This window comes from Euleptes europaea, chromosome 1, assembly GCF_029931775.1.
Source record: "Euleptes europaea isolate rEulEur1 chromosome 1, rEulEur1.hap1, whole genome shotgun sequence".
Classification (NCBI taxonomy): domain Eukaryota; kingdom Metazoa; phylum Chordata; class Lepidosauria; order Squamata; family Sphaerodactylidae; genus Euleptes; species Euleptes europaea.
Genome location: NC_079312.1, coordinates 31,705,120 through 31,848,460, shown reverse-complemented (window position 1 = coordinate 31,848,460; position 143,341 = coordinate 31,705,120). Strand labels below are relative to the sequence as shown.

Genomic DNA, 143,341 nt, shown 5'->3' with positions numbered 1-143,341 from the left:
TTACTTTGCTTCCATTTTGACAATCAAGCACGACTCATAACTGTGGTTGTTAACAGAGGGGGTTATTCTGCACAGGAACCTACGTGCATCTGCTTGTTACTTTTTCAGGCTCACAGCCACTACATTGTAGTGCAACACTTTGTCAAAACACTGGAGAAATTTGAAAAAGAATTTCACATCCAAAGGGTCCTGAAGCATCTCTGTGACCTCTTTGCCTTACATGGGATCTTCTCCAATATGGGGGACTTCCTGCAGGCCGGTCACCTCTCTGGGAAGCAAAGCGACATGGTGACCGAATCTTACCTGGATCTCCTGGCTGTCATTCGGTAAGCTAATTCTCTTCTCATGCCCTCCTGCTGAAAAACGTTTCTCCATGTCCATGTCAGGTAGACATAGATGTATCTATGAATCACTAGCAAAATACTTTTCCTTAGGTTAGTTGAGGAGGGAGGCCCATATGCTGAAGGGGTCAAATGGGACCCCCTCCTCCTTTTTCACCAGTAGAAAAACTGGTTACTTCCAACCTGTTGTTTGCAACATGTTCATGGCTGAACATATTCTGCAGTTTATGACCACAACATACAAACCTGGAATTGAAGAGTAGGCACCAAACTCTGCATCCTGAGAATGTTTTTTCTTTCTTCCTTTAAACCATGTTCTTAGTCCTTAAAGGTGGCTGGTAAAATCTCACAAGGAGATAACAGAGCAGGATTTTACATAATCCAAGCAGGGTGAATCTCATGTCCTACGGATTAACATGTTTCCTTTGCTCCCGCAGGCAGGATGCTGTTCCACTAGTGGATGCTTTCGACTTCTCTGATGCAAATTTAAATTCGGCCATTGGATGTTACGATGGTCATGCCTATGAGAGGCTTTTTGAGTGGGCTAAGAAGTCACCAACCAACAACCAGGTGAGAACAGCATTTCTGACATCTACGGATTGCCAGATGCTCTTAAGGAAGGGCCCACGCAGCAGTGTTTCCAATTACTGGGAATTAATTGTCAGCCCTGAACTAAAGTAGCAGAAGCAGAATAGATTATGCAAAATATAAGTACAGTTGCTCAACAAGTCATTTCCTTTACCTGAGACAGAATTCTGAGTTGTTGTTTTAGTCCAGGTTGCACTAAGATATCATCATAAACTGCAGTTTAGGGGTCCCCAAAGTGGTGCCTGCCAACACCTTTCTTGGCAGGTGTTTTTAGAAATTGGGTGGGGCTAAATGGAGCTCTTGCCAATCAGGGATTCTGATTGGCTACTGCAGATCCAATTGGATGTACAGATTGTTGTTTGAACGGCAGCTACCACCACATTGTTGGTTTTATTCTCTCTCACTCTTCTTTCCTAGTGTCTTTTCCAAAATTCCCCTCTTCTCTTGGGCGTCCGCTGTGTGGCCTCTTTAGCAGCCATTTTGTGGTAGCATCTACCTCATTATGCCCCCCTTTGTTGCGCAGACCCGTTTAAACAAAGCATGGTCTATGGTGATATCTCAATGTAAACCCAAAGCATAAACAAATCCTGCCCATAATAAAGGGTTAATATGACGGCTTCTGTTTGACACGAGGAAATAGAAGCTCTTAAGGCTGGGATGCCCTGACCTGGATGGCCCAGGCTAGCCTGATCTCGTCAGATCTCAGAAGCTAAGCAGGGTCAGCCCTGGTTAGTATTTGGATGGGAGACCACCAAGGAAGACCAGGGCTGCTGTGCGCAGGAAGGCACTGGCAAACCACCTCTGTTAGTCTCTTGCCATGAAAACCCCAAAAAGGGGTTGCCATAAGTCGGCTGCGACTTGACGGCACTTTACACACACACACAAGGCTGGGATAGAAGAGCAAACCAGCTGCTCCGCTGGGAATTCAGAGGCCTCTTCGCCATCTCCGGGCCTGATGTCATCTTGCTTGGGCCTGATGTCATCTTGTCTCCCAACAGGACAACCAGACCTTCGAGAAGTACTTGAAGCCTCTTTTCCAGAATGCCCTGTCGAAGTTATAGAAGATGGGGATGAAGCCGAGGGAGCTCCATTTGCTGGCGCCCTCGAAATAACACCAGCACTTACCCGTACTACAACAGACATAATAGCTATAGTCCTCTGCTTGCCAAAAAAGCCCATCAAAATGACTGGACAAGCAATAGCTGAAAGGCAATCAATCAGCTTACACAAAAGATAGAAGGGGCTGTCTTCTTTATGTTCATCAGAGTCATGTAGTGGTTAAGAGGGTCGGACTAGTATCTGGCAGACCCAAGTTCAAATCCCCACTCATGCCATAGAAGCTCGCTGGGTGACCTTTGGCCAGTCACACTCTCTCAGCCTAACCTATGTCACAGGGTGGTTGTGAGGATAAATTGGAGAAGAGGAAAATGATGTGAGCTGCCTTGGCTTCCCATTGGAGGAAAGGCAGGGTACAAATGAAGTGAATAAATAAATAAGTAAAGGGACTCCCCAGATATGTAGAAAAATATGACACTGCAAATTAACCAAATTGGGGGGAAAAAACACAACCTCATCCTGATGAGGACAAAATGTGCTTTAGGAGCAGTGACTCATGAAGAGAAGCAGCAGTCAGCCTCCTCTGTCTGTATCAAGAGAAATGGGATGAGCCAATGGCAATCAATGCAAATAGACTTGCTTACTAGGAGCAGGGTATACAGTACACTGCCTCCTTTATGAGCTGGTACTTTAGTTATTCAGTCCCCCCCCCCCCACACACACAACAGGCACATGAGTGTATCTAGGGACATATCTGGGAATTTGTAATTTATTTAGGGCTCTTCCCTAATCAGAGGGCCCCATTACTGTTTCTTCTTTGTGTCTTGCCAAGAAATCAAGAAGAGGGATGGGTTTATGTTAATAATTATCCTTAGCATTTATGTACCACTGGCCATGTTAAAAGCTCTTCACACACATTACCTTGTTGCAGTCCTCATAACAGCCCTGTAAGGTAGGCTGGTATGAGTATATGTTTACTTGCTTTTTTAAGCTTACTTTTTATTTATGCTTTTCTCCCTGATTGGGGACCCAAAGCGGCTGTTCACACCACCACCATCACCCCACTTAATCCTTACAATAACAATCTTGTGAGGGTAGGTTGGGGTGAGAGTTTATGATGGGCCCAAGCTTGCCTAGCGGGCTTCCATGGCTGAGGAGGGATTCGAACCCAGTCATCCCAGGTCCTAGTCTCTAACCGCTACACCACATCAACCACCTAATGACTCCATGACAGAGGCAAGATTTAAAGCAGAGACGCTGTGGTCGCCAACGCCACAGCAGATCTTGTACGTCTTAATTCTCTCCTCCGCCTCTTTTGATGCTGGACCCAACGTGTAAACAGAAGTGTTTATCATGAGCCACAGAGTGCAGCTTGAAATGAGTCATTTTGCCACATGGAGGTGCTTTTAAACCCTAGCAGAAGCATGGAGTGTTCCTCCAATATTGCTGGAGAGTTCTGTACGAACGAATGTGAAAACTTTGATTTCCCTCTTTGAATTAAATAGAAACGACACAAGGAGTCTGTTTTACCTCCAGAATGAACCCTTAGCTCAACCCTTAACTTAGCTCAACTGCCAGTTGCCCGGAGACCAACAATGAGATTGGATAAATACTCTAGTCTCTACTACCAGTCAGGCCCAAAGGAGGCAGAGAGGGGGGTGTAGGCTGTGTTGTACCTGTCGTTGATCCCTCTTGAGGGTCACAGGATTGAAAAGTAGGGCATAAGCTTTGAAAATACATAAAAGAAAGAAAGAATGGCCCGTTGCCCTGCGATTTCACCTGCAGGTAACTTTCACACAGTGCAAGCTGAAATTCAGAATGCATGGACAAAGGTAACCCAATACTAAGGAGAACAGGTTGGATCCAGCTTTTCAGCTGGAGAAAAAAGGAAGGAGTGGTCCCTTCTAGGGTTGCCAACCTCCAGGTACTAGCTGGAGATCTGCTATTACAACTGATCTCCAGCCGATAGAGATCAGTTCCCCTGGAGAAAATGGCTGCTTTGCCAATTGGACTCTATGGCATTGAAGTCCCTCCCCTCCTCAGGATCCACCCCAAAAACCTCCTGCCAGTGGCTAAGAGGGACCTGGCAACTCTAGTCCCTTCTGACCACCAAAAATACTATGCTGGGGATCTTGGGACACAAGTCACATGGGATGGGGGCTGTGGTATGGTAGGAGTGAGGGGGAAAGCTGGCTGGATCCTACCCACAACTTTGAATTAATCTCTCATGGTTCTGCATATGCCCTCAAACTAAGATACTCGTTAATTTCAAAACACTGACCCAATTGCGACAGCCTCAATATTCTGACCTTCAGACTGTTTGCAGATAGCGCTCCTTTTTAGTGCTGAATTGTTCCATATAGTTGGTCTGGTGTAGCCTCCTCTAGGCAGAGACAAATAATTAACGTGATTGTGTCAAGGGTCATTTTAGTTGTTCAATCAACTGCCAAATCATCAAAAAATCATGTGCCAGTTAGCTACCATCTGATTTGTTTAGTTTAATTAGGCTCCAGATTGAACAGAACAAAGTGGACTAGGAAGAACCTATCTCCATACAAGCTCTAAAGCAGATCTGTACACTTAAGAGCGTAAACCTAAACAAAATTACACTCCTCTAAGTCCACTGAACTTAAAAGTATATTACTGTGGTTAGGATTGCACTGCAAAATGCCTAGGTATATGTTGTATAGGTTTGGGCTCCACTCAAGACACCAGGACAAACCATGTTTTGTATAAAGCGGCCATTTTCTCCAGGTGAACTGATCTCTATTGGCTGGAGATCAGTTGTAACAGTAGATCTGCTATTACGTGGAGGTTAAGCAATTTTAAAAATTTAACCTGTGCCAGTATTAAGAATGCTTTATGGAAGAGGCAGCACGCTCATAAATCAACAGTCCATAATAGGAAATTAGACACGTTGACTCTATTACTAGGCAATTCCAGCATTACTTCATGCTGTAGCCTGAACACAATTACAAAATTCCCTAACTACCTAAGTAGTTTTGCAAGAATTGCAATTCTTTTCCCTTGTATGTTTTGTGTTGTTAGTCTTAGGTAGTTAGGGAATTTTGTTATTGTGATTACCTGGAGGTTGGCAACCCTACTAACAACGGTTCTTGTAGGCTATCCAGGCTGTGTGACTGTGGTCTTGGTATTGTCTTTCCTGACATTTCACCAGCAGCTGTGGCAGGCATCTTCAGAGGAGTAACACTGAAGGACAGAGTCTCCCAGTGTCAAGTGTGTAGAAAGAGTAATATATAGTCAGAAGGGAGTTGGGTTTGAGCTGAGTCATTGTCCTGCAAAGTATTGAAGGCAATGTGCTAATCATTGTCCTGCAAGTATCAGGATAATGCGCTGAAGGTGTGGTATGTTAATGTGGAACCATTGTATCCTGAAGTGATCTGTTAGCATGTGGAATCCAAAGCTAATCTGCATGGCTATTGTGGACTGTAGTCTTTGTTGGTCTGGAGGTTTTCAGGACAGGAAGCCTACTAACAACATTTAGTAGGAAACATTTAGTAGGAAAGAGATTGGAAAGAGAAACTGCTGAATTACAGTTGATATTCAAACTAAAGTCAATGCATTTACCTGGGCTGAATAAAGACCTTGCATTCATGGCTCATTACCAACCCTGATTTCTCCACACCCATCTCTCCCCTGGACATCACAGACTCTTCTGCATACCACACCTAATCCCATCACGCCTGCTATTCACATTTACATACTGTTAACATTTACATACGAATGCTTGTCTGAGTTCACTCTCCTCTACTTAAAGACAGATGGATTCACATTCTAAGCTGTATCTGAAGAAGTGAGCTGTGGCTCACGAAAGCTCATACCCTGCCAGAAAATATTTTTGTTAGTCTTTAAGGTGCTACTGGACTCTTGCCCTTTTCTATAACAACATTTGTGAGTCTAGGCCAATACACGGGAATCCCCCGTCCCGTTAAACCTGGCCAGAAAACAGAAGATAGAAAATGTACTTCAACTTGGGAGCCAAGATAATTCACAGTGGGTCGCCGCGTTAGTCTGTCTGCAGTAGTAGAAAAGGGCAAGAGCCCAGTAGCACCATAAAGACCAACAAGAATATTTTCTAGGAGTAGAAAAGAGCAAGAGCCCAGTAGCACCATAAAGACCAACAAGAATATTTTCTAGGAGTAGAAAAGAGCAAGAGCCCAGTAGCACCTTAAAGACCAACAAGAATATTTTCTCAGTGGGTAGCCGCGTTAGTCTGTCTGCAGTAGTGGAAAAGAGCAAGAGTCCAGGAGCCCCTTAAAAACGAACAAGAATATTTTCTGGCAGGGTAGGAGCTTTCGTGAGCCACAGCTCACTTCTTGGGAGCCAAGGTGAAAACTGGTCGAATCACCTTCCCAAAGCACCAAACCACGTGCATCCCCCTCCCACTCTGTGCACTTGCAAACCGACGCCTGGTTCCTTTTCCCACGCCCACTCTCCTGTAAAAAAAAAAAAAAAAACGCACCGACCAATCGAAACAAGGGAGCGGGGATGGGGGCGTGGCCGCCCCGCCTCTCTACAGCCGCCTCGCAAAGGCTGCCGGGCAACGTAGTTCTCCCACGCCCACCCTCCTGTAAAAAAAAAAAACGCACCGACCAATCGAAACAAGGGAGCGGGGATGGGGGCGTGGCCGCCCCGCCTCTCTACAGCCGCCTCGCAAAGGCTGCCGGGCAACGTAGTTCTCCGGCGCTGCGCGTGGGCGGCCCCTGGCGGAGTCACTTGGCGACGGGAGGGAGGTGGCTTTGCGCCTTCGCCTTTGGCAGTGGGCGATTCGCGCCCAGGGGGCAAAGGTGGCGGTCCTGAGAGCGCTTTTTTCCCCGGAAGGGGTTCCCATTGCACGTGGCGGGACTTACTTCTGCAGGGGCTTGCCTGGGATTGCGCCCCAACTGCGAGACCGGAGTTGTCAGGTCGCAGAGTTCAGGGCCGCGCCGCCTTCTGCACAATAGCGCCGAGGAGCAACCGCAGCACGCTTCCTCGGGTGTAAGGCCCCCCCTGAACTTCGGTAAGTCTCGCTTCCTATCCAGGAGGGCCAAGGGCTGCAAAGGTGGCTCTTCTCTATAGCTGGGGAAGCGAGCTCTGAGTCTCTTTGTGCTGGAATAAAATATGTGTCCGCGTTTCAGTTGTCACAAGAGTCTTCTTGGCTTAGGCTGTAAAGGCTGGGCTTGAAATGGGGAAGACGTTTGTTCGTTTGTTCGTTAGCCAAACTATATGAGGATGGCCAAACTAACGGAATTCCTACATGGAAAGGATTTAAAAAAAAACTTGGGGTAAGGCCGCCACATATTGGGATTAAACTGGCAAAAATGGGTTTTACTTTTTTACTTAGTTATCGAAACTAGATTTAATAATTTTATATTTTATAGTTAATGTTTTTAAAACTGTTTAGACACTTCTGCGGAAGTCGGGTGATGGGTCACTTTTTTAAGGTGGGTGGAGGGTCAAAGGGGTATCTTGGTTTTTCCCATTTTATATACTCTGTAATCATAAATGTATTGGTAAGTTTATATAGAGACTCTTTTGTGTGTGTTTTTAATGTTTTGTATTATTATTATTGTGTTCGTTTGTTTTTACGTTACGTTATAAAAATAAAAAAATATTATAAAAAAAGAAATAGGGAAGACGTCGCCAGGTTATGGCCTTATTTAATTCAGCATTTGGTCCCATTATGAGAAGACAAGACTCACAGGAAGACAATAACGCCAGGAAAAGTGGAAGGCAGCAGGAAAAGAGGAAGACCCAACAAGAGATGGATTGACTCTAGAAAGGAAGCCACGGCCCTCAGTTTGCAAGACCTGAGCAGGCCTGTTAACAATAGGATATCTTGGAGGTCAATAAATCATAGGGTCGCCACAAGTCAGAAGCAACTTGACAGCACACACACACAATACAGCATGCTACATGTGATTTAGAGTTCAAGGCATGAAGGCCCACAGATTGAATTCAGTTCCATGAACAGTCGAAACCTGTTTTCTGTGAGTTTCTTCTCATTTCTTCCTCTCCTTCAGGGACTGCCATTTCTGACCAGGGAAACAGTGCAGGCGGGCAGGTTTACCTCCTCTCCCCAATCTGTATCAGGCTGCTTGTTTCCACTCAGACACCGGAAGATCTAAAGATGGCATTGTTAGTGGTTTGTCCATTACAGGTTGTAAAGAAAGACCTTCACTGAAAAAGTAAACATGAAAATTTACATTCGGTGTGGTTCAACGGAAGAGCAGGTCCTGCTTTTGGTATATGAAAGGTGACATTGGCTTCTCTAACCATTTGGACCTCTGCCCTTTCTTTCAACATGTTGTGTAACATGTTGTGCAAGAGGGTGAGGCGTGAACATTATAATACTGAAGTACAAAGCTCTGAGTTGTGCAATAGGATGCCTGTCGTAAATAAGTGTGGCACGAAATAGTGCATATGTGCTTGATTGAGATTTAATCATTACTGGACGGACATCAGACATGAGGAAGTATCAAGTCGAGCTCTGGTGGAACAACTCTGGCTTTGGCGGAAGAGGTGATGGCCACTTCCACCAATTCCCCCTCTCTCTGCTCACCCCTGCTTTGCCTCCTTGCTCTGTCTTTTGACCCATGAGATGTTACTTGCTATTTGCTTCAACTATAGTTTTTATACCCCTCCTTTCTCCCCATTTGGGACCCATTGTTCTCCTCTATCAACTTTTTCCCGACTCCATTTTATCCTCACAACCACCCTGTGAGGTATTATTGTTATTATTATTTTTTAAAAAAATTATGCTTCCTTTCTACTCAATCTGGGTCCACAAGGCAGTGAACATAAGAAAAATGTTTCTGCAATTAAAAATACAGTTAAAATGATAAAATAAGCAAACATTACTAGAAGGAGGTCCAGTAACTGTTATCGGGTATGCCAGATGGGGTTGCCAACCTCCAGGTGGTGGGTAGGGGAGCCCCTGCTATTACAACTGATCTCTACGCAACAGAGATCAGTTCACCTGGAGACAATGGGCACTTTGGAAGGTGGACTCTATGGCATTATATCCTATTGAAGTTCCTCTCCTCCACAAACCTGACCTTTCCCACACTCAACCCCCCAAATCTCCAGGTATATCCCAAACTGGAGCTGGCAACCCTAATGCCAGACCAGACAAAAAAGTCTTCACCTGCTGGTGAAAGAGACCGGTAGAGGAAGATAGATAAACTTATGGTGAGAGCGAGTGACTGGCCCAAAGTCACCCAGGAAGTATCCATGGCAGAGTGGGGATTCAAAACTTGGTCTCCCAGATAATGCACCTACACGCTTACCGCTCCACCACACTGACTTTAAACAAAAAATTAAGCCTCTTGCTTCCTGCTTCAGGCTTCAAAAATGAAGGAGTTGGCAAGCACCTGCTAGACTACAGTATGTGGCTGCAATTGGCTAGTGGGTTTCCAGTCCAGAGGCTTAACAAGTCTTTTATCAGCTTTTCCCAGTTGGCTAATGACCCTGCGTTTTATCTACCTCTAGTTGCTATGCAATTACATCTAGACCTTCCTCCTTTTTTTTCTCTGGACAGTTTTCATTCGCTTGTATCTCAGGAAACTCCATCACTTCTTCAAAAATATAATCATGTTGTCTTCACAATTTGCATGGGTTCTTGTCCTTCTCCAGTCCCTTGATATATTTTAGAGTGATTTTTCCCCCCTTTCTTGTAAGGCATCAGAAGACCCTCAGATAAAACAACGAGATAGCCTAATTGACACTGTCGCTTTTCTCAGTGTTCCTTGAACATCCAGAATGGCCTTCCAGAATGTCAATAAAGGTTTCCAGAGTTCTGCTGGACAAGACGTGAACCCAGATCTTGACATTGAAAGGAAAATTGCCTCCTTCAGCGTAGAGAGGCTTACCAATATACTGGATGGAGGTGCTGAAAACACCCAGATCCGGCGGAAAGTCGGTAAGTGCGCATATTGGAAGGAGCTCAGTGTCTGCTTGATGATGCGGTTGGATCTTCCCCAGTCTCTCTTTCATGTCTCATTTATTTATTTTATTTATTTTTCAAATTTATATCCTGCCCCCATCCCTAGCAAGCAAGGCTCAGGGTGGGTAACAACAATCAAAACACAGAATGTTTAAAATACATAAAACCATCAACATCAATTAAAACCATACACTCCATAATCATTTATACGCAGATGGCCATAAATGTACCTAGGTGCAATAGAATATCACAGTGCAGTATCAGCAGTTCAGCCTCCCCCCCCCCCAGATTTCAAGAGTGATGGGGCGGGATGAGGAGGCCAGTAAAGCTGGTTAACTTCTCCTCCTTTGCACTGATGTACCGTAAAATATTTTTCATGCTGAGTAATTCTGATTTCTGGCAGCAGCAAGCAAAGAAAGGCAATACCCAAAGGCTAGAAGTTAAAATGGGGGTAATTGTATTCCACGCAATGTGCTGAGGAGCTGCGGCTCTATGGTTTAGCGTCCAACTTGGATGCAGAAAGTTCAATCCCCAAGGACTCCCATTAACAGGAAGCAGGTGATGTGGAAGAACCCTTACATGAAACACTGGAAAGCTGTTGCCAGTCAGAGCAGAGGATACTGACCTTGATGGACCAAGGGCCTGACTCAGTAGAAGACAGCTTTGTGTATTCATGCAACTTATGAGAATTTCAGTTGACAGCCATAACATGTTGAAGAGTCTACTGTGTTGCACTAGGGTCCGGGAGATCCAGGTTCGACTCCCCACTCTGCCATGGAAGCTTGGCTGGGTGACCTTGGGCCAATCATACTCTTTCAGCCTGACCTACCTCACAGGGCGGGGGTTAGGATGAAGTGGAGGGAGGGAAAATGATGGTTGTAAGCTGCTTTGGGTTCCCACTGGGGAGAAAAGCAGGGTACAAATATCTGAATCTATTAGAGAGAGAACACTAATAGATGCACTGAAGAGATGAACAATGGGTTGTGTATGTGCTCACTCGCTAAGCGGGCTTAGAATGTAATTCAGCAAAACACCTTCACATATGCCATGTGCAAGAGTTAGAATGTTCAGGGGAACACTAGAAATGTTCAGAGGAGCCTTTTACATCAAATTCCCCGTGAACCAACATGAAGCAGAGACGCTCCCTGCTGTGGAGCACCCAGTGAATTTCTCTGCAAATATTAGTCTGCTTGCCGGCGGGAGATCCTTGTGCTGCGGCCTCATTTAAAAACAAGCATCTTGTGGCATATTCTGCAGATGCAGTTCTCCAGAGCGACCCAGAATTTAGCAGAGAAAACCAGTACTTCCAGAGCCAAAACGAGAGATACGAAGCTGCTGTCAGAAGGTCTCTTTACCTCTCCAGGAAGATGGATGAAATGGGATGGACCGCCGATGGACCCGAACAGAAATATTGCTATAGGTAATGTGAAAGAAACTCCCCACCCAAACCCACTTCATGCTGTTAAATTATATTGTTTCAGATGAGATAAAGGATGAGTTCCAAAATAGGAAGAGCTAACCGCCCCCTGCCAAGGGTGTGGGACATGGTATAGGGAAGATTGCCAGATCCATACCCTCTTCTTCTTTTTTTTAGAACGTAGAAGAAACCATTTTTACCAGTACTTTTAGTAAACTGGCAGAACAAGAAATGAGAAGGCTGCCTATTTTGGATGAGGATCATTACAGCTTGGAGTGTCTTGTTAGAAGATGGACATCAGATGGAAATCTAGATTTCCTCCCTGGTACAAAGGCCTTTAACTAGGGTTGCCAACCTCCAGGTGGAAGCGGGAAATCTCCTGCTATTACAAATGATCTCTAGGTGACAGAGGTCAGTTCACTTGGAGAAAATGGCCACTTTGGAAGGTGAACGCTATGGCGTTAGACCCTATTGAAGTCCCTCCCCAAACCCCACCCTCTTCAGGCTCCACCCCCCAAAATCTCCAGTTATTTCCCAACCCAGAGCTGGCAACCCTGCCTTTTACCAACGTTGACTAATTTGCCAGTGATGCCCATTCCTTGAAAACCTTAAGTTGGCCACTGCTATCTATGTTCTGGTCACATCCAGGTTGGACTACCATAATGACCTCTGTGTGGAGCTACCTCTTGAAGACTGTTCAAAAGTGTCAGTTAGTTCCAGTTGTGGCAACTGTGAATCTTGTGTCCATCACTGTCTCTCAGCCTCAACTTCCTCACAGGGTTGTTGTAAAGATAAAGCGGACGAGGGGAGAACACTAACTTAAACTCCTCGAAGGAAATGTGGGATTGAAATCTAATAGATAGAAGGAAGGTGGGAATCCTGCTTTGAATACTCCTTGTACTTAGCTGCAGGATGAGATTAGAATGGAAATTTGAAGTGAAGTGCCATTGGTAGGTTAATGATACACAACTCCTACTTTTCATCTAAATCGCAAGAGTCAGTAGATGTTCTGAATATGTACTTGAAGTCAGTAATGGGCTGGATGAAGGCCAATAACCTGAAGCCCCCTAGAGCTGATTTGGAATGGGAAAACAGCATAGGGACACTGCAGTTTTGATCAGAATCAGGCCCCTGCATGCTGGATAATTTAATTTTTAAAAAACTCTGGGACTCCCAGGGTCTGGCCTTAGGGTAGCAGGAGAGTGAAAGTGGTTTCTCTGGAAATGCAGCTAGTCCGTGTTCTGTGTTTTGGCAGCCTTGGTAAACGTTACAGAAGGAGAAAAGCCGCTGCTGCTGTTGGAATGAAATGAGTTGATTGAGTTTTGTAATAAGGAAATGAGCTGGTTTGACTTCCCAGTCAGAGGCTGACACAACAGGCATGCTCAGTCAGGTTCTGATTGTAGGTCCTCTTATAGTTCTGTCTTCACATGTTACATTTTAAGGTGTGCACCTCATGAAGCTGCCTGATACTGAATCAGACCCTTGGTCCATCAAAGTCAGTATTGTCTACTCAGACTGGCAGCGGCTCTCCGGGGTCTTAGACAGAGGCCTTTCACATCACCTACTTGCCTAGTCCTTTTAACTGGAGATGTCGGGGACTGAACCTGGGACCTTCTGCATGCCAAGCAGAGGCTCTACCACTGAGCCACAGCCCCTCAACAGAGCTGTTTTCTGCAGATCAAAGCATAAGAGCAATCCAGCATTGGTCTTTTTCCTGATCAGGGATACACCTAAACACAGAAAGTGTTAGGATTTCACGGGCTGTTGCTATCCCCCTCCTATAATATCTGGGTGAACCCCACACATGATGCAATGTTGCGCTTTGCATTGTCCCGTCCTTGCCTCTCGTCATTGGCTCTTATCAACTAAGCAACATACAAGGTATGTTGGGCCATGCATTGGGTATATCTACATATGGCTTCCCTGTAGCATCTCACCAGCCACTGCAGGAAATGGGATGCTGGTCTGGAGAGACCATTGGTATGATCGAGCATGGCTACTCTTCTGTTCTTGTAACAATTAGCATGCCAAATGTGTTTGCAAACCCAGGTGGCATATAGGGATGCTTGTTGGATAGGCAAGATTGGAAAACTGTTCGTGGTGCTAAATTGAAATGCACTTTTGAGATGCCATTGAAAATATAACCAGTCCCATCCAGGCCACTTTAGGATCACCTCATAGACTGTGCATTTGGGACCAGTGTCTGTAACTTAACCTGCATGTCCTTTTTGCAGGGCGCTTGGAGATGACTTGGCATTCAGCGTGCACAATGTCTTTATGAAGAGCATTCTGGGGTTGGGCACAGACGAGCAGATCGCCAGGTGGATCCCTTTGGCAGAAAAGCATTACATAGCAGGGACGTATGCCCAGACTGAACTGGGACATGGTAAGTTCTGCGAACCGCTCGTAGCTTCCCAGAGCTGTTGCCCAAAGTTCTGTCCAAATGCCTCCACCTCATGTTCATTCAAGAAGTACGCATGTAGCTCTCCCTTGATGCTCAAGAGGAAGAAGAAGATGATGCAGGCCAGACTGAAAGGAGCAGGATTGTCTCATAGCTGACCCAGAACTGCCCAGACATCATTCCAGTTAGCAAATGCCTCCCAATTCTATGGCCTGCTTGTGTGTGTGTTAAGTGCTGTCAAGTCGCTTCCGACTCATGGCGACCCTATGAATGAAAGTCCTCCAAAATGTCCTATCTTTGACAGCCTTGCTTAGATCTTGCAAATTGAAGGCTGTGGCTTCCTTTATTGAGTCAATCCATCTCTTGTTGGGTCTTCCTCTTTTCCTGCTGCCCTTAACGTTTCCTAGCATGACTGTCTTTTCCAGTGACTCTTGTCGTCTCATGACGTGACCAAAATACGATAGCCTCAAAATATTGTTGAAGGCTTTCACGGTCAGAGTTCATTGGTTCTTGTAGGTTATCCGGGCTGTGTGACCGTGGTCTTGGTATTTTCTTTCCTGACGTTTCGCCAGCAGCTGTGGCAGGCATCTTCAGAGGAGTAACACTGAAGGACAGTGTCTCTCAGTGTCAAGTGTGTAGGAAGAGTAATATATAGTCAGAAAGGGGTTGGGTTTGAGCTGAGTCATTGTCCTGCAAAAAGTATCAAAGGTAATGTGCTAATCATTGTCCTGTAAGTATCAAGATAATGTGCTAATGAGGGTGTGGTATGTTAATATGCCTCAGGATACAATGGTTCCATATTAACATACCACACCCTCATTAGCACATTATCTTGAATCTTACAGGACAATGATTAGCACATTACCTTTGATACTTTTTGCAGGACAATGACTCAGCTCAAACCCAACCCCTTTCTGACTATATATTACTCTTCCTACACACTTGACACTGAGAGACACTGTCCTTCAGTGTTACTCCTCTGAAGATGCCTGCCACAGCTGCTGGTGAAACGTCAGGAAAGAAAATACCAAGACCACGGTCACGCAGCCCGGATAACCTACAAGAACCAATGATAGCCTCAGTTTAGTCATTTTAGCTTCTAGGGCCAGTTCAGGCTTGATTTGATCTATAACCCACTGATTTGTTTTTTTGGCAGTCCACAGAATCCATAACGCTCTCCTCCAACACCACATTTCAAAGGAATCTATTTTCTTCCTATCAGCTTTCTTCACTGTCCAGCTTTCACACCCATACACAAAAGGATACAAAAGGACATGCAGGTTAAGTTACAGACACTGGTCCCAAATGCACAGTCTATGAGATGATCCTAAGGTGGCCTGGATGGGACTGGTTATATTTTCAATGGCATCTCAAAAGCGCATTTCACACCCATGGCCTGCTTAGCATAGCAATTTTGCCAGCCCTGATCTAAATGCAATGGATCTGCTGAGAAGATAAAACGAGTGAGAGTAAATACTCTGAAATCCAGTTTTACTGAATGACTTTTGAGGTTAAGATCATTTGCACACCTTAAGCAACAGCTTTAGGAGGTAGATGATGGTTCTCTCTGTGCATTTTCTTTTTACCATGACCTTCATCCAAGGAGATGGACACAGCTCTCTCCTCCCTCTTTGAATCCTCACTGTAAAACCCAGACTGTGTCCATGCAGTATTAGATATTGTGCAGTCATTGCACTCTGTCACCCATTCACAGCTGGATTTCCCTGTAAGGACTGCTATAACGCAGTGGTAGTGCAGCATCATATGGTGGTCACGTCATGATATGACAAGAGTCACTGGAAAAGGCAGTGGGAAAAGTGGGAGGCAGCAGGAAAAAAACCAACTTGAGATGGATTGGCTTGATCAAGGAAGCTAGGGCCCTCAGTTTGCAAGATCTGAGCAAGGCTTTTCTCCCTCTCACATAATATTAGAACGTGGGGTCATCTGCTGAAGCTGGAGGGTGGAGGGATTCAGAACTGATAAAAGGAAGTATTTCTTCACACAACGTATAGTTCAGTTGTGGAACTCCCTGTCCCAGGATGTGGTGATGGCTGCCAACTTGGAAGGCTTTAAGAGGGGTGTGGACATGTTCATGGAGGATAGGGCTATCCATTGCTACTGGTAAAAAAAAAATTGATACTAGTCATGCTGCATACCTATTCTCTCCAGGATCAGAGGAGCATGCCGAATATATTAGGTGCCATGGAACACAGGCAGGATGGTGCTGCTGCAGTCGCCTTGTTTGTGGGCTTCCTAGAGGCACCTGGTTGGCCACTGTGTGAACAGACTGCTGGACTTTATGGACCTTGGCTGGTAAAGATAGGATGTTTTGGAGGACATTGATTCATAGGGTCGCCATGAGTTGGAAGTGACGTGACAGCACTTAACGCACACACACAGTGCAGCAGCCAACATGTGGAAGCAACAGAGGAATGTTACATTGAGATTCCTTTCATGAACTCAACCCCAACCCTGAGCCAGCAACAGGGAACCTAGAATTAAAGATACTTTGAACTGAGATGTCTCTTAGGGTGTAGCTGACAAGAAAATGGGCCCTGTCATGGCGGGCGCCCAGGCAGGAGGGTTTGTGGATCTTGCTAGTGGCTGTTGGCCTTGGAATGTTCTGAAAAGTTATGTCCATCTGACTTCTGTTATTGTTAAGGAACTTACCTTCGGGGTTTGGAGACCATGGCCACTTTTGATGTTACCACGCAGGAGTTCATCCTCAACACACCAAAGATCTCTGCCATGAAGTGGTGGCCGGGAGATCGTAAGTATCCAAATGTATTAAATATCCCCAGTATTAGTTTTCTTTTCTTGCTTTGGATGTTTTCCTGGCACTTGGGAAGTATTATATCTAACAGTCAAGTGTGGCCTAATCTGTGGATACTTAAATCTATAGATCGGGGCAACAATGACACAACACAGATACTTCAGGAAACTTAGGGGAGACCCCCCCTCCCCAATTTGCAGAAAAAACTGAAAACCTTAAAAAATTATATTGGAAAGTTTAAATTCCCCTAAAATAAAGAGTGTTGTCGGCACACATACAGGCAACACATCTGCCTTCTGTCCTGTGGTAGTAGCTTCTGGCTTGGTGGTGGTGGCAGTTCCAGGTGGACTCCAGGAACCGCCCCGAAAAAAATGCAAATTAGAAACTTTGATGGCGATTGGTCTAACTCATAAACATCCCTCTTGCTTTATGTGGGGTTTCTAGTTTTGGAATTTCCTCAGGTCATGTAGTTGATTTGTGGCCGAGGTCGAGAAACTAGTAGATTTCAGTAGCCATTTTGTATAGTTCATGTGAGTCAAGTGAGCTGTCCATGCCCATTCTGAATCCCTCGACTTTCCTCTTTCTGATTACCAGCTGGAATGAAGCTCTTCACTGGAGTGCTAAGGTGTGAAAAGACTGGTTATTCCCTCCCCCTTTTTCTTCTACCTACAGTGGGAAGAACAGCGACACATGCTGTGGTTTTCGCTCAGCTTTATCTAAAAGGAAAGTGTTATGGGATACATCCATTCATAGTCCAGATCCGCAGCCTCCAAGATCACTCACCAGCTCCAGGTGACTTACTCCACAGTGTGCGTTTCACTCTCCAAAATGCTGGACTTCAGCCTCCAGGGATCAGAATGCTGTGTTGTGCTCCCAACACTAGTATCTGTGAGCACTATTGCCAAATAGTAATGGCATAACATTTGGTTACAGACTACCCTTGGAAAATGCATCTGAGCCTTGTCATTCTCTTCTAGCACCAGGAATCTGGCCAGAAGTATCTGTTTTACCAAAAACGACCCCCTGTCTCCAAACTGTCCCCTTTCAACTAAACCTACCTACCAGCTGTTGCATCCTGCCAGCTCCACAGCATTTGCAGTGGCTCAGTGGTAGAGCATTTGCTTGGCATGCAAAAGGCCCCATGTTCAATCCCCAGCTGCTCCAGTTAAAGGGACTAGGCAAGTAGGTGATGTGAAAGACCTCAGCCTGAGACCCTGGAGAGCCGCTGCCGGTCTGAGTAGACAATACTGACTTTGATGGACCGAGGGTCTGATTCAGTATAAGGCAGCTTCATGTGCTTCAACACACTTAGAGCTAATTCACAAACTGATCCAAAGTCTTTGCGGAGATCCCCAGACCAAGGGAGGCGGACATGTTGGCTCATCCTTCCCCAAAACTGGATCCAGCCCAATGCCCAAACCTCCAACAAAAGCTGTGAGAAAACATACACTTGACCCCACATACCAACATCCCTGTTAAAACACTAAACCAAGGGAGGGTGGGCACGGGGAAGCCAGGAGCCAACTGACCCTGACACCCCAGCCGTGGCTCCCTAAATAAAGGAGGGGCAGACCAGAGTGTCTTCTGGGCACTCCTGGAAGCCCTGCCCCTCCCTCGTAGGCCTAGGCGCCCAGTGGGCCTGCAGCTGGGGCCACTTCCCTTAGTCCCCTGAGAAGTCCCCTGAGGGGAAATCCTGCCCTCTCTTCCACTCCCCAGACCTGCAACTAGGGTTGCTGGGTCCCCCTCTCCTCCAGTAGGAGATTTTTGGGGTGGGGACTGCATGCGCATGGCTGCAAGCAACGTGACCCATTGCTCCCAGTTTACTTCTGGAAGCGCCGCAACACAACGGGATGATTTATCCCTCAAACCCCCATTTGAGTGGTAAATCGTCCCTTCGCTTCCGGAAGTAAACCGGAAGTGACAGGATTGTGTTACTTGCGGCCACATATGCACACGATCCTTGCTTTCACCCGGCCGATGGATTGCCGGGCAATAGCCCGCCATTCCAAGCCACCTGGCAACCCTACCTGCAACCAACACCCCCCATCCCCAGTTAAGGCTGGGGCCATTGCTTCTCAGAGGGGTACTCCTAGAACATGTTCGATCGCAGTGTGTCTCTGGCAGCTACAAGGACTTAATATCCTGTGAATTAGCCCTGAGTGTGATGAATCACTTGGATGTGTATAATCTGTTTGTTTCTTTTTGGTTTGTTTTCCCTCAGGAGTAACCGTGGGGGACATTGGTCCCAAAATGAACTTTGCGCAGACTGACAATGGCTATCTCATGTTGAAGAATGTTCGCGTCCCGAAGAAAAACATGCTGGACCGGTTCTCTCAGGTGCCCTTGGGCAGGGGAAGCAAAGGCCCCTGGCAAGCAAGGTTGACATTCAGGGCAGAATTTCTCTTAGAATCTGTCACCTGGGCAAGAATTTTGATAGCTTGAGAAGATTCCTGAGATCTTCCTTAAAACAGCAAAGCCATTAACGCACGGCCACTTTCTCCCGGGAATGCAGCGAATTGGTGAGGTCCCCACGCACGTGCCTCACCCACATGCACGTTGAACCCTCTCCCTTTTGCTATATCCCCGGGAGAAGCCATTCCTCTGTTGTCGCGACTTAAAATGGAAGGCGCGCAACAGAGGAAGGAGCTCGCCCGTGCAGGCTGGGAGCCTGGATCGACTCTCCACCAGGAGACTTCCGGGTCCCGGCAGCAGCAGCTCCTTTCCCCACTGGGTAGAAGGCACTGCCCGGCCCCAGCGGGGAAAGGAGCAGCCGCACTTTTTCCTCCCCGGCACCCAGCCGGCGTTTCAAACTCACCTCAGAGCAGCCTGCTGCCTGGATCCCCGCCATCAGAGGCGAAGCGACAGCGGCAGCCCCTTCTGGCGCCATGGCTGTGCGCTTCCAGCCGCTGCAAAAGGTTGCCGGGTAGAGGTTTGCAGCAGCTGGGGCCGGGTAGTGCCTTCTACCCGGTGGGGAAAGGAGCCAAATTTGTTTGTCCCTGTTTTATGTCCCCGTGCTTTCAGTTTTTTGAATGCGGGGACATAAAACGTGAGATAGGATAGGGACAAACAAATACGATTATAGCCATGCGTTTATGGCCCAAGGGTCTCGCCCTCGTGGCTGTGAAGGGATATTTGAAATCCTGCAAGCAGCATCTTGCAAAAGCTTCAAATGCTTAAGGACTAGAGCCTTGACACACTGGCTGCCTTGCCCTACAGGCCCCAGTCATCTGCCTTACACACTGCTCCTGCCTTTTTCCTCCACCGTTCCTTGCTAAGCCCTACAAATCTATTACCTGAAATATCCCAGTATGTCAGCTTCACCATATATAAAAGGCATTACTATATGCAAATAATAAATGTGTATGTGTCTGTTAATTCTTTTGATGCAATATCTTATCAACTCTCCCACCACTAGGGCTGATTCACCTTCTGTTTTTCGCTCGTAGTATCACCCCCACGAATGTTTCCTAAGAATGTTCCAAGATAATGTGTGTACTGTATAGAGTCAAGAATAAACTGTACTGCTTGCATTAATCATTAAATGTTGAAGACATAGGCTGAAGACATTCCCTAAGTGCTTACCTATGGAGGATGTAGAAAGACACCGGCTTACTTTTCAGATGTTGCCGTTACCCCCTTTTCTTCCCTAGAGGCATTCATTGCAATCACCCAAGTTATCATTAGATTTCATAGGTTCATCAGAGAACCTTGCTGTCTTTGAATGCCCATCAGTTTTATTTATTTACCATATTTCTTTGCAGCTTCTCAGAGTCCTGCTGGAGGTGGATAACAATTATAAAATCACAATATTAAAAACTCAAAACATTTAAAAAGCCCAAGTCATTAGACATAAGCAGCATTAAAACTGTCCATAAAACAAAGCAGACCACTAACAGGCTGGAAAGATAAAACCCCTACTTAAAACAGGTGCCTGGCAAGCCTCTAGGGAGAAGGCATTCCAAAGGCGGGATGCCACCACAGAAAATGCCCCGTCAGTGCAGTTTCCTACCCCACTTTGCTGTCTTTCATAATTTTCCTCTTCTTTCCCCCCTCCTTAATTTCCCCACATATTCCAGGTTCTGTCAGATGGCCAATACATCAAACGAGGAAGTGAGAAGATTAACTACCTGACTATGGTTGTGGTCCGTGTGAGCATTATTCGGACCGAAGTCTTAACCATTCTGATGAAAGCATGCACTATCGCTATCCGATATTCTGTGGTGCGGAGACAGTCTGAGTTAAAACCCGGGTACAGTACGTGATGAGGGTCTGGCCTCAAGTAGAGGCATGTGTAACTTTCTAGCTGTTCTGTTGTTGTTTCTATTCTCTCTCTCCTCCTTTTGCAAAAAGCCATCATTGCAAGTTTGCTTTCCTTCCCCAATTTTTTTGGTGCATCTGGGGAAGGAAACCATTTATTAAGATGGGGAAGCTGCAACTACCTGATGTTAAGAAGGCTGCTGCGACACGGCATGGGACACTGACTTTTCCCCTTTCTATCTTACAGTGATTCAGAGCAGCATACATGACTCTCCTCTTCCAGACCCCATTTTGTTCTCACAACAGTCCTAAAATAGACCTTTGTCCAGAAGGGAGGGAGAGATCTGAGTTCTGCTATTCTATTCTGGTGATTTTAATTGGATTTTTTTTTTTAAGTATGATTGTAAACCACCTTTAACCACCAGTAAAGGCACAGTATAAAGGTTTTAATAAATAAGTTGAAGGGGCTATGGCTCGGTGGTAGAGCATCCATTTGGCTTGCAGAAGGTCCCAGCACCTCCAGTTGAAAAGACCAGGTGGTTGGTGATGTGAAAAAACCTCTACCTGAGCACCTGGAGAGCCGTTGCCAGTCTGAGTGGACAATACTCAATTTGAAGGACCAGTGGCCGGATTCAGTAAAAAGGCAGGTTCTTGTGTTCAAGTTGTTACATTATAGGAAACCCAAATTCTTTAACAGGCCACTGTTTTCCCATCATGACCACTTAGCAACTTTGCTGCCCGCCCTACAAACACACCCTCTTCTCAGAGATGACTACATGTATGTTTGTTTTTAAGGTGGCATAACTTATTTCTGGTGCCTTTCGCCGTTTTGATGCAGGGAGGCATTTGCCTGAATTAGCCTGCAAGTGAATAGTGATGGTGGAAAGTACCATCAAGTGGCAGCTGACTTGGCAACCCCATAGGATTTTCAAGGCAAGAGATGTTCACAGGTGGTTTGCCATTGCCTGCCTCTGTGTAGCAACCCCGGACTCCCTTGGTGGTCTCCCTATGTGGTAAGAGCCACCCTCTTGAAAACTAGCCAATGTGGTGATTGGAGAACTTCCTTCTGCAGCATATCCTATTGGTTGACTTCCCTTTTTGTTAGGAACCTGTAATTGGTCAGTCTCCGACGCTTGAAAGCATTGCAGCTTAAGATCCTTCTGCCAGCAAAGCCATTTGCAGCTGCTTCAGCCAGTGAGTGCCATCCATCATTCCATCTCTTCCCACAGGGACCAAGAGACAAAGATTCTGGACTATCAGACTCAGCAACAGAAGCTGCTCCCTCAGCTGGCCACAGCCTATGCCTTCCACTTTGTCTGTGACTACTTGCAGGAAGTCTTTGACAGAGGCTATGCAGAAACCAAAGAAGGGAAATTTGACTTGCTTCCAGAGGTAATGTGAAGGGGAAACAACCTTCCAAAGCAGCCATTCTCTCCGGGTGAACTGATCTCTGTCGCCTGGAGATCAGTTGTAATCCCAGAAGATCTCCAGTGACCACCTGTGCATAATCCTGGCTAGTTGTTAGGCTTGCATGTGTGCCTTCTTCCTCCCATCTCTTACTCATATAAAGGAATCCCAATTAGAAACAAACTCCAGCCATCCGTGATGTATGATTGCAGGTGGATGGGTTAACTGGAATTCAGGTACCCCTCACCAATCATAGCAGCCCTAATAGCCCAGCTTTCCCTGGGCTCATCAGGGCTTGGGAGCCATGTAGGGTTGGCCACATGGTTAGTTCTTGGATGGGAGACCACCAAGGTTGCTATGCGGAGGAAGGCAGTGACAAGCCACCTCTGAATGTCTCCTGGATCCGTTCACCATCAGTCATTTGCGACTCAGCGGCATGTTCTTCTTCACCAATTGTGTTTCCAGACCAGAAATTAATCCACACTTAGAAAACCAGCTTTTGGGGGGAGGGGATAGAACTAACTTCAGTTAAAGGTTGGGTTTGGGAGACTAATTCCTCTGTGTCTGTGTGCCTGGATTTATATGTTGTAGGTAACAAGAGTTAGTTGTTAACTGGGATTCGTTCATCACGCTCCACACAGGGAGGGAGGAGCAAGGTTGCGTTCCTGTTGACTTAATATTGGTTAGGTGTCATGTCTAAACACATGAAAGATCTAGCTGTGGTATCGGCTTTTGCAAACCTGCAAATCCTCAGTTGATTTCCAATCCATAACTAATACACATGCATACACGAACTTGCAAATAGATCTGATTCTGATGTGCAGAAAACTCACGTGGTCTATTCCCCTTGGGGTATACCACGTCAGGTTGTGTGTGGGGGGAAATGCATGACTGAATGCTATCCCACACTTAAGACAAAGAAAGAAGCAAAATACACTCACTTTCTGCATTATGGTACTTTGTGGCTTAGACAATTCTTTGTTTGCATTGTTCTCTAATTCTGTAATCCTAGTCCTACTGCAATGTTTATTGGAGATAGTTGCTGTCCACCCGAATAGTTCTTATAACTTGTAATCCACCTTGAATCCCTGTGAGAATGGTGGGCTATTAATACATTAAATTAAAATAGGATTTCAGCCTCAAAATTTGTGACAATCATGGGACTAAACAAAAACACTTTCCCCTGATGTTCTGTTTTCTCACATGCAGGAGGTTTTAATGTGGAGAAATCATTCAACTTTGCTCAGTTGCCGACTGAAGGGGTACAGTTTCAGGAGGACTGTTCTAGGCACTTCTCTATTAATAAGCAGACTTTCTCCCAAGGGAATAAAATAGGAGACCTACTACTATTTCTTCCAGTGTAAGGTTATATGAGCCAGAGCGCACTTCATCAGATTTACTGGAGCGTTAATCCACCAAGATAATTTATATACACTACAAAAAAGTGGGAGAAATATGATACAAAGAGGCTTGTTCAAAACAAGGTCCAGTCCCAAGTGTAACCGCTGCACTAAGAATGGGTGTGGGACACTCATCATTAGCGAGTCAAAATGTAAGACCTAGAGCAAGATGAAAGAAGCAGATAAAACAGGAAATTACTGAGATATAGCTCTTCTTCCAGTACAATCTGTTGCCATTCAGAGTTTTCCTGTAGTTTCATGTTATAATTATTTGCAAGCTTATTGCATAGTCACAAACCACAGATTCCAAGACTGGGCACGGTCCAGCCAAAGCCATTCTTAAGTTGTATTGATTTTTGGTATGGAAAGTAGCAATAATAACAACAATATAACAGCATTTTTAAAAGGTTGTCACTGAGACTCTGGAACTTAAAAGTACTTGACTTTTTGGCTACATCCTGTCCATTTTTTGGATTCGAAAGAAGTGTTATTTAATTTATTTCAATCTCTACCCTGTCCCAAGGTTTTGATGCAAGTAAGAATATCACAGATAGATAATGGGACATGTGACAATAGATTGTATAAGAGGATGGTAGGAATGTATATATATTTTAAAGAAGCCGAGCAACTGAATCAATGGGAGACTGTTGTTGTGGGGCCATTTATAACACCTCACCTTGTTCAGAGAAACGTCCTGATCCTTTTGTCCTTGTCACAGCTTCATGCGCTCGCTTCGGGCATTAAAGTGATCGCCACAGGCTACAGCTCAGCAGGTGTGGAGGCGTGTCGGAGGGCCTGCGGGGGACACGGGTACTCTCTCCTCAGCGGCCTGCCTTCCTTGTACACAAAAGTGGTTGCATCCTGCACTTACGAAGGGGAAAACACTGTTCTCCTCCTGCAGACAGCCAGGTATCCTCGCTGAACTTTCTGGTTCCCATTGGCTGAGCTGATCTTAAGGCACAGAATGCTCACGAACGTTTCTACTGCCCAGGGACCAAAGCTGACAGAACATTTGCTGTCTGGTTTCTGCGAGGGAGAGAATGTTGTTCTTTGTCTGGGACTAAAACATCGCACAAGCTCCAAGGGCAGGATTCGTAATATTTGCAAAGCAAAATGGCATAATCTGTTTTTGGTTTTTTTATGACTGAGTTGGTATGGAGATAAGGATTAATGAAAAAATATTGTGAGGCAATAAGTGTGTGGGGGCAGTGTACGATTCTGTAGTATCACTGCAATCGTTCTCTCTTTAGCAGAATACAGTGCGTTATCTCCTTAATAAGGAGGGTTAGAAATTTCCCATTCCTTAAAAAAACGTTCCCAGGGATTCTGCTGTAGAGTTTGTATAATATAATCATAGCTTGCAGGTTCTTAAATGTCTGTGTGTTTCTTTAAGACATATGGTTTAGATGAACATACCTTTAGTCTGGATATATTAAGAAGAGTGAAAAATGATGTGACTCATTTATCTGCCATCAGGTTTCTAGTAAAATGCCTTGGGATGGTGAAGGCTGGACAACCCCTTCCTTCGTCAGTTGCCTACTTGTCTTCCACAAGCTCTGGGAAATGCCGAGCCCAGGAGAAAAGAGATTTTCTAAATCCCAATGTTTACATTGAAGCTTATAAGCAGAGAGCCTTCAGGTTGGTTTAAAACAACCCAATTTGTGAATGGATTTAAATCCCATCCTGTTCAAAAGTCACAGGTGTGGGTGGCACCCCAGCAGAGCAAGAGTTGAGTAATGAGAAGGAGGGGTGGCTTTGAACTACGTTGCTATCTCTCTGCCTGACCAACCTCACAGAGTTGTTGTCAAGCTGAGTTTCTGCCCCAAACTCCTTGAAGGGACAGGCAAGTTACTCCTGGAGTTAATAACAACATTAAAGGCACAACTGCTGTGTTTTATTATTTTAAGAGCTAGTTTAAATGAAAACCAACAAAACCTGAAACTTATTAAAAATCCCCAGCATATCACTTACTGATCCTGATAAAAGTGGGCTTCTCAAACATGCTCAGCTTTACTCTTTAAGCATGGAAGAAGGAGGCACTCGTCTTGTTAGTGGCTTCCTAGAGGCACCTGGTTGGCCACTGTGTGAACAGACTGCTGGACTTGATGGGCCTTGATCTGATCCAGCAGGGCCTTTCTTATGTATTTATGTTCTTATGAGGCCTTGCACAACTGAGACCACCTACTTAAAACGCTTCTATGTGCTGTGCCTTCTTTTAAGTTTGTACACAGGAGATAGTCAGCCAGGGTGCTCTGAATCTGCCTTTGAGAAATCAATCTCATTTTTATTCCCTCTAAGGCTCCCTTTCTTTTGCTTTATCCCCATAACCTTGTCAGGTAGGTTAGCTGACTGGGAAACAAATCTGCCTCTCCCCAGTCCAACTTGAACAAATGCCTCAAAGCGAGCCTGGAAGTCAATAGGGCGCCTGTAAAATGGCATACTGCTGGTGTAAGTTGCCTGTGACGACCTGGCCCTGTCTGAAGGCGATCTGCTGATTTCTGAGAGTCAGGGTGAGGCTGGGACATTATGTTTGGATGTGTGACACCCATGTTTGGCAATTCATCTCAGCAGCTGGTCATGTTTTTTTTCCAGCTTGACCTGCCTCACATAGCTGTGTTGAGCTTAAAATGCTCTCCTGAACGGCTTGGAGGAAAATAAGATCCAAATTGAGTCAGTGTGATATAGCAGATACAGTGTCAGATTAGGACAAGGGAGACTCAAATGCACACTCAGCCATAAAGCTCACTGGGTACCTTGGGGTTATGGGGGATGGGGAGATCTCTTTGATGATTAGTGTACTCATGGCCTAGTGTTCATATGTGCCAGAAGGAAGTGGCAGAAGTTGGAGATGTTAGGTGGAACTGAACTACTTCAAGACTCTAGGCAAGGGTGTGTCAGATTCTTTAATTGTCAGTTTTAATTTTTTTAAAATCCCTACAAATAGATAGCGAGCCAGCGTGGCGTAGTGGTTAAGGAGTTAGACTAGGATCTGGGAAACTAAGGTTTGAATCCCCACTCTGCCATGGAAACTTATACACTCTCAGCCTTGACCCTGGCAAGTATTTGGATCGGAGACCTCCAAGGAAAACCAGGGCCATGATGCGGAGGCGGGCAATGGCAAAGCACCATTGGAATATCTCTTGCCTTGAAAACTCTATGGGGTCGCCATAAGTCAGCTGTGACTTGATGGCAAAATAATAATAATAATAATAATAATAATAATTAATAATAGATAAGTAGCACTGTAGGGAGAATGATTTAGCCTAGCCCTCTCTCTGACATGATGGGTTCTTTTGTAACTTGAGGTGAGTCTTGAAGACCATTCACCAGTGGTATCAGTTAGAGGTGATACCATCTAGAATTCTCCCACCTTATCCTGCTGCTGCATGTATAGACTGGGCCTCTCCTCTTGCTGTAAAGGGCCTAAAAAGAAGAAAGGAATTGGAAATATTTGCAAATATGTTTGAGAGTTGTTATGGACCATTTTATATGCATCACACAATTTTTCACTTCTGCTCCCAGGATGGTAGAAAATGCAGCCATCAAACTTCAGTCTCTGATTCAGTCGGGAACAGCACAGTATGAAGCGTGGAACTCGTGCTCTGTACAACTGGCATGGGCTGCTATGGTAATATTCTTGTTGCACCACCCTATTAGATCAAATGGTAATAAGCTTGCGTTTAACAGTTACAACCAGTATTGTCCTGATGCATCTCAAGGGTTGCCTGGTAACCCCTCCTGCGTCTCCCTCCTGTCCTCCATTGTCCTGGTCGGAGTTGGGAAGACTCCCCTCAGGCCTCAGAATGGGAAGGAGAGTGGGTTCCATCATCCAGCTCTTCTTCCTTCTCAGAGCTGGTTCTCTCTTGCTCCGAGGGCTCAGACCTGTCTTTCGTCCAGTTATTTTGCCTCCATTTTGGTAAACAAGCATGACTTACAACTGTGTCTGCTTGTTACTTTTTCAGGCTCACAGCCACTACATTGTAGTACAAACCTTTGTCAAAGCCCTAGAGAAATTTGAAAAAGAATTTCACATCCAGAGGGTCCTGAAGAATCTCTGTGACCTCTTTGCCTTACATGGGATCTTCTCCAATATGGGGGACTTCCTGCAGGCTGGTCACCTCTCTGGGAAGCAAAGCGACATGGTGACCGAATCTTACCTGGATCTCCTGGCTGTCATTCGGTAAGCTAATCCTCTTCTCATGCCCTCCTGCTGAAAAATGTTTCTCCGTGTTCATGTCAGGTGGACACAGATGTATCTATGAATCACTAGCAAAATACTTTTCCTTAGGTTAGTTGAGGAGGGAGGCCCATATGCTGAAGGAATACCTGTAGGAAGCACAAGGTAGCACTCAAAAGAGCCATTTTGTGCCATTACCAGGGTCTCTTTCTGTGAAGTAGTGCCTGGGTCAAATTTTGTCCCACCACAACAATGCTGGGTCAAATTTTGTCCCACCTCAACAATGCCGTCTCCAATTTAAGCAGTTTCTCACCCTGGTCTTTCTCACCCATGCTGCCTGAGAAGCTCTTAATTAGGCATACCAGAGAAAGAATCTGGAACCTTCTGCATACAAATTCTACCACTGTGTTATGACTCTTCCCTTTCGAATTAGGAGCGCTCCACAGTCAAAGTGCTGTTGGTGCATCCCAGCAGACTTGTAGCTTTCAAGCATGGTCCTTCCTCAAGCAAGATACAGATGGTGTTCATAAGATTGCTGCAGGAACTGGGGAGGGTCCTTAGCCCAGGAGCAGAGCATATGCTTGTTATGCAGATGGTCCCAGGTTCAATCCCTAGCATTTCCATTTGAAGGATCTCAGGTAGCATACTGGCAAAGGCCTCACTGAGAGCCTCTACCAATGGGAATAGATGGTACTAGGTGGGGTGAGAGTGTTACCCGACTTAGAGCGTCTCCGCTTTAATTGCTGGAATTAGCGTGTGACAGAGCTTTGCAAGAGGTTGGGTAACCAGGATTTTTGCAGCCAGTGTATACAAATGAAATGGAGTTTTATTATAAAATGATTTCAAGCACACAAACTAAGCAGAAACACACACAATTCATACAAGAGCTCAGAATTAAAAGGGTGGAGGGGTGGGAATCCAGAGTTAGGGTTCGGGTGATAAATACCGATCTTGAAGAGTAACGTCCGAGTGAAAGCAGCGCTGTAGGGGGGAGGAAACGAACCAGCCTTTCCAGAAAGTAAAGCGAGAGACTTTACACACAAGTAAGGGGTGAGTGTTCAGATCCAAAGAAGCACACACAATGAATGAAGAAAAAGGGCCAATATTTATACTTTAAATGGGCCCGGAGGTGGTATGGGGTAATTGGCAATGAAAGATTCCCTTGTGTCAGAAAGTCGGCCAAGGTCTCATAATCTCTAGCTTAATGAAAATCATAAAGTACTTTGGTCCTACCTATTGTAACAACAGTTTCCTTCTTCCTTCCATCTTATCACACAAGCCACCCCCCACAAGCCTTCCATTCACAAACCAGCAATGCTTCTTTCGCTCACCTGTCCCCTGTGCTTCGTCCTTGGGTTGGATCCAGCTAGTTTTTTTCTGTCAATTTCTCCTTACTACAACCCTCATTCAACATGACTTTTGTGCAGGCAGGTCCACTCACCCCCAACACAGTTTTTGGGAGGAGGGGTCAAATGGGATCCCATTCCTCCTTTTCCACCAGCAGATAAGTTGGTTACTTCCAACACCTTGTTCGTAACGTGTTCACAGCTGGATATATTCTACAGTTTATGACCACATCATACAGACCTGGAAGTGAAGAGTAGGCACCAAACTGCATCCTGAGAATCTTTCTTTCTTTCTCTTTTTCTTTCTTTCTTTTCTTTTCTTTTCTTTTCTTTCCTTTCTTTCTTTCCCTCCCTACGGAGTAACATGTTTCCTTTGCTCCCACAGGCCAGATGCTGTTCCACTAGTGGACGCTTTCGACTTCTCTGATGCAAATTTAAATTCGGCCATTGGATGTTATGACGGTCGTGCCTACGAGCGGCTTTTTGAGTGGGCTAAGAAGTCACCAACCAACAACCAGGTGAGAACAGCATTTCTGACATCTACGGATTGCCAGATGCTCTTAAGGAAGGTCCTGCCTGGCAGTGTTTCCAATCACTGGGAATTAATTGCCGGCCCTGCACTAAAGCAGATCTGGGTATTCTTTGAGCGAGCAGCAGAAGCAGAACAGATTATGCAAAACATAGGTACATTTGCTCAACAAGTCATTTCCTTTCCTAGAGACAGAATTTTGAGTTGTTTTAGTCCAGGCTGCACTAAGATACCATGATAAACTGTAGTTCAGGGGTCCCCAATATAGTGCTTGTGGACACCGTGCTGCCTGCCAATGCCTTTTTTGGCAGGTGTTCTTAGAAATTGGGTGGGGCTAAATGGAGCTCTTGCCAATCAGGGCTTCTGATTGGCCCCTGCAGATCCAATTGGATGCTCAGCGGCAGCTGTCACCACACTGTTGATTATATTTTCTCACTCTTTCCTAATAGCAAACCAACCCATAAACAAAGTATGCCTAGTAAATGTCATGATGTGATATCACCCCATGGGTCAGCAACCCCATACCTTTACCTTTTTTTAAATCTCAGAGTACACCTTTGTCAGTGCAGCAAGCAACTCTTGCAATGCAGAAGTTTCAGAAAAAAGATGCCATGTGTCCAAGGATAGGCGAGCAGGATTGTTTTGGGCTGTCACTGAGTAGACTGAAGGAGGAAGGAGAGCAAGAAAGACACAGCCGTAGTCACATGAACACATGAAGCTGCCTTACACTGAATCAGACCCTTGGTCCATCAAAGTCAGTATTGTCTACTCAGACCGGCAGCGGCTCTCCAGGGTCTCAGGCTGAGGTCTTTCACATCACCTACTTGCCTAGTCCTTTTTACTGGAGATGCTGGGGGTTAAACCTGGGACCTTCTGCACGCCAAGCAGATGCTCTACCACTGAGCCACAGCCCCTCCTAACAGTCCTAACAAGGGAGCCTCATTTAGGCGAGGGCAATTCAGGTTGCAGAAGCAGCGTCAAGACTTCATGCGGATGTGAATCGAGGGGAGGGAACCATCAAGGGTTGCTGTCTGTTTAACGCCAGAGGAGGGAAGTGATCGCTTTTAGGGGAGGGGCTGCTTCCTTCACAGTTCCTCCCATATTGGATCCAGCAAGTTGGGCCTGCAGCTGCATCTTTATATTTCCCTCTCCCTCTAAAAGATGATGAGTTCCAGTTGCAGTGTGAATGACTTTCTCTGGAATAACAAAATCCTCTTTTCTCATCTGAAAGTGCTGATAATGCACATCGTGAGTTAGGTGATGCTCACGGAGGACAGAAACACAGTGTCCATGGCCCCAGCTACTGAATGCAATATTATTTTTCCCCTCCCAAAGCCCTTTGCTGACTTGACGGCACACGCAGACACACACACAACAGAGAAAGACAGAGAGAGAGAAGAGGAATGCACTTGCAGAAGCAGGATTCCATTAGAACATCTCTCTCCAACTGGATCATGGCAAATGAGGGCTGTCTTCAAAATGTGCCGTTCGACATGAGGAAATATAGGCTTGGAAGCTCTTAAGGCTGAGAACAGAAGAGCAAACTAGCTGCACTGCTCTGTTGTGAGTTCAGAGACCTCTTGGCCATCTCTGGGCCTGATGTCATCTTGCCTCTTGTCTCCCAACAGGACAACCAGGCCTTCGAGAAGTACTTGAAGCCACTTTTCCAGAATGCCCTGTCAAAGCTGTAGAAGATGGGAATGGAGCCGAGGGAACTCAATTTGCTGCCGCCCTCAAAATAATGCCAGCACTTACCAGTCCTACAACAAAGATGACGTAATAACTGCAGTCCTCTGCCTGCCAGAAAAGCCCATCAAAATGACTGGACGGGCAAGAGCTGAAAGGCAGACAGTCAGCTTACACAAAAGATAGAAGGGACTGTCTTCTTTATGTTCATCAAGTAGACCATATTTTATCTTAATCTTCACATAAGAAATTGGTAGTCGTAGATTGGCAGCACTTGGAGCGGTGGAACCTAATCTGGTGAAGCGGATTCGTTTCCCCACTCCTCCACATTAAGCCAGCTGGGTGACCTTGGGCTAGACACCGGTCTCTTAGAGCTCTCTCAGCCCCACCTACCTCTCAGGGTGTCTGTTGTGGGGAGGGGAAGGGAAGGTGATTGTAAACCAGTTTGATTCTTCCTTAAGTGGTAGAGAAAGTCAGCATATAAAAACCAACTCTTCTTCTTCTTGCAGTTGTTGCTGAAGAATCCCTTAGACTGGTCTTTTTAGGACCAAGGAAGTGGTTGTAAATAAACACACATGGAGTTGCCTTATACTGAGTCAGACCACTGATCTGTTAAGGTCAGTATTGCCTTCTCTGGCTGGCAGATGCTCTCCAGTGTCTCTCACAGAGATCTTTCACAGCATCTGCTACCTGATATTTTTAACTGAAGATGCTGTGGATCGGATGCTCTGACACTGATTTCCTACATACACATGAAGCTGCCTTATGGGGAGTCAGACCACCAGTCAATCTACTCAGATTGGCAGCGGCTCTCCAGCATCTCAGGTGAAGGACTTTCATATCACCTCCTACCTGTTCCTTCTAGCTGGAGATTGAACTTGGGACCTTCTGCATCCCAAGCAGATGCTCTCCCCTCTCTCAGGTTGTTCTAATATAATTGCTGCTGACTGTTAAATTCACACACACAAACCAACAGACATAGAGATTGCCCCAGTTTAAGGATTTCTTGCACTTACATAAAACACATTTTGTGTTGGGCCATGTAAATAAATCATCTACCAAAATGCCTAAAAAGATTCTTAAACACTACAAGGTGACCTTTTCAAAACCATCAAACCTTTGTAAATTATTGGCTGCAGCCTTAAACTGGGTTATCTGGAATTAACCGGTTAGTGCTGCTACATTCTGAAAAATCTCTCAGGTTGTTCTTATATAATCGCTGCTGATTGTTTAATTTCACACAAACCAACAGACACGCGAAAGGACTGAAAGTAACCTAATGATCATCCAAGCCGACCTCTACCACTCTGCATATTAACAGCCATATAAGTTAATCTGGCTTTGTAATGGTTTAGCAAATAAATTGTTATCCAGCTGGCTCAAGAAAGGGGAGGGAGAGAGAAATATTGTTCGGTAATAAAGAGCATTGTGAAAAAGTCTCACGTCTAATTTCTGGCATCCCTTTTTCAGGTTAACAACATGTTATCTTGAGCTCATTAGAGGAAGAGTGAGCTAAAATAAAACTCACAGGTGAACAATCTTGAACATTAAAGGTCCCCTGTGCAATCACCAGGTCATTCTTGACCCACGGGGTGACATCGCATCCCGACGTTTACTAGGCAGACTTTGTTTGCAGGGTGGTTTGCCATTGCCTTCCCTAGTCATCTTCCCTTTACCCCCAGCAAGCTGGGTCCTCATTTTACCGACTTCGGAAGGATGGAAGGCTGAATCAACCTTGAGCCGGCTACCTGAAACCAACTTCCGTTGAGATCGAACTCAAGTCGTGAGCAGAGCTTGGACTGCAGTACTGCAGCTTACCACTCTGCGCCACGGGGCTCTTATCTTGAACAGTCCTCGCCTTAAATCTCAAAAGGCCGCCTCTAGTAAAGGTAGAGAGTAATAGGCTGGAATTGGGACGTGTGTCTGGTTGAACCAGACACCGCTGTAGCTTGGCCAAGGCAACCGAGTGACTTTCATAGCCAAGGTGAGTCGAATCTTCACTGTCCCACACTCTTGGCAAGTGCCCCAGTTCCCAGCCACAAAGGCTGCAGCTTTAAGAAATAAAATACAGCCATGTAGAATTAAAGGCGCTGATATTGTGTGGTTTCTTTTTGACTAGACTTCAAGGTGCCAGGTTTAAATACTCAAGGCACAAGGTATTAGGAAAATATTTTTAAGCACTTATTCTTAAGGAGAGACTGCTATTCATGTATAAAATCTGCGGCAACAGTGGCTAATAAATATATCCTGCGCAACATTTGTGTTGCATTACTGAAGCACAATTTTACATGGGGGGTTCCTGTAAGCACAGAAGATGTCTGAATTTTGGGGTAGAGAGAGAGAACAGCGGGAAGGGAGGTTTTATTTATTTATTTGATTTTTAACCAGCCCTTTCCCGACCATGGTCAGGCTCAGGGCAGCTTAAATCTGAGGGAACGATTCCCAATAACATTCCAGTTAAAATGCAAAAATACGTTGAGGTTGAACCCATTTATTAATTTATAGCATCTTGTTTTCATGTTTAAATCATAAAATATAATTATTATTTACATTACATCATTATATCTTAGTCAGCATAATATATCCTTGTAATGGATAACATTTTTGCACTTAAAGTCATTGGAAAAGCGGGAATCAAGCACTCGGTTCTGTAATTCAAAAATTATCAGCTAACCGTTTCTCGTTAGCCATTATAAATATTATTAGCCATTAATAAATATTAATAAAACCTATAACACATCTTACCTATATTAATAAATATTAATAAAACCTATAACACAGACAAACCCAGTAATCCAGTGATGCCTTTAATATTGGTATTTGTGGCATCATTGCCAGGGAAGGAGGCAGAATTAACTGATGTAGAAAGTGCAAGAAAAGGGCAGGTGGCAAAAAGCGCTGGGAGGCCAGCCATGACAGAACCATCGCTGCCCTCAACCAGTCTCAAAGGAACATCGTACGGCTCCATTGTAGGGTGGAGGTCCCCAAAACCTCCTGGCTATTGAGCACAGCTTATAAAGATTCAAGGGGTTTAAGCGGAAACAAAAAGCATCCTGTTCTAAAACACTGTCTTGAGTTAAATGTTGAAGGATTCTGGTTTCTGTAGCATTCCATGGTCAAGCGTTCTGTTTTTTGGGCTCACTCTCATGGTGGAGTGAAGCAAGAGAGAGAACACTTGGGCTTTGGTAAACAGCTACCCATAAAAAAGCAAAGGTACCTCTGGCTTATGACACCTAATCCAATCACACCTGCTAATGTCATTTACTTGCTTTTGACATTTACATTGCCATTGTGTGTGTAATTCACTCTACTTAAGGATAGATAGATTCACATTCTAGCTGAATCTGATGAAGTGAGCTGTGGCTCACGAAAGCTCATACCCTGCTAGAAATTTGGTTCATCTTGAAGGTGCTACTGGACTTTTGCTCTTTCCCTCTGGCTTATCCAAATAGTGTGATAACACCATCCATTGATTATCTGCATGAGGCAGGTGTTAGATGGCAGCAGAAGACATCACAACTGTCTTATCATCTTGAGACCTGACCATGACCATAGTGAGGACCAGAACCTTTCTTACATAAGAACATAAGAAAACCATGCTGGATCAGACCAAGGCCCATAAAGTCCAGCAGTCTGTTCACACAGCGGCCAACCAGGTGCCTGTAGGAAGCCCACAAACAAGATGACTGCAGCAGCACCATCCTGCCTGTGTTTCACAGCACCTAATATAATAGGCGTGCTCCTCTGATCCTGGAGAGAACAGGTATGCATCATGACTAGTATCCATTTTAACTAGTAGCCATGGATAGCCCTCTCCTCCATGAACATGTCCACTCCCCTCTTAAATCCTTCTAAGGTGGCAGCCATCACCACATCCTGGGGCAGGGAGTTCCACAATTTAACTATGCATTAAAACTGAAGAGATGGACTTTGAAAATCCATTCTAACAAGATCCTGCTGGGCACCATACAAAAGGAGAATGTTGGGCTTTATAATACTGAGGGGTTTTTTAAGGCTAATTTAAGCAACATGCAAGAGAGCAGCACGTAGCTAGACAGTGCAGAGAATTTCACGGAACACCTTAATTCAAAGGATAACCGAAACCACACGCAGCTATTCAAACCAAAGCACAGGTGCTGCTAAAGTTCACGGATTTGTCTCTAAAAATCCCCACTCTTATTTCTTTTAGCAATGGTGCTATGAAAATGGAGCAGGAGAAATGCTCAATGGCACAACCCTTCTTGGCTCCCATAGGCAGGCACATCACGTCCTCAGTCGATAAGAGCAGAATCAAGACTATGGGACTTCTAATGCTTTAGTAAGCCCTGAAATTACCATTTCAGCACTCAAGTTTCATACGAAAACAAAAGCAGCATCCCGTAGTCTAAAAGCGCTTCCTGTGCAAATTCTAAAACGTCACAGAGTACCTTGTGAGTTGTTTAACGTATGATTGTTTCTCCCAGTTTTGTTTCCTCATACGTTGGAAGAACCTCACGCAGGGCAATTGAACTCGATTATATCTTGGTTGATGAAGTCAATACAACTATCTTTGGGCTGATGAAGCTAAAATATTAGTGAAAACGCACAAGATTTATTCCAGAAAAAGCGTTTCTGCAGCAGTTGCAGTCCGGGTTTTCCCGGCTCCCGCCAGGGCTCTGCACTTCAGCGCTACACGCACCGTCTCCAAGCCTTTCGACGGAGTCCTGGGCTCTCCCAGTCTCCCATCTCCCTACCGGGATCCCGTCTTTCTGTTTATATAGTTGATAGTGATACCCATTGGGTTTGGTTATTCACTTACCTTGCATTGTACAATTATTGTTGAAGTATACTGCTTATTTGAATGGTAACCTTAATATAGCGATTCAACATAGCGATTGGATGTGATTTGAATTTCTTGAGCTCCGTACTGTTCCTTCTTTCCTACTACTTCTAAATAAGGCAGATGACCAAGTTGCTGGGCCATGTTAACTCACCATGGAATGGATCCAACCAGCTTTTCTGCTGGGAAAAAGGGGAGGGAGGGGTCTACTTTGACACACCTCCCCCAGAAATGATGCTGGGGATCTCGGGACCTGCATGGACAAAAGCCACTGGGACCAAGACTGCAGTATGAAAGGGGCAAAGCTGGCTGGGTCCAACTCTGTATTTAGATTGGAAAAGCATGTCAGTGGAAAGTTACCCCAAAAGTCCAAAACTATAACATTTGGTTTCAAAAGAGGGAACTATACAAAAGTGAGGGGAATTGTTAAAAGGAAGCTGAAAGGGAAACACAAGTAGTCCCAAAGCGGCTTACAATTGCCTTCCCTTCCTCTCCCCACAACAAGCCCCTTGTGAGGCAGGTGGGGCTGAGAGAGCTCTTAAGAGAGCTGTGACTAGCTCAAGGTCACCCAGCTGGCTTCATGTGGAGGTGTGGGGAAACTAACCCGGTTCACCAGATTAGTGTCCGCTGCTCTAAACCACTGCGCTTAATCACTACACCATGCTGGAGTTCTTTGAAAAAGTGAATAAGCATTTCGATAACAGTGACCTGGTAGACATTAAGTACTTGGACTTTCAAAAGACTTTTGACAAGGTACTTCACCAAAGACTCCTGCGTAAACTTAGCAGTCATGGGGTAAGAGGCCGGGTTCTCTTATGGATTAATTGGTTACATGACAGGAAGCATAGAGTAGGTATAAATGGACAGGTCTCACAATGGAGGGAAGTAAGCAGTGTGGTCCCACAAGGATTGGTATTGGGACCGGTATTATTTGATTTGTTCATAAATTATCTGGAACTAGGGGTGAGTAGTGTAGTGGCCACATTTGCAGATGACACCAAATTATTCAGGATGGTGAAAACCAAGGATGACTGTGAAGAGCTCCAGGAGGATCTCCACAGATTGGGTGAGTGGGCAAAAATGTGGCAGATGAAGTTTGATGTTGGTAAGAAGAGCTGGTTTTTATATGCCAACTTTCTCTACCACTTAAGGGAGAATCAAACTGGCTTACAATCACCTTCTCTTTCCCTCCCCACAACAGACACCCTGTGAGGTAGGTGGGGCTGAGTGTGACTGGCCCAAGGTCACCCAACTGGCTTTGTGTGTAGGAGTGGGAAAACAAATCCAGTTCACCAGATTAGCCTCCGCTGCTCATGTGGAGGAGTAGGGAATCAAACTCAGTTCTCTAGATCAGACTCCACTGCTCCAAGTGAATGGAGGACTTCGCTCCCCACTTCTGACCAGTCGGGTTCACGCCCGATTTTTTGCCTCCATTGTGTTTGTTACACCAGCTGTGCGCCGCGTCGCTGCCGCCCCGAGCTTCGTGACGGTTAAGAACTCCGTTTGGTCTCATCTGCCTTACAACAAGTACACAGCTACACAAATGTAGATTTGACTTTGTTATGGACTTTAGATGATTTGTTCTAAGTTTCAATTTCAAGATTTGTATATTTGAATTGTGAACAACTATTATGAATTTGTATATTTGAATTGCTTTATTACAGTGTATTATAATTTATTCACTGTGAGCCTCGTGCTGTTCTTCTTCTTTACCAATCATACTGCTTCAAGTATAAGCTAATGGGGTTTGAACTTGCTGAGACTTGAGAGGGGGAAAGTTCTTGGGGTTGTAGTAGATAGCTCAATGAAAGTGTCAACCCAGTGTGCTGCAGCAGTGAAAAAGGAAAACTCTAGGTTAGGATTAGGAAAGGGACTCAAAATAAAATGGCTGATATTATAATGCTCCTGTATAGATCTGTGGTGTGGCCTCATTTGGAATATCGTATGCAGTTCTGGTCACCGTATCTCAAAAAGGACATCACAGAGCTGAAAAGGGCAACCAAGATGATTAGGGAGTTGGAGGACTTTCCCTATGAGGAATGGCTGAAGGGTCTGGGATCTTTCAGTTTAGAAAAGAGACCACTAAGGGGGAGACATAACAGAGTTTTATAAAATCATGCATGAGTTGGAGAGAGTTGACAAAGAGAACTTTTTCTCTCTCCCAAAATACTAGAACTCGAGGGCATCCAATGAAGCTGACAGGCAATAGATTCAGGACAAACAAAAGGAAATACATCTTTACACAGCAAGTGATTAAAATGTGGAATTCACTGCCAAAGGAGGTAGTGAGTGATAGCCACAGGCATACACAGCTTTAAAAGGGCATTAGACAGATTCATGGAGGAGAGGTCTATTGGTGATGAAAGGGAATCGCCACGTTCAGGGCTAATAAACGTCTGAATACCAGTGCCAGGAAGCAGCATCAGGGGAAGGCCTTGGCCTCTGTGCCCTGTTGTTGGACTTCCAGAGGAACTGGTTGGCCACTGTGTGAGACTGGATGCTGGACTAGATGGACCACTGGTTGGATCCAGCAGGGCTCGGCTGACTCAGTAAAAGGCATCTGTGTGACATCTCCATGATTCTATTCATGCTGTCCCCAAATACAGATGAATTTTATTGTGACCTTCTTGTTGCTTAGGCCAGTTTCAAAATGCAAGCCATTAAAAGTTAAACACGTCTCAATTGTTTATTTTTTTCTGTTCAGAGAAGCCACTTCATTTCCATCCATTTATTTCCCTTACTCCTACTGTTCCCAGAATAATAAATAGATCAAAATGAGGGGGACACACACACAACTCCAAAAAATACAAATCTTATTTCCATATTTCATATTTTTTATTAGTTTCTTGATGGCAAGCATTACACTTGGGAATAATATTGCACCAGGCAGTAAAAAATAAAAGAGTTCTACGAGAGGGATATTTGCATTCAGAATCCAATATAAATACTTCTAATTGTTTTTTGTAGCTGCATATTATATTTGGTTGCTTGATTTATAATGCATAGGGGAAAAATGGTTGTCGTAACTGTAATACACCGCACTTGGGGGGAAAAACGGGTAGAGGTTTGTTGTTCCCTAAATCATAATACTGCTTGCTTACTTGTTTAGGAAAACTAGATTAGTTTACATGATGGTAACTCCTTCCTCTCCACCGCACGTTTAATATTCTGGGGATGGTCCAGAAGGAACTTTCCCTTCGCAAGTGGCTCCTCCACCATTCCTATTCATTTCAACACAGCTTGCACAGGGGACTTTCCCAAAAAGACTGGGGCCCTCCGGTTTGTTCCCAGTGGTTCTTAATAGCACGAGATGAATTAAAACACAGTTTAAAACAGGAGGTGATTTTCTTTCAGTGCTTTACACCGTTGGGCGGACAACATAAAAGAAATGGTGTCCGACTGTCGTTATTCCTCCTTTGTAACGAAGTGTCTTGACCAGTTCGAGCAGGCACATGCATACATTGACAAAAGACAAAGACAGGCCAGAGCGGGTCAGTTATCCAGTCCATAAGAATCAGTAATAAATACTCATAACAAAAAAGGGAGACTCCAAGGTTGCTTAAGACAAAGCCAGGACCCTATCACTGGCACACTGGGTTGGATCCACGTGGTTGGATCCTGTGATGGGTCAGCGGAAGGTGCTGATGCTTGCCCATCCTCCAGGCTTTCCTGTCTCCCCTGCTGTCCTTTCTATCTCTGGGAGAGTTTATTCACGGGGTTGCACAATCCATACGAAATTACAGCCTCTTTGTTCAGGAGGGCAAAACAGGCCAATCCACTCCATCCCATCCCTTCGATGAGCAGAACGGGACCAACGGAAGAGGAAGAAGGGAGTGGTTTCACCCCTTCCCCCTCCCAACTGCAGCCTCTCAAACCACATGGCTATTTCTCCACAAGTCCTGTGACCCCAGGGAAATCTTTCCCAAGGTGGAAAGGACTGCTAGGGGGTGAGGAAACCCAGAAAGATCCACAAAACCTTGTGCTGGATACAGTGCAATGGTTTCCTTCAACTTCCAGTCGGAGGAGGAGTCCTTCCTCTATCTTAAAATTTTTTACCAAGCAGAAGGGAACTACTGAACTGAACCCACAGTTCTGAAAAGCTGCTCATTTCTGGAGAATGGGGAAAGGGTGAGGTAGGGTGGGGGAAGGAAATCAGTCGTCCGTTTTCCGTGCCAGTCTGCAGAAAGTCCAGTTGTGTTCGACTGTATTTTCATTGGCTCGTTCACTCATGTGGTGAACCCTCGTATTTCGAATAGTGAAGCCTTGCTTTGTGATGTACTCCATCAGATGAACTCTGAGAGAGACTTCTTGGTGGTAATCACATGGCCCAAAAGTAAAAGAAACCTGACAGTCTCTAGTGTCCATCATATGCTTATTCCACTTAGTAAAATGGTTGGAAATGCCTTCCAGCAATGAATGGACCTTGGTTGTGATGGTCAGCTGAGTTATGATCACTGCCACTGGGTTGGAGTATTTCGAGAGCTTGCGCGTGCTGGACAGCTCCACCACCTCCTCGAACGTATCCACAGGATACAAAGGTTTGGGGTCATTAAGCCATTGGATTAAGGGTTCGATCTGATAAAAGTCCGCTTCTTTCCGAAGCAGGTCAAACTCTTTGAAGTCCAGAGGCAGAGTCATCTCTGATGTCCGTAAGAAGTTAAGAACGTACCGGAAAAGCGGCCCATCCCGGTCGATGAAGTAATTCCCCTGAGAGTCTCTGGCTGTAGGGAAGCCACCCCTGAACATGGCCCCCAGCATCGAATCAGGATACCTTGTGAGAGTGGTGAGTGATGTTGTATACAAGTGTCCACCCACATTTAGAGTGACTGGATCAGTCATCTTGAGGAGAAGAGGAGGGGGGGAAACAGAAACAGAAACAAAGAGAAAGTTTCAGAGCTCCTTCAAATTGATATAAGTACAGGCTACCAAGCTTAAAACAACTCTGTAATTGCTGACAAAACTTTAAAAACCCTTTCAACTGCACTCCCCCTCCACATGACTTAATAGGACATTATCTTTAAAAACACACAGGATATATAAGCACAGCTCACTGTGAGGCAAGTAAGGGAGAATCCAGTCTCAACAGAATATAAATTCTATCATTATTCTGATACTGCTAAACCAACATTTCTCTACCTTTTTCCTCCATTTTCCTCCCTTTGTGAGTTTTATCTTTTTTTAGTTCCTAGTTAATGACAACCCTGACCTGAATGGCCCAGGCTAGCCTGATCTCGTCAGATCTCAGAAGCTAAGCAGGGTCAGCCCTGGTTAGTATTTGGATGGGAGAATGCCAGGGTTGCTGTGCAGAGGAAGGCACTGGCAAACCAGTCTCTTGCCATGAAAACCCAAAAAAAGGGGTCGCCATAAGTCGGTTGAGACTTGAAGGCACTTTACATACACACACACACAGTTAATGACAGCAGGGCCTGTCTTGCCTTTATTGACACGTGATGCTTTTTGGACACAACTATGAAAAATGGGACAACATTAATATGTTCCGTTTATTTACGTAACACATTTGTTAGCCTGCCTTTCTCCAGAGCTGGATATAATAAATGAATGAAGCATAGTATTTAATCCACTTTATAAAAAATACTGCCTCTGGCCCAATTTGATGGGGACACCGGTGAAACGTAAGAACTTACCTGGGGGATTTGCGCACACTCAGTCTCTCGATTAAAACTGGGCCAACATTGCTACGCATGCAACATCAGCAGACTGTAGATCTTTAGCCCAGGCAGGTGTCGTTCCGGCATGCTAACACTGCATTTGTAGCTGCTCTGCTGATAAAGAGGCCCTGTTTGAAAGACACTCTCGGTGTGAGAGCAAAGCTCTTTGGTACTGACACGTTCTAAATCAGGCCTCCCTCTCTAACCAAACTGGAAAATATTAATGCAGACTTCTAATTAGGTGTACCTTAGTCGGAGCTGCAATTTATTGCAGATGACCAAGTGATATCCCTTGCCCCAGCTCTGGGTCTAGCTGACTCCGGAATAGCAGTGCAATTCTGCTTATGTACAATTTTAACTCTGGGTTCAGATCACATGCTGCAACCTGGAGGCAATACAAAAAATGTGAGACTACCTTTCCCCCCAAGCCACCATCTCATACAAGTGAAGGGAGGAGCAGTGGCTCAATGGTAGAGCATCTGCTTGGCACGCAGAAGGCCCCAGGTTCAATCCCCAGCATCTCCAGTTAAAGGAACTAGGCAAGTAGGTGATGTGAAAGACCTCAGCCTGAGACCCTGGAGAGCTGCTGCCAGTCTGAGTAGACAATACTGACTTTGATGGACCAAGGGTCTAATTCAGTAGAAGGAAGCTTCATGTGTTCACCTCTACTTTAGGGGGAAAAGGAATGAAGGCAAAATATTCTACTAACTCTTGAATTATCTTGGGCAATTATGTATGTATAGTACAATTCACTGGGAAGATCTCCTGTCAAGTCTTTCTGAATATGTCTCCATTAAACCTGCGCTTGTGAATTTCCTGGGGGACCATATCCAATTTTTTTTTTTAAAAAGCACATATGCAAATCAAGAAGAAGAGACAGAAAATCTTTTAAAAACTTTAAAATAGCTACCCAATGTTACAGAGTTTCCGTGACCTACTACTAACCAAAGCAGACTGGAATAAAGGCAAAACCAGCAGAAGGTCTAGTGGAACCTTGGTAGTGGAAAGCGCCATAAAGTTGCTGTCAACTTATGGTATCCCCATAGGGTTTTCAAGGCAAATAGTCAAACACAGGTGGTTTGCCATTGCCTGCTTCTGTGTAGCAACCCTAGACTTCCTTGGCGGTCTCCCATTCCAAGTGCTAACCAGGGCTGACCCTGCTTAGCTTCTGAGATCCTACAAAATCGAGCTAGCCTGGGTCACCCGGGTCAGGGCAATGGAACCTTAACAACTGGTTAAATTTCTTGTGGCATAAGCTTTCGTGAGCCCAGCACCCATACAGTCAGGATCACTGGGCCCCCAAATTCCCTATCCCCTAACTGATATATGAAGTTAAGTAGCCTGATTTTTTTTTTGTCTGCACCTCTCTAGGTAATGAAATTTACCGAGTTTTCTTGAAATAAAAAAACCAGCATTCACGTTAGGCAAGATATCACCGGGTGCGTGCGTGTGCAAAAAAGATTTGGGTATATAGGCGTTTTAGCTATACGTTTTATAAGATAATGTATAATTCTGTGAATCTACAATCTTAAATGTTTTTTTTCCCATGAGTTACTGGATATTCTGGAAGTCTGAATTATTGTATTGATTCTATTTTTATTGGTCTTGGACTGTATTAAATAAATTTGAGTTGGTAGATTTATATTCACACACAAAGCAAAACCCTTGGGGAAATTTACCAGGCAACCAGAATCCAAACTGGAATACTTACTATATATCCCCAGTCTCCATTATCCATCTGTTCTGATGTTCAATCAACGCCAAGGCTGAATTTACTTGGAAGTCTTTTGAAAGGCTGCACAATTCACCACTTATTCCTCCCTACAACAGGAGGGGGGGGGAAAGAGTAGAGTAGGCTGTGCACTTACAAGAAGAAAAAGAAGAAACAAACAACAAGGAAAGCAATGTTTCTACCCATCAAAAGGCAGGCTTTCTGCCAAACGTCTGAGTCTTGAATTCAGCTACCAAGCAACTCGAGCCCAATCATTGACCAAAGAATACTTTCCCTCCGATGACCTTCCCGCATCCTTTGCTGCTACACGGAGGAGCTGTGCCTTGCAGGCAAAACAGTAATCACTTTGCATGCCTTTCTATGTGTGGCTGCCTGCGTTAAATAACAAGCAGTTGGTTCTCTGAAGACGATTTGTACTCAGAAGACGCTGCACAATTCTACGTGGCCAAAAGTAGGCAGTTTGGAAGGTCCATACTGTCAAACCATGAATCAATGGTATAGCTGTGTGTGTGTGTAAAGTGCCATCAAGTCATGGCGACCCCTTTTGGGGTTTTCATGGCAAGAGACTAACAGAGGTGGTTTGCCAGTGCCTTCTTCTGAACAGCAACCCTGGTATTCCTTGGTGGTCTCCCATCCAAATACTAACCAGGGCTGACCTTGCTTAGCTTCTGAGATCTGATGAGATCAGGCTAGCTATGGCCTCTGAATTAAGAAGAAGAGTTGGTTTTTATATGCCAACTTTCTCCACCAGTTAAGGAAGAATCAAACCAGCTTACAATCGCCTTCCCCTCCCCTCTCCACAAGAGACACCCTGAGAGGTAGGTGGGGCTCAGAGACCTCTAAGAGAGCTGTGACTAGCCTAAGGTCACCCAGCTGGCTTCATGTGTAAGTGTAGGGAAACCAACCCAGTTCACCAGATTAATTAATTGGGATGGGACCCAGTTGTATACCAACAAAACCCATGCGATCTCCCATGAGGAGATGTGTTTATATGTTTTATTTAATCATTCTAAATATCTTTTTGAATAGAATAAAATAAATAACTATTACATGAAGAATTCTGACTTAAATCAATCCATCCTGATTTGGACCACGGCTATGTATATAAATTTCAGAGCTATTTGATGGATGGCCTTGGGACTCATCACTGCTTCGATTTCTCCCTCAGTAAATTACTGTTGGTTTTATTTCACCCTGGTTGGGTGCAACCCTCTTTCTGGAATACAAGTTCATAAGAATTTACTGGACTGTGAGAAGCAGAACTACACAAAGATTGAAGTGCCAGGAGACCAAGCCCTATGAGGAAAGGCTGAGGGACTTGGGAATGTTTAGTCTGGAGAAGAGGAGGTTGAGGGGGGACATGATTGCTCTCTTTAAATATCTGAAGGGCTGTCACTTAGAGGAGGGCAGGGAGCTCTTAGAAACACTATTCAACGAAGAAGGACACAGATCTCTAACACAGAATTCTCAGCATTCTCACCAAACAACACTTCCCAGGGTTCTTTGGGACTAATAACTACAACAATTAAACTGGTATAAAACTGTTGAGGGATGGAGAGAAAGCTGAAGACGGAGGGGGGCAGATAAATGTAGGTTGGCTCTTGAGTAAGAAGGAGAGAAGGTAACAAGAAAAGAGGAGATGTACGGAGCTTTTAGGGAAGTAAGAGTGGGAAAGGGGGAAATGAGATGCCCCCTCCAAATCTGTGCAGTCCCTCCCCTTTTAAATATATATTCTCCTTTATTTTGGCTTTCTCGAGCTTAAAGGTTTAAGCTTTATCCAAAGCAAACGTTTCGGAGGACATGACTTGTGTCAAGATTACCAACCATGGGAAACAAATGCAAAAATTGGCTGTGGGAACTCACATGGGGGTGGGGTGGGGTGCATAGATAAGACTAAAGGAATTATCCCAGGATTACATAAAAATCTGTTACTGGCATTTTTCTCACACTGTGAGTCTCAGATGCACAAGTGAACACTGACTTTCTTTTTGACAGGAAGAGAAATTAGTAATCTCCACCACTCCGTTAGGTTTCTCTGTCCAACTTCCATTACAGTTAATAATCCCTAAACACCAGAAGGGTGGCTAAATCTCTACTGTTGGGGGAGATCAAAAAGGTGGGTGAGGAGAGAGATTTTACATCTCTCCATCTTCTCCACAGCAAAAAGAGACAGCATTCAATCACAAAGCTGCTGTGTAGCACCAGAATGAATAATTTATTAAAGCAATTAGCTCAGGAAAGCCTCTTCATAACCCCTCTTTACACACATACGCACCCTGAAAGGCACATACAATATATGCCTCATTGATTTAGCATAGGTTTCCAAGATTGCTAGCAATGCAGAAATCCGGATAAGAAATGCTAGCCAGAAGCATGGTAATGCACAGCGGCAGACTACTGCACACCCTGTGCAATAGGATGCAGCCCAGTTTTTAAACAATTAAGCAGCCAACTCAGTTCCACAACATTAGCTTTGAAATGCTACAGCTGATTTGCAAGAGGGAGGCACGTGGACCCTGGAAGAGTCCTCAGCCATCACGGGACATGTTGCCCTAGTTAGTACTTGGATGGGAGATCACCAGGGAAGTCCAGGGTTGCTATGCAGGGGCAGGCAATGGCAAACCATCTGTGTCCATCTTGCCTTAAAAACCCCATGGGTTGCCATAATTTGGCTGTGACTTGACAGGACTTTCCAACAAAACTCATGCCCTTTCAAGGCATCTCAAGTGCACAGGATACATTCCTCCTGAACAAAAACAGAGAAGTAAAACCTGCAACATAAATCACAGCAAGAGGTCACTTCCCAGGGCTGAAAGTCAGGAACAGAGAAAGTAGGGCAAAAAGGACAAGAATGTATCTGTCACAAAACACAAAAGCTACATTACGTACCATATACATAACTGGAAAGATCGCAGGGGTCTCAAAGTACACCACTGGCACTTAAGACAGGAAATCTTTCCTCATTCCTGCTCAAGCCTGGCAGCTATAAAAGCCCATGCTAGATTCTGAAAATTTGATTCTGGCATCTAAGAATATGATTATTCTTTTCCTAGCCCTCCTCATAATAGGGCTCTCCCTCCCTTCCTCTCCACTGTTTATCACACTTTCACTTTCTCAAACACTGTTGACTGAAAGCTCCCACGGAGATATAAAAGATCTTTTATTATTTTCAGAACATTACCCTGACTTTGACTTCTAGTCAAGAGAGCCTTGGAACGGGAAAAGTATCTACCACTCTCTACTATCTGTAACAGTATATAAACATCACAGAAAGTGCTAGACTTGCATTTAAATTGGAACCATTGTTTTAAGCTTTACTGTAAACTGCTCTGGATAGGTTCTTGTAGGTTATCCGGGCTGTGTAACCGTGGTCTTGATATTTTCTTTCCTGACGTTTCGCCAGCAGCTGTGGCAGGCATCTTCAGAGGAGTAACGCTGAAGGACAGTGTCTCTCAGTGTCAAGTGTGTAGGAAGAGTAATATATAGTCAGAAAGGGGTTGGGTTTGAGCTGAATCATTGTCCTGCAAAAAGTATCAAAGGTAATGTGCTAATTATTGTCCTGTAAGTATCAAGTATCCTACAAGAACCAATGAACTCTGACTGTGAAAGCCTTCGACAATATTTTGCTCTGGATAGGCTTGTAGAAAGGCAGTTTGTGAACTGAGGGAACAAAACAAGCCTTATTACCTAGCCTGCCCACACATCTCTCTCTCTCTTTCTGTTAGACGAGTTTGTGCCACACCAAAGGACAACAGAAGAGAAAGTAAACTCATCCTCAGATTTTAAAAGAAAACAAACATTCTTGACCTGTGACAGCCTGCAGAAAATTTCTTAATTCATCACAAGAACTAGGTACCAGCGTGGTATTGCAGACAGAGGGTTGGACTAGGATCTGGAAAAATTGGGTTTGAAATGGTCTTCTGACAAGAACTTGTTGGACCGTACACACTCTTAGCCTCCTACCTCACAGGGCTGTTGTGAAGGTAAAATGGGAAAGGGAGAATCTTGCACCCTGAGCTTTTGGGAGTGGTGGGGGATTTAAAATGCACCAGACAGATAGATAGATATTTTCAATTCTAATCATCATCAGTGCTGCAAAATTCAAGGAACCCCAAACTGTTACGTTGATGCCTAAGAACACTGGCCCCAATCCAGCTAACATTAATCATGGCATGAAAGCAATGAGATTTCAATTAGACACAGCTACTTTGTTCCATTGGCTTCAATGGGACTTGGTCTAGTTGGATCAGGGCCAGTGACATTCCTGTACATAAGTAACACCTACACATCTGAAGCTGGCTTTTGAAAATGCAACTTTGACGCCTAGGAATTTAAAACATTTTTGTTGCCTTTATAATGAACTCATAGTGTAGTTCTATGCAGAGTTACTTCAGTCAAAGCCTATGTGAGTAACTTTACCCAGCACTGCTCTGTATAAATATTAAAATAAAGAATCAGGAATCTAACACCTATAATTACAAGGGGAAGGGACAAATACATAGGTCATTCAAGCTCATAAAATGGGATTCTTCTACCGTCACAGTAAAATCCAAGGCAACTTTACTGAACGGGGCTTACTCTCAGGAAAGTGTTCTTAGATTGTGCTGTAAGTATATTGAACAATGCAATGTTTAACTATTTAGGCCAACTGAAGTCAGTGGGCTTAGAAAGGTGCAACTCCCTTTAGGATTGCACTGTAAGTATATTCTCAAATATCCACAGTGTTTTCTAAGTATTTTGGCTGATGCCAGCTCCTAGAAATCCAAACATTTTATGCCAGACTGAATAGTTTGGAGGACTTAATTGTTAAGATTGTGAATGAATGTATACTCCAGATCACCTTTGTGAATTTACACTCCAAATTTCCCAAGGTGAACACTCTAGATCAGTGGTTCCCAACCTTTTTTTGACCAGGGACCACTAGGACTTTTCTGTTCGGTGCAGGGACCCCAAGGTTCAAAATAAAAATTCCGATAATTTGAAAATAAACTTTAATCGTAACTGTTAGTTAAACATTAAACTTAGAATAATATTTGAATATATTTTTTATAATAGAAAACTTTTAATTGAAAATATTAATTTATTATGGGTTTATAACTTTGTTTCGCGGACCTTAATTTAGTTCTCGCGGACCCCCCCGGTTGGGAACCAGTGCTCTAGATCCATGTAGTTTTATTAGTGAAGGACCAGCCTGTGTAAATGTTGTTAGATTATTAATATACCACTGCATCATCTTTCAAGAGAACGAATTATCCAAGCCTGAAAATATGGATGGACAGGCAACTTACTACGTGAATCAGAATCATAGAATTGGAAGGGACCACCAGGGTCATCAAGTCCAACCCCCTGCACAATGCAGGAAATTCACAACTACCTCCCTCCCCACACCCCGTGACCCCTACTCCATGCCCAGAAGATGGCCAAGATGCCCTCCCTCTCATCATCTGCCTAAGGTCATAGAATCAGCATTGCTGACAGATGGCCATCTAGCCTCTGCTTAAAAACCTCCAGGGAAGGAGAGCTTACCACCTCCCGATGAAGCCTTTTCCACTGAGGAACCACTCTGTTAGAAAATTCTTCCTAATGTTTGATTTAATTTCAACCCATTGGTTCTGATCCAACCTTCTGGGGCAACAGAAAACAACTCGGCACCATCCTCTATATGACAGCCCTTCAAGTACTTGAAGATGGTTATATCACCTCTCAGTCTTCTCCTCTTCAGGCTAAACATACCCAGCTCCTTCAACCTTTCCTCATACGACTTGGTCTCCAGACTCCTCACCATCTTTGTTGCCCTTCTCTGGACACGTTCCAGCGTGTCTACATCCTTCTTAAATTGTGGTGCCCACAACTGAACACAATACTCTAGATGAGGTCTAACCAGAGCAGAGTAAAGTGATACCATCACTTTGAGTGATCTGGACACTATGCTTCTGTTGATACAGCCTTTTTAGCTACCACATCACACTGCTGACTCATGTTCAGTGTTTGGTCTACTAAGACCCCAAGATCCTTTTTGCACACACTACTGCTCAGACAAGTCTTCCCCCATCCTGTAACTATGCATTTGATTTTTCCTACCTAAATGCAGAACATTTATCTCTGTTGAATCAGGGCAATAAAGGTACCAGGAGGTTGCTTTGCATCAAGTCAGGCCACTGGCTCCAAAACTCAGGGGTCAGGTTTCCAAGAAAATTTTGACAAGGGATGCCAGGAACTGAACCTGGAATCTTCTGTGTACTAAGTATACCATCTACCTCTGAGCTACAGCCGATCCCAAATTGTCATTATTGCCAAGAGTAGGTCTCTGTTCATAAAATAACAGATGAAGCATATGTCCTAGCTTCAAGGAGAACTGCAACCCCATTTGTGCTAACTATCTCCTCTTCTGAACATGTACAGATTGTGACCCAGCACTTCTAAAAAGCAAAAAGAAGAATTTTCAGCAGGGCTTGAGTTTGAAGAAGCCAAGAGGGCATAAGAAGCCGGGGGAAATTCCAGGCACAATTATAGCGGGATGGCATTCTTCCTTAACAATGAGCAGCCATGTCTGTAAAAGCAACTTTTTAAGTGGTTCTCCACATCAGTCATTTTTCACCAAGGGTTCTCTTCTGCTTAACCTGACGAACCGACAGTGCATTACGAAACAGATAAAAGCACAACCCCAGGCTTCATTTTCTTGTTCAGAAATAGATATATGGAAATAAATAAATAAGTCTACAATTTTGCTGCGTGACATCTTGCTGTCTATTACTTTCCTGCAGAAAACTTCCTTCAAAGGACCTCATGGCGGGACACACAGGGCTAGATTATCGAAAAGGTCTATGTGCACAAGGATGGGGGAGATGATCACCTATTTCCCCCTCCTGGGGCTCCTGTCCAATTCTCTCTTCATGTTCTTTTTGCTGCCCAGATGTGGGGGGGCGGCGACATTTTGGTCTGCAGTGGGGAAGTCATGGTTACACAATGGTTACACAGCCCACTGTTCTCCTCTCTATTTTATTCTCACAACAACCATCCTGTTAGTAGGCTGGCTAAGAGAGACTGGCCAAGGGTCACATAGTAAGCTCCATGGCTGAATGGGGACTTGAACCCAAGTCTCCTCAATCCTAGACTGATTCGCCATTTCTTATGTTCTTAAAGCAAAAGTACATTTTCAGGATTGATTACAACACATATTAGTTAGGCCTTTACTGTTTACTGAACCTAAGTAATGCATTCTCATTTTGAAATTTAAAAATACATTAGTGAACTACAAGAATTCTAACTAAAAACAAAACTGAAGTCAGCAACTTCTCTGCCAGGTAATATCACTGAACTTGGTGGGGCTTCAAGACCACCCGAAGCTCCAGGCCATGGTGTGAAAACCACTGCTATAAAGGTTGGAGCTTTTTTTACGACTAAGAAATCAACAGATTACAGAACAGAAAGTGAAACATATGTAAGACCAAGAAACAGTCCTATTAAAAATGTGCCATTCTTAACCCAAAACAAGGCTCCTCTCCTCCTCACAACATCATTATTACCAAGAAAAAACTAAACAGGCTTGGATCCTAAGGTACCAAGTGCCGTCAAGTCATTTCCAACTCATGGCAACCCTACGTATCAATATCCTCCAAAACGTCCTATCGTTAACAGCCTTGCTCAGGTCTTGCAAATGGAGGGTCGTGGCTTCCTTTATAGAATAAATCCATCTCATGTCTGGTCTTCCTCTTTTCCTACTGCCTTCAACTTTTCCTAGTGTTATTGTCTTTTCCAGTGACTCTTGTCTTCTCATAATGTAACCGAAGTATGATAGCCTCAGTTTAGTCATTTTAACTTCTAGGGACAGTTTAGGCTTGATTTGATCAAGAAAACCCTATGATTAGACAATTCAAAATGGAGAAAAAAGATGTCACATAAACCACAATAAATGATAGGCGCCACTAGACATCTTTTCTTGCCCTGTCCCTACAGCAGAGAGAAAGAGCTCAAGTATAGCCCATCTTTCAGAAACAAAACATACATACAGAGGTCTTTTAAGACCTTATAACCCCTCATCCTAAGCATATTTGTTCAAAATCTACTGCCAGGTTAAGTGTGCTCAGAATCACAATACCAAGTTATTTAATACTACTGATTAAGAATGGCTTCATTCAGACATTACATGACGCCATTGTTTAATTAAGCTAACAATGGCTACTGTAACTGTCTGGGCCACTCTACAAACTATGGTTAGTTATGGTACATTAAACCAAGACTGGTTTGAAGATGGTTTATTAATTACAGTTAGTCTTTACCATGGTTTTACATGACATAAGAATGCTGACATCCTGGTTTGTTCCCCAGCTCTGCCCTCACCACACTGCAAGCTGCATCACCAGCTGTGTCTGTGTGGGATGGGAGGCGGTGAAAGCAAAAGTGGTGAAACCAGCATTTGGTGACGCAAACCAGTATTTGGATGACCATCTGTGAGCTGAATCCTGATTTCATAAGCTATCTATGGTTAAAATAAACCAGGGTTTCAGGTTATGCCTGAACAGAGCAATATTTATATGCTGCCCTCCCATCCTGAAATAATTGTCTATTGAGGTTTTCAACAAATTAAAAACCTATGAAAAAACACAAAATCAATAAAATATGAAATGAAAGAGAGCCAAAACAAAGTCTGTACCCCCAAAAAAGGAGAGAAACAATAATCAGAATCCCAACATCCTCCTCCTCCTCCAAAAAAATTAGGAATCAGTTCAGAGTTAGCAGCTAGTATAAATATGCACCAAAGACCCTCTTCAAAAGAACCATTTTGACCAGTTAGTGGAACAGCAGTGGGGCTGGACCAGGCCAACTTCCCTTGAAGAGTATTCCAGTCATTGCTATAAAAAACAAAAATTAAGTAGCACCTTGGTGGTGGTGGGAATTTCAGTCAAGTCACAGCCGACTTATAGACAATGGACATTCATAGGTGACTTGCCATTGCCTGCCTCTGCATAGCAACCCTGGTCTTCCTTGGTGGTCTCCCATCCAAGTACTAACCAGGGCTGACCCTGCTTAGCGTCTGAGATCTGATGAGACCAGCCCAGCCTGTGCCATCTAGGGCAGGGCCAGCAACACCTTAGAGATCAACGTTTTTCAGGGTATAAATTTTTTTGAGGCAAAGCCCATTTTTTCAGACCAGACAAAATGAGATTGCCTCATAAAAGCTTACACCCTAGAAAAACTGTTGTTGATCTCTCAGGACTCAAATTTTTTTCTGCTACTGCGGACTAGCGTGGCTGCCTATTTGAAAAACTGCTTTAAAGAAAACCCGATAACTCATGATCATCCACCATAATTCATATAACACATGAAGCTGCCTTATACTGAATCAGACCCTTGGTCCATCAAACTCAGTATTGCCTACTCAGACTGGCAGCAGCTCTCCAAGGTCTCAGGCAGGGGTCTTTCACATCACCTCCTCGCCTGGTCCCTTTAACTGGAGATGCTGGGGATTGAACCTGGGACCTTTTGCATGCCAAGCAGATGCTCTACCACTCAGCCAAAGCCCCTCCCCTAATATTATATAAGATAGCGAGGGCCCAAGGAGCAGGCCCCTCTGACAATGACCTCAGCATCTGGGCCAGTCTTGGGAAGGTGAGTTAAGCTGTTCCAGTCCTAGACCAAAGGGATTCAAAGGGCACAACCTGCCCTTTGAACTGGACCCGGAAACTAACTGGCAACTAGTGCAGAATAAACAGAACGGGAGTAGTGTGTTTCTTACAGCACACCCATGCCAGCGGTATGGCAGCTACGTTCTAGACCAGTTGCACTTTCCCAGACATTCTCCAAAGACCACCCCAAGCGTGGCATGTTATGAGAGGCTAATGCAGAGGTCACCAAGGTCTCTGTGACTGTGGCCAGACCCCTTCTCTCTAGAGACGGGCACAGTGGATGACCTAAAGTTGGTTAAATGACACCCCCTGCCCGCAGTGACTGCTTGGTCCTCTGCTACTGACATGCACCACTCCAACCCCCCAATATCTGTTTTCACAGCAAAAAAAAAAAAAAAGAACCTAAGCACAACAGCTTTCAAGTTGCATTTTTGTGCTTTTCCTTAATCTGGGACAGCTCTCAGTACCCCATTCCATACCTGTACTACCAGCAATGCAAATTAAAATATCCCAACCATCACCCATGAGCATGTACTGAAACAGGGCAAACTCGCTCTTTAACGACCCCTTCCTGTGAGAACGGTCATTTATGCATTGGGAGGGTTTTGCCTCGGGTTTGCCCCTCTCTAGATGCACGTTTTCCCCCATCTGAATTCTCAAAGCAATAAGCCCCCCATGCAGAGCTTTGAGAATTCAGACGGGGGGGGGGGGGGAAACGTGCATCTAGAGAGGGGCAAACCCGAGGCAAAACCCTCCCAATGCCTAAGTGGCCATCGCTGAAATACCTGAAGGTTATGTTAATTCAGTGGGTAGCCGTGTTAGTCTGTCTGCAGTAGTAGAAAAGGGCCAGAGCCCAGTAGCACCTTAAAGACTCACAAAAATATTTTCTGGCAGGGTGGGAGCTTTCGTGAGCCACAGCGTCCTACCCTGCCAGAAAATATTTTTGTGAGTCTTTAAGGTGCGACTGGACTCTGGCCCTTTTCTACTACTGAAGGTTATGTGCGTGTGTTACGTGCCATCAAGACCCTAAGAATGACAGGCCTCCAAAATGTCCTACCCTTGACAGCCTGGCTCAGATCTTGCAAATTGAAGTCTATAGACTAGTGGCCATAATCTACTCTCATCAGACATACACACACACCCAATTCCTCAATCCCTCCCCCCCTTATCCCATCCCTCCCTTAAAAAAACCCCTATCACACCTAATCCCATACCACACCTAATCCCATCAAGCCTGCTATTCACATTTACATACTGTTCCTCTACTTAAAGACCGATGGATTCACATTCTAGCTGTATCTGAAGAAGTGAGCTGTGGCTCACGAAAGCTCCCACCCTGCCAGAAAATATTTTTGTGAGTCTTTAAGGTGCGACTGGACTCTGGCCCTTTTCTACTACTGAAGGTTATGTGCGTGTGTTACGTGCCGTCAAGACCCTAAGAATGACAGGCCTCCAAAATGTCCTACCCTTGACAGCCTGGCTCAGATCTTGCAAATTGAAGGCTATAGACTAGTTGCAAATTGAAGGCTATAATCTACTCTCATCAGACACACACACCCAATTCCTCAATCCCTCCCCCCCCCTATCCCATCCCTCCCTTAAAAAGACCCCAGCCGCGCATCCTAGCCGCGCATCGCATTGCTTCCTCAAGAAAAGAAGCCCTGACTGCAGAACCTGCCCCGTCCCTTAGTCTCTCAGAGGAACCCAGGCGCCCTGCTCCTCTCCTCCCCCTCCTCCTCCCGCGCTCGAGGGGGGCCCCAGGCGCCCTCCCTGCCCCACCGAAGCCGACCCAACCGAGGTGCCCTGGCTGCAGCCGCCCCCCGCCCCGCTTTTCCCGCCATTTTAAGCCCCGACCTCCGCCACTCACTCAGCACCGCGGCTTGGGAAGCTCTCCCCTTGGTGGTCCCCCCCCCCTCCACCGAGCGCGCCTCCGTCACTGCGGGGCTGAGGAGAGAGGCCGGAGGCGGGGACGAGCGAGCGGGATTCCGGCCGCTCCTCTCGAGCTCCTCCCACTCCCCCCCCCGGCGCCTCCTCCTCCAGGTCCTCCCAGCTCAGACGGGCCTAGCAGGGAAGAGGCCGGAGGAAGAGCCCCGCCCCCTCCACCCCCCGGGCGTCTCCACGGCGCCGGCGCGCGAGCGTGGCGCGCTCTTGCAACGCGGCCGGGCCGGCGCCCAGCCAGCACGGGAGCGCCCTCCAGTGCCAAAAAGGGTGTCCGGCATCCCGACCCCAAAGCGTGTTTTTCTCGGAAGTCAGGCGGTCGCCGCGCTTGTATTCCCAGCGATGTATTACGAGTTTGAAAACGTTATAAAAAATACTGTTCGCACGTTGGCGGTCACCGCACTAGGTATTCCCAGCGATGTATGACGAGTTTGAAAACGATATAAAAAATACTGTTTGCACGTTGGCGGTCACCGCACTTGCATTCCCAGCGATGTATTACGAGTTTGAAAATGTTACAAATAATACTGTTCGCACTTTCTGTGTATTCCCAGCGATGTGTTACGAGTTTGAAAACGATATAAAAATACTGTTCGCACTTTCTATATCTTCCCACTGATGTGTTAAGAGTTTGAAAACGTTATAAAAAATACTGTTCGCACTTTCTATGTCTTCCCACCGATGTGTTACGAGTTTGAAAACGTTATAAAAAATACTGTTCGCACTTTCTATGTCTTCCCACCGATGTGTTACGAGTTTGAAAACGTTATAAAAAATACTGTTCGCACTTTCTATGTCTTCCCACCGATGTGTTAAGAGTTTGAAAACGTTATAAAAAATACTGTTCGCACTTTCTATGTCTTCCCACCGATGTGTTACGAGTTTGAAAACGATATAAAAAATACTGTTCGCACGTTGGCCGTCACCGCGCTTGTATTCCCAGCAATGTATTACGAGTTTGAAAACGTTATAAAAAAATACTGTTCGCACTTTCTATGTATTTCCAGCGATGTATTACGAGTTTGAAAATGTTATAAAAAATACTGTTCGCACTTTCTATGTATTCCCACCGATGTATTAACGAGTTTGAAAACGATATAAAAAATACTGTTCGAACTTTGTTTGGCCCCTTTAGCTGTGAAGACATCTTCCAACCATTTATAAGCTGTGGTATCCAAAAACCCTTTTAAAGTGATGTTTTTTATAACATTTTCAAACTCTTAATACATCGCTGGGAATACAAAGTGCGGTAACCCCCCTCAGTCCCATTGAGTTCAGCGGGATTTACTTTTGGGGGAACGTGCATCACGGAGCAGCCTTGCAAGACAAAAGGCGAATTGCGGGAGTCTAGCATTGGCAAACGTCTTAAATTCTAATCTCTCTCTCTCTCTCTCTCTCTCTCTCTCTCTCAGCAGATCATATAGGTTGTGTGAAACCTCGATCAATAGCTGTTATTGATCGCCGAAATCCATTAATCACCGATTAAAATGCGGCATTTGTGGCTTCAGTGTTGCACTTCACAAACCATGATCTGGCCGATGCCTCAGTACATCCTGTGTAAAAGGAGCTGTCTGAGGGGATTTGAGTTTTTACGGTATTTTCATGCGTTTTCACATTCTGTTTGTATTATTTTGGATCTGATGTTCTTGTGTTTAAAAAAAAAATTACACACTAAACCTTTAGAACAAACAAATGTAAGCAAACTAATTTAGCAACCGGAAAGATTCTGTTCATTCAAAACCTCTGAGCGATACCTGCACAAATTTGTCTGTTTTATTATATCCCATTTAACATCAACAGAGTCTAGGCATGATGTGCTCGCAGCCATGCATTTAATATGCATATTTACTTGTGAGCAAAGTCTATGTGAACTTGCGTGTCAACGTGCATCATAAGTAAGGGCTTAACTATAGGTTAGATCCCTGGGTTCTTCTCAGGTCCACACAATCCACCTACAATTTTAAAAGCTCCCCACTGAGGATTCAGCTCCCAGCCTTATGGGGCCTGGTTCAGGCCAGGATCACACAAGGAGAAGGGATTTTAGCTTTCACTCCATACTGTTTGTCTAACCTGAAACACTTCTATTTGCACTTTTGGGTACTCTACATGTATCAATGGAGTTCGTGAAGGTTTTGCCAACAAGGCAAATAATATTTTACTCGAGCTGTTTCAGGTTGGGGAAAGTCATAAATACCCCCCGACTGTGGTCTTGAACTGACCCCGTACACTGAAAACTGAGTTCCCGGTGGAAAATTCACAATTTATTTATAGGCCATAGTTAAAACATTTCAGTTTAAAGCCAACAGAATAAAACCTCAGATATGTCTCCCTGAAAGATGCCTACAGTTTATACCCTTAAAAGCTAACTCCATCCAAGACAAGTGGATCCAATACCTCTAAAACATCACCCTTCCTGACTAGCATCAGCTCTGTCTTCTCTGGATTCCGCTTATTCTGCCTTTGTGACTTCACCACAGCTCCAAAGCAGTGGTTCATAGCCAAGATGGACACATCTGGAGGCTTGGATAATGAAATGCAGAGCTAGGTGTCATCTGCATATTGATGACGCCCAACCCCAAACCTCTAGACCAGGGGTTCTCAATGTGGTGCTCTTGGGGACCATGGTATCTGCTGACATCTCTCCTGAAGCCTGCCGAGTGTTTTTTGAAAGTGGGTGGGGCTTTTGCCCAGCGGGAATTCTGATTGGCCATAGCTGATCTGATTGGCTGTGAGGTTTTTTAAAATGTTGTTTCAGGAGCAGCTGCTACGACAGCACAAGGATTTTCTATGATGTTTTGGGTCAAGTCCAGAAACTGTTCCCCTATATGTCTGGCCATATCTGTGACAATATGTTAATTTTAAAAGGTATCCAGCAGCAGAAAGGAAGGAGGGGGCCTTCTCTATGAAAAATTAAAGTAAATATGGGAACAGACAAGGGAAGAGGGGGGGGGGAACTGTAAAAATAGTGAATTTGGCAAGATTTTCACTTACTGTCTTGAATGTTGTCGAAGGCTTTCACGGTCAGAGTTCATTGGTTCTCGTAGGTTATCCGGGCTGTGTGACCGTGGTCTTGGTATTTTCTTTCCTGACGTTTCGCCAGCAGCTGTGGCCGGCATCTTCAGAGGAGTAACACTGAAGGACAGTGTCTCTCAGTGTCAAGTGTGTAGGAAGAGTAATATATAGTCAGAAAGGGGTTGGGTTGAGCTGAATCATTGTCCTGCAAAAAAGTATCAACGGTAATGTGCTAATCATTGTCCTGTAAGTATCAAGATAATGTGCTAATGAGGATGTGGTATGTTAATATGGAACCATTGTATCCTGAAGTGATCTGTTAATGTGTGAAATCCAAAGCTAATCCTCATGGCTATTGTTGACTGTAGTCTTTGTTAGTCTGGAGGTTTTCAAGACAGGAAGATGCCGGCCACAGCTGCTGGCGAAACGTCAGGAAAGAAAATACCAAGACTACGGTTACACAGCCCGGATAACCTACGAGAACCAATGCATTGAATGTTGTTCAAGATTTGGGGGGAGGGGAAATATCAGAGCCTAATTTCAGTTTGAACATACATGAAATCCCAAACTTGAAGTTTTGCTAAACTTCAAATTGGTGTGATCTTTCTTTTCAAGCTTATACATCTCTCTTCTGCTTTGAATAGTACAGCTGTGTACTTAGCTTTGTTGTAACATTTTCATAATCCTGGGCAGCAACCCCATCTCAAGGCAGGCTCCATTGTCCAGTTTTTGATCCCTGGGTCCCCTGGGAATGGCCTTTTCCCCTACACGGGCAGGGCATTTTGTGAGTCTGAGCACCATTTCACTATTTCCAGTCTCCACTGTCCTGACGTTCAGGGTTCAATCCCCGGCATCTCCAGTTAAAGGGACTAGGCAAGTAGGTGATGTGAAGCAGAGGCTAGATGGCCATCTGTCAGCAATGCTGATTCTATGAACTTAGGCAGTTCATGAGAGGGAGGGCATCTTGGCCATCTTCTGGGCATGGAGTAGGGGTCACTGAGGGTGTGGGGGGAGATAGTTGTGCATTTCCTGCATTGTGGAGGGGGTTGGACTAGATGACCCTGGTGGTCCCTTCCAGCTCTATGATTCTATGAAAGACCTCTGCCTGAGACCCTGGAGAGCCGCTGCGGGTCTGAGTAGACAATACTGACTTTGGTGAGCCAAAGGTCTGATTCAGTATAAGGCAGCTTCATGTGTTCATGTGTAACCCGTGTGTGTGAAATTGTAAACTAAGAGGGTGCCTTAGAGAAAATACGACCTAGTTTTCCATGGAAAACTTCCAGTCTACCAAAACATTCATAAATATTTGCCACAGGAGGGCAATAGCCTGCAGATGTAAACAACATGCTTCAGGCATTATTGATCACTGTGGAGTTTCATTGCCTTCAACGAGCAAATGACTTGAAGACCAAATAGTTGCAAACATACCCACTCTCACATTAATTCCCACATTATGGGCCCCCTTTTTCCTTTGATATGGTTGTTCCCGCCTTGGCTAGAGATTCCAGCCTGTGCACATACTGCACAGAGGCAGCTACTTGATGAGGTGAGACAGTTTGCTCAGACAGCAGGTTTTAGGACATTAAGGGCAGCAGAGTAGCAGATAGAGCTGATCTACAAAATACAATCCATCTGTTCTTTGCACCAACGAAGCTGGAATGAGCATGAGCTAAACAAAAGCAGTGTTTCGTGAGGAGCAAGCCACTCAGATGTTTTTGAGCTAGGTCTGAAACTACCTTTGTTAAACCTTAGAAAGGCAATCTGTTGAGTTTGTTTTCCAAGGCTCACTAAGGCAGAGTTTGAGAACTGCCAACCACTGACAGAAAAGTAACCATGTTGATCCAAAGTAAAATCTAAAAACAGAAGCTGTGTGATACCCTTTTTATCAGGACCATCCAAAATAACACACAATAGTGTAAGCTTTCATGTTATCCAGAACTCATAATTGAAATGGATGTTAAGAACTTTTTTTTTACATCTAGCCTGACAAAGAGATGTGTATAACATGAAAACTTGCACACTTTTGTGTTATTTTGGCTGGCCCTACAGCTATTACATGGCTTTTGTTTTCAAACCAGTGTCAGTGCCAACAGCTGGATAAGCCTTTACACAAGTGAAAAGGATCATAAGCACTCTTGGGCCTTTTGTTTTGGGTTGCTATGAATATTATAATTTGCAAATAGAGAATGACAACTGTGATTCTGCCAACATGAAGGTTTATATTTAGTTAATGCCCATAATCTCTCCAGTACCGTCATTGAAATATGTTCTCTGAGCTTGCGTCAGTATGCAAATGACAACTGACTAATAGCTGTGCTAATGAGCCCAGTTAGAATAATCTAATCATTGGCTATTTCTGCACTTTCTTTTAAATTACAATCCCCAAGTGTTATTATAGAAATCAAAATCAAAGAACTTGTCCTTTCAGTTGGATAGTGTACAAATATACACATTTACAAGATTTACAAGACGGTGAGGGGTCTGGAGACCAAGTCCTGTGAGGAAAGGTTGAAGGAGCTGGGTATATTTAGGCTGGAGAGGAGAAGACTGAGAGGGGATATGATAACCATCTTCAAGTACTTGAAGGGCTGTCATATAGAGGATGGTGCCGAGTTGTTTTTTGTTGCCCCAGAAGGTCGGACCAGAACCAATGGGCTGAAATTAAATCAAAAGAGTTTCTGTCTAACCATTAGGAAGAACTTTCTAACAGTTAGAGCGCTTCCTCAGTAGAACAGGCTTCCTCGGGAGGTGGTAAGCTCTCCTTCCCTGGAGGTTTTTAAGCAGAGGCTAGATGGCCATCTGTCAGCAATGCTGACTCTGTGACCTTAGGCAGTTCATGAGAGGGAGGGCACCTTGGCCATCTTCTGGGCATGAAGTATGTGTCACTGGGGTGTGTGTGGGGGAGGTAGTTGTGAATTTCCTGCATTGTGCACGGGGTTGAACTAGATGACCCTGGTGGTCCCTTCCAACTCTGTGATCCTATTTGTGAAAACTCAGATTGATCAAATCAGTAATTTTAGTACGTAAGAACTAAGTTAACTGCAGGATAGACATATTTCCTATTTTTTATGATAAAAAGGTCTGGGGATTTGGCCCAAATACATATTTACCGGCATCTAAACTCCAGAACACAATGCACATAACATTGCAACACCATACCTTTTATTGGTGCGTTAAGTGCCGTCAAGTCGCTTCCGACTCGTGGCGACCCTATGAATGAAAGTCCTCCAAAATGTCCTATCTTTGACAGCCTTGCTCAGATCTTGCAAATTGAGGGCTGTGGCTTCCTTTAGAGAGTCAATCCATCTCTTGTTGGGTCTTCCTCTTTTCCTGCTGCCCTCCACTTTTCCTAGCATGACTGTCTTTTCCAGTGACTCTTGTCATCTCATGATTTGACCAAAATACGATAGCCTCAGTTTAGTCATTTTAGCTTCTAGGGTCAGTTCAGGGCTGATTTGAGTTATAACCCTCTGATTTGTTTTTTGTTTTGTTTTGGGCAGTCCACGGTATCCGTAACACTCTCCTCCAACACACCACATATGCGAGCTCTCATTTGTGCCTAACAAAAGCTTGTCTGGGTTTTAGTTCAGGATCCACGCACCAACCAACCACTTCTATCGTAGACCCCCCCCCCCCCAGCCACTTTCGGGCATGCGCACTACACTCCCCACGCCGTCCAGTCCGACAGGAAACGAGGGTGGAGCCTACAGGTCGTTTCCCTGTCGCCGCAACCAATGCGTGGAAAGAAGGGCGGAAGTGAGCCCGGGACCGCGTCAAGTGGAACTCCCGCCGCGTAGTCCCGCCTACTCCTTTCCTTTCCCTCCCTCCCGTTGCTAGGCAACAAGAGAGCACGAGCCGGGGCGGGGCGTTACTCCGGGAATCCTCTCGGGCTGAGGGCAGAGCCAAGATGGCGGCGGCAGCGGTGTCGGGGACGCTGAGGTGCCTGGTCCGATGCAGCCAGCGGGTGGGAGGCGGGCGCTTGGCCGGACCCCCGCGGCGGGGCCTCCACGCCTCTGCGCCTGCCGCTGCTCAGGTAAAGGAGCCTGAACCCGGGATACCCTTCAGGGAGAAGTTGGATAGGAGTGACACCGCCGGTGGAGGTCGGGGTCCCCTTGGAGCTCCCGTCGGGGGGGAGAGGAGAGGAGGCCGCTGAATAGGGTGGGAACTCCTCCCTCTGCTTCCGGGTTTGCATTTCCGACCCTGAAGGTGCTGGGGCTGTAGGGTGGTTTGGGGGCCCCATGCTTGGAAGATACGAAGCCCCAAAATATTGTCGAAGGCTTCCACGGTCAGTATTGCCTTGGTTCTTGTAGGTTATCCGGGCTGTGTGACCGTGGACTTGGTATTTTCTTTCCTGACGTTTCGCCCGCAGCTGTGGCAGGCATCTTCAGAGGAGTAACACTGAAGGACAGTGTTAAAGTGTGTAGGAAGAGTAATATATAGTCAGAAAGGGGTTGGGTTTGAGCTGAGTCATTGTCCTGCAAAAAGTACCAAAGGTAATGTGCGAATCGTTGTCCTGTAAGTATAAAGATAATGTGCTAATGAGGGTGTGGTATGTTAATATGCAAAAAGTATCAAAGGACAATGATTCAGCTCAAACCCAACATCTTTCTGACTATATATATTACTCTTCCTACACACTTGACACTGAGAGACACTGTCCTTCAGTGTTAGTCCTCTGAAGATGCCGGCCACAGTTGCTGGCGAAACGTCAGGAAAGAAAATACCAAGACCACGGTCACACAGCCCGGATAACCTACAAGAGCCAATACTAAGCCCCCCTCTCCTTTGGCTGGGGCGAGGGCCCTCTTCCCCCTGGTGCTGATGATTTGTGAGAAGCGTTGCTCGGGCTGATTTCCCCTAGTGGGAGATTGGTTTTTAGGGCATCGTGCTGGCTGGTGCAAGGATCCTGCACGGTTCAGCTCCTGGAGAGATCTGTAGTGACCTTTGCGACCAGCTTCTAGAGCCAGGTGCTGGAAATAGAGAATAGACCGGATTTGAACTAAGGAAAGAGCAAGAGTCCAGTAGCACCTTAAAGACTAACAAAAATATTTTCTGGCAGGGTATGAGCTTTCGTGAGCTCATACCCTGCCAGAAAATATTTTTGTTTGTCTTAAGGTGCTACTGGACTCTTGCTCTTTTCTGCTACTGCAGACAGACTAACACGGCTGCCCACTGTGAATTGAACTAAGGAAAGTAGAAAAGAGCAAGAGTCCAGTCGCACCGTGTGTGTGTGTTAAGTGCCCTCATTCAGACTTTGCATTATAGCTCTTGAGTGCTACATCTTGCCTCACTATTAAGCAAATTAAGTTTCTTCTGTTTTTGTAATTCTGTTTTTGTAACACTTTGTGATTTTCTGATTGAAAATGTCCCAATCCAGCCCACTTTAGTTCACTTACTCCCATGATTGAAATGTTTAAATGTTCCATTAAAGACTAACAAAAGTTCTGGCAAGGTATGAGCTTTCGTGCGCCACAGCTCACTTCTTCAAATAACTAAGGAAAGTAAGTGACCTGGGGGGGGGGGGATCACTTTTTATTTTTAAAGGATGGTGGGAGGAAAGTGCCAGTAGGGTGCAGTGGTTAGAGTGTTGAACTAGGGCTTGGGAGAACCAGGTTCAGGTCTTCCTTCTGGCTTTGAAGCTTGGACCACTCTGTCTCATCTTGACCTACCTCACAGGATTGTTGTGAGGATAAAATAAGGAAGAGTCATATAAGCCACTTTGAGCTCCTTGGAGGAAAGGGGAAGATAAAAAAAAACGAGCTGGGTAAAAATAAAGTGTGTGATCTTTTTCTAGAAACTATTTATATTATTGTTCCCTCAGTTGAATCTATAGATTCCAGTTGCCTCTTTCCCTACTTTTAAAGGAAGTGGGGTATTTTGCAGCCCCTTAATCACGTCAGTGTTGTATACCAAAATATGAATATGCATTTAAGGGTTAAATAACCCGTTATGTTGGCACGTGCATTCATTGCTAGTGCCTTGCTGTGCTGTGGCTGTCATGCAGCTGCCATGCACTGAGCACTCATATCGGGTACAGTCACTCAGGGCTCTTGGAGATTGCTTAAGACCAGAGCGGTTAAGTTCGGGCAGCAAAAATGTGCCAACGTTCAAAATTAGATAGTTGCTTTCTTTGGTAATTGGGGGGGGGGAAATCTTGGCTAAAATAGTTTAACGAATACAGTGTTTTTAATATGCTGTAGCAGTGTGAAGATTTGCTTTCCTAAAGGTGGTAGGAGGGATTTCATGTATGCATACCTGGTACCTTGGTGTGTCCTTTTGCCCAACAAGGCAAAGAAGAAGAGTTGGTTTTTATATGCTGACTTTCTCTACCACTTAAGGGAGACTCAAACCGGCTTACAATCACCTTCCCCTCCCCATAACAGACACCCTGTGAGGTAGGTAGGGCTGAGACAGCTCTAAGAGAGCTGTAACTTGCCCAAGGTCATTCAGCTGGCTTCGTGTGTAGGAGTGGGGAAACCAATCCAGTTCACCAGATTAGTTTCCACCACTCATGTGGAGGAGTGGGGAATTGAACCCGGTTCTCCAGATCAGACTCCGCCACTCCAAACCACCACTCTTAATCACTACACCACGAAGGCTCTGGGATTCTGTTTGTAGAAAGCATCTATTAAATCACTGATTTTCTGGTGGGTGGTATGAGAGCCTTCTGGTGGGATTGCCAGACTGTTGGCAGAAGACTTAAGAGACCAGTCCTTTAGTCCCTTGTGCAATACATTTGCAGGACGACAATGTAGCTGAAAGGTGTTAAGTATGCTTTCTGATTTTGAACACATGCTGTGGGAGGATATAGCCAAGATGTTACATGTGGTCTGTGGTAAATGTTGAGTCTTAATGTCAGATCTCCCAGAGTCTGTGGCTGTTACTGGTTTGAAAAGAGATCTTGATACTGTTGATCGCCTGATGGAAATAATTTTTTTTGTTCAACACAAAACCAAACGTTTGGAACCAGGAAGAAGGGCACACAAAACTAAGTGGAAGCATTCGTGCTTGTCATTCCTCAAAGATATCTCACTGCATGTGAACTTGGTCAGAAAAAATATCCAAAAGAGCTCTCTTAGAGACTGCCCCTAATCCTTGCTGACAAACGTAGCAAAGGAAAAGATCATGTCTTGCCCAGATTGGACTGGCCTGATGCCTAGCTTGCTTCTGCTTCAGAGATTTGCGTTGCTGCAAATAGTGGGTGAGTTGCCCACTGTTGAAACGGATCAGCGCAATTCTAATAACACTTGCTTGAGAGTAAGCCCCATTGAATAGACCTGAGAAGGACTCTGTGTAGACCTGGCTTCTCTAAGTGTCTTGGAAACACCTTTGCTGTTCCTTCTAACCCTTTTTTGTGCTCATCTAAGGAAGTTGGGTTTGTTCAGTTTGGAGAAGAGAAGGTTGAGGGGAGACATGATAGCATGTCATGTTGATGAGGGAACTAGCTTGTTCTCTGTTGCTCCAGAGACTAGGACACGGAGTAATGGATTTAAACTAATAGAAAAGCGATTCCACCTAAACATTAGGAAGAACTTTCTGATGGTGAGGGCTGTTCGACGGTGGAATGTGCTGCCTCGGAGGGTGTTGGAGTCCCCACCTTTGGAGATCTTTAGGCAAAGGCTAGAAGGCCATCTGTTGGGAGTGCTTTTATTGTGGGATCCAGCATGGCGGGGGGAGGGTTGGGGTCACTGGGGATGTGGGGGGAGGTAGTTGTTAATTTCCTGCATTGTGCAGGGGGTTGGACTATATGACCCGGGTGGTCCCTTCCAATTCTATGATTCTAAGACAGAGATCCCATCAAACACTCTTAAGCCAGAAGAGTTCCCTACCACACTTGCATCCAAGATATCATTCATCCCAGGTGATGTTAAGGTTTCAGCATGAGTACTTTAAACAGTTTTGAATTGTGACCTCAGTATGTCTCTTCATCAACAGGTGACTGTCCGTGATGCTTTAAATCAGGCCTTGGATGAGGAAATAGAGAGGGACGAGAAAGTTTTCTTGCTTGGGGAGGAAGTTGCGCAGTATGATGGTGCATACAAGGTAAGAGTGCATAGAAAGGGCATAATCAATGTAAGAAGGGGCAACATGAGTAACAACTTAAAACTTTTTTTTTTTACTTCTATAGATTAGCAGAGGACTCTGGAAGAAATACGGTGATAAGAGGATAATTGACACTCCTATATCAGAGGTATGAATTCATAGCACGTATAATGTGTGTTAAATGCCCTCAAGTGGCTTCTGACCAATGGCGACCCTATGAATTAAGGCCCCCCAAATTGTCCTATCGTTAACAGCCTTGCTCAGGTATTCCAAACTGAGGGCCATGGCTTCCTTTATAGAGTCAATCTATCTCAGGTTGGCTCTTCCTCTTTTCCTGCTGCCTTCAGATTTTCCTAGCACTATTGTCTTCCAGTGGCTGTTGTCTTCTCATAATGTGACCAAAGTACAATAGCCTCAGTTTAGTCCTTTTAGCTTCTAGGGAGAGTTCAGGTTTGATTTGATCTGGAACCCACCAATTTGTCTTTTTGGCAGTCCACATTTCAAATTGATCAACCTTCTTTCCATCAACTTTCTTCATTGTCCAACTTTCATACCTATGCATACACTGCCTAGTAACATCAGACCTGAAAGAGTTCCGCAGGGCCTGTAAGACAGAGCTATTCCACCAGGCTTATAACAGAGGACAGGTGCAGGTGATATCAATGCTGGTCTTCTTACTCCCCCCCCCCCGCTTTTATTTTTACAACTGATGTTATAGGGGGGTGGATAGCCAACCTGGTTCACCTTGGTTTAGGCATCTCTTGCTGCAGCTGGCACTATATTGTATGGCAACCATCTGTTCAAATTTTTTTTTCCAGGAATGGTATTTAAGGTTTTAAACGTTTTATCGTCATATTTGTGGTTTTAATGTTGTTACCCACCCTGAGCCCGGCCTTGGCCGGGGATTGGAGGGGGGTTAGAAATTTTAATAAATAAATAAATACTACGGCATGAATTAACTTGATCTTGGTAGCCAGCAACACATCCTTACAGTTAAGAATCTTATAGCTCCTTCATGTCTCACCGTCTCAGTCTCCTGATTTCTGGGTTGCAGTCCCCTTTTTGGTTGATGATGGAGCCAAGGAACATAAAAATCTAGAACAATTTAAATTTCTTCATTGTCAACCTTAAAGTTGTGTAATTCCCCAGTAGTCATCACTTTTGACTTCTTGGTGTTCAGTTCTATTCCTGCTTTGGTACTGTCTGCTTTAACTTTTTTCTGCCAATAGTTTGGTGTAATCTGCATATCTCAAATACATTCAGGCCATCTCATTTCTTCAGTCATCATGATGCTAAGCTCTTATCACATTTTTTTCTTTACTATTTTTTCAGATGGGATTTACTGGAATTGCTGTAGGTGCTGCTATGGTATGTAGCTTCCAATGGGGTTTCTAAAATAAAGAAAAGCATTTTTCTATATCCAAAACAACCAATTCATTCTTGGTTTGCTTGTTTTTAAACGCTAGAGTTATTAACGCAGATGCTTTATTTTAATAGGCTGGCTTGAGGCCCATTTGTGAATTCATGACCTTCAACTTCTCAATGCAAGCCATTGACCAGATCATAAACTCAGCTGCCAAAACCTACTACATGTCTGCTGGGTTGGTGCCTGTGCCCATCGTCTTCAGAGGTCCAAACGGAGCCTCGGCAGGAGTGGCAGCCCAGCATTCCCAGTGTTTTGCAGCCTGGTACGGGCACTGTCCCGGACTGAAAGTAGTGAGCCCTTGGAGTTCGGAGGATGCAAAAGGTCTCCTTAAATCGGCAATCCGGGATGATAATCCAGGTGAAGGAATCCACAAGATCTGTGTGTGTGTGTAATTTTTAAGTGCTAGCTTCTTGGGTTGCTTCTGCAGCTCAGCATTTCAGAGGAAAACCCTGTCTGGTGGAATTTGCAGCGTGCCGAAACTGTTCCAGGCCTGGGTAAGAAATTAGCACAGTTATCATCTCGCGAATACGCTGCTGCTGTCTTGACATAAACCATTGTTCCACTGTTATTTCTTGTGCTCGAATCAGAGCGAGACTAAGTTGTTACTGTTGGCCAGATAATGCAGTAGAACATCGTCCAACGGTGTACAAAAGGCCTGGTTTCTAGTTCTGTGAACCCGAGGGGACTTTAAAAATAGTTTTCACAGCCTCTGGGGGCAACTTGGCCAACAGTTTTGGAAAGCGAGGAAAATTTTAACAGCTCTTCCTAATACAGTAAGGAGGTGAGTGAGTTGGGACAACTATTAAAAAAAAAAGGCAAACATTCTATTGGGCTAGCATGGGCCTAATCAGATCTTTGGAGCCCCACCTAATGCAGTTTGGCATGTCAGCATTTAATATGCTTACACAAAGGAAATTTTTGTAGAGTTGGATCTTTACCAACCCACATACGGATCAACTTGTGAAGGGATTTTTTTTTTTTTTTTGCTGCTTCCTGCTTCTTGCATGAATTGTTTCACAGCTGACACACAAGGATGGGGCCACAGACTGCTGATTTCTCCCTGCTGTTGCTTCTTACCTATGCTGCATTGCTCATCATTTCTGAGGATCCCTTCCCTTAGGAATAGCTTTTTGGGGCATGGAAAGGGCTGCAGTGGGAAAGGGGAGGAGAACAAAAATACCTTCTGCAAGCTTGCACTGTTTTGTAGTTCTATAGGGTACAGCCCGTAATTTCTTCTGACTGTAATGTTTTTGGCTTGGGCAACTATAAAGTTTGGAGTTTTCTTGTGTTGGTGGAATACAATTGATAGGACTCTGGGAGGAAAATTTGCAGATGGTTTCTTAGGAATTTGGACCTCTGGAAAAGAGAGGAGATATGAACTTCAGAGCATTTGGCATATAGTGGGCCAGAATAGGGAGCGGAGAGACAGCGTACAATTGCTGATCACTGGAAATCCCACTGAGAATTCCTCTGACTTAGGAATCCTGAGCAGATATTGCTTAGAGGTTTTTGAAGTATTCCGCTGCTACCCGAAGGTTTAGAACTGCCATAAAAGTTGCTGAGACGCAGCAAACAGTTTATGTGGTTTGCAGAATTTTAGACACTTATTTGAACAGTTTTAATTAAGAGGTAGGTTTTTAAGAAGTTAATTAAAATTAATTAGACTAACTAGGTGCTCCTCTGAAGGAACAGCGAAAAATGAGCTATGACCATATTTCCCTCCCTGAACCAGTGTTTTGTATTTGCAACTGTTCGTGTTATCAATGCATGACTTTATCTGCTCACCTTTGATACAAGTCAAATGACTGCATGAAGTTGATACTACATTGAATCTGAGCTGTAGTAAGTAGATCCACACACACACCTTCCTACCTTCAAATAATGCAAATCTATGTGTAATGAGACTGATCCATCTAGGATTTTCATGGCTTTTGGGGACATGTACCCTGGAATCTAAATTTCTGGGACCGCCACAGGCTGTGCATTTGACAAAGAGCCAATACATGCTTCCTTGCCATCTTTTTAACCGGTTTTTTTTTTAACAACATCCTTTTACGCTTCCGATTTTGCTCCATCGCACCAAACAAAGGTCCTCTATGCCAAACTGAGCCAACGTGAAGCAGGAGGCTATGGTTAAATCTAGTAACATAATTTTAAACCATGAAAAAGCAGCTGCTGCAGGATCCATTTAGGGTTGGCGGGAGCGGCCTGAGGATGTTAAGCTCTCTCCCTTCCCAAAGCTGTGGGACGAGAAGAAATCATCATCTTCTGAGCTACTTTTAAAACCCAGTAAGAAAAAAAATCATGCACTTTTATTATACATGTCTGTTTTTCCTATTGAGGATGATAGCTGTGTAGGATAGTGTTAATTTTATTGACTAACAGCCCATTCCTGACTTTTCGGTGGCTGAGATGCTGTCGAGGTGCCTCCAAACCATTTCCCTGATGTTGAAAGCCTTTTGGCTTTTTATATTTTAAATGGGGCATTTTGCTCCATTGAGAACAGCAAGGCTGTGCCAGCAAAAAAGCTGTTGCAGCATCGCTGTTCTCCCTGTCGGCGTGCCGGGCTGAAAGGGGACAGGAAGTTGCCTACTGGCAGCTCCACCCCCAGCACGCTCCGGGAACACCCCTTGGACGCCGGCGCAGGGCCCAGCCAGTATCCCATGGCAGTTCTGCCATGGCAGCGCCGGGAGACCAGCATCCGGATACCCCCCCCGCGCCGGCGTCCAAGCCCACCTGGACGGCGTAAGTGGGATGGCCGCTGTCCCATTTACACCAGTGCAGCCCCCTTCCGGCCTCCAAAGGACTTTTGTCCGTTGAGGTCAGGAATGGGCTGTTAATGTTGCAGGAAGGGAACAGTTATATTCAGCCCATGCCATGGTACTGATCCAAAGTGCCCCCTCTGCCAATTTGCACACTTATCATACAGGTGAACAATGTCATCAGAACGTTCCAATGCGTATTTTCTTATTTTCTTCATAGTTGTAATGCTGGAAAATGAACTGATGTATGGTGTTCCCTTTGAGATGTCTGAGGAAGCTCTGTCAAAGGACTTCCTTGTTCCTCTTGGAAAGGCTAAGATAGAAAAACCAGGTAAGCAACGCCAGCTATTTGCACTGTGATGGGGGTCTCTGCTCCACGGCCACTCTGGGAAATGCTTCCTCCTTACATTTTAAAAGGCCTGTGCTGTCTGAATACATACGGTCTAGCCAGTCAGTGTCCAACAGCACTTTACCTGAAATGGCCCATCCTCTGAGAAAGCTTGCGCTTTGGCATATGCTGGAGTTTAATGAAGATGTTTGTTTCCCTCAGTACCAAAGTGGATTTTTTCCAGTCCATTAATTTTGCTTTCCAGCAACTGGATTGAAATTAAATCAAAAGAGTTTCTGTCTAGACATTAGGAATAATTTTCTAACGTTTAGAGCGGTTTCTCAGTGGAGCAGGCTTTCTCAGGAGGTGGTAAGCTCTCCTTCCCTGGAGGTTTTTAAGTAGAGGCTAGATGGCCATCTGTCAGCAGTGCTCATTCTATGAGCTTAGGCAGATGATGAGAGGGAGGGCATCTTGGCCATCTGCTGGGCATGGAGTAGGGGTCAGGTGTTGGGGGAGAGGTAGTTGTGAATTTCCTGCATTTTGCAGGGGGTTGGACTAGATGACCCTGGTGGTCCCTTCCAACTCTATGATTGGGTTTTGGGGTGGCAGATGGGACATCAGGCCAGTTTATTCACTGTGTGTATACCCTTTATCTGGAGTCAGCAGAGACCAGTTTAAAAAGCAACAAATGTTATGGTAAATATAAATTAATTAAAAAAAAACACTTGGGCATATTGGCGGCCAGCACGTGGATGATCTTTAACTTTTAGGAACATGGGCCAAAATATCTGCTTTTTAGTGATAGCTTCGTTGGGACTTTCTGTTTCAGGAACTCACCTTACTTTAGTGTCTCATTCACGGTTCGTTGGGCACTGTATGGAAGCAGCTATTGTTCTTGCCAAAGACGGGGTGGAATGTGAGGTATGTTATCATTTTGTGGCATAATCCACAGTGGAGAATCCTTTTTTAGAGCTATTTTTGTATTGCGATATGTTAAGGACAGCTTCATGTAGTCAACTTGAGTCCCACCGGGATTCCATCCTTCTGTGGACTTGCAGTGCTGGAACAACTTAGTCATAGGTGTCAGAAAATGATTGGGGAGGAGGCTGAGCAACTTGCATGAGACGAGAGAAAAGGTAATGACTTTTTCTCTGAAGGCAAGAGGATATATGCCCTGCACTCAAAGTCTTTGCTGAGTAACGCCAAATTATGGACCATTTTCCCCCCATTGATCTGAACTGGATAAACTGCTCTGATTAAGCAAATGTTTATTAAGGGCTGGATTCAGACTAAGTTTCCTGTTAACGTAAGGGGCAATTTCCCCCTTCCTGCTGCAGATCCCAGATTTGCCTTTCATGCTGTTTCTAAGGATCTCTTGTCTCCCAGGAGTGGCATTTCAGGGCAAGAAATGGGTGGGGAACATTTTGTCCCACTGACAGCAGGCTTTGTGTGAGCAGAAAACTTAGGCCAAACCAACCCTAAGCTTTCAGAGCCTATTTGATGAGTCATTTAGATGAAACATGATGCCGCCTTATATTGCATCAGCCTTATTCTCCCATCAGCTACATCTCTAGCCCAATTTTACCTTTAGCCTGATCTCGTCAGATCTCAGAAGCTAAGCAGGGTCAGCCCTGGTTAGTATTTGGATGGGAGACCACCAAGGAAGTCTAGGGTTGTTATACAGAGGAAGGCACTGGCAAACCATCTCTGTTAGTCTCTTGCCTTGAAAACCCCATAAGGGGTCTCCATAAGTCGGCTGCGACTTGACGGCACTTTATACACACACAACAGCCCTCCAGAGTTTCAAGCTGCAGTCTGTCCCAGACCCGCTGAGATCTTTTAATTGGAAATGCCAGGGATTAAATTTGAGCCATTTATATATGCAGTACATGTTCTCTGCCACTGAGCTAAGCATCGTTTGACTAACTTAAAAATTTATCTAAAAAGAATATTCATCTCTGGGGAAGGAATGCTGCTTTTGTGTATATACGTTGTGGTAGAAAGGCACCATCTTAATTAAAGCTAACTCTGAGTCTGTTTATAGAAAGCAATCAGTTTTAAACTTGTGAAATTACTTAAGAGCAGTTGCCTGCTTAAAGAAAGTCCATTTTATGTACTTATCTCTCATAATTTTTGTGTAGGGTACCAGTGCCTCCCCCCTGCCAACCATTACAAACCCTGCTGAATCTCCCCTCCCTCATGCACATACAACCATCTGCTTTTGAGACCTCACAAAGCATTGCTGCAGGTTTTGAATAACTTCACAGCCATAAATCTTACCGTGGCAGATGAGAAGGAATTCAGCCCCCTTCTGCCAGACTGCATAGTTATTTTTTTAAAGGTTTTGATTCTCAGCATGTTTGTTCCGCTTCAGTCAAGCTCTGCACTTGCTGTTCAAGTAGTTCAGATTGATCCTTACGCAAGAACACAAAAAGCTTTGCACATACCGTGTGGCTGGAGAAGTGCTTTTTTGCACTACAAGGGGAAAGAAGCACGCTGCTCGATTACACAGGGGTTGTGTGCGGCAGGTGGCTTGGTGTCTCTTTACTCCTACACCACCACTTACTCATTGAACAAGGCGAGGCGATTCCTTTGTAGCAAAACAAGCAGGCCTTCTGCTTGGCCGCTCTTGAGTGCGAGTCTTCAGCTCTCTTTCCCTCCCCAGGTCATCAACCTTCGTAGTATTAGGCCAATAGATATTGATACCGTCGAGGCCAGTGTGGTGAAGACAAACCATCTTGTAACAGTGGAAGGCGGCTGGCCACAGTTTGGAGTGGGAGCTGAAATATGTGCCAGGATTATGGAAGGTATTTTTGATGTTCTTAAAGTTGGCGCTTAGCTGTCTGTCCCTCTGTGCTCCTCCTTTTGGATGGGGGGAGGAGGAGGAGGAAGAGTTACACATAAAGGAAAATTGTATCCCAGCTGTGGGATCTGTTTAGATTCTTGACAGAAAAGCAAAATCCCTGTAGTCTTCCTTCCCTGTAAAATATACCTGCATAGCATAGGCCTATTGGCTGTACACATGAATACATGAAGCTGCCTTATACTGAAGTAGACCCTGGGTCCATCAAAGTCAGTATTGTCTACTCAGACTGGCAGCAGCTCTCCAGGGTCTCAAGCAGAGGTCTTTCACATCACCTACTTGCCTAGTCCCTTTAACTGGAGATGCTGGGGATTGAACCTGGGATCTTCTGCATGCCAAGCTGATTCTCTACCACTGAGACATGGCCCCTCCCCTGTAGTCGGAGCCATCTCATACCTTCAAGTAAGGAAATCTTTCATTATATAAGTTGATCTCTGGCTTACAAACAGCACCTATCCCTTAATGCCAGTGAGGGTTCTGACTGAAATCCTAAATTGCGGGCAGTATTTCTAATACTACTTAGCTTGTGACAGATTAACTTGTGGGGAAGGGCAGTGAAAGGAAGGCACTGCAGTCCTTGAATTTTGTTCTGTTTTATGTACGATTAAGAGGAAGGCACGGATTTCAGCCCCCCTTCCTGGATTGCCTAATGCAGGAGCACAGCCTTCCCTGGATGAGAGTTTGTGCTGGTGTGTCAATTCTCAGCTCTTTCTGTGTTCCTTTTTAGGCAGCTTTATCAAACCAAGCTGCACTATAGGTAGAAGATCCAGGGCTTCTTTTCCCCCACCCTTGGACCTATTCAAAACCCTTTTACCTTGTGAAGGGAATCTTTACACTTTGTTTTGATTCCAGGACCTGCTTTCAACTACTTGGATGCTCCAGTCGTTCGCGTCACTGGTGCAGACGTCCCTATGCCTTATGCAAAGACTCTGGAGGAGAACTGCCTACCTCAAGTAAAGGATATTATAGTTGCAGTGAAGAAAACACTAAATATCTAGGGGGTTTGTGTGTATATTTAAGCGCTTCCTTCCAGACTTAAGTCTTTAAAAATATTTATGGAATGCTTTTGTCATTATATTGCAGGTTGTACTTGTACATGGGCCAGAAAAGGGGGATGGGAAGCAAAAGGATATTGGATGCCTAATCTGTTACAGTGACTATATAGTGCCTCCCATTCTGCTTCTAAGAAGAAAATACAAAGGGAGAATTGACAGGTTTAACATTTTGTAGTTTGTATTTTATGTAAACAACTCTCATTGTAGGACAATGTTCTTGTTTATCATTGTACAATTGAAATCAATCCCATTCTTGCGATGGTCATTTTGTAATCTATAAAGCTTGAAATAAAGGACATGAACAGAAAAAAGTTGTCCAAGGCTGGAGTACCCTTCACTGGCATGGGGGGGAAGACAGCTTGTACTGTAGCTGCAGAATTCTAATGACCCATTTTCAAAATTATCATGAACAAGTTAGATGAAATATGTTTTAAAGTAAAGCAAACTTTGGTACTGTGTTTGTCATTTTTAGACAAGTAGGATTTCAGAACAAGGCATTATTACTGTTTCATTGCTGCTTATCTGCTGTGTCAAGTCGCAGCCAACTTATGGCGACCCCTTTTTTGGGGTTTTCATGGCAAGAGACGAACAGAGGTGGTTTGCCAGTGCCTTCCTCTGCACAGTCAACCCTGGTATTCCTTGGTGGTCTCCCATCCAAATACAAAGCATAAAACTGCGGCATCAGTCCTCTTAAGACAAATGAAATTCCATTGACATTTATTTTAATAAAAATATGACTGAGTATATCACAAGTTACATGAGCTCCTATACACAATGACATTCTCTGCATAGTAACACACACTGATGTATACTGTACTTTAAAAATGGATTCCCAACAATCCTTTAAAGTGCAATTTAAGGGTTTGAATAAAACTAAAAAGGGCATTTTAATTAAATTATATAGCTCCCTCAATTCCCAGCACATTTTTCTTGCAAAATTTTGGTTTGATGGAAAACCCTGTCCCCCACATTTCGAATAAATGCAGAACAGCTCGATATTAAACTAATTCCAGAACTGTACTTTCTTCCAAGTATGGTCATTTTAATAGGGGGTTCAATAGTACTGGGAGTGATGCAGTCTCAACTTTATCGTGTTATAACTCTCCGGTTACGTGAATTTTAGAACAGTTAAACCAACATGCTTCAAACATCTGTATCCCAGGCTTAGACTTTTAAAAGCCCTGAAAAACCAGGGCCAAGTAAGTGTCTTTGTTGAACTACTGATTTCGATTCAATTAGAAGGAAGTTTACTGGCTACCCAAAACAGTATTCCCTAAAAAAAAACAAAAAAGTTCCTTTAAACTGGAATTGACACTTTTCATACCTTCCCCATGCAATCTGCAATAGTGTTGCTACTCACTGAAAAAATTGTCTAGAAAAAGCTTGAAATGGCTCGTGAAAAGAAACCACAAAGCCATGGTTAAAATCAAATTTTCAGAGAGAAATCTGTTCTTAGAACACACAAAAGTAAAATCCAAGCTGGGTCGGTGTGAACAGTTTCAGCTGATCTTAGGAGCGCTATAGTCGCACGTTTCAGTTTTCTTCAAGGTTCCTTTCTGAAAACTCTGAATCGAGCTGAGTAAGGCTCTCTGGCTTGTGCTGTTAACAGGCCGGGAGTCTGGCTGCGTCGGCACATCCAAATTGGGAGGCGGGGGAGGAGCCGCTGGTGGCGGAGGCGGTGAAGGAATTGTGGAGGCCCCTGCTAAGGAGAAAGACGACACCGGTCAAGACGAAACTCCCAAAAAGTTGCAGTTGGGCAGTGTGAGCTGGGCCAAATGTATAGAAAAGAAAAACGGTAGGAGAGGGAGTCATGCAGCATGAAGAAGCCAACGTGATTCGTTTCGTTAATGAAAGCGCAGGCATATGGGAGGAGGAGGCGGACTTAACACAGGCAGGAGCATGACAGTGTTCTGTACAGTCATGAGGGTTAGCAACTAGAGAGTAAACGCTGGGATTCTCACTCCAGGACAGTCTGAGCCACAGGCTGACCACAGGAAACCAATGGAACCAACGAAAAGGAACGAAAAAGGGGGAAAAGAACCCTCAACCTGAACTAAGCAACCTAAAAGTTGAGCTGAGAATTGTAACAAAATAAAAAATATTTATTATACGGTGCACACAGTAATAAAAACACTGAGCCTTGTATACAGGCTAATCAATCAAAATAATATATCTTTATATATATATATATTAAAAAAAATAATTATTAACTTTCCAATACTGTTGGTGATAAAAACCAATATAAATGACCAATGAATAACCAGACGCGTTTTGGCCTGTATGGCCTTCTTCAGTGGTCATATATACAATTACAATTGTTACAGAGATACATCCAGAAATACATGTAAAAGATGTGCAAAAAAGCAATGACCTTATATATTCTGTGGCCCACTGTCACTTACTGTTGTATATTATGGATATTTCACCATTTGAATTGGCTCACTCAGAAGTCTTGTAATGTAGTTCTAATGTTGTACGGATGTGTATACCATCAACCAGTGGTAAAGTGTATTAGCGTATAAGTGACAATGGACCACACAATATAGAAGATTATTCCTTCATAGCACACGTTTTACATGTATTTCTGGATGTGTCTATATCAGTTGTGATTGTATATATGACCACTGAAGAAGGCCACACAGGCCAGAACGCAACTGGTTATTGGTCATTTATATTGGTTTTTATCATCAACAATGTTGGAAAGTTAGCAATTATTTATATATATTCTTTTAATTGATTAGCCTATATATAAGGTCCAGTGTTTTTATTTCTGTGTACACCGTATAATAAATATTATTTTGTTACGACTTTCAGCTCAACTTTTAGGTTCTTTGACCACAGGAAACCCGCATGCATGTGGAAGCCCAAGCGCTCAAGAATTTAAACACGCAAGACAAAAGGATACAGAGATGAACACAAGTTTGTTTTAAACCAGATGTTAGCCTTTCGAACTCTGACCAAGAGAAGCAGCGTAGCAAAAGGTGCCTAGTTATTGTCCAGTGCTCAAAGCCAGTGCATTCCACTGGAAAATCAGTCAAAACCCATAATATTGTAGCAGTTGTGTAAGTGAAAGCTGATAGCAATTTCCCATTCATGCCTATGATGACAAAAAACCACTAAGTTTTCTTTAGTGCAGTATGAGAAAAAGCATGCACCCCGCCCCCATGCATAAAATTTACACATGCTAGCAGCTGGCTCAAAGTGTGAGCTGGATGTGCAACAATCACACAGGATGGTATATACATGTTCCTACATTCATGCACGAAAGTGATATGAGAATTCTAAATTCACTGGACGATTCCCCTCACCCACTCCCACTACTAAATTGCTTTATACATACACACAGAGACTGTCTTCAGACAGAAGAAATCGTGCCTTGTCGTGGGAAAGAGCCTTCAGTCTCTCTCTCTTCTCCCTTTGCACAGCGCTCTAAGATGGACAACATGCTGCTTTGCAACAAGCAATGCTTGTATGCCGTGACATCCAGAACAACCTGGGTCATTCCCTTGCCTACAAACTAGGGTTCTAGAGAGAACAAACCACAAGTTGTCATTTCTTCTCATTCAGACATCATGACAAACTATGGTTCACTGCAAATGAGGAAGGCTTTGGTCTGAGCTGTACATTAGTGCAGGAAGATCACGTGAGCTCAAGGATTTCTAAGGCCTGTAATGACAAACCATGGGTTGTCACTGTTTGACTAGAAGCACCAAGTTACTGCCTGTGGTGTAGTGGCTAAGAGCGGTGGACTCTAATCTGGAGAACTGGGTTTAATTCCCCACTCCTCCACATGAAGCCTGCTGGGTGACCTTGGGCCAGTCACAGCTCTCTTAGAGCTCTCTCAGCCCCACCTACCTCACAGGGTGTCTGTTGTGGAGAGGGGAAGGGAAGGTGATTGTAAACCGGCTTGATTCTTCCTTAAGTGGTAGAGAAAGTCAGCATATAAAAACCAACTCTTCTTTTTCTATCCACCCTTGTACAATTTATCACACCAGCAAAGGGTTGCTTGCATGCTTCCCCTTATGTATACATTTGCACCACAGACTCCAATCCTGGGTTGCATAGCTGAAGCCTTGAATGCATGGGTAGAGAAGCAACATTAAAGAGGGACTTCCCACAGTCTTTGGGGAGACAAGCCCAGTTTGGAGGTTCTATATTTATATATTCTATTATATTTTTGTATGCTTGGTTATTTATGTATTATGGAATGTATTGAATTTGTTTTGCTTATGACCTGTTGGTCCACAAGCATAAAGAATGGAATTAAAAAAATTAATACTTTCTGCTAAAGATCAGCATAACTGGATAAATTAAGTCTGATCTCTGCCTTAATGAAGGCAGCATTCACACATTGCTGCATGTTGCACTATCATTGTGCTATAGAAGTCATTCACACCTGGTTGTTCCTGCCTGGACAACACAATTCGGGGGGGGGGGATGAGTGCAATGAGGTGCAGCTGTAGACAGGGAGTGAAAATGCTGATGGCCCCAAGGGAATAAAGATCCCACGGGAACAAAGATTTAAGCAATTTTTCCAGCCATGCACCAACAAAACTTTTATTCCCAGCAGAGAATCTCTCCCAATTGTGTTAATAACAGGTACAACACGTAAAACCAAGTACAGTTGCAGAGAAATAAAATAAAACACAGCGCTTGGCAAAAAGCCCACAAAGGAACGCAGAACGTGCAGGGAAACGGCAGCATTACAGGTCAGCCGCCTGTGGATCAGCTGGCATATAAAGATCAAGCAAAGTGAACAAAAGCGACATCCCAAGCGAGTGTACCTACATTTGTATTTGAGCCCTTCTGAGATGAAGCATGGCAGTTCAATAAGCAAACACCCAGCCCAACACGTGCAACAGGGCAGAAGCAGAGAAGCCAAATGCAAAAGGTAAGAAAGCAGCAGAGGACACGTAAGGATGGCAGATCAACAGTAAAGTTTTGGGGGACAAAAGATCAAAGAAAAAAAGGAGCACTCAGTTGCTAGGGCACATGGAGGACACGAGGCGATCAAGATCAAAATACAAGCAATCCAATGACAGGTGTATTTAAGGCACTTACAACCACATTATTACCACCCTCAGTCACTCAACATAGTCCTTGGAAGTTCCATTTTTAGGGATCAATTACTAAGTACAAGTTAATTTTTCCTAGCTGGCATATAGCTAGCCTTGAATGTCCCTTTCCAGAGGATTGTTTTATTGCACAAATAAAAAGCAGATGTTACTTAGATGTTTTCTCCAGCTAATGGGAGGGGGGGAAACGGACTACAATATTTGTATTGTTACAAAATGCAATAAATTTGACTGATGAGTTGTGCGTGAAGTGTGGTTTCAACAGCCTCAGAAGCACCCATAGAACAAGTAGCACGCAGTGAAACAGCCCCTCTTATATACATAAGCAACATGTGTGCCATTTTATTACTCTTCACTTGTTCAAACGTCCTCAGAGGACGATTTGAACATTCCTCCACCATAGTATTCAGGCAAAAACTCAATCATGAAGCAAATTCAAAGCCAAAGCAAAAAAGCAAGAAACCGCCAACACCTACAAAGCCACCCTCCTTCTTGTAACAAGGCAGGATCACTTTGTGAACCTTGTTTCTTATACATCGAGTTCTTTGGAAGTAGCATGCTCTACCTCTCTACCATTGCAAAAAGGCTCTGCCCCTCCCCCTGTAACTGGACTAGCTCTAGGGGCTCCCTGTTTAAATGAAATCAATGCATGCGGTGCAGCGAGAGAAAACTGGAAAGTGGTTCACACATTTTCACATCTTAGGAGCCTCTCAAGTAACCCACGAATTACAATGCTCGTAACAAAGAGATGAGAAGGGAATCTGGGCAAATCCCAACTGGGCAAATCAGCCTTCCATGAGCAGGGATTTGAACGCATTCCCCTGCTCTCGAGAGCTGAATCACAGTCCTGCACCTTCGCATGGTCACATGAAACTGCCTTATGCTGAATCAGACCCTTGGTCCATCAAAGTCAGTACTGTCTACTCAGACTGGCAGCAGCTCTCCAGGGTCTCAGGTGGAGGTCTTTCGCATCACCTACTTGCCTAGTCCCTTTCACCGGAGATGCCGGGGATTGAACCAGGGACCTTCTGCATGCCAAGCAGATGCTCTACCACTGAGCCACGGCCCCCCATTCAGATCCCTCCTGGCCTATTACGTTCACAAAGCACAGTTATTTGGCGGATTATTTCACAATCTTAACTAACTGATAAAAGTTTGCCAGTTTCCATCATTCTGTAGCCTAATCAACTAAACCTAAAGTAGGGTTAATAGTCAAACAGTGGCCATGCCCATTCTGTCCTCCTAGGGAGAAATCAGATGAGGATGAAGCACGTTCCTGGTTTCCCCTACTCCTTCTTTTGGATCCAGTACATATTTTTCCAGGGTGAAATAACTTTCCTTCTCATCTGGCGTTATGAACCACCAGTAACTGCAGCTAGTTGCCCAGTTGAAAGAGATGCCAACATGCCCTCTTCATCAGTATCTTCTATAAAAACAGATGGGATTCAACTATTCAGGTCATTTTGGCTCTAAAGAGTTACTGCAGTAAAGCATAGGTGCTTCTGTCTGATCTTTTCCTTGTGAATACGTGAAAGGCGGTAAACTGGGAAGTGGCCAAGGGAGGAAAGGGTCTCTCCTGTCATCAATATTCCCTACTCTCTGTAGCTCCCAAGACTGGCAGCAGGAAGTCAAATAGTGCATGAACATTTTCCCCATGCTACTGGGGAACATCTGCGATGGAAAGAAACATGAAGGCTCAAATCCTCAGCCTGCCAGGACAAGTTTTGCTGGTTGTGGGGAGATTCCTCAGGGATAAGGCTGCCAAACTCCAGGTAGTGGCTGAGGATCTCCTTGGATTACAACTGATCAGTTCACCTGGTGAAAATGGCTGCTTTGAAAGGTAGACTCCATGACATTATACCCACTGAAGGCCCTTCCCTCCCCAAACTCCACCCCGAAAATCTCCAGGTATTTCCCAACCCAAAGCTCGCAAGTCTGGGGGGTCATGGAAGGACTGCAAACCATCAGTTTTTATTCTTCCTTTCCTCCAGTGAGCTTAGGGAGGAGTATACTCCCTCTCTCCACACACAAACTTCCATTTTATTCTTATAACAAGTTGGTGAAAAAGGTTAGGCAGACAGATTGGCCCAAGGTTACTTGTGGGCTCCAAGAGTAAGGGGAGATTCAAGCTGGGTTCAAGTCTAACACTATACTTGCCTCTCAAATGTAGATTTATGTACACATTTAGCTGCACGGACACATTGGTTAGACGAATTGATAGGCTAGAATGCTTTTCCGTGGCTCAGAATTATCTGAAGACAAATTTTCAGACTGCTGAACATATAGTACGAGAGACCGCCTTTGTATTCAGTTTCTGACTGTACCATAGCGGTACTACTTGGATTGTGTGCCTCAAGAATCAAAATATCTTGGAACATTCCTACAACCTGTCCTCTACCTTCTCCCCAACTGCTGCTATTTCATGACTTCAAAAATATTTTGAAATGGATTGTTTTCCCTCTGTCCCTGCAGCACTCAGAATTCCCTGCGTCAACCTGTACTCTATATTCGACACCCCCATCACCAAAAAGAAAACATAGAAGATGGTCCGAGCTGTTAGTTTTTTTTAATTAAGATGAACGTTGCTCTCTCAGCTATTCCCAAAGAGGCATCTACACTGCAGTTTGCAGGCACATGCATATTTAATCAATTAATCAAGAAAATTAAAAGCTGCATGATTTATCAAGCAATAATCTATGATGGGTTGAGAGCCCTACTAAATTTATCAAGGAGTTATGCAAAGCCCAAAACAGGAGATGATTACAATGCTGTCACAAAATAAACCTAAGTACGAATTACTATCTTTAATAATGGCAAGTGTGATTTTGGTTTATAAGTGGGGGTAAAAAGTGTGGGTTTTTGTTTGTTTTTTATTGCACTTTTTCCTACCAAAATAATTTGAGTGAATGCTTTGTGATTATTTCCCCCTTTTTCCGTTTTTAGGTCATCGTTCCCATACCCTGACAATCTAATTATGGGGAAATCAACATCAGGTTACTTTACCGAGAATTCACGTTCAAAATGGCGCATGCTCTATTGAAGACAGCAGAGGAGAGAGAGAGAGGAGAAAGACAGGAGAAAAAAAGAGCACAACAATCATTATTCTGGTGTTAAAAAGACCGTTCAATGACAGTAAAGAGGAGAGAAATGCAGACAACAGTAATTCGATACATTTAGCTGCACGGACACATTGGTTAGACGAATTGATAGGCTAGAATGCTTTTCCGTGGCTCAGAATTATCTGAAGACAAATTTTCAGACTGCTGAACATATAGTACGAGAGACCGCCTTTGTTTCATCCATCTCTTTTAAAGGATTTAATATTAACATATGAAGCTGCCTTAAATGGTTAACCCACCTAGTCCAATATTGTCTATTCCAAAACCTTAGTCTAAGTCCTTTCTCAACCCTACTGTCAGAGAGCCCTTTAACTGGAGATGGCTGGGATTGAACCTGGGGCTTTCCGTAAACAAAAACGTTTGCTTTACCATTGTGTTGTGGGACTCCATTTTGGGCCACGTGGGCAGCAGGAGCTTTCAGCAATACATGTTTCCGTTCAGTCAAAGTCTAAAGAGAGGCAATTGCTCTAGCACACTTTCAAAATTCCACTTTCTGTACAGATGACATCTCCCGAAACTCGGTACCTCACTAGCTCTCGGCTAATTGACTTTGTGCTTCTACACCAACACACATTAATCTACCCTCTCTTTTTTCATAACTGATTTTACATGAAGTAAGCATACATATTCAGTGACTGCTGGGGTACAGGAATCAGCTTGCCGGTGAGCACTGAAAAAAGGAATTTACATATTATTTTACTACCTGTGGCAGTTTACTCCAAATTACCACTATTCCCATCGGGGGTTCTGTTTAAAAAGCAAACAGCCAGGACTACCTGTGAGGACGCAGTATTTCTTGGAAAGAACTGTTACATGCAAGAAGCTTCAAGAAAACATTGCAAGATACAGTAAATCAGGGGAAAGCCAAAAAGGAAGATCCGTTCATTCATTAGGATTATACTACAGTATTTGTCAGAACTGTAGCAATTCATAATATAGGAAGGCAAATGGCATGTTTAAATGACTTTCCAGCCCACATTCTGAACAGGCACAGTCCTCTGCGGAGCTTGAGGATCATATGCAGAAGCTGCAATCTTAAAACCTGCTTGTTTTCTACGAAACAGATGAACAGACGCAAAAGCTAAGGGGACTGTGCTCCCTTCCAAGTCCGGGTTAACCATTTCATTTGCATCTAGGCTGTAGTCTAAGACAATTTATGGGGGACTAAAACTGTGTTTGCCTTTAAGGTGCCATAAGATTCCTTTTTTAAAAAAATCTCTGAAGGAGCACAACACAGGAGAAAAGGAAAACAAGGAATTTCTGTAACCCTATAGAGAAAAAAACACCTGAAAAATTGTGTTTCCAGCTAAAACATTTAGGAGGGTATGGCACTATTTCAGTTTGTAGTGGACAGGACTCAAGTTAATGGGTTTAAATTACAAGTGGGGAGATATTTAGAGGAAAAAACTTTTAAACAATAAGGGCAGTTCAGTGGTGGAATCAGTTGACCAGGGATGCTGTGGGTTGATGATTATTTGTCAGGGGAAGCTTTAGGTCATCCTGTATGGTGTCGCGGGTTGGACTGGATGGTCTTTAAGCCCCTTCCAATTTTTGATTCCATAATTTATAGCCTTCAACAGGAGAAAACCACAATCTCCAGCACTCCAGGGGGGGAAATAGGTTTCAGCTCTATGTTTTGGCTTAGATCCCACCTAAAACTTCCATGGCCATGGGGTGTGTGTGTGATCTTCATTGATTCCTGCAGTAGGCAGGATACAAATCTTCATTCTTACAAAAGCAATCTGATGACCCAGAAGGCTATCCCTAAGCCAGGAAGACACAGGCCAGCTAAAGATTTAATGGTTGGAGCTACTGGAAGCATCCAATTGGGACTACTTATGTGTAAGTTTGGAGCTACCAAGTTGCCATCTCAACATTATAAAAAGCCCAACCAGCCATGGAGCAGGGGTCCAAATCTCAAACACCATTAAGAGTATTTGACTATCAGATCAAACTGGGGAACCCTTTCATGCACATACATCTCCATCCAACCCATGAGTGCAAGCAAGCTTTTACAGGCATATCATGTATGCCTTCGCTAGATCAGGCAGGTCCTACCCATGCACATTTATTATACTTTCAGCGCTCCCATTCCCAAGTGGGGAAGAACCCCCGAAAAAAATAAAATGGGTGCAACTGGCAGCTCTGTTGGTTTGGGTCATACCGTACTTCTCTGAATTCCAACTCTGAGCAATCCATGCACATGTGGGACAAAAATCCTGCATCAACCACAACAGAATCATTATGGCTGCAGTACCGTTAACCAAGCAAGTCCTTCCTCTTTGTGTCTTCTCTACATCACTTTGGTGCCGTTGCTCAATCCCTCTTGAACAAATTCTCTGCTCAGTTGGGGAGGAGATTAAGATATCTGGAGCAGCTCCAGTCTCCTGCAGTGGTGGTGGTGGTGTTTGTGTGTGTGTGTGAGTGATTTGAATCTTGCCTTGTAAATTATTAAAATACCCATCTCCACCAAATCAAGAATACAGACTCAGGGCCTCTCAGCAGTTAAAGGGCAACCGGTCTGTGTTAAAGAAACCATACGGAATACTGGCTGGGTGAGCATCCAGCAGGTGGTCCCCCTGAAATAGGCTAGGCATCCACCAGAGAACCAAGGTTTACTTTTGCCCACCTCTGATGCAAAGTACTCTATGTTTACAGAAATGTTTGTCAGCTGAGCTTCTGGCTGGGAAGGGAACAGCAGACATCCATGGAAGGAGGTTGGGCTTGGTTTTAAGCACTCTTGCTTATTCCAGAATACTCTTCCACACTAGTTTCAAAATGATAGTCTCAAGCCACAACAATGAACAGACTTTTAAAGGAAATGAACTCACATAGTAGTACCTATTGCCCTTCCCCAAGCACTTTTTTTTTTGCTGTCAAGTCACAGCTGACTTATGCCGACCCCCGTAGGGTTTTCAAGGCAAGAGACATTCAGAAGTGGTTGGCCATTGCCTGTCTCCGTGTTATGACACTGGTATTCCTTGGAGCCCTCCCATCTGAATACTAGCCAGGGCCCGACCCTGCTTAGCTTCTGAGATCTGAGGAGACAAGGCTAGCCTGGGGCTATCCCGGTCAGGGCCCCCAAGCACACACAGGGATGCAAAGCTAAATTTACTAAAGACTGAGAGCCACACAAAACTGTTTAATGTCTGCCACCAGCAATTAATCTTTTTTTTAACCTAACTACCGGGGGCAAGAAGATACTAGCCATGCCAGTTTGCATGCTGATTACGCAGTTCCCTGATTGGCAGGTCAAACTGTGCCTAGTGGAATCCACTCAGTGCCCCTTGTGAGGTTCCACAAGATTCCATCTTGATATTTAACAGCTATATAAAGCCACTGAGGTCATTAGAAGGTAAAGGCTGCGGTATCACCAATCTGTGGGTGATACCCACCTCCACCTTTTCTACCTAAATGCCAAGGATGCTGTTGATGTTCTGAACCAGTGCGTACACCTAGACTGGACTACTGCAATGCGCTCTATTTACGGCCACCCGTGAAGAGAGTTCAGAAATGTCCTATGTCAATGGTCATTATTCAATCAGAAATATCTGAGCGGATAGCTTTGACCTTAAGAGGTTAGAGCACTCCTTTTCTTGCCTACAGATACAGTGCCTTCCTTTACCAGGATGGGTGATACAGAACACACACAAAAGAGGGATTTCAAAAACGTCCAAACAGGACTCCACGCAGAAAATAGAGGCCTCCTCATCTCTTCTAGCATTCCACTAAAACAGGGGTCTCAAAACTGCGGCTCCAGAGTTGCATGCGGCTCTTTGGCCCGTTGAGTGCGGCTCTCCGAACTTGGTTTGGAGCCCCTGATCTTGCGCCCGCTCGCGCCGGCAGCCGGGCTGCAGAGCCGGCGCGCCTGAGAGAGAGAGAGAGCGGGCGCGCTGTCTCTCCCCACCCCCTGCCGAGAATGGCCGGGTCCCCCTTTTCCTTGCCCTTAATGGTTGGGACGCTAAAGCCTCCCCTCCCCTCTAGCCGTGCGATTGCTGGGCGGGCAGCTCGGCCGTTCCTGGCTCCCCACCCCCCGCCTATCAGCTGTTGGGCGGGGAGGGCTTCCTTTGGTAGACCTCCGGCTGAGTCCCATTGGGAGGCCATGTCTACTCACTGGCTTTCTTGGCGGTAGACCTGGACTCCGAGAAGGGGAAAAAGTCCCCCTTCAGAGGCCAGGTCTACCCATTGGCTTCTATGGGCCTCCGGAGGCCAGGTCCACTGCCAAGAAAGCCAATGGGTAGACCTGGCCTCCCAATGGGACTCAGCCAGAGGCCAGGTCGGCTTTTATGGCGGTAGACCAGGCCTCCAGACGAGGACTCCGGACGGGGAGGGGGAAATGGCAGGGACTTACAATTTAATTTTTATCAATAAATAAGATCACTATTAAGTATGATATCAAGTTTTATTCTGTATACCTGTAGTTTAATTAAGACTTAAAACTTTAATTAAAGTTTATTAAGTTAATAAACTATATAGGTAGGTACACTGTTTAAGTTTAAGAATTTTGGCTCTCAAAAGAAATCTCAATCGTTGTATTGTTGATATTTGGCTCTTTTGACTAATGAGTTTGCTGACCCCTGCACTAAAACATGGCTTTGCTGGGAAATGTTTCCTCATGGCAGATGGAGATGGTGCTTTTCGTCTGGAAATCCACCTGGCTTGGCGTTAAGGTTAGATCTTGACTAAGGTTGCCTAATGAGCTTTAAGGCTCTACAGTTTTGAACCTGGGTTTCAAAGCCTATTCTAATCACTATACTACACTGGCCACTATTTTTAAATAGTGGCAACTGTGCAAAAAACCCCACCCAAATGAAACATGGCAGAATTACCATCAGTATACCAACGTTTCCTGTTTGTAAGTCCATGATATTATCCTAACTTCCAAACAGTATGTAAAAGGTTTTCTCGGAAGCCGAGCATTAGCGGGAGGATGAGTTATTTCAAAGAAGACACGTTGTGTTCAAAGGTTTGGCATTAAGAAAAATTATTTTCATTTTAAGTAGGCTCTGAAAAGAATTTCAAACGGGGTAGGGGGAAGGTAGGAGAGACAAGTCGCTTCCTTCCACAAAATGTAGTCATATTGTCTAAATATTTCCCCCTGCCATCAAAAGAGTAAACACAGATAATCCGTAGCATGTCTGCATGACAGAAAGCAAATAACAAGAGGGTTTTAAAAAAAAGTTACAGACAAAATACACAATTTAATTCAATTTACGGCTACTGGCGCTAGCTGCAGACCCTCCAACAAGCCCAAACGCGATCTGATCTTGTGTGTTCCAGTTGTGGCTCCGGCCTTCAAGGTGAGGATGAGGGCCGAGGGCCAGTCAGCACCTCAGTCACAATTTACCACACTGGGATGAAGAACCCCTCTGACTGACCAGCTTGGGAAAATTAAAATAAGGAGGGTGGGGGAGTTGCAAACCTCATGTTTAAAAGAAAAATCTGAACAATTACACCAAGCAATTCCATAAGGAGGGCAAAGGCAGGCAGGTCACAGTTGGGTTTTTTTCTTTTTCTGAGAAGCCATGAGTGAAAGGATTGGGATGCCCCTGAAAAGGCTGGTCGCTCTCCCTCCCCATTGGCTACGGTCTAGTTATACCCTGAAGTTGGATCTGTTTCAGGTGTAGCAGTGTGTGCATATAATGTGCCATCAAGCCACAGCTGACTTACAGCAACCCCTTAGGGTTTTCACGGCAGGAGGCTTCAGAGGTCGTTTGCCGTTACCTGCCTCTGCACAGCGATCCTGGGACTTCGTCGGCGGTCTCCCATCTACCCTGCTTAGCTTCCGAGATCTGACAAGATCAGGCTAGTCTGGGCCATCCAGGTCAGGGCAAAGAAGTATCCTGACCCTTCTTCAGAAGTACCCAGAAAAATAAGCTTTATCTCTTCACTTCCAGCTTCTGCATGCTAAGTGAAGACAGAGAACCAGGCTCTGATGAGCACCCATCGCCACCCTAAAGGGGGAAGTCAATTCATTGATCTGGGACTGGATGAATAAACTACTTCTGAAAGGTAAATTCAAAACTGGCAAAATCCTTCTAAAGGACCTTGTTGTGGTAAAGATCCTTTCCCATCCTTCCACCAGAGATCCCGCTGATCCATACAATGGAGCAGCCCATGCTCGCCAAACTATGAAGCCAGTGGCCACCCTCACAAGATCAGCATAGGATGCATTGCCACAGTTACTTTTCCAGAAATGCCTGGAGATTTTGGGGGGTGAAGCCTACAAAGGGTAGGGTTTGGAGAGGGGAGGGACTTCCATGCCATAGGGCCCAATCGCCAAAGCACCCATTTTCTCCAGGGGAACTGATCTCTGTTGCCTGGAAATCAGCTGTAATAGCAGGAGATCTCCAGCCACCACCTGGAGGTTGGCAACCCTAGTGCTAGGACAGAAGAGCGAGTTCTACGAAGAGATGTATCTGGACATGCCAAGGGGCTGCGTTTTTATTTGGTTTCTGTTCCAGCCTTTGGAACCTGCATTTCCAGAAAGCTGGGAACGATTAACAACAAACTGAGGGGTTGATGCCCAGGACATATATGAAGTTGATTTATGTGGTGCTTTAGAACATTTCACACAGATCATCTTGTAATCCTGTACAACAACCCTTTAAAGGTAAGGGCAGTGAGACTGAGACAGTGGCTTGCCTATGGCTACCTCGGGAATTTATAGTAGAGGCACAGCAGATTTTCCAATTCACAGTGTGGCTTCTTAGTTACTACACAACACTATTAACTCCTTCAGTTACCAGTGTGCAGTTGCTCCAACTCCCGGAGTCACTGGCATAAGTTCCCACAAATGTTCCCTTCTCTGACATCTCCAACAACAGCCGTTTGTGCTGTTGACACAGAGCTGAAGCCTTAATCTAGGTGTACACAAAGGAGTCGTTGAATGACAAAAGCAGAGGGGGGAGAGAAGAGTCAGCAACAAGTAAGTCCCGCAAACATGGTTTGCAACACAGCACAAGGCTTTATGGATAATTGAGGAAGGCAGTGAGGCAGGCAGGATTAAGTTAGCACAGACTATGAAGCCAAGACTCATCCAGTATGAACACAGAAGCTGCGAGACAAGGAAGCTGGAGCCATTTCCTGCGAAACTGAGAAACCCGGAATCGAAACTTTTTATTTGGTACACTGTAGAAGCAAAAAAAAAAAAAAAAAAGGATTTCTTAAGGCCAGCAGAGTTTCCTCTCTTGGAAGGGTTAAGAGTGGTCCGTCTCACGCTTAGCAACAAAACCAAGGCAGAGATGGAGAGGCAGAGGGTCGGCGCCGTAACTCACCTGTCGTGGAAGGCGGAACAGGAGAGGATGGCGAAGTCATAGGCGAACTGGCCCCGGAGCCTGCTGAAGGACAAACAGGAACCAGTTGCTGCAGATTTTTTATTGGAACAGACAGCAAAAGCCACTAAACAAACAGGCAGGGAGGGGATTGTATCCAAGCTGGAAAATGTAGGTGGCATGACGGCGGGTGAGGGGAGGGGCACTACGGAGCCCTGCTGGGCCAAGTAGTGCAACTGGACAGCAGGGCAGCACCTTCACCCATTTCACCCACTTTGTCGGTGCTGACTAGACAAAGGCACTATTGGTTCAATTAGTATTAGAAGAAGAGTTGGTTTTAATATGCCGACTTTCTCTACCACTTAAGGAAGAACCAAAGCAGCTTACAATCACTTTCCCTTCCCCGCCCCATAACAGACACCCTGTGAGGTAGGTGAGGCTGAGAGAGCTGTGACTAGCCCAAGGTCAACCAGCCAGCTTCGTGTGGAGGAGTGGGGAAACGAATCCAGTTCACCGGATTATCATCCGCTGCTCATGTGGAGGAGTGGGGAATCAAACCGGGTTCTCCAGATCAGAGTCCACCACTCTTAGCCAATACACCACACTGGCTCTCCATGCTTTGCTCCCAAGGAAGCAAACTGCCCAATTGCTATAAACATAGAAAGGGGAAAATTGCATTCCAGTGCTCAACTCTACACTGAAGTGGAGCACTTAATGCGTACGGTCTACATATGAACTCTACTCACAGACTGGGGGTGACCCACAGGCTTTACTTTATTTTAGACTTATACCCCTCCCCTCCCCTGGGTCACAGGGCCGGTGCGGCTTATAACAGCCCATTGAACCATCAATCAACAACCTCTTTTCATGAGGAAAGGAAAGAGGAAGAATTTTTGGAATGCTATAAATCACTATCCCAGAAAAAAGCCCCTCCAACTCTGTTTGACCATCTTTAAACAAGGGTAACAGCAGTAAAAGATTTCAGCATTTCGCGACCAATTCACAAAGTCCCAGACCAAAAAAAAAAAGCACCCCTCGTTCTCCCTGGGTGTAGCTGGTTACCTGAATTGTTTGAGTTGCTGTATTTCATGGTTTGTTCTTCCCCACTCTCGAAGGTAGAGAGCTTGGACTTCTTTAGAGACAGAAACAACAGGATAAGAAGGGACTGAAGGATTTCCACACAGCTGGTTAACAACCAACTGACTTTTTCCCCACATCTAGTTTCAAACTGGTCCTACTGTGGCATGACCCCTATATACCCAGCATTCCTGGCACCCATGAATCAGTGCTCAGGACTGGAGCAGTACCATCCAGCAGGCACGTTGCACTGGAAAAGGACCCAGAGTTTCTGGCATACATGGACTGATGTACAGGACTGGACAGAAGTGTGCAGGACTGAAGTGGAACCCTCCCCTAGGCATGCAGTGCTGGATGTCGAGGACAGGAAATGCCCTGGACTCCATCTTATAAGATTGACTCCACTGGATAAAAGAACCTCTTCTCTTCACCTTGCCACCCCAAGAGCTGTGGAAGGACAACAACAATAGAAGGACTTTGCTACGTTTTGTATAGCCATCAAATCGGCTCCTCTGTCAAGGTCTGCTTGACAACTGGAGAGAGAACAATGATCGCTCCCTCTCACACCTTGCATTCCTTTCCTGGGATAGCCTGTCAGCTGGCTCCACCCCATGCTTACATGCAGTTCTGGTCGCCACACCTAAAAAAGGATATTACAGAGCTTGAGAAGGTGCAGAGGAGGGCGACTAGAATGATTAGGGGACTGGAGCAACTGCCCTATGAGGAGCGGTTGGAACGCTTAGGGCTGTTTAGCTTGGAAAGAAGATGGCTGAGGGGAGACATGATAGGGTCTATAAAATTATGCATGGTGTGGAGAGAGTGGACAGGGAGAAGTTTTTCTCCCTCTCCCATAATACTAGAATGCAGGGTCATCTGCTGAAGCTGGAAGGTGAGAGATTCAAAACAGATAAAAGGAAGTTTTTTAACACACACACACACTCTTCATAGACAGACCCTGAGTCGTCCCTATGTATTTTTCCTCACAGCCTCCACATATTGATGGAAGACAAAAATGCACACCCACACTCTTCATTGACAGAATCTTTCCCTCACTTGTTTTCACTTCCCCTGAGAAACTACCTCTAGAAGCAGGTTTTTAAGCAGAGGCTAGATGGCCATCTGTCAGCAATGCTGATTCTATGACCTTAGGCAGATGATGAGAGGGAGGCCATCTTGGCCATCTTCTGGGCATGGCGTAGGAGTCACTGGGGTGTGTGTGTGGGGGGAGGCAGTTGTGCATTTCCTGTATTGTGCAGGGGGTTGGACTAGATTACCCTGGTGGTCCCTTCCAACTCTATGATTCTATGACAAATCAGTTTTAGAATAGAATTTCATGCCACCATTGCCTCTCAATGGCATGAAGAAATGCACCAACCTTTTTGATTCTGTGTAGAGGGCAGATGGCCAGGGGACCAATGCCGGCTGGAGACAGTCACATTACAGACTGGGAGGATAAGGTGTGCATCAAATGCATTCTTTCCCTCCCCCCCCCCCAAAAAAAACACCCACACTTCACAGACGATATAAATACAAGTAGCCACAGTCAGAGCCCTCCACACATCTTAGATCAGCAGGCAGGGCGTTCAGATATCCTTTCTCTCTTCATTAATTGAATACAGATATTATTGGGGGGGGGGAGGCTCAACTGAGTTCAAATCCCAACCAGTCACAAAGTTTCAACAGAGTGACCGTTGGCCAGTCATCTTCTCTCACCCTGGCCTGCAGCACAGATGAAACAGGATGCCCATTCTGAGTTCTGTGATGAAAGGGTGGGACAAAAGCATGGTTTATTATCTTTGTCATAAAATGACCTGATAAAACCTGCTCCACCCTGTTCATTAAGAGCACCCGAATAACTAAGCAGAGTACAAAAGTCCAAAGGCCTAACAGCCTCCTCAGGGAGAAAGTATTGAGCCCCAGAGCAAAAATATGAACGGCTCTCTGTTGTTGTTGTTGTTTTTGGGGGGGAGAAAGCCTTCCGAAGGGAAAGGTCTATTTGAAAGAGTTCCAAAAAGCAACTGGGTATCCTAGCTTAAATTCTAAATAAATATACAGTGGGGGAGGAGGGAAATCACAAGAGTGTTGGAGAGATGTTTATTCATGTCGTATATCGTGGTCCATCTCACCTTTCGTGCCAAGATCTTTCTCTTTTTTTTTTCTTCCTCTGAACCGTGATGAGACTGAGCTCTCGTCAGTCTTCTGTGCTGATGAATCTTTTATTAAAAGGGAAAAAAAGAGGTTTAGAGTATGTCAGATCACAGGCCTTTGCAGTCAGAAAACATTTCCCAATATCCAGCTATTTTTGTTATTGTTCTTCCCACAATGGCCTCAACAACCAGCCGCTCTCCCTCTCTGATGGCTTCTTAAATGTCTGAGCATGCTCCATCGTGTGATCTCCTCCATTATGGGTTCAGTAGGCTGACTGAGGGATAGCCAGCGTGGTGTAGTGGCTAAGAGCTGTGGACTCTAATCTGGAGAACCAAGTTTGATTCCCGGCTCCTCCACATGAGCGGCGGATTCTAATCTGGAGAACCGAGTTTGATTCCCCGCTCCCCCACGTGATTGGCAGACTCTAATCTGGAGAACCGGGTTCAATTCCCCACTCCTCCACATGAAGCCTGCTGGGTGACCTTGGGCCAGTCACAGTTCTCTCAGAACTCCCTCAGCCCACACGGAGGCAGGCCATGGCAAACCACCTCTGAACGTCTCTTGCCTCGAAAACCCTATGGGGTCGCCTTAAGTCAGCTGCGACTTGACGGCAAAATAACACATACAGGCTGACTGAGGTGGAGCTGTGTGCAGAAGCCACATCAGGCTTGAGGGCGCCCTGCGCAAAACAACATCCTCCCCACACACATGTTCCCAGAGTTTGAAGGGTAGCAAGGGAGCAGAGATCAGCTCTTTCTCTGGGCCTCGTTCCAAGCTGGACATTATCAGACGGGCGCCCTGAGAATAAGAGCAAAGTGACAGCTCGGCATTCCCTAAAACGTAAACACATCTAACGTGGAGGAGGAATGCTTTCTTTGCCTCAAGCCCATCCCCGTAAGCAGAAAAACCAAGGCAGAGAGGTTAAGTGTACAAAAAAAGGAAAATATAAAGTCTCTGACTGTGTTTACATCTTTGATTTTTGTCTAATCAAAAAATCTCTGTTAGACAGAGTCGTGGTCTGCCATTGAGCCTCAGAAAAATAACCCTTTGGGCATGTCTGAGTGGCCTGAGAGAGAGCTGGGCTCTGCTCCCTTCCTCCACAGCAGCAAGCAGGGCAGGGACAGGCAGGGAAGATAAAACGGGAAAGGGGCAAGTCGGGCTGAGTCTCCCTCTGTAGTGCTACAAGGCCAGCACTGCAGTGGCCCCCCGTTTCAGACTTAGCCATCGGTACCCACAACAGCTGTCAGCTTCCCTGTTGCCCCTACACCCCCAGTAGGTGGCGCCACTAGCCAGCTCGGAACAGAGCGGCCTCAGCAGAGCTTACAGGGGTTTTGCTCTACCTGCTCCTATCTGCCAGTGGTCCTCTAGAGCAGTGGCCAATCGGGAACTTCCCCTGTAGGTAAAATGGCCAGACTGCCCCTGGCAGAGAGTCCTGCTCTTGAGAACGCCACTTTCTGGCTTGGACACGCAACCAAAGGGAAAACAGAACAACATGTGCTCTTTAATCAGAACTTCTCTATTAGGGACTTGCCTTTAAGAGGGGAGTGGACATATTCATGGAGGGGAGGGCTATCCATGGCTACTAGTCAAAATGGATACTAGTCACGATGCACACCTATTCTCTCCAGGATCAGAGGAGCATGCCCATTATATTAGGTGCTGTGGAACACAGGCAGGATGGTGCTGCTGCAGTCATCTTGTTTGTGGCCTTCCTAGAGGCTCCTGGTTGGCCACTGTGTGAGCAGACTGCTGGACTTGATGGACCTTGGTCTGATCCAGCATGGCCTTTCGTATGTTCTTATGACTGGCAATGGGACCTAGAATCAGGGTTCCAAGAAAGGTAAAAGCTGGACCCTAGCTCCCACGGCCAATTCGTAAGGGGAGGAAAAGATTGAAGAGCGTGTGTTCTGCCCCAAATACAAGCCATGGCTTTCCAATATTATTGGCTGTGTTTCTTATTACTTAATGTAGCACTTTCTATTTGACTGAAGGATAATCCGCAAAAATGGGGGAAAAGTTCATGAGTTACCAGTTTCTGTTCTTCTGCTAGCCTCTTTTCTATGCATTCTTTGGCAGTCTTCAATGCTTCTTTTAATTTGGAGGGAATCTGATAAATGAGAGAAAAGGTTTCCTCGTTCGGGTGACAGAAGCTAAAGACTGGCAGCAGACATTCATTCATTTTCCCTCGTTCCCCTTGCTAGTGGCAGCCCTCCTGCTTTTTTCTAATTAAGGTAAGTAGTACCGTTCAACTACTCCTGCTGCCTAGGCAGGTGTACAAGAAATAGAGACTAAAAATTCAAAGCAGGAGGAGAAAAGTCAAGAAACCAAGGCATCATAGAATCGTAGAGTTGGAAGGGACCATCAGGGTCATCTAGTCCAACCCCCTGCACAATGCAGGAATTTTACAACTACCTTCCCCACCCCACCATCCCAGTGACCCCTACTCCATCCCCAGAAGATGGCCAAAAATAAATCCTCCAGGATCCCTGGCCAAACTGGCCTGGAGGAAAATTGCTTCCTGACCCCAAAGTGGCGATTGGCATTTCCCAGGGCATGTAAGAAAGGGCCACGAGAGCCAAACACTGACTCAACCCTTCCTGCCCTCCCTCTCACGATCTGCATCAGTTCACAGAATCAGTATTGCTGACAGATGGCCATCTAGGCTCTGCTTAAAAACCTCCACTGTTCGAGGAACCACTCTGTCAGGAAGTGCTTCCTAATGTTTAGCCAAAAACTCTTTTGCTATCCAAGCATACAACCGTGTTGTGTCTTCCATGCTTCTTGTCCCTTCTCCTTTTTGTCCCCCCTCAGCTGGTCACTGCTGCATCTTCTTCCTTTTTTTTTTTTGATTACATCTCCCAGAAGTATCGTTCTGATTTGTTCCTTCCCTTGCCTAAATGACTGCAACCTCTCTTTCGTTGGCCTTACTTTCTGACGTTCGAGGTTCTCTTGTGTTTTCGCCTCTTGCTCCTGTGAGCTCTGTGCTCTCTTTATTTCTGCTTATTCCCGGTGCCTTCCTTTGCCTGAAACAGTTTCTCCCAGCTGACTTCTGTCCTTCACCAAAATCTACAATTTTTGACATTCTTGTCATGAACCTCCATAGATTTCATCTGTTCTCCAGTTTGCAATGAATTAAATCTTTCCCTGTTTGGCTCAGTTTTTGGCTCTTTTTCTTCCATGCCCAGGGAAATGCCAATAGCCACGTTGGGGTCAGGAAGCAATTTTCCTCCAGGACAGATGGGCCAGTGATCCTGGAGGGGTTGTTTTTCCCCCCATCCTGGGCACGGAGTAGGTGTCACTGGGGGTGTTGCGGGGGAGGGGTAGTTGTGAATTTCCTACATTGTGCAGGGGTTGGTCTAGATGACCCTGTTGGTCCCTTCCAACTCTATGATTCTATGAACAGAAAATAGGAGAAGAAAAGTTAGGTGGAAGAATGAGGAACACTCTCTGCTCTATATCCAGCCTTGAGATGGTAGCAAAATGTTCAACAGGCTAGCATTAGACAGACAGACCTACTGATAGATGCTCAGCGATAGAGCACGGGCTTGGCAGTCAGAAGGTTCCCAGCTTCAGTCCCCAGCATCCCCAATTAAAAGGCATCAGAAGTTGGGAGAGGCTCTGACAGAGACAGTGGAGAGTTGCTAATCAGAGTGGACACAACTGAGCTAGACGGACCAAGGGTCTGACTCAGTATAAGGCAAGTTTGTTGTGATATGCTCAACTGTAATGGGGAAAGCCCTGAACAAACATACAGTTCGCAGCAGACGGCCACCAGAATTATTCCACTGTACCTTGAACTGTGTTTTTTCTGAATTTGTTAGAAGGACATCACTGAACAACCTGAAGGAAGGAAGAGGAGGGAGGGGAAGATTTACCAAAAGCTAGACAGCAAGCATTACCGTTCCTTATCCCGTTTTCTACAATCCACATGGCAAGTGATTCCCTAAACAACTGCTGTGAATTTAACTTCAGTTTGTGGCAGATGGTCTCATCACAGGGTTTTTGAGGTGATCACTGTTGATCTCGCAAGGTCCCCTGGTTTCATAGCCTCACAGAAGTTCAGACACCTGATGACGGCAGCCCCATATCTGATGACACCGGAGGTGAACAAATTTAGAAGGGCTTTCACATTAGCCAGATGTGGAGCTTTGCCATCAGCCGTCCTAGAAGACAGATATAAAAAAATTCCTCTTTCCAAGAGAGTCTGCCCATGCAATGGTGAAGAAATTGAGACCCGTGAACACGTCTTCTTATACTGCCCTCTCCATTATGAGTCTAGATCTAAGACTATTCAAGAAACTCTAAGAAATAATACAGGGCTACCTGATAAAATCTGTATCCAACGACTACTGGAAGATAGTAACACACAAACTTCGAGATGTGTGGCCGAATTCTGTGCTGCTATCTATAAGGCCCAAAAGGATGTAATGTACAAATAGGTACAATTTGATAGATAAATGTTTTAGAAACTAGTTTGCTTACCTTTTTAGATATGGGATTTTATTGATATATTTTATTCTGTGGACTTTGATTGTCTGATATTGTTTTATTACAAATTTATGTTGCTGTTGATTAGATGTTCTACTTTTGGTCAAATGACCATAAAATAAAGATTGAATTGAGGTGATCACTGCAGTCAAGTGGGGAGCTGCTTCTCTCTTCACACTTGCCTTGGGATGCAGCACCAGCAAGACTGGGATTCAAGCAACCTGGATGGTCCAGGCTGGCCCAAACTTCTCAGATCTTGGAAGCTAAGCAGAGTTGGGCTTGGTGAGTACTTGGATGGGAGACTACCTAGGAAGTCCAGGGTTGCTATGCAGAGGCAGGCAATGGCAAACCACCTCTGTTAGTATCTTGCCTTTAAAACCCTACCCTTGAAAACAGCACTTTATGCACACGCACGTGTGCGCACACAGGATTATACCAGAGAATTTCAGAAGAAAATCAGTTTGCGTTTGGGGAGGGGCCATGGCATCTGCTTGGCATGCAGAAGGTCCCAGGTTCAATCCCCGGCACCTCCAGTTAAAGGGACTCAGACCTCTGCCTGAGAGCCTGGAGATCCACTGCCGGTCTGAGTAGACAATGCTGACTGATGGACCCAGGGACCAAGGCAGCTTCATGTGCATTCATGTGTTCAAACGTTTAAGGCCTGAGTTGCACTAGAGGAGACTCAAACACCGGATTCTGTCTCATTCACAGTCCATTTTCACTTTGGTCTGGACCACGAATAAAGGGAAAACTTAGTTCTACCAGGGAGGACTTACGGCATTTGTAAGAGCCGAGAGACGGTTGGCATGCCATTCTTCATGGCTTCAGGAGAAAGGATGGATTCCAGTACAGCCACTACAAAAAAAAAAAGGGGGAGGGGAGAGAAAATAAGCAACATTAAGCAAAAGGACACCAGCTACAGGTGGCCCAGGGCGTTCAGCTTCTTTTCATAACTTCATTAAAAGTTTGGAAGCATTTCAAGGAGAATGCCTTTCCGACGACAGCAAGAGAAGCCTTAAATTGACTGGTAAAACGCGAAGTTGGCCTGCAGCAGATCTTTCAGCACAGGTTTGTACTGCTGTGGCCCAAAGTCTGCATCAATAAAGAAAGAGGACAGCGGGGCAAGGCTGTGCACTTCAAGTGGCAGCGAGCAGTGTTATCAGTGGGGTGCGCAAAGGCCATTCCCAATTGAACGTAAGAACATATAAGAACATAAGGAAGGCCCTGCTGGACCAGACCAAGGTCCATCAAGTCCAGCAGTCTATTCACACAGTGGCCACCCAGGTGCCTCTAGGAAGCCCCCAAATGAGACAACTGCAGCAGCACCATCCTGCCTGTGTTCCACAGATAATAGGCATGCTCCTCTGATCCTGGAGAGAATAGGCATGGATCATGACTAGCATCCATTTTTACTAATGGCCATGAATAGCCCTCTCCTCCATGAACATGTCCACTCCCCTCTTAAAGCCTTCCAGGTTGGCAGCCATCACCACATTTTGGGACAGGGAGTTCCACAATTTAACTATACGTTGTGTGAAAAAATACTTCCTTTTATCTGTTTTGAATCTCTCACCCTCCAGCTTCAGCAGATGACCCCGCGTTCTAGTATTATGGGAGAGGGAGAAAAACTTCTCCCTGTCCACTCTCTCCAAACCATACATAATTTTATAGACCTCTATCATGTCTTCCCTTAGCCGCCTTCTTTCCAAGCTAAACAGTCCTGTGAGGCTTAATGTTGCTACCACGGCAGGGGCATCCTCCCACCCTGATTGTCCTTCTAGAACTTGCTTCTAAACCCAAAGATAGGAGTTTAAAAAATGGCTGGGGAAGACTTTAGGATATTCAGATTAAGGAGAGCCAGTGTAGTGGTTAAGAGTGGAGGAGTCTAATCTGGAGAATGAGTTTGATTCCCCACTCCTCCACATGCAGTTTGCTGGGTGCCCTTGGGCCGCTCAGTTCTCTCCAAACTCTCTCAGCCCCACCAACCTCACAAGATGCCTGTTGTGGGGTGGAGCAAGGGAAGGTGATTGTAAGCTGGTTTGAGACTCCTTAAAGGTAGAGAAAAGGTATAAAAACTCTTAAGGTGAAATATTACTGACCTACAGATGTGGATGGTGCAGGAGGAAAGCCGTCCACCGGAACAGAGTCTGGGGGTCTCCCATATGTCATTTCATAGAGTAAGTGACCAAAGCAGTGCACGTCAACAGCTTCTAAAGTCTGCAAAGAAGAGGGGGGTGGAGCAATCAGAACCACTGGCCAGAACGTCTGTATGATAACCCGTGACCTCCTCCCTCCATTTGCATCACCGGTGCTGTGTTTGCATGACTTCTATCCACTAGAGCAGGGGTGTCAAACATAAGGCCCGGGGGCCGGATCCGGCCCCTTAAGAGCTCTTACCCGGCCCGCGAGCCACCTAGGGCAGCCACCCTCCCCACTCTCGATATGGGCTGGCGAGGCCTGGCCCGACTAACTGACATTTATGTCATATCCAGCCCTCGTAACAATTGAGTTTGCACCCCTGCACTAGAGTGTCCAAGCCAAGAGACACAGCATGAATAATTCCTAGCATACTGGTGTAACTGAGAAGATTCAGTAGTCTGAAGTATCGGGTTCAGGAGCAGATGCAAAACAGTACCGGTACTGACTGCCTATGTTGTAAAATTCCTAGGGATAGCTGATGAGACAATGTGACAAAAATGTAAACAGCCTGGTACAGCTTGTGCTCAAAGCCTGCAACTGCACTGTGTAAGCAGCCGTATTAAGGCCAGTGCGAGATGCTCAGAGAGAACCTTGAGCACTATCAAGGGGGCAGAACTCTGACCAGAGAGGAGATCTAGATTTTAATAGAAACAGAAGAGGAATTTATTTTATTTACAACATTTTTATGACAACTTCTCCAGGAACCAGCTCTTGGAGGCTTACAGAAATAATAAAAACCAAACATTAGGCAATATTGGATACTAGACATGATACTAAATGGATACTAGTCATGATGCATCCCTATTCTCTCCAGGATCAGAGGGGCATGCCTATTATATTAGGTGCTTTGGAACACAGGCAGGACAATGCTGCTGCTGTCATCTTGATTGTGTCCTTCCTGGAGGCACCTGGTTGGCCACTGTGTGAACAGACTGCTGGACCTTGGTCTGATCCAGCATGGCCTTTCTTATGTTCTTATTAAAGTCCAGCATTTAAAAAGCCCCAGCCCAGCCCAGTATTAAAAAAAGATCATCAAAATACACCACAAACAGCTTAAAGCAACAGTTTCCAGACTAAAATAGCGATAAACAATTAATCCCTTCATTAAAAGCCTGAATAAACAAATCTTTTGACCTGGCGCCTAAAACAAACCAACGTAGGATCCTAGGAAGCCTCAAGGGGAAGGGCATTCCATAAGCAAGGGCCACCACTGAAAAAGCCCTGTTGCTGGTTGCCACCTACCTAACCTCTGAAGGTGGAGGCACCAAGAGCAGGGCTTGTGAGATAGATCTTGACAGGTGGGCTGGACAATATAAGAGGAGGTGGCAGGTGACAAATCCTGTGATTTTTCTGCTAGTGCATCAGCATCAGTAAGGCCCCGGGATGTGGTGATGGATGCCAACTTGGCATTGCCTTAAGAGGGGAGTGGACATGTTCATGGAGGAGAGGGGTATTCATGGCTACTAGTCAAAATGGCTACTAGTCATGATGCATCCCTATTCTCTCCAGGATCAGAGGAGCATGCCTATTATCTTGGGTGCTGTGGAACACAGACAGGATGGTGCTGCTGGAGTAGTCTTGTTTGTGGCCTTCCTAGAGGCACCTAGGTGGACACTGTGTGAACAGACTGCTGGACTTGATGGACCTTGGTCTGATCCAGCATGGCCTGTTCTTAAGTTCTTCAGGCAATACACAGCCCTAATAAAGGGTTGGATCCAGTGATCCACAGATGCAAGGACTGTGGATCTTTCACATGTTTCCATTCCCCTAGCGGCCATTTCTGACTGGAATAATATAAAATTAACAGCCACACCAAGCCAAAGAGGTTGCAGTAAGGAGCTGAGAGGGGAGTGGGGAAAAACTATGACTATCAGTACTTTCCACCAATGGATTGCTGGATCCTACCCACCAGCAGAAGCACTTCTTTTGGGGAAAGACACCCACCAGCAGAAGCACTTCTTTTGGGGAAAGACACCTGTATCTCCGCTCGGCAAATGAGGGACAACTGCACATTTTATAATTCAATATAGTGTTCATCTGCACAGATCAACTGTGAACTGCAAGCTGTAAAGCTGCATTTCAGAATTAACTTATTGCTCTGCAGCCTCTTTCTCCCCGGGGAAAATCCCTTTCCATTGTTTTTGTTGCTTTGCTACCCTTCATTTCTTCTTCTCTGTCTTCTGAAATGCAGGCACTTGTCACAAATAAAGCCAGAAACAATTACAATGCTGCGTACCTTTGCCTTGTTATCCAATCCTCTTCCTGCTCCATCATAGTACAATCAGAAGTGTTAAGGGGAAAAATTGCCTTCTGCAATGTAGCACTCTGGAATAATGTAAAATAACAGCCACGCCGTGCCAAAGAGGTTGCAGTGAAGAAGCTGCCAAAGGGAAGCATTAACCAAAACTAGAAAAAAATATCGTCCCTGACTTACGTTAATTTTACGGAACTGTGTAAAATAGGACCGATAGAAGGATGGGAGCCCCAGCAACGAATTCTCCAAGTCCAACAACCTGCATGTATCCCCCTCCAAGATTACATTGGAAGCATGTAAGTGACCATATGGAAATCCTTTCTCGTGCAAGAACTTTAAGACCTAAGAGACCAAACAGAGGGAATTTCAGGTTAACTGAGAAAACATACATGGATGAATGTCCCTTGTAATGCATGCAGGTCCTTTCAAAAAAAGGTTCCCAGCCCTCCCACAACCAGGGCTTTCACGCAAATGATAGGCACAAGGCTTGTTTGGGTGTGATCACACTCCATGGCATGATTTCCCCTCCTCACATGCAAGTTCTTAGTATCTGGTGTACATTTCCTTTCCACTCAGATGGTACCTTTCCATTTTGCCTAATGTTATAATCAACCTAATAGCCCCGTGGCACAGAGTGGTAAGCTGCAGTACTGCAGTCAAAAGCTCTGCTCGCAACCTGAGTTCAATCCCAACGGAAGTTGGTTTCAGGTAGCTGGCTCAAGGTTGACTCGGCCTTCCATCCTTCCGAGGTCGGTGAAATGAGTACCCGGCTAGATGACTGGGGAAGGCAATGGCAAACCACCCCATAAACATAGTCTGCCTAGTAAATGCCAGGATGTGACATCACCCCATGGGTCAGTAATGACCCAGTGCTTGGACAAGGGACTACCTTTACCTTTTTTATAATCAGCCTAGTTAGGCTCCTTAAAGTCTGGTCTTAAAAGTTACTTTGTTTCATAAAATGTACTCCTGTATTCTGGACTATTTGGGCTATGTAAAATGCTCAGACAAGAGTCACTGGAAAAGACAGTCATGCTAGGAAAAGTTGAGGGCAGCAGGAAAAGAGGAAGACCCAACAAGAGATGGACTGACTCAATAAAGGAAGCCGCAGCCCTCAATTTGCAAGATCTGAGCAAGGCTGTCAAAGATAGGATATTTTGGAGGACTTTCATTCATAGGGTCGCCATGAGTCGGAAGCGACTTGACGGCACTTCACACACACACACACACAAAATGCTCAGGATACTTCAAACATCTGTAAGAATCCACATTACATTGAGGGGCTGGTTTATATTTTCTTTCATTCAACTGAGATACTTTCCCAGACAGACATCCAAGAGGGTGCTAGTAATGGTTACATGAGAGGAAGTTCAGTTTTCCATCTAGGATATAGTTTGCTGAAAATGCATTGAAGTATGATTCTACGTTCTCTATTCATGGATCTTTTCTGCAAAATTCATTTGGTGGGCTTTTATTGTTTAACATTATAACTTCACTTTTTACGGGCATGGAAAAATTCCAATTCAGTTGTTCTTTGGTCATAGTGTATTGTTGATGCTGCTGAAATAAGTAAGTCTTCAAGAGGACTGGCTGTTACATATGTTGAACAGTTTAAAAGCCTTACCTCTAGTATTTGTCTGCCAAATGTTTTAATTTGCTGCAGTTCAAGACCTTGAATTTTCTTCGGATTGCAGTATTTCTTCAAAAATTGATCTTTTGGTTTTGCCTTTAAAAATAAATTTCCGCTATGTTTACTTCCAATCCAGCCACAGACAACATAAAAATAAATTAATGCAAATTAAAAACACACTCTGCGATCTTAAAATACTTTGTCAAGGCCAACGTTAATACATATACTAATGATGATATGGTATGCCCCAAGAGCATACCTTACATTACCTTATAAATCAGGTCCTTCAATGTTCCTTTTTCATTGAATGGTCTAATTATCAGCGCAGAAGATTCACTAGCTGTCGCCAAAGTGACTTTGTAAATATAGGGATGCTGTACAAAAAAAGAAAAAAAGATAGACACACACTGAATTTTACTATTATCCAAAAGCATCATCCTATGTATGTTCACTCCCAAGAATGTGCAGGTACAATCAGAGATAAACATTTTAGAAAGTGTCACTAAACTGAAGATTTGCTCAATTTCCTTAGCAACACACAGAGATTGCCACTTGCCGAGTTAAACATTAATCCCAAACTGTTAGCCAAATCATGTTTATTATCTGGATTTAAAAAACTCTGTGTCTGTCCAAGACTAAGGCTGACACACCAGAACTCTGGCTAATCTGCCTCTCTGATTTGGCCTGCCTTGAAACATATCAAGCAGATACATTTATGAGTTGTGTTATACCGACATAAACGAGGAAGGTCCAGCTGGCAAGTCTCTTAGGAAAGTCAGGAGGTTAGAATGCCAAGCATCATGTGAATTTTTCATTCTGCAGATGTTTACATAAATCAAGATTAGGTCAAGACTCATTAACCTCTTCGTGATAAGAGGTTATCACAAATACTGAAATGAGAGTCACTCTATTCTAAATTGACCATTTAAAGTTTTTTTCTCTCTTTAGTGCTCCTTAATATGAAAGAACTGCCTAAAGTTCAAGGGTTCCTGCTGTGGCTTTTGGGTGTCAACTAAACACTGAAGTTCGAAGTACAAACTTTCCATTCCAGGAAGGCTGCATGTTGAAACCAGTAGCAGTTTACGCTTTAATTCCCACTTAAAATCACATTGCACTTTTCCCATCATGGCCATTAACAAGAACCACAGTTAGTCACTGCCCATTCCCCGCACCCTTGCTAAATAGTCCAAATTTAACCAATTATTTTGCTACTATACCAAATGCTTCAAGTGATTTTCCTAAACCCACGCAGGCTTGGAACGCCACTGGTATCAAAGGCTCTCCCTGCACCGGCCAGTGAAGAAGGGGCTAGCATTTTGGACTTGAACCAAGGGCCCAGATTCGTATTCCTGCCAAAACTGGGACTTGACAATGCAGAAGTCACACGATCGCGACACAAACAGCAGCTCAGTATCTCGCGCCTCTCTCACCCACCCCAGGTGTGTGGTGATATTGCTGCCCTCAGCGTTTTCCTACTCCTGCATGGGGAAAGCCAATGAAGTAGAAAAATCAAGGGACACATTCTGGATTACCAGGCATTTCGGGAAGAAAAGTGGAGAGGATGCAGGGATTTTGCTTTGGATGGGGACAACATGGCTCTCAAAACATCTTATTTCAGCCTCAGACATAAAAATTAAATGGCAGCTTGGAGTAGGTCAAACCAACCTCACAGGACTGTTGGGGAGGCTTTCTAGAAAGCCACACAGGATTGCTAAGGGAGGGGTTGTAGCTCAGTGGTAGAGCATCTGCTTGGCATGCAGAAGGGCCCAGGTTCAATCCCCGGCATCTCCAGTTAAAGGGACTAGGCAAGTAGATGATGTGAAAGACCTCTGCCTGAGACCCTGGAGAGCTGCTGCCGGTCTGAGTAGACAATACTGACTTTGATGGCCCAAGGGTCTGATTCAGTATAAGGCAGCTTCATGTATTCATTCATGTAAACTAGGATGGGATGAACATAGACCAGAAGTTTCTGACAAAATACTGTTTTCTTTTCCTATGCCTGAAAATACGTTTTGCAACCTAAATCTTAGTTTTCTTTAGACAGTATTTGTCCCTGAGCTATTTAGCATTCTTATAGTTGTTTAGGGGATTACAATAAATTGGACAGAACGCATTGCTTTTAATGTAAAGCAAAAATGAGAGCGAAAGCTATTTCGTAAAAAAAAATTGAGATGCAAAAACACCATGCCCGCTAATAAAGTTATAAAATTTAGCGTCAAGTTAATGCAAAAAGCATGCGTAATGCTACATCTATTGCACCCCTGGGTATGTTGCAGCCACCTATATCATAAGGTGAGGCTGAGTGGCAGCAGATAAGGCAAATGAGGCACCAGCAGAAAAACTGGCCTGCTCACTCCCCAAAGCAGTTCCAAATATAGAATCATAGAGTTGGAAGGGGCCATACAGGCCATCTATGATTCTATGGCTGACCAATGAAAATAGGACAACTGAAAAGCACTAGTAATCATTCGAAGCATTTCCTGGAGTGCTGACGGCAGCACAATTCACCCACATTGAGAGCAACTGATACTATTTGAGCCTCTACAGGTTTCCAGAGGGGATTAGACATGAAGTCTGCACAACAGCACCTGGTCAATTGTCCAAAATGGTCCTAAGCAGCTGACATTATTGCAAGATAAACTGGACGAAAGCATGGCCACATTTATTCAGAAGCCTGATTTGTCAGGGTTATCAACCGTAAGCCTAGCACGAGGGCCTCAATATTAAACCATTGTCTCGCTTCATTAGCAGTACGGTTTATTTGCCTTCTCACTTAACCCAGAAAGCCATTTGGGATTGAATCAACCAAGCAGCCTTTTCCCAGCAATTACTCTAATTATGGGAATTACAATTTATCTTGTTACCAGGATAAGGAGATAATGGTTCCACTGCTACAAATCTGGCTCCTGTACAACACTGGGCAACAACACAGTTTTTTGTTGTTTTTTAGGTCTGCTGATCAGTCGTTGGACAATAAACCAAACATGGACTTTTTCATAAGACCAAATGCCACATGACAAAAAAACCCCATTGCAAGAATACTACCACATGATGGCAAACCAGTCACATGGGGAGGTTTACAGTATCCCAACTAGTCAGAAAGAGAAAACACGCTGGGCTTAGCATTCTCATTGTCTCTATCTTTGTCATCTGACCATAGCCGTGCTGTGAGTGGTAATGTCAACCCTGACTGCTCTAACTCCCAAGATTTAATAACCTGCCCCTCTGTAAACCAGGACCTTATTGCCACAAATCTTGCAGCATTATAATATTTTTCTATAGCTGGACAGATAAACCCCACCTTTTTTTGGTGGCCTCCATTAAAGCTCTGCTTACTCTCGATTTCTTATAACCCTAAAGGTCTCAGTCGTTCTTTTGAATCCATGCTAACAGCTCTCTAGGGAAAATCAGGGTTATTGCCATAAATAGAAAAATAAATTTTGGAAGAGTTTCATCTTAATAATTGCTACTCTGCCCATCCATGACACGTTGTACACTGATCATCTCTTCAAGTCCACCTCCAGTGGCAACACATTATCCTGCACCAGGTTTTCTACTTTCTGGCCAAATTTGACTCCTAAGTATCGTATTGTTCTTTCCATTTGGAACTTGTGAGCTTAGTAATACAGTCTTTTTCCTGCTTTTGTACATTTATGCCCAACAGGACCAGTTTATCCACATTAATCTCAAAACTGATACCTGTCCAAACTGTTATGCAAGTATTTATACTTATTTTTAAAAGAAACCACTCTTATTACATGGTACACAAATGCCCAAGGACTTCCAATGCCTGTAGGGCTTCCAATGAAACCTATGCACCACATTATCTGCATCACAACTCTCCCCCCTTCTGTGGTTTTTATGAGTCCTACCTCACACACTCCTATCCTGCACACCTCACCACAGTGCCAACATATCTTTAAAGTCTCTCACTAAATCAGTACGTCTGAGATGGAACTTTAGACACTTCAACCGGGGAGGAGAGAGAAAAGTACAACTGCAGAGTTGTGCAAGGCCTAATTGAACACATGAAGTTGCCTTACACTGAATTCAGACCCTCGGTCCATCAAAGTCAGTATTGTCTACTCAGACTGGCAGCAGCTCTCCAGGGTCTCAGGTAGAGGTCTTTCACATCACCTACTTGCCTAGTCCCTTTAACTGGAGATGCTGGGGATTGAAGCTGGGACCTTCTGCATGCCAAGCAGATGTTCTACCATTGAGCCACAGCCCCTCAGGTTAAGACACTTGGGTTAAGTCTGTCAGGTGGTAGATTGGGATAGAGACTACACCAGTGAAGCTTGATATCACACTGCATGTGTGTGTGCCATCAAGTCACAGCTGACTCATGGTGAGCCCATAGGGTTTTCAAGGCAAGAGACATTCAGAGGTGGTTTGCCATTGCCTGCCTCCACGTCACAACCCTAGTAATTCTTGGAGGTCGCCCAAGCTAGCCTGGGGCTATCCAGGTCAGGGTACATCTGCTTAAACAAAATTTAAGACGGCAACCTTCAGAGCAGGTAGTAACACCTAAAAGCAAAGATGCTCGTACAAGGAATTTGAAAATTAAAACTTTAAATGTCAGATTCCAGTTAACCTAAGCCTCTAAAGGAATGGACTACTATTTTAAAAACCTTACACAAGATGCTTGGTGTGATCCAGCGTGGTGTAGTGGTTAAGAGTGGTGGACTCTGATCTGGAGAACCAGGTTTGATTCCCCACTCCTCCACATGAGCGGCGGAGGCTAATCTGGTGAACTAGATTTGTTTCCCCACTCCTACACACAAAGCCAGCTGGGTGACCTTGAGCAAGTCACAGTTCTGTTAGAGCTCTCTCAGCCCCACCTACCTCACAGGGGTGTCTGTTGTGGGGAGGGGAAGGGAAGGTGATTGTAAGCTAGTTTGATTCTTCCTTAAGTGGTAGAGACAGTTAGCATATAAAAACCAACTAAAAAAGGAGGTCTACTGCTGTAAGGTAGCTCTTCGATCACCTCACAAAGTTCATACTCGTTTGAGCCCAGTGCACGGATGTCTGAGAGCCCATTTTTGATATCAAAAGGGAAAGAAGGCACTTTACACACACAATTTGGTGCTGGCAAAATGGTATTGGTGTTGGGGAGGGTTAGTGTAACAAAATACTCACAGAACACGAAGAAAGAAATTTCACAGCACACTGAAGATCTTTGTCTGAAAGATATTTGTCAGGGCCAAGGTCAGCCTGAAAAGACAAATTATCAAGTCGATTATAAGCTATTGGGGGGGTGGGGGTGGAATGCTGAAGTGACTATAAATCAACTTCTGAGCCGGAACAAAACATACCTCTGTCATACATTCCAAAGCTTCCCTCCAAAACTCGTCATTATCTTTATCACTCCCTCTTAAAGCAGAGGTCACTCAACACCTGACTTCCAGTTTGACAGTGCTCAGAGGTCTACAGCCTACGCTATTTACACACTGGTGATATCCTACAGGTGTTCTGCTGGAGGAATCTGATCTTTACCCCACCTCCCAGCAGCCACCTGTGGTCTCTGAAAAGGCACTGCCGGGGGCCAGGGAATCACCACAGACAAAACCATGGGGGGGGGGGGGAAGCAAGGACGAGAATCAACCAGCATCACCCCTCTTCTCCCTTCCCTCAGCAGAAATGTCTAGACATTAGGAAGAATTTTCTAACAGTTAGAGCGGTTCCTCAGTGGAACAGGCTTCCTCAGGAGGTGGTAAGCTCTCCTTCCCTGGAGGTTTTTAAGCAGAGGTTAGATGGCCATCTGTCAGCAATGCTAATTCTATGACCTTAGGCAGATGATGAGAGGGAGGGCATCTTGGCCATCTTCTGGACATGGAGTAGGGGTCACTGGGGGTGTTGCGGGGAGGGAGTTGTGAATTTCCTGCATTGTTCAGGGGGATGGACTAGATGACCCTGGTGGTCCCTTCCAACTCTATGATTCTATGATAGGACATATCCCATTGGGTGCGGCATGCAATAGTTGCCCTCACTCTGTTCTTCTTCACTACCAGTTTATGACTGGAAACTCCCATAGCATCACCTCAGAATAAGGGGCAGAGTTTAGGCAAAATGACTGTGGATATATAGCTAGGCACCCCCCCAAAAAAACCTTCAGGAAATAATTGCTAAACTGTGAGACAGTTTTGTAACAGATACAACTCCCCCCCCCCCCCGGAAACTTACCCAGCTCAATGCTAGCCGCTCTTTTGGTTGATTCTTCATTTTCATTAAGAAGTATTTCTTACGTATTCTCCAACCTAGAATAAAGGCAAACACCCTAAGAGTTTGCATGGTACTGCTCAGGAAACTATACCAGAGTTTACATTTTCTACACAGACCAGATTCAAATCATTAGGCTATAAAGGGTGAGCTACCTGATCTAAGTTCCCCTGCAGCAACCTGGCATTTTATTTCAACACTATTTAGCTCAATTGTTTGTTTGGACATTGTTTCATCGCTCTGCTTCCTCAAATGAAAAAGAATAGGATTTTGTTTCATCGCTCTGCTTCCTCATATGAACAAGACGGGGATTTTTTCCTCTATAGGAAAACCTTCCTTAAAGTTAAGATGGTGTAGTGGTTAAGAGCAATGGTTTGGAGCAGTGGACTCTGACCTGGAGAACCAGGTTTGATTTCCCAGTCCTCCACATGAGCGCCGGATGCTAATCTGGTGAACTGGATTTGTTTCCCCACTCCTACACATGAAGCCAGCTGGGTGACCTTGGGCAAGTTACAGTTCTATTAAAAGCTCTCTCAGCCTCACCTACCTCACAAGGTGTCTGTTGTGGGGAGAGGAAGGGAAGGTGATTGTAAGCAGGTTTGAGTCTCCTTTAAGTGGTAGAGAAAGTCGGCATATAAAAATCAACTCTTATTATTATTATAAATTAAAACATCAACTTCTATTACATTTTCATCCCACCCTTCCTCCAAGGAGTTCAGGATGGCAAATATATATTCTCCTCTCCTCCATTTTATCCTCACAACAACTCTGTAACACAGGTTAGGCCGAAGGTCACCAAGATGGCGGAGCAGGGAGTTGAACCCAGGTATCCCCGGTCATACTCTGCCACACTAACCACACTGACTCTCACTCCCTTCTTTCTCCAAGGAGTGTAATATACACTAGTCCCTCCCCCATTTTATCCTCACAAAAACTCATCTGAGGTAGGTTAGTCTGAGAGCGCATGACTGGCCTAAACTGACTCAGTAAGCATCATGGTTGGATAGAGATTTGAAACTGGGTGGGTCTACCCAGTCGTAGTCTAACACTCAGGCCACTACACCACACTGCCTCTGGTCACAGCCCACTGGTGGGTAGCATAGTATATAGAAGGCCCAAAGTTTAACCTTTGACATTTCCACTTACAAGCACCTCAAGCTATAAAGCTTGGAAAGAGACCTTCGCTCAAGATCCTGAAGAGCTGGATGACCAATATTTTCCTCAAATGACAGAAGAGGGGTGTTTTTTTTTTCTTATTACAAAATGTAAATATTTGTTTCATTGATAAAGTGTGGGGTAAATCATTCTTCTGTGGTTCATAGCACATTCTCCCCGATATAGAAACAGGTAAAACTCTTACCTATATCCTTTAATGGCTCTACAACTTCCCACTTTGGCTCCGACCGAAAAAACATCGAAACATGCTGTAAGGCAATTTCTACAAGAGAAATTTGGGAGGAGCTTTTGTTAGTTATACACACATTAATAATTACACTTCATGTTAATAATTACACTTCATATGTCAGTTGACATCGCAAGATTTCCCCCCCCCCCATCCAGTCAAACAGAGTATTAGAAAGCGTCCATATTGCTTGAAATCAAGAGTAATACAAATCACAAGAACAAAATGAGGTTTGCTGCTAGATCTATAGAACAGGGCATGTACATGCCAAGGAAGCAAACACACAAGATGAATAATGTGCTACTGGAGAAGCACCTGGGGAAAAGGCAAGCATCTTTCCCCCTCAAATTTGCCCACCATCACTAAAAAAAAAGAGCAGCCCAACCCACAAGTTGTGTGGGTTCACTTGATGGCCCTTGGGCAGCTGTCTGAAGTGGCGGATGAAGGACAATTAAGGATAGCCTCCATGTACCTGGAGAGCACAGGGACCGGGCGTATCACAGTGTTAGAGGGTTCGAATCTCCACTCTGCCGTGGAAGTTTGCTGGGTGACCTTGGGACCAGCCACACACATCCAGCCTCACCTACCTCACAGGGGTGCTATGAGAATAAAATGGAGGTGAGGAAAACGGTGCGAGTCCCCTTGGGCCCCCATTAGGGAGAACGGCAGAGAATAAAGGACGTAAATGAATACATTTTAACCCACTTAAATACAAGCCAGGTGTGTAGTTTTGTAATCAGATCACCTACATCAAGGATTTTCTCTTTGCCAACAGCCTGATTATTATCATCATCATCTGCTAGTTTCTGCTTATTAACTTTCCTTTAATACGAGGGCGCACACATGTGAAAATTGGCTGTGTGCCTAACGGATGCTTTGTTCTGGGGAAAAAAATAACTATTCCAGGAATCAACATTGAAAGTTGCATTGCAGTAAGCAGAGAGAAGCCAGGAAATCCAAATGCTGGCCACAACATTCCTTTCTCACGTCATCCCGCTGCGTTCAGGTGTTTCATCTCCAAGGATTAAAGCAGGCACACTGCAGGGGATGAGACCTTGAACCGCGAAATGTTTAAGCACAGCAGCTTAACAAGGAAAGCAGCAGCTCATTTCCGGTTGCTGGCAGGTCTAATACAGAACCGACAACGTTTCAGCTCATTAGGTTAGATCTCAAATCCAAAGAAGGCCTCTCTTGAGGCATCTTTAATATTATCTCAGATAAGAAGAGGGGGGAGCTGGGAGAACCTGTCTAATTAATTGAGAAATGCAAGAAGCTATGGGTGCCTGGAGCGTATAAACTCCCACAGAGGGTGGGAGTGAAATGAGGTATAATATCTCAGGAAATGGGACTCCTGATATAAAACTTAATTTGGTTGAGCAAATCTTTGAACAAACAGAATTCCTTCGTAAAAGTGCCTCAGTATAAGAGAAGACGACCAGTTTGCTGAAGAACAACTACTACTAGCAGTTCCTGAGCCCTGTTTGTAGTCTGTTATGCTCGGAGCCAAGCAAAGACATTGAACTCCGAGTTCTCCCTCCAAACATGTCAGAGGCATTTGTTAGCGCTCTATAAGATGCCAGAACCAGGACCAATGGGTACTGTGTGCTTCTCTGTTTAAGGTCGTTCCACACAGCAGCAGTTAGACATTTGCTTTAGTACAAAGGCTATACTGAGAGAGCCATCACAGTGGAAATTACAGCACATTAATTTAATAGAGACAGACTTGGGAGTTAAGATGCTTGGCTTATTTATTTTTTAATTAAAAATCAAACACCTGACCTTTCCACTTGGCTCAAGGTGCCTTACAAGTCACAATCAAAACATTACTACTTAAAACTAGCAGATTACTGCTCTCCCCACCACCAAAAGAAGTCTGTAATTTATACCCCATTTAAGAGCCCTGGCAAATACAATGGCCTCGCAGTTTGGAACATGTTTACCACGGGCCTTTTATGCATTCTCAGTTTCCTCACGTCTAACTTCCTGTTTATTCCAGGGCGGGGGGCGTCAGTTCTGTATGCATTTTACTTCCTCTGATGGTCACTTTGACAACACACTGCTTTAAATGAAGCGTTTCTCCCTGTAGTTTAAATCAGCAACTTTTTCTGCTTCATAAAAACTGGTATTATATTGAATTGACCACTAGAGGGAGCAAAACACATGAACACATGATGCTGACTTATACTGAATCAAACCCTTGGTCCATCAAAATCAGTACTGTCTGCTCAGACTGGCAGCGGCTCTCCAGGGTCTCCTGTAGAGATCTTTCACATCACCCATTTGCCTAGAAATGCCAGGAATTAAACCTGGGGCCTTCTGCATGCCAAGCAGATGCTCTACCACTGTGCCGCAGCCCCTCCCCAACACATGCATAATGGGGGAAAACTCAAAGAAACAGGAAGTTAGATGCGAGGAAACTGAGAATGCATAAAAGGCCAAGGCTTTCAATGTGCATGAGCTTTGGATAAGAGAAAATTTCTTTCAAGAGAGTACTAACTTTCATTCTCATTTCAAGCCACTGATTTGAATCACATCATACCAACATCAAAGAGAGAGACAATATAATTTTATACATGTTCATTATTCCTAATGCTTAATATTCCAGGCTTGGCCTGTTACTGCAAAAGGTCATGCATGGACTTCAATGTATGGACTTCCCCTCTTGATGGTCCCACATTCCCTATCTCTGTTTTAACATTTGGATTCCTTTCTCCTCAGGTCAGTTAGAATGATACACCGACCCTACATATGGTTATGGTGGGGAAAATTGATACTTTGCCTGTGATGCAACCAATACCATGTTATTTGCAACCAATACCATGTTCATAAAACCCTGTACACACCGTTGAAATCCTACTCATTTAGGATTTCACAGAGGCTGTGCATGTCAAAATGGATGATACAGCAACAAGGCGAGGGGTACTCTTCACTCCTTCTGCTCCCCACAACATGTAGGACCACTGCAGTGTCCAAATTGGCACTTAAGTCGACTCTGCTTTCCCCCCCCACCCTCTTAAATGCAATTAGCTGGTTTGCTTCAATGAGGCAGTGAGCCTTGCATGTGAATCAGCTTTCTGATGTCAACAACCTTACAATCCTCGGCCAATCCCACGGAATGGTTAAGCCTGTGATTCTGAACTCTGAGATCCATGGGCAGCACTAGTCCCTTTCAGTAGTTATATTTCTAGCCTTTGTGCCATGAGTACCAAGAGCATGCGCTATGCATGACTGCATCGATACATGCGATCGCCATTTTGTCTGAAAAGGCCAACACACGCACACTCCACCTTCAGTACATGCAGTTAGAAACCTCGATGTGTCAGGGTACCGGTTCGCTTGCGCTGAAGCTAGAATATATGTTCGTTGCCCAGTTCAACACAAAACAGTGACTGCGCATCTCAAGACGGCCACACACAATGCACTCTCCCAGTATGCACTGTAAGAGAGCCAGAAATTTGACAACTGAAAGGGGGCCAAATAAATTAGCACTTGATTGTATAAATACATCAGACTTTTCAGCAGCACTTTGTGCAGTCTTTGTAAGTGGCAGTGCTGTCAAGTCACAGCAGACTTATGGGATCCCATAGTTTTCTCAAGGCAACCGACATTCAGAGGTGGCTGGCCATTGCCTGTCTCTGCGTCATAACCCTGGACTTCCTTGGTGGTCTCCCATCCAAACACTAACCAGGGCCGACCCTGCTGTGCTACTGAGATCCAACGAGGAAAAGAGACTGAACTACACCTCCTGCTTACAAGGTAGACTGCTTTATTGCTTGAATTGAGTTCTGGCTTTCACTAGAAACAACACAATGTATTAGACTGTACATGAACACACTTTACATCGAACCTCGGAATAAGTTCCTGGTAAATATTCTTTCCGCTTTACACTCATTATCTGATGCCGACAAGTTAATTTTCTTGCTTTCTGATATCGACCCTTTTGCTTCCCGAAAAATGGCACTTTATGGCCTAGCAGCCAGGAAAATTAGGGCAAAGAAAGCCACTAAAATGAGGAAAGGAACCAAATTAGTGTATTTTTAATCTTATAAATATAAAGTCCCTTAAAAGTCATATTTTAAGTTGTTGTAATATTGTCTAGATTGTAAAGGCACAATAAACACATGACTGACTCAACTACATGAACTCACAAGAAGCTGCCTTATACTGAATCAGACCATGGGTCCATCAGGGTCAGCACTGTTCACTCAGACTGGCAACAGCTCTCCAGGAACTCCCACATTTGGTTTTGAATTCTGTTTTAAATTCATCATCATCTTCATGTAGCTAAGTCATGTACCATTTCCAGGTTACCACTCTTCCAAGCTCAGAAGAAGTTGACAGCCAATGTTGCAATGCACCTCTACCCAATAGCGAGCCAGGCTTAACACCCCACACCCTTCTCTGTGGTGGCCACTCTGCAGCTACAACCCTGTACCCAGTTTGACTATTCCAGTACAACATAAGTAACTGGATGCTGGACTGTACCAACTACGAGAGTAATTTCAGCCACCCTCGACCCCTGTATCCCCTCCTCTTTGGCAGAGAATGCATAGGTTTAAGTCAGAAGCCATTTAAGCAAGAAACGTTCTCTCTTTAAGATATGGGAATTCATTCTTGACATAATGAGATGTATTCATGTAATAAAAGTCAAGCTGTTCCTCCATTCCAAGGTAAAGGATAAAGGTCTTTCCACCCCTTCCACCTGCACCCTTCAACAGTCTGTTTTATCTCCAAGGACAATAAAAGGAATTTCAAAGTCTTTTACTTACCAACGTAGTTTACAGAGTAGTTGTTTGGATCCAAAAATTTCTTCACCGGTTCACAGTTCGACAGTATGTGGTTGGAAGTAATTACATTAAGATAATTCTGGAGTCCCTTCTGTCTTTCAGCTATGAATTCACGATCCATATTTCCAATCAACTTTTTGGGAGGAAGAGGTAGACTAAGGGCAGAAATCTTAAAAAAAAAAAATAGATGAGGTCCAGTGTGAATTATCGACACAACACACGGGAATGACACAGTATTTTAAAAATTTGGGTAACAGTCACTTTGCAAAAGTGGCAAACTATGATTGAAGCCAGCAGAGGATTTTGGGGGTGGGGGACTTCCCACCAATTTCCCCCCCTCTCACAGCAGATTTAACTCCCGCGTTCACTGCTCTTGGGGGTCTCCTGTTCCCCAGGAGCAGCATTTGGGGGGGCATTTGGGATTGCAGTAGGAGAAAGCAGGTGAGAAAATTGTATTTTGTGGGCGGAAATCCCCTCTGTCAGTGGCAATTATTGCTGGATCCAAGCCAATCCCCGAACGCACCCTCTAAGCAACATTCTTTATACCAGGGGTTTCAAACACTGTAAGAGGGTGGCTCATCACTTTTCAAAGAAGTCTCCAGTAGATAAGCAGTTGAATCAGCATTAACTTCGTGGCCATAAAGGTAGGGTAGCAGTTATGTCTACTTAGCTCAGAATGACAGAGCAGGTATTTTGTACAGTGTAATTTTGCATAACTTGACCAGAAATAGGCAAGAGATTTGGTTATCAGTACTGAATTTACACAGTTCCAGAGTGACATGCAAATATTACTCCTCCTTTGTTTGTCTGTTTTTGCTATACCAAAGGGTGCTATTTTATAAGAGGTTTTTCTTCATTTAATACACAGAAAACAGCCTTCAGAGCAAGGACTCCAGGCATTCTTTCTATGTTCCTGTTGGTATTAATCCAGGAAGAGGGAGCACACCTGAGCACAGCCTGCTGGATCAGACCACTGGTCCACCTAATTAGAGTTGCCAGCTCCGAGTTGAGAAATACCGAGATTATGGGGGTGGAGCCTGAGGAGGGTGGGGTATGGAGAGGGGAGGGACTTCAATGCCATAGAGTCCAATTGCCAAAGCCAGGTGAACTGATCGCTATCAGCTGGAGACCAGTTGTAATAGCAAGAGAGCTCCAGCCACCACCTGGAGGTTGGCAACCCAACATCTACAGCATATTGTTCCACACACTGACCAACCAGTTGCCCAAGAGGGCCAAACAAACACGGCACAGAGGCCACGGCTCTCCTGATGCTGCCTCCAAACACTGGTATTCAGACGTTGGCCGCTTCTAAATCTGGGACCTCTCTTCAGTCACCATGGCTAGAAGCCATTGCTGGACCTTCTCCATGAAGGTGAGAGATTAAAAACAGATAAAAGGAAGTATTTCTTCACACAATGCACTGTCAAATTGTGGAACTCCCTGCCCCAAGATGTGGTGATAGCTGCCAACTTGGAAGACTTTAAGAGGGGAGTGGACATGTTCATGGAGGAGAGGACTATTCTGGGCTACTAGTCAAAACGAATACTAGTCATGACGCACACCTGTTCTCTCCAGGATCAAAGGAGCATGCCTATTTTATTAGGTGCTTTGGAACACAGGCAGGATGCTGCTGCTGCAGTTATCTTGTTTGTGGGCTTCCTAGAGGCACCTGGTTGGCTCTGCTGGACTTGATAGGCCTTGGTCTGATCCAGTATGGCCTCTCTTATGTTTTTATGATGACGTCTAACCCCATTTCAAAGCAAACCACAGGAGTTCATACCCCATTTAGCAATGCTTATGCCTCTTTAAGAAAGACTGCTTTATGCTTTCAAAAAACCCAGGTTAGCAGGAGCCTTGCTTCAACTGCAGGGGGACCAGCGACAACCACCCGATCCTTTCCATATAGATCTTGAAAGCTTTCAGGTAATACTTTCGAAATGCTCGAAATCCATCCCAAAAAGACAATTCAGAGCGGAAAAGCTGGGTTACGAAAAAGAGAAGGTTAACCGCAGAAAAGCTACGTCAACGTTAATGGCCATAAATAGCTCCAAAATGTATTACTCACTACCCCACCACCACCACCACCACCCACCCACCTCAACGTGAACATTCAAAGTTGCTGAAAACACACACAGATATTCATGGTACATATTTTCGGGAAGCTTCTGTTACAGAGAAAGGAAACGGTTCGCCAGTGATCTTCACTTTGACGAAGAAAGTCAACTGAGTCACTGGAGGTGGAAAATACTTTCCTGCCTCACTGCACACATTGTTATAGGAGGGAAACACAAAAAGAGTGAAGCACAACCACCGGATTCACGCCTGCCACCTCCAGAAACAAACAAGCCCCTCAGCCGCTGGGGGGGGGGGGGACAAGCTGCCTCTTGCCGATGATTAATCAGGACTAAAGATTTCAACTCTGTCAGGCTTCAAGTTACACAGCAAACTGGCACAAGACCCACGTTTCAGTAGCCTCATAAATCAGCTGGAAAAGGGGAGAGGGGAAGAGGTCTGAGAGAAAGTTCAAATCCCATGGCAGGCATCTACCTGCCTGGATCACAAATAATCCAGAGGGAAACAGACACCGCCATTCGCGTGACAACGGGCGCTACCACTGATCGTAAGCCATAAGAAGACAGGACCCAAGGTGGACTGCAGAGGAAGCGCCTAGATTCCACATGGGGCAGCCCACGTCTCTGTAAGCAGGAGTACAAGGCGCTTCCTTCATGCCCCTCCCCACACGCTGCCAGGTTAACACAGGAAGAGGGCGCTTGAGGTGGCTCAACAACTTGAGACAGCCCAGTGTGCCGGCACTGTTTTGTACCACCAGAACAAGCTTCAGCGATCTGGGAAGAACAATGAAGAACAATGACAATTTCGTCCCCGTTATAAAGAAGTGTTATTTATTCTAAAAATTATCCAGTTTCTGCCTTTCCTTGAAGCAGCTTACAATCAGAAATGTGTGTTGTTTTTTAAATAATACCCCAATGCCTCCTTCTGACTTTTTTCATCCCCCAGCAGGGCAGGGGAATCAGCCGCTTGGTGCCCTGTAGCAGCCACCGGTGTACAGTCTTTGGAAAGGTTCCCCACATGGGGGTCAGGCAGTGAGGACAACAGAGGCAGGTAACGCCTCTGGTATCTCCACCCAACCAGGGCACCAGAGGGAGGAAAGCAGCAATCCATAAGAAGTCCAGAAAGTGCCTCTCACGAGCGGGACCAGAGTGGTGTAATGTTTCAGAGGGTAGCTGCATTGGTCTGCAGTGGAAAAGCTAGAATCGAGTCCAGTAGCACCTTAGAGACCCACAAGATTTGCAGGGTATACGCTCCCTTTGGGAAGGGGCTGTGGCTCAGTGGGAGAGCCTCTGCTTGGCATGCAGAAGGTTCCAGGTTCAATCCCCGGCATCTCCAGTTAAAAGGACTGGGCAAGTAGGTGATGTGAAAGACCTCTCCCTCAGACCCTGGAGAGCTGCTGCCGGTAGACAATACTGACTTTGATAGACCAAGGGTCTGACTCAGTAGAAGGCAGCTTCATGTGTTTGTGAGCTGGAATGGAGATTTGGTATGGAGGAGTCAAACCATTCCAACTTGTATCTCATGAAGGGAGCTTTGACTTTCAAAAGCTTACACCCCGCAAATCTTGTTGGTCTCTAAGGTGCTACTGGACTCAATTCCAGCGGTGTAATGGTTACACCAGGACATCTTGGGGAAAAGAGTTCAAATGTCTACTCTGCCCTAAAATCTCATTGGATGACCTTTGTCTGTCATTCTCTCTCTCAGCCTAACCTATCTCACTGAGGAGAAAAGTGGGGAATAAGCATCTAAATAAATAAAATTAAAATGATGGCATCCTCTAGAACCAGAAATGCATCTTCTATCTGAAAGCTTTACATATCTACCATTCACACAGGAATCATCTGATGCTGCAGATTCTTGCCTTAAAAAACCTTCTTATGACACAGAAAACATCTGAGAAGTAAAACCGTATCTCAAAAGAAATTCATTCTAAAAGAAAGTATTTCATAGGGTTTTTTCCCCTTGATGATCTTGAACATTTAAAATTTTCCTTTTAGGAAAAAGTCCTCAGAAAAAAAGTGAAGGGTAGGGAGGTTCCTTGTCAAATTTTTCTGGGCCTTCGCATTCCAGGCCAGGGCATTCATAAAAAGAAGGAACATTCTCCATTCTGACCAACTTTAATTCATGTCACTACAGGCAAAGAGTTCAAGATCCTAAGATTTAGGAACACAACAGAGAAATACTGTTTATGCCATCCCAGTGACATGCAGAAAATGGTGACATAACATTATCCCAGTAGATATCCCAGGTCTAATATTCAGGTCGCGGGGGGAGATATAGAAAATCACTTTAGAAAAGTCAGTATTGTCAGAAAGTTGCTGGAGAATGTAAGGCTATTTTGGAAAAACATAATGCTGCTGTTTGATTCCTCTGAAAAACTGTCATTGTTTTGCTTTTCTGAAAATGTATTCTCAGACCATATAGAGGAAACAGGAAGGAAGGTTCACGGCATTTGTAAGTGCAGCAGAATTGCCTCTTCCGTCACACTGGGAGATGTTTTTCCTAGAAAACCGCATGCTGAACTCATTCATTTCTCCTGAAAAGTGATTTAATAACCCCCTGCCCATATCAGAGTATAGATCAGCCAAGCAAGTTTCCTGTTGCCCCAGGGGAACAATTCTGCTGCACTTATAAATTCCACGTCTACTTCGACCAAACCAGGATGGATAACTTCCAGGATGTCCATTTTTTTAAAAAAATGAATTGGGGGTGGTGGGGGAGAGATATACAGCTTCTATACCACAAAAGACTTAACAACCTTCACTAAATGTCCCACTTTGTTAATGCAGCTTGAGCAGATAAACACCATTGAAACACTGCACTATTATTACGCAATTCAGGTAAGGCCTTCTTCCAAAAAGCAAGATGAATCATGCAATGTTAAACATGACTGGGACATGCAATTCAGCACTGCTATTGGGAAAGCGGATATGTGATCCTTGAACTTCAGGGCAACTGAGGGAGCACTTCTAAGATAAATAATCTGCTGTTGACAATGCAGGAAAAAAAGCCAAAGATGTTTGCTATTACAGCTCATTAAAATGCCCTGACTGGAATTTGTCCACCTTTAACACTATATCATTCTGTGCCTTTAACAGTGCGCAGTCACAGAGGATGGCACACTATAACCGCATCAGCTTGAGATTCAGACACAATTCTTGCGTCTGCATCAGACAGAGTACGAGGAGGTTCAAAAGTGCCTGCTGAAATAAATTCTGAAGAAACTCTGTGACTGCTCATTTCCCCTTTCTGTTTGCAAGCACCGAGCTTTTCTTTAACATACAGCCCCTTCCCTGTATTTTCCCACACACGTTAAGCAGAAGCGAATGTGTTTGAAAGAGTGCAAACACACAGAAGCAGCAATATTTAGAGGGGGAAAACCCACCAAGGAACATTAACCAGTGACAGAGAAATGCATGACACAATGAAGAACATTAGAAAGTGGTTTTAGAAAAAGACCACAAGCTGCAGTTTGGGCCTCCATTTAAAAAAATCAATACGACTTTGGCTTTTCTAGGGAGGGGGGGGACAAGAAAAGAAGGCACTTGAACCCCAAAAGATGGATCAAGTTATGCCACTGCTGGGCAAGCGTAAACATTTGCCACTCTCCCACGTTCAGTTTCAGCTGGTCTCAGTAAAACATACACAAAACAAGGGTCCTTCTCCCAGAAGTATAATCCGATACTTCAGTGTTTTGAATTCTCTCAGTGTAATGGGAGAAAGGAGGGCTTACAAATATTTTCAGCAATCTAAAATAAATTAGGAAGCCCCATTTTCCTTTGAAGTCGTTTCATGGTACTTTGCTCGAAGTATCGATGTGCTGCCTTTACATTTTAAAAGCTCCTAAAAGGCCCACGAACCAAAACAGGATTACAATCATAAATCCAGATTAACTGTAAAATCTAAACAATAACAACTAAAGCAGAAGGTGTACGCACAAAACAAGAGTAAATAAGATAAAGAGAAGAAAAGCAGCTTGTTGATTGGATTCTTTGCCTCATACACAAAGGCTGTTTTAGAAACACATAAATTCTGAGGACAGAATTTTGTTTTGTGGGAGGGGGGGAGACTTCTTACCTGCAAACTATTATTCAGCAAGTCAAAATCGCTGTATCTTCTCACAATCTGCAAAAAACCCACAGAATTAGTGTTAGTACCACACACTCCGGTATTGCTGTACATGTGCAACCTGATTGAGGCCAAGTTTATTGAACAGCATCGCGTAAGGATTCTCCCAGTTCATAGGTGTCGCAGGAGGATACTCGGACAGACTAGGATCCTGTCAACATGAGGCACATGGGGAGAGATGGCAAATAGCCAATGTTTCAGATGCAAACACCTCCTAATAGAATCAAGTGGAGGATGGAGAAGTCACTGCCATTCCATGTTACAGCTGGCTTACACCAGCAAAAATATAATGGGCTTATGATTTTCAGCTACACTGAGATAAGGGTTCTGCTGACCAACTTTATAGAAACGGTCCCCCAGCTAAAATGGGGATAAGAAAATTCATGCTTATGATGGTTCTAGCGCAAAGCCTTCCTCCTTTGAGAATTACTGATAACCATTGAAAAACTTTACTCTCCCTAGAAATATTTGCATGATGGCATTTGATACATCAGAGAGGGACCTGTTAGGATCAGGTTTTTCGCAGGCACATCAGCATCACAACATTGTGACTGCAATCACATTGTAACCTGAACTGAGCCTTTTTTAAAGGGAAAGGCAGATTAGAAATGTCATAAACAACAAACCAATAGAAGCATTCCCTGCAACAAACTGCAAAGTCACGTATTTTTTTAAAAGAGCAAGACTCAACCCCTGTCTCACCTTAGAGGCCAACAGGATTTCTGTAACACTTTCTTCCAACACCACATTTCAAAGGAATCTACTTTCTTCCCATCAGCTTTCTTCATTGTCCAACTTTCACACCCATACATAGTAATAGGGAATACTATGGCATGAATTAACTTGATTCAAAAAAACGAGGGCTAGAAGAACACACAGGCGTAGGCAAGAGAGCACGAATAGGGAAAACCCACCAAGCCCTGTCCTGCTGCTGTACAACTTTTCATTCAAAAGAATCTGCATGGGAGCACTACCCAGAATTCTCTACAGGGTACAAGAAGCAGTATGGTAGTCCAGCAGCCTCAGTTTTATCAAGTGACAAAGGGGCCTTTTGCTATATTGCCTCTTCCCCCACCCCCAACATTGTTTTCTCCATTGATTTCAAATTTCAAGTTACCTGCCAGCTATTTTCCATGGAAATCCCTCTTTGTACACGAATGATGTACTCCTAGAAACAAAGGAAGGAAAAAAATAATAAGTTAGAGGTCTAAAGAGATAAAGTGCCAGTTGAACCACAACATTTCTTTTAAAGTAGGGCAAAACTGCATCTACAAGCAGTAGTTTTGTCTTCTGGCCTCCACAATTCTTCCAAGGCTGTGTGCACAATGGTCTGACTCAACATAAGACAAATTCCTGTGTTCAGGGTTGATCTCCAGAGATCCAATTTGTAAACCATTTCTGTTAGTTACAGCCTTGTCCTAACCTCAAGCCTCTCTAAGCTGCTCCAGTTTCATTTGTCTTTGATCTCTAGTGCACACACCACGTCGTAGAAGATAAAATGCAAAGATATAGCTCTCTACCCCACAAAAAAGTATTTCCTCTAAAAGCTCAAAACTGTAGTCATTCACCTAGTGCAGCTTTAGCACTATACATACATCTTTAGCATTCAGTTACCAACATGCTATCTTGAGTATCAGTTACTGTAAAGGTAGTCCCTGTGCAAGCACTGGGCCATTACTAACCCTCGGGGTGACGTCACATCCCGACGTTTACTAGGCAGACTATGTTTGTAGGATGGTTTGCCATTGCCTTCCCCAGTCATCTTCCCTTTACCCCCAGCAAGTCGGGTACTCGTTTTACTGACCTCAGAAGGATGGAAGGCTGAGTCAACCTTGAGCCGGCTACCTGAAACCAACTTCCATCGGGATCGAACTCAGGCCATGAGCAAAGTTTGGGACTGCAGTACTGCAGCTTACCACTCTGCGCCACGGGGCTCCAGTTATTGTAGGCCTGTCTTAACATACGGCTCACTGACAGAATTTCTGCATCCCATCGGGGCTGAACGTACCCCAAATATGAGCATCCCATTCCATATGATGTGGCAGAGGGTAACAAGCCCACTGTATACTCGTGGAATTTGTTTTGCTAAACGAAAAGGTTTGCACGTGGTACATGCGTCTCTTTGATTGAGGACCCACTGGCCAGGAAGATGCAAATTAGCCATTGTATCGCAACACATTTACAATCAGTGAAATAGACACTTGTCCCATCACCATATATAAATATATGCATGCTGTTTCCACGCCTACAAAGAATGGCTTTACAAAAAGCTTAGGGTTTTTTGTTCAGCTACCATAACTGGGCTTATCACTAAGGTGTTGCCTAAAGTAGCAACCGATACAGATCTAAATATGGGGCCTTCGAAACAGAGAATGGGGGTTACTGCACTTGTATTCCCAGCGATGTATTAAGAGTTTGAAAATGTTATAAAAAATACTGTTCGCACTTTCTATGTATTCCCACCGATGTATGAAGAGTTTGAAAACGTTATAAAAAATACTGTTCGCACTTTGTTTGGCCCATTTAGCTGTGAAGACGTCTTCCAACCATTTATTAGCCGTGGTATCCAAAAACCCTTTTAAAGCGATGTTTTTAACAACATTTTCAAACTCTTAATATATCGCTGGGAATACAAAGTGCGGTAACCCCCAATGTTAGTATTTCTTCAATAGTTGTGGACGGTTCCCGCATGGATTTAATGAGATACCTATCATGGTTGGGAGAAGCTGATACACCGCTAATATTCAGCTTCTGAATAATTACATTATGGTGAATTTAACTGAATTTTTTAAAGAGAGCCAGTGTGGTTTAGTGGTTAAGAGCAGCAGACTCTAATCTGGAGAACCGGGTTCGATTCCCCGCTCCTCCGCATGAAGCCTGCAGGGTGACCTTGGGCCAGTCACAATTCTCCCAGAACTCTCTCAGCCCACGCGGGGGTAGGCAATGGCAAACCACCTCTGAACGTCTCTTGCCTTGAAAACCCTACGGGCTCGCCATAAGTCAGCTGTGACTTGACAGCCCTTTCCACCACCAGCAACTGAAATTTTAGTTACTGACTAGTGGAAGCTGACCTCTTGATATTAAAAATAAACAACATACCGAGGAACAGGGATGAACTAAGAAAGAAGTTACAAGATGCCCCCCCCCTTACCTATTCAAAATCAACCATATGATTCTCTGATGAAAAGCTAACTAGAAATAGCAGAGAAGTTCAGTGAACAGGTCCCCCTCAGCATTTTTTTAAAAAGTGGAGGATATGGATCAGGGCTATGGTGGGGGTGGGAGGTTAACTATTTCTCATACTGTTTTTACCCAACTACATATTCCTCTCCCCAACTGCTATTTATCTTACAAGGCAAATAGCATAGGGTTGACCCCAGGTCCCTCTTCACTCCGGCGGGAGGTTTTTGGGGCAGAGCCTGGGGAGGGAAGGGTTTGGGGAGGGGAGGGACTTCAATGCCATAGAGTCCAATTGCCAAAGCAGCCATGTTCTCCAGGTGAACTGATCTCTATCAGCTGGAGATCAGTTGTAATAGCAGGAGATCTCCAGCCACCACCTCCATTACTATTGGCATCCATTGGACTACATGAGAGTAGCTTGTGGAAGAATGTGTACCTTGTTTGGACATTTAAAAATACGAATATTTATGAATGACTTCTTGTAGGTCTTTTTGTGTATATAATGTCTCATAATGTATGTAATTGCACGTAGCTATTTATAAATCTATTTGCACTTTGTTTATGTAGTGTTTCGCTCCTGTACTAGCTTCTAAATCCTTGGATAATTGTACAGTGGTGTCTATTTTCTCCACCACCTCAAGGTTGGCAACCCCAAATAAGCACCATAGGAATAGCTGTAAATTCCCTTATCCCATGGCACAAATAGCAGCCCCAGCAGGCTAACAGATTGGGAAATGGCACAGGGCAAGAGTTTAAACTCCCTTCCCCGCTTCAAACGGTCTCTTCCTTGCTGTTGTTATTTACAACCTAAAATAGCGACAGATCTCCCAATACCATAATTAGAGTTTAATCCTCAGCTTTCATAATTTTCATATTCATAGTCTACATTAGAAAACAGTCTTTAAAAAAACATAAACGGTGAATGACAGGAAATTCAGCACATATTCACTCTATCTGCATGAATCTGAAGCCTGCTTCCCTGAAATAACACAATAAGATTTACCAGCTTTAAAAACTTACACACACAAGCTACTTTATTGCAATTCTTGGCCCTATTCCTGAATTATGGAGCAGTTGAGCCCAGCATTTCCTACAATACTTTAAATGGATTTAGGTCAGCATGAATGCATATCTTGCAAGACATGCTGTATAATCACAACAACCTTAAAAGATAAGCGGTTCATTTTGAACATTATGCTATAGACACAACCCCCTCATCTACATACCAGCTGTGCAAATAAAACCATAAAAGGTGTTAGCCCTAAAAAAAAAAAATTACTAACCCATCTGCCCATGCAATAGGGTCGTCAGGTTCCCCCTGGCCACTGGCAGGGGATGGGGAGGGTTGCCAGATCCAGGTTGGAAACTCCTGGAGATTTGGGGATGGAGCCTGAGGAGGACAGGGCCCTCAGTGGGGTACCATGCCATAAAGTCCACCCTCCAAAGCATCTCCCGAGGAACTGATGTTTGTAGTCTGGAAATGAGTTGTCATTCAAGGGGATCCCCAGGCCCCACCTGCAGGCTAGCATCCCTACCCTGCAAATAAGTTACCCTTTCATGACCTTCCTTTTCTTCCTTAAAAAAAGCATTTCTACAGTTTCTCCCTGCTTGCCTAGAGAGTCATATTCATTACAGGTGAAAAGTGAACGACTATTTACAAGCCTACCAAAAGCTCTCCTCTGACATTCACAAACAGGTCACATATGCCGAAACTCCATTTCTCAGACCAATCCTATTCTGTTCTGTCTCTCAGTCCAACGACAGAGAGTAGCTTGCTCCTTACAGTAGTCAAAATGTTCAGCTTTGCTCCTGCAGAGTACATGGCGTTTTCCACACAGGCTATTTGCCCCAGGTTCAATGCTGTTGCAAAGCAGGGGGTTTTCCTGCTCCCCCACACCATCACGGTGCATTCATGAGCCTTCCACTGTTTGCCCAGCTTTTCCCTAACCTTTCTCCTGCTTTGATCTGAAGTTTGGGGAAAGATTGCAGCAAAATCTGGAGTGCTGCTATGTGTGCAGGAAAGTCTGGATTTTCACCACACAGGAGCCATTTTCCCCACAACAGCTATCCTTCCCCCCCCCCCGCCACTAAGGAGCTTTTCTTTTTTTAAAAATAGGTGATTGAATTATAACATTATGACAAAGCCTTATACAATCTAAATTCCCAGTTTTCATTTCGGAAAAAATATATCTTTGGCCCCTTTCATTGTGGAGATATGAGATGAAAGGCAACAATTAAGGGGCCAGAGACTTTTTTAAAATAAAAACTGAACTTTAGAAAACCTGTTACACATATTGTAATAACATTATATTGATATAATGATATTCAGTGGCAGGTTCTTTAACAAAAACTGAAACAGCACTGGTGCTGCCAGATGGGGAATGACTACTGCCAGGTAACTGGGCAGGGAAAGTATAGGGAAACCTGTCATGGAAGCCCTGTTGTCGCTGTATTGTATTAGCAGCCACAGCAGCAATGGGGAAACTACACTCCCCTGTCGCCATGTGGAAAACACCCTTAATTACTTGCTTGCAAAGAAACAGCAACCATGTCCAGAACAGCAAAGCTTGGAAAAGAACCTAATGACAAGAGCAGGCCTACCATATTTACACCTATTTGCACTATAACCGAGATCTCAGATCTACCAAGGTCTAATATGATAAAAGAGTAGGGTTGCCAGGCACCTATTCACAACCGGCGGGAGGTTCTGGGGGCAGAGCCTGAGGAGGGCCAGGTTTGGGGATGGGAGGGACTTCAATGCCATGGAGTCCAATCGCCAAAGCGGCCATTTTCTCCTGATTGCTATCGGCTGGAGATCAATTGTAACAGCAGGAAATCTCCAGCTACTACCTGGAGGTTGGCAACCTTACAAAAGAGGCCACATGCAACCAGTGTCTGTAACTTATCAAACCTTGACAGTGCAACAGTCACACCATGTAGGTTTCACTACATCCAAAAACCAAAAAAAGATTTGCACTCTTGGTACTATGAAGTAAGAGTGGGAGGGTGTGCTATTGCATTGTTCATTGGTTGTCTCTCTGTACTGTTTGATATCCTGCAACCCACCTTGAGTCTCAGCAAGAAAGGTGGACTATAGACAAAGTAAAATGAAATAAATTCTGGAAGTTTTTTCAAAAAAAAAAAAAAAACCAGCATGGATGCCTCTCCCACTGTTGAGAATGGTACCCTGGCTACTTACGGTGAGGGTCCTTTCTCCTCTGAGTTACAAGGGCATCTTGATTGGGTGATTCTCACTAATCAAGATGCCCTTTCCTCAGAGGGAAAAAGACTGCCCTAGACTATTGCTTCCTCATGCCATACATAAGAGGAAAGAAATCTGATTTCAGTTTTCTAGAGATGTAAAGGCCCGGGGGCGGGGCTATAAAAATTTAGTAAAACACATTTTTCTTCAGAGGGCTTCTCCCTCCCCCCAACAGAAAAATTGTAAACTTTAGAGGGCAATGAAAATCACACCTACGAAATATTCTCATTTGGTGACTTCTAGTCAAAAATCTATAGGCCAATGTGTGTTTAAGGGCCAAAACAGACAGGATCACAAATCTCTTATTTGGTTGTAAAAGACAAATTGCAAGCACATGCAGCCCAGGAAAAGGCCCCGCAGGAAAGTGAAAGAGGGTTTAACTCTTCAGCCTCTGTACACTTTTGCTAATCTCCTGCACTGTTGTTAGCACCTCCACAGAAAAAGACAAGTCCCCTTAAAAAAAAAAAAAGACAGTCAATTTTAGCTTTAACATGCTAGGACCACCACAGGGTGAGTTACCACCTCTCCCTTCCCCTATAATTTGAATCAGTGCCACATGGGCTTGGTAATGCCTTTTTATGGAGGAACAGACGACATGATCTTTGTCGTGTTTGTTTTGGCCCTGAGTGGTTCCACTGAGGTCAATAAGACTAAAGCATAAGTTACTGGCACCAGCCTATTCAGGTGCATAACGCCTCCTTTTCAGACTTGGAGGGAATCATTTGTCGAGCAGATCTTTGTTCACATTTTGTGACAGAACTGCAAAAGAGGGCATAAAAAAACAACAACACCCTTGCTAGTTATCACCTCTGTCTTGCGGTACCTTTCCTCTCCCCCCGCTCCTGATTTAGCGCTAAAAGCACCAAACCGGCAACAGCGACAAGCTGGACAAACTCATAATCCCAGTCATCTTTCCAACTGAAGAGAAAAATTACTCGGACTACTGCAACACATCTGCGTAGCACTCGAGAAGTCAATACAGCACGTTGCTGCCCAGTGGCCCTACAATTAGAGGTTACAATCCTAAACATGTTTAATTGAGGTATACTTGAAAGAAATAAAGGATGCTTGTGTGTGTGTTAAGTGCCGTCAAGTCGCTTCCGACTCATGGCGACCCTATGACTGAAAGTCCTCCAAAATGTCCTATCTTTGACAGCCTTACTCAGATCTTGCAAATTGAAGGCTGTGGCTTCCTTTATTGAGTCAACCTATCTCTTGTTGGGTCTTCCTCTTTTCCTGCTGCCCTCAACTTTTCCTAACATGACTGTCTTTTCCAGTGACTCTTGTCGTCTCATGACGTGACCAAAATACGACAGCCTCAGTTTAGTCATTTTAGCTTCTAGGGTCAGTTCAGGCTTGATTTGATCTATAAACCAATGATTTGTTTTTTTGGCAGTCCACAAAATCCGTAACACTCTCCTCCAACACCACATTTCAAAGGAATCTATTTTCTTCCTATCAGTTTTCTTCACTGTCCGGCTTTCACACCCATACATAGTGATAGGGAATAGGATGCTTACTCCCCAGTTAATGCAATTCAGACAGAGGAGCCTGAAAGACAAGCCAGACGACAATAAAAGAATGATGAAGACAAGTTTTAATTTACAGGAGTAAAGGTTGATGGGTAGCAGATGCGCGAAACAGACCAATGGTCTAAGCAGCAGAACTTCCCAGGAATGAAACAGGAATTCAGCGGGACCTGAAGGGCTAACAGAACTTACTCCAGCATAAACTTGGAGAGTCAGATTTTGTTCGTCTTTAAATTGCCACTGGACTCCTGTTTCATTTTGCTGTTAACACAACTGAAGCCTGGAATTTGTTTTGAAGTAACACATTCAGGTTTTTTTTCCCCCTCATCTCTGAGGGCGGGCCAAACTAAATATTGCATGCTTTTTAAAATTGGGTCAGGGTTTCCCTGATCTGACTTTCATTCTTTTCAGACATATGGCAGCTGCTAGGGAACTAAGTTTCCAAGTGCCACGGGAACCCGATTCAGATTGGGACCAGGGTACAAGGGGAGAAGGGGCTTTAGCCTCCCACACCCACAATATTCTCCCAACCTGTAAAGCCCCAGGGTCATTATTTGCCCCACTGAGGCAACTTGTTCAAAATTGAACATGTAGTTGGGCCCTACTTTATCAGTAACATCGATTGTCGTGTCTGCTGTGAGGGTACAGTCAGAAATGAGAGAAAATACAGTACATATGCATGACTTATAAATATTTAGAAGGCACTACCACTATGTTGTCTCAGTGGTATGTACAGTCATGAGAACTTGTAACTTTCAAATGAGACTACAACAGGCAGAATTCAACCAAGAGGGAGGGGCCGTGGCTCAGTGGTAGAGCAACTGCTTGGCACCCAGATGGTCCCAGGTTTAATTCCCCCCATGTCCAGGCAGTTAAGTGATGTGAAAGACTTCTGTCTTATACTCTGGAGAGTTGCTGCCAGTCTGAGTAGATAATCCTTGATGGACCGAAGGTCTGACTCAGTATAAGGCAGTTTCAGAAGAACAAAAGCCATTTAAAATGCTTCTTTTTTTTTAATTTTAGGGTTGCCAGGTCCCTCTTCACCACCAGTAGGAGATTTTTGGGGTGGAGCCTGAGAAGGGTAGGGTTTGGGGAGGGACTTCAATGCCATGGAGTCGAATTGCCCAAGCGGTCATTTTCTCCAGGTGAACTGATCTCTATTGGTTGGAGAGCATTTGTAATAGCGGGAGATCTCCAGCTAGTACCTGGAGGTTGGCAACCCTAGCCAACTTATTAGAATACATTTTCTCAAAGCATGCTGTTTGCCTGTGCCGTTGTTCTGCTTCCTAAGAGACAGAGCAGAGACGTTTAGGCCCCTTGGCCAAATACAACTTTGAAATTGCAACACAGCAGCATTCTTCTTCCTCTGTGCTCTTCTAAAAGAAATCCCTATCTCACCTTTCTTCAAGAGATGTCAGCACAATCAAAACACCAAATATAGGTGCCATCCTCGGCAGAGTTACACCATTTGAAATCCACTGATTTCAAAGGACTGAGTAGGGTGTATAACTCTGCTTGGGATGGCACTTGCAAGGCTCAAAGAAAGTGCTTTAACAGCTAGAACAATCCCATACAGTATTTCTGCAGGAAGTCCAATCTTAAATTATCGTTGGAGGAAACCTGGATTTGCCTCTTTTCCCCACTTTCAGTCCCTATCTGTGACAAAGAGCCATACAAAGAACAGGAAGACCCACAAGTTGTAAAGCTCTGAAACAGCAATAAATATGCTGAAAAGACCAAGGATATAAAGGTATTGCTATATTAATCACACTTAAGTCAGCCAACGGACTGCATAACCCACTCTAGCTAGAGCGCCTGGAAGTAAACCAGTTCCATCCAGTTGACTTCCATGAGACTATCTGGTCAGAGCCACACTCTTTGGTTTTAATGCTTATGTACACCATGCACTGACGTTAGTTATTAAATCCAGCTTGTCCAGTTTAACCTTGTCCTGCATTGATCTGATAAACGCTTTGTCAAGTTATGAAAAAGTAGCTTGAATCTTACAACGTGACAGCAAAATCTAACATGCGAACTCAAGGGGAAAAATGCAAACATTTTTCATATAAGCCTACTTGGGTGTAGTAAGATGCAAAGGAGAAGACAATTATCACAACCTACATCTTTCTAGCTAGAAAGAGCAAACTTAATACTGCCTTTAAGGTGTACCAAGACACTGAGGGCATGAAAAAAAAAAAAGGGAGAGGAAGGTTAATAGCTAACTAATATATAAAAAGTTGTATGTGGTTGTGTGATCTGAAAGTAACTCCACAAAGTTACTACTAGCCCACAAATCTTTTTATGAACTCATATGCCTGCACATGCCTAGAACGAAATCCCACTGAGATCATTGGGGCTTAATCATACAGAGGACTGCGACTTAAGTGCTAATATCCAGTGACTTTAAAAAGAACCAATTATCTTCAAGTTTACAAAAACTTCTTTGCACAGTTGCCTGGCGGTAATTCTTACTTCCTGCAGATGAGTAGTTATTTACACACTTGGAGCACTGGCCGCACAAGCAACTCACCATGACGTGCCTTCTTAAAACTGTGAGTGTCCTTTCTGGTTTGCTTACACAGCTCACATGTTAGCTTGTAAACATACTTTGTATACCTGAACACCATGGATAGTCAGGTTTCAGCTCTCAAACAATGAACGAGTCTAAGCTCAAATCAACTACATGAAGCCTCCTTATCCTCAGAATTCTCAGCTCTCTACTCAAGGCTGAAACCCTCCATCTTTTCAGCCACATCTCTGTAATCTGTTACTTTCCTTATGTCCACAACTATCAGTATCTCTTTTTTTAAAAAAGAGGATGATTAGATCGCTTACAAGTTCTGTACTGCTAAAAACCCACCATTTCCCCAAGCAGTGAGACGCCCAGGGTATTGTTTCCTTCAGGCACAGAGAGGTTGGCTTACGGCTTGCTTACAGCCTTCCACTGATTTACAAACACACTAAACAGAGCACAAAGGAAGCAAACAAGACTCCTGCAGCAGACAGCACAACTGCTGCGATTCCCAAAGACAGCAAATTGCATTCCCTGAAGTGCAGCCTGCAACAGTCCCCAAATCTATCATTCCTTTTCCCACCCACTCCATCCTGCTGAGCACGAGTCTCACCCAGTCGGCAAATAAATTGTCCATTTATATTCAGCGGCCTAGCTCTGACGGAGAAAGCCTCAACCAATCATTCCCTATCAGTAAACAATCAACAAAGGGTAGTCAACCAGCAGCCAGAACAATATGAATAATTAAACTGTTTAAAACCCAAACCATTCCCTCAAGTGAATCCCTTGTGACAAACTACATTTATGGAACACCACTTATCCCAGCACCAAAAACAGCAAACAGGGCCACTTTCTAAATTATTCCCTAAGACCCTAGGTATCCCAGATGGGAATGTGTACAAGACGGAATACTACATGAAGCAGTTCAAGGAGGGCAAATATCAAACAGCATAGAATCATAGCGTTGGAAGGGACCACCAGGGTCATCTAGTCCAACCCCCTGCACAATGCAGGAAATTCACAACTACCTCCCTCCCACACCCCCAGTGACCCCTACTCCATGCCCAGAAGATAGCCAAGATGCCCTCCCTCTCATCATCTGCCTAAGGTCATAGAATCAGCATCGCTGACAGACGGCCATCTAGCCTCTGCTTAAAAACGTCCAGGGAAGGAGAGCTTACCAACCTCCCGAGGAAGCCTGTTCCACTGAGGAACTGCTGTGTTAGAAAATAAAAACAAATCAAGCAACAAGACCCCTTCCAATAAAATACAACAATCAAAAACCTAACTCACCCACCATCCACAAAAGGATAACAAATGGACGCTTCTATGACTTTCAGGTATGATAAAAGCTATACAAGCAAAGCATAGTTTATGCATATATGCTTATTTATAGTCCACCTTACTGAGACTCAAGGCAGGTTACATCTGTAAATAATATCCAGGAGCCCCGACCCAGCGAAGGAGGGTCTCATCCCAAAGCCCAGCGATCCCCTCATTGGAATGCCCCACCATTCAAACAAGCCCCCCAACCTCCCCCAGTGGTTCCCTTTTCCAAAATAAGTCACGCTTCAGCCTACTACCACCTGTGCTTGTATTCGTTAAGGGCCAGCAAGCCGCTGCCGACTTATGAAGGCAAGCAAGGGCACTCTGCACCTGCTCAGAGGCGCTTCCTGGAGTACATACGCTAGGGTCAAGCCCTGGCATCGCAAACCTGGCACAAATTCACCCCCCAGACCTAACAAATAATACCCATGAGACCTGACCCAGCGAAGGAGGGTCTCATCCCAAAGGCCAACGATCCCCTCATTAGAACAACCCACAATTCAGACAACCCCCCCATATATTAAATGAAGCAAAATAAAATTTAATTTAATTTTAGACGGAAGAGGGAGAGGGGGAAGTCATTTGATTGTTGAATTAGAAATATTATTTGTTTTTCTCTTTTTTATTATTATTATATTGTTTTTATGGATATATTAAATGAAGCAAAATAAAATTTAATTTAATTTTAGACGGAAGAGGGAGAGGGGGAAGTCATTTGATTGTTGAATTAGAAATATTATTTGCTTTTCTCTTTTTTATTATTATTATATTGTTTTTGTGGATATATTAAATGAAGAAAAAATAAAATTTAATTTTAGACGGAAGAGGGAGAGGGGGAAGTCATTTGATTGTTGAATTAGAAATATTATTTGCTTTTCTCTTTATTATTATTATATTGTTTTTGTGGATATATTAAATGAAGAAAAATAAAATTTAATTTTAGACGGAAGAGGGAGAGGGGGAAGAAATTTGATTGTTGAATTAGAAATATGATTTGCTTTTCTCTTTATTATTATTATTATATTGTTTTTATGGATATATTAAATGAAGAAAAAATAAAAATTATTTAAAAAAATAATTTAAAAAAAGCCCTGGCATCGGGAACAGACACCACAAACCTGGCACAAAAATCCACACACACCCCGGACCTAACAAATAACATCCAGGAGCCGCCCAACAGGCAACCCAAAGTGCCAACATGGGTTTTAATTGCAAATTAGTGAGTATTATGGCCCAGGCTAGCCAGATCTCAGAAGCTAAGCAGGGTTGGCCCTGGTTAGTATTTGGATGGGAGACCACTGAGGAATACCAGGGTTGCTGTGCAGAGGAAGGCACTGGCAAACCCCCTCTGTTAGTCTCTTGCCGTGAAAACCCCCCAAAAGGGGTTGCCGTAAGCCAGCTGCGTCTTGACGGCACTTCACACACACACACATAGGGTTGCCAGGTCCCTCTCCACCACCAGAGGGGAATTGGGGGGGGGGCAGAGCCAGGAGGGGTGGGGTTTGGGGAGGGGAGGGACTTCAATGCCGTAGAGCCCAATGAGCAAAGCGGCCATGTGGCCTCGGGGGCCCCCAAGCGACACGGAGACGCACCAAACATGAACGCGACCCAGGCAACCGCCCGCCCAGCCCAGCCCAGCCCAGCCGGGCCCGGCCTGCCCCCCCCCCCTCCTCACCGTGTGCGAATGCAAGCTCTGGCTCGCCTCGATCACGGCCGTCAGCGGCACCGTGTCGTCCAGCAGCACTTTCCCGGCCGGCGGCTTCTCCATGAAGGCCATGCCGAGCTGGGGGCGGCGGCAGCAGCAGCCCCGGCGCCTCTCTCGCGCTGCCTCCGCCTGCTGTCAACAGCGGAGCGGCCTCCTCCTCAGGGTCTTAAAGCCCGGCGGCTGGCGGGGCGCTCCTCCCGCTCCGCCCCCGCGGGCGGGCTGTGCAGCAGCAGCAGCAACAGCCGCCCGGGAAAGGAGGGCGGGAGGGGGGAAGAGCAGCGCTGCCGGCCCCGCCCCGAACGCACGCACGCACGCACGCACGGGCCGCGCGCTGACTGGGGCTGCCGCGGCGCATCGACGAGCGCCCTTGGGATTGAGGACGTCCATCTATGAGCAGCATTATGGTACCCACAGGGTCGAGGCCCTTGGGGTCAGGAGGCTCGCAATATTAGCCTCACAGTGGGCCGCCGCGTTCGTCTGTCTGCAGTAGTAGGCTTTCGTGAGCCACAGCTCACTTCTTCAGATCTGCAGTAGTAGAGAAGGGCAAGAGCCCAGTAGCACCTTAAAGACTCACAAGAATATTTTCTGGGAGGGTGGGAGCTTTCGTGAGCCACAGCTCACTTCTTCAGATCTGCAGTATTAGAGAAGGGCAAGAGCCCAGTAGCACCTTAAAGACTCACAAGAATATTTTCTGGGAGGGTGGGAGCTTTCGTGAGCCACAGCTCACTTCTTCAGATCTGCAGTATTAGAGAAGGGCAAGAGCCCAGTAGCACCTTAAAGACTCACAAGAATATTTTCTGGGAGGGTGGGAGCTTTCGTGAGCCACAGCTCACTTCTTCAGATCTGCAGTAGTAGAGAAGGGCAAGAGCCCAGTAGCACCTTAAAGACTCACAAGAATATTTTCTGGGAGGGTGGGAGCTTTCGTGAGCCACAGCTCACTTCTTCAGATCTGCAGTAGTAGAGAAGGGCAAGAGCCCAGTAGCACCTTAAAGACGAACAAAAAATATTTTCTGGCAGGGTGGGAGCTTTCGTGAGCCACGGCTCCCTTCTTCAGATACAGCTTAGAATGTGAATCCATCGGTCTTTAAGTAGAGGTAGAGTGAATCCAGACAAGCATGTGTCATTCTGGCCTGCTCAGTCATCTTTCTCACCGTATCAGCAGGATATTGTAGGTAGGATGTGGAGTCTTGTGCATTTGGTGAGAAAAAGGATGTCTGTCTGCACCTGTGCAAGTTTCTTCACAAGGTTGATGGATTTCCATTCTGTACGGCTAAATGTGGTGCCTTCCACGAAGATAATTCACAGTGGGTAGCTGTGTTAGTCTGTCTGCAGTAGTAGAAAAGGGCCAGAGCCCAGTAGCACCTTAAAGACTAACAAAAATATTTTCTGGCAGGGTAGGAGCTGTCGTGAGCCACAGCTCACTTCTTCAGATACAGCTTAGAATGTGAATCCATCTGTCTTTTTAAGTAGAGGAGAGTGAATTCAGACAAGCATGTGTCATTCTGGCCTTCTCAATCATCTTTCTGCGAGGAAGTCTGCTGAATTGTTTCTTTCAACTCGGTTGTCAGGTCCGGCCCGTACAAGCGGTCAGATCCTGGTTCAGGCTCTTGACATGTTTTAGGCCTGTGTTTGCTGTTCAGTTGCTCTGTGATTCCCACTCCCTGTTCCTCACCCCTCCCGAGTCCCGACCTTGAGTAGCTAACGGCCGTGTTTAGATTCCTGTTTCACTCCTTCTTCCCTCCTTTCCCCTGTGCTCTGCTATCTCGCTGTTTCCCAGGCCGTTTGATCTTGCACCTGTGATGTAATCGTGTAGCCATGCTTTAAGTTAGGCTTTGCAGCCCAGGCCTGTATTGGCAGCTTTGAAGCTGAAGTGTATCCATGCTTACTAGATGCTCTCAATAAACGTTTGCCTGCTTCTGACATGCCTGTCTGAGCGAGTTCCTTTTTGAGACGATTTAGGTTGGCTTGAGGACCTGACACTTTCTCACCATATCAGCAGGATATTGTAGGTATGATGTTGAGTCTTGTGCATTTGGTGAGAAAAATGATGTCTGTCTGCACCTGTGCAAGTTTCTTCACAAGGTTGATGGATTTCCATTCTGTACGGCTAAATGTGGTGCCTTCCACGAAGATAATTCACAGTGTTAGCCGTGTTAGTCTGTCTGCAGTAGTAGAAAAGGGCAAGAGTCCAGTAGCACCTTAAAGACTAACAAAACTATTTTCTGGCAGGGTAGGAGCTTTCGTGAGCCACAGCTCACTTCTTCAGATACAGCTTAGAATGTGAATCCATCTGTCTTTTTAAGTAGAGTGAACTCAGACAAGCATGTGTCATTCTGGCCTTCTCAATCATCTTTCTGTGAGGAAAAATATTTTTGTTAGTCTTTAAGGTGCTACTGGACTCTTACCCTTTTCTAATATTAGCATCGTTATGCTACCCCCTCCTCCCTACGTCCCACTCTCTCAGGCTCACCCTCAAATCTCCAGATATTTTCAAACCCAAAATTTGATAGTTTTTATTTTTTTATTTTTAAGTGTGGTATAGAGCTATCAGAAGGAGACTGAGACTGGGAAGGGCAGCCATGAAGGAGCTAGAAAAGATTTTGAAGTGTAAGGACGTGTCACTGGCCACCAAGACTAGATTAATTCATGCCATCGGATTCCCTATTACTATGTATGGGTGTGAAAGCGGGACAGTGAAGAAAGCTGATAGGAAGAAAATAGATTCCTTTGAAATGTGGTGTTGGAGGAGAGCGTTACGGATTCCGTGGACTGCCAAAAAAACAAATCAGTGGGTTCTAGATCAAATCAAGCCTGAACTGACCCGAGAAGCTAAAATGACTAAACTGAGGCTATCGTATTTTGGTCACGTCATGAGACGACAAGAGTCACTTGAAAAGACAGTCGTGCTAGGAAAAGTTGAGGGCAGCAGGAAAAGAGGAAGACCCAACAAGAGATAGGTTGACTCAATAAAGGAAGCCACAGCCTTCAATTTGCAAGATCTGAGTAAGGCTGTCAAAGATAGGACATTTTGGAGGACTTTCATTCATAGGGTTGCCATGAGTCGGAAGCGACTTGACGGCACTTAACACACACACACATAGAGCTATCCTACCCCCTTTGAAAATGTGTGTGTGGATTCAGAGCTAAAGCAAGCCATTTTTATTCAGAGGCCATTTTCCAGTTCTGGAATCCCTCCCCCAGGAGTCATCCCCACACACATTCAGAAGGCAGGAGGTATGCATGCGCGTTAATGAAGCTAGCATTCTGCAAGCCTATATGAATAACCTCTCAAGCCCAGCCTGATATAAAAACTTGTAGAGAGGCAATTCAGCATTCAGAGCTCAGACAGTGGTTGTTTCCACACCGAAGTTTGGCTCTGGTTTTGCATTGAAGCTGAAGTGAGGGATTTTTTTGGGTGGGGGGAACATCCAGATGATGGAGGAGGATACATACATCCCCTATTGCAGGGGTGGGGAACCTTTTTCCTGCCAAGGGCCATTTGCACATTTATGACATCATTCAGGGGCCATACCAGGTGTAGATCTCCCGGTGTGGGGGGGAAGAGGTGAGGGTTGCCAGGTCTCCAGCCACCACCTGGAGGTTGGCAACCCCAGGGGAGGCCACACAGAGAAGTCCTGCAGGGTGCCCCCCCTCCCCCCTCCCAGGCGGAAGGGCAGCCAGCAGTGGGCCCGAGCAAACGAGGTGCCAGGGGGGCGCAGCCCACAGTTGATCGGTAAGGGAGGAAGGAAAACAGAAAGAGGAAAAGGGAGGGAGGGAGAAAGGGAGAGAAAGGGAGAAAGAAATGGAGAGAGAGGGAGAAAGAAAGAAAAGGACGGAGGGAGACAAAGACAGAGAGAAAAAGAGGGAAAGGAGAAAGAGTGACAGAAAAAGAGGAAGAGAGAAAAGCCTTCCCCCACACACACACATACACACCCGCTGGCCCCACGCGACCGGGCCCTAGCCTCCCCTGCCCACACACACCCGGCGGCGCACAGAGCCCCGCGCGACCGGGCCCCAGTCTCCATGCCCTCTCCTCCCCAGAGTCCATAAAAGGCCCCCCCGAAGCCCAATCAGCTCCTGCATGCATGCTCTGCCCCCGGGAGCCGCCATGCTCTTTCCCCCTCTCTCTCGCTGCTCAACAGCTGACAGTTGGTGAGAGGAGGTCCAGAGGGCGCCGCAGCGCCGTTGTAAGCCGTGGTGCCAGGAACACCCTCTGGGAGGGCCGGCCTGCACCCAGCCTCTGCAGCAGGGTCCCAGAGCTCCCGAGGGCCACAAAAAATGTCCTCGGGGGCCGCATATGGCCCCCGGGCCTGAGGTTCCCCACCCCTGCCCTATTGGTAGGGCTGCCGACTTCCAGGTAATAGCTGGAAATCTCCCGCTATTACAACTGATCTTCAGCCGATAGAGATCAGTTCACCTGGAGAAAATGGCCGCTTTGGCCACTGGACTCTGGCACTGAAGTCCCTCCCATCCCAAAGCCCGCCCTAATCAGGCTCCACCCCAAAAACCTCCCGCCGGCGAAGCGAGACCTGGCACCCCTACCTATTGGTCCACTTACCATTTTCCCTCTGCTTTCGTACAATCTTCCCAAAACCTGGTTTAACACAATCTTTTTGGAAAGCTTGAAAAGTGCCTTTACACACCAACAACACAGTAAAAACAACAACATAGTAATTGCTAGATTACTATAGCATTATAACATTCTGATGATCTATTGCTACACGCTACCTGTTCCCGTTTTTACACTTACAAGGAAATAGAAAACAAAGGGTAAAAAATCATACTTGCTAGCTATAAAATATGCATTTTGAAATGTTTCAGCACTTTTCCTTTGACATATCTTTATGAATGGACTTGCAATGAACTCTAAGTAGTAGAGAGTGCTCAAGGGGAGAACTGTTATTTAAGGTAAGGGACAGGCCACCTTGTACAATAAGTGCCATGCCTTGGAGGAGGAAGTGTTTAATACAGAAATCTGACAAATCTAAGATCAGTCCTTACGCCCTTTACAGCTGCTGCCAAATTTGTACTGTAGAGCGGATGTTGTTGAAGTGATTAATATCTTGGGAAACATTCTCGAATAAGCCCTGAAGTGGAGCTTTGGAAACAGACAGCTGAAAAAAATTTGGAAGAAAAAACCCCCACATGGTTTAAAAAAAAAAAAATCAGAGGCAGGGGAAAGGAAAGTGAAAGTGCAGTGTATTTAAAACTGAACCAGTGCCAGCCAGTAAACGACAGCCTTCACATGCAGTTTCTGCAAACATCAGTGTAAACAGATAATGTGGCTTACTTTTGCTATTTCTGTTCCGAGACAGTCTTCTGATACAGTTCAATTTCCAACATGAAGTAAAATTCAAGTACAATCTCCCCCACAGTGGACAGTTCAACGCCAAACTGCTGCCTGACCTTGGGGTAGGTAGGATTTGCAAGGTACCACAGGGCCATGCCTACCCGCTTCTTCACTGGTATAGGCTCATGCATGGGGGTCACTCTGCGCACTGGACGATCCTTTACTGCAGCCACAATCTCCTTGAACATTTCCCTGAAATGTATAGCCACTGCTCATCACCCCAGAATCCCATGACACAATTATCCCACCAGTCGATGCTCCTGGGGTTTACCTAATAATGATGGGGAATAGGAACCCCTGCAAGGGCATACCAGTACATCCAGGCTTGGTGGGAGAACCATACACTTTGCCCACATCTTGCTCGACGCCTTCTCACCCTCTGGGTTGCAAGCACCTGTGATTTAGGCGCATCTGGAGCAGGTACCACTCGCACACATGGTACCCGCACAGAGAGCAAGGGAGTTCCTCAAACATAAGACAGTTACTTGGAGTCCCACCATAAGCATTTCCTCCAGCTGTGTGTCCATGTTGTAATAGACCAGTCAGGTAGTGAAAACGCAAAAGATTCTCGGGTTGGAAAATGACTGAACGAAAGCCAGCAAAAAAAAAACAGAATGTCCACAACTGCTCTGTGTCCTTTTTTTGAAACTGTGAACCAGCCAATCCCTGTGCTGCATTACAAACAGATGTGCGGGCAGTGCGCACACTAATTGGTGACCATTCCCTAGTGTCCAGGCTGCGAACTAATGATAGAGTGTGTATGCAATGAAAAAAGGGCCCGGCATTAGAGGGAGGCGCATTCGCGTCATCAGTGATGGTGCCGATGACACACTGCAACTGCCCATGATACTCTGTGGTATTTTTATGGATGCAAAAGAAATAACCTGAAATAGTACTGCTGAAGTGGAGTAAATTTTTTAAAAAGCTGGGGATGCAGAAAGAAAAAGCCAAGGCGAATCCACTGCGTGTAAGGAAAATCTGGAAAAAGCCAGCGGTATCCTGAGTGAGTGGAAAAGGCCTAAGGCTCTGTAATACACTGTAAAAGTGAACAGTGTAATCATACTAGAGCAGTGGATCTTAGCCTTTAATCCACTACCCCCCACCCAGTCCACCCCACCCCCAGTAAAAAAGGCTATCACTGAACGTTCTCCAAGGCATAGGTAAGATTTTTTTTGCCTTCAAGTCACAGCTGACTTATGGCAACCCAATAGGGTTTTCAAAACAAGACCATTTAGAGATGGTTTGCCATTGCCTGCCTCTACGTCACAACCATGGCGTTCCTTTGAAGGCTGCCCCTCCATATACTAATCAGGGCCAACCCTGCTTAGCTTCAGAGATCTGATGAGATCAGGCTAGCCTGGGGGCTATCCAGGTCAGGGCACATTGCCTACTAAGATACTGGGACATAAAAAAAGGTCTCCGGACAAGACAAGACAACTTGATTTATATGGGCATATGTTATTATATATGTGTATGATGCACAGCTCTTGGGCATGCAGTCAATGAGACCTTTGTGACTGAGGGCCATTAGGCAATTCCTAAATGTTGGGTTGGATTCCTGTTGAACGTGTGTCATTGTTTTAAAAGCCTAGGGGGGAAATCTGGGATTTTATCTTCAGTGCAGGGCATGTAGGGTTGCCAGCTCTGGGCTAGGAAACACCTGGAGATTTTGGGGGTGGAGCCTGGGGAGGGAGGGGTTTGAGGAGGGGCAGGATCTCAGTGAGATACAATTCAATAGAGTTCACCCTCCAAAGTACCCATTTTCTCCAGGGAGCTGATCTCTGTCACTTGGAGAGGAATTTTAATTCCATGAGATCTCCAAGCCCCACCTGGAGGTTGGTAACCCTAAGGGCAAGCAATATAAAACATCTCTTGTCTACTCTGTCAGAAGTATTATCGGGTAGGAGAAAGAGCTGCCTAAAATCCCAAATCCTCCCCCCACCATTAACCCTCCAAAAGGTCTGAATGGCTCTGGAAGGTTTGTAGACTACCCCCCCCCCCCCAATAA

At 44.8% G+C, this 143,341-nt stretch overlaps 5 protein-coding genes across 8 annotated transcripts in view; 3 read left to right on the top strand and 2 right to left on the bottom strand.

Annotated features, from left to right (window-relative positions):
* Window positions 1-2,047, top strand: part of LOC130480028 (peroxisomal acyl-coenzyme A oxidase 2-like) — an 18,869-nt gene extending 16,822 nt beyond the window's left edge. Inside the window, exons 12-14 of the mRNA XM_056852437.1 lie at window positions 109-326; window positions 779-911; window positions 1,928-2,047. Coding sequence (XP_056708415.1) covers window positions 109-326; window positions 779-911; window positions 1,928-1,990 — 414 coding nt within the window. The 3' untranslated portion in view covers window positions 1,991-2,047. The remainder of the gene's footprint in view (window positions 1-108; window positions 327-778; window positions 912-1,927) is intronic.
* A 7,699-nt stretch (window positions 2,048-9,746) lies between these two features.
* Window positions 9,747-31,351, top strand: ACOX2 (acyl-CoA oxidase 2). The gene is made up of 14 exons (XM_056852425.1): window positions 9,747-9,906; window positions 11,188-11,350; window positions 13,582-13,733; window positions 16,411-16,518; window positions 17,194-17,313; window positions 18,743-18,858; window positions 20,598-20,770; window positions 22,008-22,170; window positions 24,304-24,494; window positions 25,062-25,223; window positions 27,108-27,213; window positions 27,548-27,765; window positions 29,494-29,626; window positions 31,266-31,351. The coding sequence occupies exons 1-14, from the start codon at window positions 9,747-9,749 to the stop codon at window positions 31,326-31,328; spliced, it is 2,028 nt and encodes a 675-aa protein (XP_056708403.1). The 3' UTR covers window positions 31,329-31,351.
* An 8,913-nt stretch (window positions 31,352-40,264) lies between these two features.
* KCTD6 (potassium channel tetramerization domain containing 6) lies at window positions 40,265-43,632 on the bottom strand. Its single transcript, XM_056861284.1, has 2 exons — window positions 43,523-43,632; window positions 40,265-40,981 (listed from the first exon to the last, which is right to left on the bottom strand). Exons 1-2 carry the CDS (start codon window positions 43,547-43,549, stop codon window positions 40,295-40,297), a joined length of 714 nt encoding a protein of 237 aa, XP_056717262.1. The 5' UTR covers window positions 43,550-43,632; the 3' UTR covers window positions 40,265-40,294.
* An 18,394-nt stretch (window positions 43,633-62,026) lies between these two features.
* PDHB (pyruvate dehydrogenase E1 subunit beta) lies at window positions 62,027-74,649 on the top strand. Its single transcript, XM_056856079.1, has 9 exons — window positions 62,027-62,152; window positions 66,055-66,162; window positions 66,248-66,310; window positions 67,495-67,530; window positions 67,660-67,945; window positions 70,571-70,681; window positions 71,508-71,599; window positions 73,344-73,485; window positions 74,394-74,649. The coding sequence occupies exons 1-9, from the start codon at window positions 62,027-62,029 to the stop codon at window positions 74,537-74,539; spliced, it is 1,110 nt and encodes a 369-aa protein (XP_056712057.1). The 3' UTR covers window positions 74,540-74,649.
* A 1,446-nt stretch (window positions 74,650-76,095) lies between these two features.
* On the bottom strand, window positions 76,096-136,094 carry PXK (PX domain containing serine/threonine kinase like). 4 transcript variants are annotated; one of them, XM_056867362.1, is made up of 19 exons: window positions 135,954-136,094; window positions 123,587-123,637; window positions 122,419-122,466; window positions 116,251-116,437; window positions 111,440-111,517; window positions 110,044-110,117; window positions 109,000-109,074; window positions 104,130-104,234; window positions 103,855-103,956; window positions 102,411-102,572; window positions 99,877-99,994; window positions 98,554-98,632; window positions 97,081-97,129; window positions 95,319-95,396; window positions 93,268-93,354; window positions 91,127-91,196; window positions 90,068-90,130; window positions 82,675-82,704; window positions 76,184-76,298 (listed from the first exon to the last, which is right to left on the bottom strand). In XM_056867362.1, the coding sequence occupies exons 1-18, from the start codon at window positions 136,053-136,055 to the stop codon at window positions 82,688-82,690; spliced, it is 1,545 nt and encodes a 514-aa protein (XP_056723340.1). In that variant the 5' UTR covers window positions 136,056-136,094; the 3' UTR covers window positions 76,184-76,298; window positions 82,675-82,687. The 4 variants fall into 4 exon arrangements, with proteins under 4 accessions (XP_056723338.1, XP_056723339.1, XP_056723340.1 ...); XM_056867363.1 differs by having other exon boundaries at window positions 76,196-76,295; XM_056867360.1 differs by lacking the exon at window positions 82,675-82,704 and having other exon boundaries at window positions 76,096-76,298.
* Window positions 136,095-143,341: the final 7,247 nt, after the last annotated feature.

Excerpts from the sequence above, each read along its gene's own strand:
- ACOX2 (XM_056852425.1), top strand. The coding sequence starts at position 9,747 with ATGGCCTTCCAGAATGTCAATAAAGGTTTCCAGAGTTCTGCTGGACAA. Across the intron at positions 22,171-24,303 it reads AATTTGACTTGCTTCCAGAG|CTTCATGCGCTCGCTTCGGG; the intron begins GTAATGTGAAGG and ends TCCTTGTCACAG. Across the intron at positions 29,627-31,265 it reads AGTCACCAACCAACAACCAG|GACAACCAGGCCTTCGAGAA; the intron begins GTGAGAACAGCA and ends GTCTCCCAACAG.
- KCTD6 (XM_056861284.1), bottom strand. The coding sequence starts at position 43,549 with ATGGATAATGGAGACTGGGGATATATA. Across the intron at positions 40,982-43,522 it reads ATGGAGACTGGGGATATATA|ATGACTGATCCAGTCACTCT; the intron begins GTAAGTATTCCA and ends CTTCTCCTCAAG.
- PDHB (XM_056856079.1), top strand. The coding sequence starts at position 62,027 with ATGGCGGCGGCAGCGGTGTCGGGGACGCTGAGGTGCCTGGTCCGATGC. Across the intron at positions 67,946-70,570 it reads AATCCGGGATGATAATCCAG|TTGTAATGCTGGAAAATGAA; the intron begins GTGAAGGAATCC and ends TTTTCTTCATAG. Across the intron at positions 70,682-71,507 it reads GGCTAAGATAGAAAAACCAG|GAACTCACCTTACTTTAGTG; the intron begins GTAAGCAACGCC and ends TTTCTGTTTCAG.
- PXK (XM_056867360.1), bottom strand. The coding sequence starts at position 136,055 with ATGGCCTTCATGGAGAAGCCGCCGGCCGGGAAAGTGCTGCTGGACGAC. Across the intron at positions 109,075-110,043 it reads AGCGGCTAGCATTGAGCTGG|GCTGACCTTGGCCCTGACAA; the intron begins GTAAGTTTCCGG and ends TTGTCTTTTCAG. Across the intron at positions 91,197-93,267 it reads GAAAGATCTTGGCACGAAAG|AAGTCCAAGCTCTCTACCTT; the intron begins GTGAGATGGACC and ends CTGTCTCTAAAG.